The 144,179-nt window shown below is 39.3% G+C and overlaps 1 protein-coding gene across 2 annotated transcripts; it reads left to right on the forward strand.

Moving 5' to 3' along the window:
- The first annotated feature begins 10,551 nt into the window (after positions 1-10,551).
- On the forward strand, positions 10,552-90,853 carry Frmd6 (FERM domain containing 6). Of its 2 annotated transcripts, none has more exons than XM_042677885.1 (14): positions 10,552-10,662; positions 49,847-50,091; positions 58,360-58,450; positions 63,365-63,468; positions 64,445-64,521; positions 66,595-66,781; positions 70,107-70,262; positions 73,787-73,852; positions 74,667-74,735; positions 77,261-77,435; positions 81,018-81,353; positions 82,629-82,763; positions 84,950-85,041; positions 88,183-90,853. In XM_042677885.1, the coding sequence occupies exons 2-14, from the start codon at positions 49,993-49,995 to the stop codon at positions 88,465-88,467; spliced, it is 1,872 nt and encodes a 623-aa protein (XP_042533819.1). In that variant the 5' UTR covers positions 10,552-10,662; positions 49,847-49,992; the 3' UTR covers positions 88,468-90,853. The 2 variants fall into 2 exon arrangements, with proteins under 2 accessions (XP_042533819.1, XP_042533820.1); XM_042677886.1 differs by having other exon boundaries at positions 63,365-63,444.
- The last annotated feature ends 53,326 nt before the right edge of the window (positions 90,854-144,179 follow it).

The following is a 144,179-nucleotide window of genomic DNA, read 5'->3' on the forward strand; positions in this document are numbered from 1 at the left end:
GTCAGTGTCATAGTTTCTTTATTAAACAGGAGTTAAGAATGATATCTATCTCACAAGACTGTTGTTATGATTAAATAATAAACTTAAATTTGGCACAGTATCTAACACAGAGTAAATGACTATAAACAATCAACTTGAATCATTACTTAAAACACATCACATAAATTTGCCATTCATTAAAAACAAAAACAGTTTCTATCCATTCTATCATCTCTTTATCAATGAACCTTTCCTAGATCTTGAATCGGTTGGCACAGTATGGATGAACTATATTATCTAACTATCTGTCTGTCTGTCTGTCTATTTATCTCTGTCATAATATATCATATTGATGTTCAAAAGCAGCATCAAAAGAACAAAGTTATGGGGTGGAAAATAGAAACTGGTATACTTAGATATCTAGTTCAGTCTACATTCCATTTTCTTAGAGCTGTCCTTCAGCATAATTATGAAAATGTTAATTAAGACTATGATTCATTTATACATAATTATATTGATGAGGCAGTTTCCGGGGACTAAATGCAATCACATTATTCACTAAGACTGATTTATCTTTAGTTGAATGGCTTCTTATTGACCAAATTAATAATCAATTTTAGTTACTCTATTCATACCATAGGAAATTCAAAACAGACAACTCTTTCTCAATTGAATTGGATATACTGACGTCAATGTCTTGTGATAAAATGACTACTAATCACATCTTACCACAGCCTCACTCTTCTACAAGTTTTTATTCATTGGAAGAAGGTGGTAGAGTTATGACATCCAAAGCATTTGGGGGCTTCTAATTAAACACTTTAAAATCTAGGCTCTTCATTTAAACTTGCTTTAACAACAGCCTCAATAGGACCTACCCATCTGGTCAGGAATGAGTATTAGAATCATTTAGAATTTCTTGCTGTTATTTTAAGATTCTCAACCCTGTCAACCAGTCCTTAAATAGCCCTGATACATTGCCAGACTTGGAAACCACTAAAAGAAACTAGCTAATAATTTTAAGTGGGAATTAGGGAATATTTGAAAAGGATAATTAATGACCTACTTTTCATAGCTATTCTTTGGTTTTGTTTTTATGAGAAGTTCAATACATACATTTATATTCTTTATTATAAATTCTAGCAATATGATGAACAATGGAAATATAGACATCAGAAAATAATTTAGGTAGATAATTTTTGATGACCATAATGCCCATTTCAATGATCACTTAATTTTACATATTTGTTAGTGCCTATTTGTTTAAAACATATTGTTTAATCAATACAGTACATGTATCCTAAGCCATTTGAGAATAAATTTAGCAAATTATTTCAGTAATTGTAATTATGATCCATTATAAGAGCTAACTTCCACCATCCTTTATTGAAGTTTAGAGCTTTTCATTTATTATCATAAATCCTTCCTTTTAAGGCTAATTTTAGCTCAAGAAGTTATTACTTCACTGCTACTCACTTAGATGACATATTTATATTTCTAAAATTATTTTCTTTGACTTACCATTTGGAATTTCAATAAATCTTATCTTTCCTTTGTTGACAATAATGTGTTCTGTCACATTAAAAATTTCGTAGTCTGAAGTAGAAATTATACCAAGGTGAATAACACTGTTTTGCCAAATACAAGAATTAGCCTAATAGATGAATGGATCAAGAAAATGTGGTATATATACACAATGGAATTCTATGCCTCCATCAGAAAGAATGACATTTCCCCATTTGTTAGGAAATGGAAAGGCTTGGAAAAAATTATATTAAGTGAAGTAAGCCAGGCCCAAAGAAACATAGGTCCCATGGTTTCCCTTATTTGCAATATCTAGTATAGGTATGAGTCAAGCGGAAAAGGTCAGAGAATGTGATGTTAGGAAAACGAACCCTCAAATATGTATTTTAATGTTTTTGTTTCTTTCATGCATGTGTTTCTAACGCATTTATAAGATTATTTCTTGGTTGCTTTGTATGTCCCTCCCCCACAGTGTAACCCCCGCTTTCACTATATTTGATGTCAGTATAACATGTGGAGGAGATGGGGACAAACAAGTCGTTTAAGGATTCAGGTGGACCTGTTGCAACAATGAGAAGTACAAAATGTCATGTCAAAACCAGCTTTACAATGTCGGAGGGGGGGAGGGGGGGGTATGATTGGGTGGGGGGGAGGGGGGAGGCTGGGAAGGGAGGTGAAGGGTAAACAAAGGAGGAGGTTGCAATGCTTGGTAAGAAATGTATGCATTATCCTGACCATGTAATTGTAACCCCTCTGTACAGTATGTTCTCAAATAAAATAAAATTAAATTAAAAAAAAAAAAAAAGAATTAGCCTATTTTGTCTTTTCCTGTCCATATTACCAGATCCTAAGAAAGAAGACAATGCAAAAACACTTAAAATGTGTTTTGTCCTGGAGCTAAGAAAAAATACAAGTAAAGTTAGGGCATGGATAAAGGAAGAAACTGATCCTAAATACCTCACTCTGTAGGCCTCAAAGTCATGATTCTACATTTTCAGTGACTCTTTGCAACAGACCTTTGGCAGGCTCAGCCAGCATCTACAGATGGATTCCACCATTCTAACTCATGAGGTGCTTCTCAAGCTGTGGCAATGATTCTTCGTTGTGGGGATGCCCCTAGCATTTGTCAATGTTTAACAGCATCCCTTTATTCTACCCCTAAATTCCTGAAGCACTGACAATCAAAAATACTTCCAGATGTTTTCTAGGGGACAAAATAATCCTCTCCTTGAGTGTGAAGATTTCTCTGCTTCACAAATAACTCCTTAATTCCTTTAATAAGTAAAGGGTTGGCTTCCAAAACCTTCTTGAACTCTGCTCAGAAGTGAAAATAGCAGGAGTTCAACTGAAGGGCTCGCCTTTCTATTAAGATATGAAAAAAATTCTATCTGTTAACCCCATTCTGTGTCAGGTGAGGTGCTAGATGGGGTATAAACTATACCCAGGCTTCAGTATCTTTGTAGGTGAAAAAAAAAGGAGGACCTAGGAGATGCCGAGATATTCAATATTAAGAGAAATGATTTGAATGTAACGCACCAAGATTGCAAAATTTGACCTCAATTTTGAGTTTGGGTCTTGTTACCCTCTGTGTTCCTGGCACTTGGTACACAATGGTCCCTAATAAGTATTTACGAAAGAAGTCAACAAATATATGATGGATGTGGCCCTGGAAGAGATAGAGGAGGTTGGAGTTCAGAGATTTGTTGTGGGAGACTGTCTGAGAAGAGTCAGAAAGATACAGGGAAGTCTGGAGATGGAAAGAATGAAAGCTCTGGTAAGAAATGCTTGACCAACCCTGTACCAGAAGAGATTTTGGGGACAAAGAGCATGAGTTAAATTTCCTGGGTTCAGACTCAGACACAGTACTGACTTTCTATAAAATCTTAGGTATCTGTAAAGCAGGAATGATGATACTATCTCCCTCAAAGAGCTGTGTGAGGATTCCACAGGCCTACACTTATAATACTCAGATGAGTGACCATTAAAGAGAAAGGCTAGGTTGACTCTTGTTTCTGGATTTCAGAGAGGGAGAAGGGAATTATAAACAGGGCTGGGATGCAGCTCAGCAGTAGAGCTCTTGCCAGCACTCACAAGACTCTGGAATGTTTGAACCCTAGCCCTGGAGGGGGAAAAAAAGTCATAAACATCTGAGTAGTCATTGTGGTGACAGGAAAGTAAGCCAAGCAGGGATGAATATAAAGTTGACCAAGCATCAATGAGAACATTGATGGTACTGTTGTCTTGGTGATGGACTAACTGATTCATATATTCAATTTTCTTTAGGCTTCCTTAGTGACTTTAAAGCAAAATGCAAAAGTGATGATTGAATTTGACCTAAACATTGAGTTTGTTAAGAAAGCTGGATTAGAAGGTCAAGAAGCTTTGGACACAAGACTACCCAAGGGATTAAACTCAAAAGGAAAGAAGTGAAGCCAAAAGAGCAGCTAATACACTGAAAGAATTGGGATGGGTGAGGGGACTGACAGGTCTAGGGAGAGAGGGAGAGGACAGAATGTGGTGGACAGAGCAATTTCCAGCAAGCGTTTGGAGGTGGAGCTGTTCCTACTAACACAATCCAATTATGCTTCAGATGGATGTGGGTGACACTGAGCAAGTGGAAGTAAGGCTACTCACTTCCCTTTGCTGAACTCCAGCCATTCTGTTCCCAAGGTGTCTCATCAAAATGTTTTGTTGGCAAAGAATTCTATATTAGTAAGTGCTCTAATAAAATCCCTTTAATAAACTTCTGAATCTCTGGAAGGGCAGAAGAGTGAGTAGTGATAAGCAGATGGAAAGCTGAAGGGAGAAATCAAATCTGTTATAATGAACATCAATTGATAGAGAAGAACTGTTCATTATCTTCCATATAAAGAAAATAAATATTAAGTGAAATAGTTAGCATAAAGCATCCCATTCAAATCAGTCAAGAATTTTCTTGAAAAAAAAAGAATTTTCTTGACTGATAAATCAAGATAGATCTTTTTTCATCAGTCCGGGATATCTGCCCAATAAGCATCTCAAAAAAGTCAGCCCTTTCCCAGTCTCAGCTCAGTGACAATCTCTCCTTTTACCACACCCTCAACATACAAATGCATATACTGTATGCAGAGATTTGTTGTCTGTCTGAGAAGAGTCAGAAAGATACAGGGAAGTCTGGAGATGGAAAGAAAGAAAGCCCGGTTAAGAACTGCTTGACCAACCCTGTACCAGAAGAGACTTTGGGGACAAAAAGCATGAGTTAAATTTCCTGGGTTCAGACCCAGGCACCAGTACTTTCTATAAAACCTTAGGTATCTGTAAACCAGGAATGATGATATTACCTCCCTCAAAGAGCTGTGTGAGGATTCCACAGTAAAGAAATAGAAGGATCTAATGTATGTGTGAGGATTCCACAGTAAAGAAATAGAAGGATCTAATGTATGTGTTTTATGTGTTTTAAAGCACTGTTCTTACATCCATCCAACTAGGTATTACAACTATTATTCCAAGGCCTTGCTTTATATCCAAAATTTCACATGGTCGTATGTTTCTTTGGAGTTCTTTGGCCTTAGTAAACTTCCTAAGAAATCACAGAGCTAGGATACCTTATTTGAACCCATCCCCCATTTTTTGTCAGAACCAGAGTGTGAACTCAGAGCCTCAAACTTTCTTAGCTTGGGCTTTCCCCCTTAGACTGTCTCTAGCCTGGATTTTTGTTGGTTATTCTCAAAGATGGAGTATCTTGGATTTGTCTGCCTCCTGTGTAGTTAGGATTACAGGCGGAGCCACTGGTACCTGGCTTTTTATTTGCACTTTTATTCAGCATTCTATTTTTTTAAGCATCGAGAAATAAGTTTAAGGGTGGTTTTCTATGCTTACAGTCTATTCTAAGTGACTAAGTGACTAAGTTAAAAAAGAGTGGACAGATTTCATAATGCATTTGCACAGATGGAGCTGTTATATTCTTTAGAAAGTCAGTATTAGCTGGGATGGACATGTTGTTCTGGGATGAATGTCTCCATCTCCCACTGTTCTAGTTCAGTAGATCTCAGGTACAAACTGATAGGATGCCATGAAACAATGAAGAAAATTTCATTGGCTCATGACATTCATGTTATCATCTGTGTCTGAAAGTGACTCTTCCTAGATGAAGACAGAGCATGCTTAAGGCATGACACAGAGGAATTAGTGTGTTCCCTTTCTCATCTATCTCTGGATGAAGTTGTCAGAGAATAATCCACAAATCAGAGCGGAAAACCTCAGGGACCTTAAAGCCTCTTGTAGGTATAGACAATCAACACACAGTACTAAGTTTCAGAACATAGAGATCTACACTTTGTCTTACCCTTCTAGCAGACATATTTCTAGAGTACTCTTTTCTTCTGCCTATAGACTTCTTTTGTATAATGTGAAGCCCCAATATTAAAGCAATAGTCCTATTTTTCCCAACTATAGTTTAATGGCAGAGTCCTTTTAGCTAGCCCTGCCTATGCCATTATGCCTCTCTGCTGGGGAAACTCAGTGCATGTCTTTATGCTGGATTATCTTACCCTGTGCATACAACACCTTTGTAGAGGTTGAAGAGGTGGACCCTGACTTCTCAGTCTTATCAATTTTGCTTCTTCAGTCTGGACTATTCAAGTACTCAAGTTGTTCAGGAACTGGAATGAGATGCTTAAGATTAAACTAAATCACAAAAGAAATAGAATCAAAGTAGCTCTTCAAATGTGTCTCCTGTAAGCTTTACTTCTTGTGAAAACCAAATTCTGTCCCTGCATAGTCAAGTTATCCTACTTTCAAGTATTTTCTCAAATGTTGATGAGCAAGAGAGCAGGAATTGAATGAAATCTTCACTTGTCTCCCAAGTGCAGAAATCTTTTTGAACTAGATTGCTCTATAATATTAACCTTGTGGTGTGCTATCTTTGCAAAATAATTTCAAATGCTTCTGATTTGTAAGATGAAGTTTACTATCCATTGTATATAGAAAATGCTGCTAAGTTGAAAACATATTCAATAAAAATAATCTACCTTAAATGTTCTCAGAACACTTACATTAGCCGGTATAGTTAGGCTAAGTCATCTAACATAAAGGCTATTTTATGTGTTAAGTAGTTCATGTAGTCCACTGAATCTAGTACCTGGGAGAGTACCAGTGCTTAACTGGTGATAATGTGGCTGATGGGCACTGCCTTTCTGCTGCTACCCAACATACCACTACTGCATATCACTAGCCCAAGAGGTCAAAATGCAAAATTTGGATGGAGTATGGTTTCCACTGAAAGTGGATCATTTCTACAACATCATAAAAAAAACGATTCAAAGTCACATCATCATAAATTGAGATGATCTGTATTTATTCTCGGTTAGGTACTCTTGCTATTATAGTGACTAGACAATTGATTAAATGCCTGATAATCAATTTTCCTGACTTGGCACTAGAACCGCTTTTGGTATTTTATATTATATAATACAGTAATATACCAGCTAAGAATAATAATAAGGACTTTATATGTTAAGCAGAGAAAACCATCACTGTGACACTGCATTATTTTAAGTTTTGATGTACAATTGTTTTTTGTCTTTTATTAGTTATAGTGACATTTAGGACTTAAAATTTATTTTGTCTGTTTAAAATACATTTTATTTTGCTTTTAAAATGAATCTCACCAATTACTAAGAAGAGAAATGAACATAATTTATTTATTATGACCTCCAGCAGGAATGAACAGTATTTAATTTTGCAAAACTATTCTTTAAAGGTAGTATGATTCATCTCTTAGACTAAACTTACATTTCACCATGAAAAAAATGCTTCGAATCTTCAAAACCTTGAATCATAAGAGATAAGAAATAACTTTTAATATTCTGAACTAAATTGTTCATACTTGTTTGTATCTCCTGCCTATACGTTTGTGTTCCTTATATCAAAATGTATTATCACCCACCAAAATTTAAGTTTCTTTAATTACGAGTCAACTTGTAATTAGTTATAGCCATCATGCATTAATTAATTACAGTCATTATGCTTTAAAAGCATGCCTCCTTGTGCTTGCTCATTCTATGCCTTTCACCTGGGATGTTTCAGCCTTAATCTCAACTATGTCTAAACTTAATATGAGGATATTGAAAACATCCAGGAGTCCAGATCCTATTGCAGACCAATTAAATCATGTGCCTGGGACACAAGCATTGATCATTTTCCCAAGCCCCCAGTGATTCATATATGCTGACAAATTTGAGAACCACTACACACACACACACACACACACACATTTTTTTTCCCCAGGCAAACTTCTGTTGATATTTCCCATCTCAGGTCAGAATGGGATGTCTCATACTCTTCCTATAGTCCTATACTGCTGCACAACTCTTTGTGTGACTGAACCATAGCAGGAATTAAGGGATATTGTAAATGTTTAGTGGTCTGCTTATTCCCCAATCTTAGCTACCATAAAATCCAGGAGTATTTCTTTGAATCTCATGGTCTAATCCTGTGCCTGTTGCATGGGAATATTCAATATATTCATGGAATGAGTAACTTTTCCCTAAGAAAAATGAAAAAATAAGAGTTGTGTTGATAGCTAAGTACACTGGAAAAAGTAGTAACTTATGGTGTTTGGGATATTTCTATGCTTGCAATGTCCCCTACTTAGGAAAGCACCTCATCATACCAATAAAAATCAAACTAGATGCCAACATCAAAAAAGAAAATAAAAGATAATTTTAAATTTTCTACAAAATGACATCCTCCAGTGTAACAAGCTCGGAAACCTCCCTGTGATAAGAAACATCTCAAACAATACGTTCTTTCTCAGGCCTTTATCCTATCTTCAGGAAAAGATTTTAAAAAAAGTTGGAGACAAGATTGTCTTGTTTCCAAATCAATCCTTTCCTTTTTTCCAGAGTTTTACCATACTTATTACAAGGGTTCATAAAATGGATTTAAAATGTGTACTTAGTTTACAAAATATATGATGTAGAAATCTTAATTGTGCTATTCCTACTGTTACTATGATAGAGTTTGGAAAACAATCACATAATAAATTTTGCTATAATTTCATTCTAGACAACAAATTCAGTTTTTCACAATTGGGTTTTTGCTTTTTTTTTTTTTTTTCTTCGAGACAGGGACTCACTATAGGGTTTAGGCTAGAACTTGAGATCTTCCTGCCTCAGTGTTCCAAGTGCTAGGGATTACAGATATGTGCTAGCATGCCAGACATAAGCACATTTTAACTATTGTACTCTTTAGACTGATTATTTACACTTGTAGCAATATTTCACAATATGCTGTTTTCCATCTACTAGATTGTGATGATTTAAACTTGAAAATAAGTCAGATTTATGTTTTAGAGGACAGCAATATACTTCTCATTTACACTGCACATGGATATCTCATTAGCTATCAAATCAAGACCTTACTAATTAGTATCCAATGTCCTTATTTTGAATGCGTATGAAAATAAAAACGTAAGAAAAAGTGTGATCTTCCACATTTAAATACTCATATTGTGATCAATTATTAACTATTTTTGGCATATTAACTGAATTGTTCAATTTGTACCACTAACTCAAGGGCAGTCATTTAATTTTAAATTAGTGCTAATTTAAAAGCAGTTATGGAAGCAATCATCCATCCTGCCTGCTTTCCACAATGGGAGTCGTGACTTTTAACTTAAATTGAGCGCGATTATCTCTAGAAACTGTCCACTCAAGCTCCACAGATACTGCCGATGGCAAAAAGGCAAACGATCTCGGCGCCTAATCTCTCCACTTCTAGTTTCACGATCCCCAACATGCAAAACCGGTGAGGTCGACAGCAATCCTAGGTGAGCTTCGGCTCTGATGAACACAGAACTGAACTTTTTTGCTCTGCCCACGAGGCACCTGTTCAACCAGGAACAGAACAGCTGGCTTTCGGCAGCGGAAGAGGGCAATGTTACAGTGGGCTTCGGACAGCTTCTGACGGTGGGTAGGCTTCTTCCTCGGGTCTTCCTCAGTTTCCTGGAACTTCCCCCACTACCTGTTCCAGACACTCGATGGGCCCACAGAGTCCAGGGAGACCTCGACGCGCAGATGCCCTGCAAGTTGGAGCGCGGTGGGTCCCCAGCCTCGGGGCCAGGTGGAGGTCGACCCCTCCCCGGGCTTCCGGTCCCCTAGCAGGGGGGTGTGTGTGGGGGGGTCCTGGTGGGCGCGGCCTCACGAGGCAGTGGAGCTCGCCCCATCATCCCCCGGACCCGACAACTGCGGGTGGCAACGGATCTTGACTAAAACACCTGGCACTTGGCCATCGCTGGCCACCCCGCGTGCCTCCTTCAGGAGGGGGGTCACCCACCGACGGAGGCTGCGTGCGTGCATGCGTGCGCCCGGAGAGCCGACGAGGCGGGATCCGCGGCGGAGGCTCGGCCCTTCGGCGGCGGCGGCCCCTCCTTCCCGCGGAGGTCCTGTGAGTGCCGCGGCCCGCCCGGTGGGCGCGGGGCGGGAGGACTGCGGGGAAACGAGGAGTCACGACGCCTCCCCCGCCGGGGACCGCCTCCTCCCGCAGTGGCCTCTCCGGTTTGTTCGGAATTAGTAAGCCCGAACTCAGGCCAAACAGCCGCCCCCAGCCAGCGCGTCTTCTGCTGGGGCGGGCGCGGGGGCTGACCGGAGGAAGGAACCATTTGGCTAAAGGAGGGGGGGTGGAGGGGGCGGCAGGGTCCCCTCGCGCTTCAGACGACACCGCACGGGGAAAGGTAGAAAACGACGAGGTTCACCCTCTCACGTCCATGTGAACCTGGCTGCGCTCCCTAGACTCCGAAAGGGATTGCTTGTCCCATCATCTCCCGCACCCGACTCCTCGCACCCCTCGCCGAGACTTGGTTGGGTCCGAGGCGGGGCGGGGCGGGCTGCGCTCCACGTGCGTCCACCAGACCCACTCTGAGTGAGCACCACCAGCAGCTCACCAGAGTCCCCCGCCACCACGGGGCGGGAAGGGGCGGAGCCTGGTGGGTGGGCGGGCCCTCCGGGGCGGATAGGGGCGGGGCGGTCCGGAGGCGTGGGCGGAGGGCGGGGCGGTCGGGAGCGCACGTCTGGCTGCCCTGGCCGAGGGGCTGAGAGAGAGCGCGGGTGGCTAGGCGCCGGCCGGGAAGGTCCGCGAGCAGACGGGAGTCGGACGCCTGGGACTCGGGACTTGCTCCAGGTAGGAGCCGGAGCCTGGCTCCGGGGGGCTCTCCTCACCCGTCGGCCCCCTCGCTCGTTCCACCGCTCCCGGGTTTTCCGCTGTGCCCCCTGCCGGCGGGGCGGCGGCGGGCGCGGGACAGTTTGGGGAGGGTGTTCTGGAAGTCCGGGAGGAGGCAGCGCTCCCCTTCTCCGCGTCTTTTCTTCTCGCTCCTTCGGCTCTGGGCGTCGGGCACCGGGCGGGCAGGTCGCCTCAACGCTTGTCGGAGCTCGCCCACGCCGGGGCGGGAGGATGGGGCCCCGGGGCAGCCGAGTCGGGGAGCGGGGGTGGCGCGGAGCTCGGAGGCCGCCGGTGCGGCGAGGGCGGGAGGCCGGTCCGGGCTGCGCCCTGGGCTTTGTGCGCCGTGCGAGTGAGGGTCCCCGGATCGCGGGGGTCGGGGGGGGGCTCCTTGATGGTCCCTGGCGCCCCGTTGGGCTGTGAGGCGCCTGCCTGTCCCGCCCTGTCGCTGGGACCAGCACCTGAGCTCCACGTTCTGGAGGGTTGTGCGGTGTCGCCTGTTGTGTGCGCCCCGAGGCTGGCAGTCCGGTCTGGGGAAGGGGAAGGGACTCCCCAGCGCTGCGTCTGCCCGGCAGTGTCCGAAAGTGCTCAGTCCAGGCATCCGGAGTTGGGGCTGGGGCGCATCGGCTCCTTTGGAAGGGGGGGGGCGCTTGCGGACACCCGGATGGGCGGGGGGGGGGGGGCGCGCGGCCTGCAAATTGTGGGATCTTTGGAGGAGCTTGAGGTGCTCAGGCCGGGCGCCAGGCATCGGAGACCACCCGTCGGTCTTCACTCCAAGGAGGGCGGGCTAGATTCTGCCAGGTATGGACAGCTGGGGGGGGGGGGCACCCGTGGAAGGTCCACAGGAATGAAAATAACACCCTAGGTCCGGAGATGACACAGCTCCCACGCTGGGGCGTTTTCTTCGAGGCAGGAATAGATAGAAAGCTGTCAAAAAATAAGCATCCTTTAAAGTTGAAATGAAAGCTGGCAGATTTTCCAGGCTGTTCAGTTGTGTAGCTCTAGTGAGTGTCCAAAGAAATCATTCTTAAGTTTACTCCCCAGCACCTTTTAATTTTTTCCGCTTCTATTTTTTTTTTTTTAAATTTGTTTTTAAAGCAGGAATCAGTTTTGCTAGTATTTTCCCCCAGGAGCTTGCAAAGCCCCACAGAGGGTGCTGGAGGGAGGGGGGCGGGAGGTACACTTCAGTGAGGGTTCTCAGGTTGCTTTTGACTTCAAGCCTGAGATTCCCAATGCTTATGAATGTGGAGAGAAAAAAAAAGGGGGGGGGGGTAATCATGCTGGATTTTCCATGCATGATTCCTTCCTTTCTTCTCAGGGACCTGGGGATTGTTTATTGGTTTTTTTTTAAGCATCTCCTTAAATTTAGTATTTTTTGCAGGAAATACACTTTGTTGCCACGGGGTGTAGGTTGGGGATTAGAAAATGCTGTTGGAGAAAGCTGCTAGTGGCTTCATTTTCCAAGAATGTAAGTCATTTCCTTTCTATGATTTCAGGGAGTTGATATTTCACAGCATCAAAACTTTGTGGGGGAAATTTTTCCCTAATACATCTATCATTAAAAACAAAAAAAAAAAGGGCCTGTGACTTTTTGTGTTTCCTTCAGAGCAGTGAATAAATTTAGGCCTCAGCAATGTTAAAAGTAGGAGAAGTTTTTTAGGACCTGGAGAATTGTAGGACTACTGTAGAAAGTAGTTTTGTTGTTGTTTTTTTAAACCAAGACCCTACAAATGGCCTGCAGGGGAGACTGGGGGAGGGGAGAAGACCAGAAAAAGGGCAGGAAAACAGATGCTTTTGCGGGTGTCCTTTGTAGTAGAAAACTTCCAGCACCTCATCATTCTCCTTGGGTGTGGTTTTGCAAAATGAAAGTTTCACGTGAAAAATGAAAACACAAATGCAAGACAGCTGCCATCTGAATGCCTTTTCAGTGTGTTTGTAAACATATTGGATTCCTGTTTCATATTAAAATGGCCTTTTGGTACGATTATGAGATGAAAAGGGTCCCCCAGAGGATATCTCATATCAAGTTATCTGCAGGATATCTTCTCCAGAAAGGGGACTGGCTGTAATATGAACTAATTGCCCCCCCTTTGGGTTGCCTGTGAGAATCCCTGAGATCTGACACTGATGGGCTGCACTCATCAGTGGTCTTTGCTGTGCTCAGAACATTTTTAAGGACAGGGAGTCTTTCTTTGTTTTCTCACTCTTTCTTTTGGGAGGCAACAGGGGTAAGATACCAGCTTCAAGTACACAGATTTGAACTTGCAGATTTAAGGGAAATGCCTGAAAACAAGAGGGGCCCTGATGAGCCTTCTGCATTTGAAAACAAAATGCCAAAGTGCTGGGTAACAGTTTTCAGCTACAAGCTCTTTACAAAACTCATTCAACTGGGCTAACTAAATTAGGGGCTGTTGTAGACCTTATCCTAGTTTCTGGACTTGGTTTTCACGTTTAACTATGCTTATAAAGCTTTTGGCTTTAGAACTTATGACATAATAGACTGGAGGTTATTAGGCAGATGCTTGGAATGAAAGTTTCAAACTTGTTTTTGACTGAGCTGTCAGGATTCGAATTTAGTATAAATGAGTCTTGTCTCACAAGTAACTTTGATAAAGGAATTCTTTGTGGTTCTCAACTTGAGTGTTGAACATTTTGATTCTTAAAACTGTAGGGATTTTTTTTTTTTGGTCAAATAAAACCTGCAAACAATTATTTTATTACATGAAAGCCAGTACCAAGAAAAGATTAATTCAGTCCAGATGTAAAAATGTATGTGAATTTTAGATTTGGATGATCTCAAGTTTTCCCTTTTGTTGATGAGGCTGCCTGGATCCCAGATGGCATTCAGAAATTGTCCTGTAGGTAGTTTTCTGAATTGAGAACCAAATTTCATGGAATTTCGCTAAAGTCACTTTAATATTCCTAAATCTTTTAAAGGATAGAAAACTTTATGCATGTATGCAGAGGTAATTTTATTTCTCACTACTCATTAATGCAGATTTCATAAATGCTCCAGTTTAGTACATGAAACCTCTTTGTCCTAAGTGGGAAAGTAGGAGACATTTATGTGCATTATTCTCAGCAAAGCATAGAGGTGTTTGCTTTTATTTATATAGTTCCAAGCTTTTTTTTTTTTTTTTTGGTCAGACATAGGGCTTGAACTCAGCCCCTGGGTGCTGCCCCTTAGATTTTAGGCTCAGGGCTACTTCTCTACCATTTTGAAACACAGCACCACTTCCAGTTTTTCTGGTGGTTAATTGGAGATAAGATTCTCATGCATTTTCCTGCCTGGGCTGGCTTTGAACATCCTCAGATCTCAGCCTCCTGAGTAGCATGATTACAGGTGTGAGCCACTAGCTTCCAGCATCCATTTTTTTTTTAACAGACAAAAAGGTGGTGGTTTCATGTATAGCAACTGGGTCTTGCTGACTATCCTCAACCTTCCATCTCCTCCTCTTCATTCCCAACAAGAAAGAGCAAACACATAAGAAAATTCAGTGTGTTTTTTCAGCTGTATCCCTAATACTAGAGTTATAAAGGATATTTATTGTACACTTACAATTATATACTTTGAGAAAGTCTTCCTGTGACTTTTTAAAAAATCATTTTAAGAGTTTGCTATAATATTGTGATTATAATAAAATTGAGATCAGAGGATGGAAGATTCCTTGAAAGCATTTTATGAGTAGTAAATTTTAGCTAAAACTTATTTTCCTAAACTTAAGAAGGAAGAAGGAATATATTACATATATATGTATAGTTGAAAGGACTTTTTGGATTGTACATTATTCTGGGAAAGGGACTTGGGGGGGTGCTATAAAAATAAGTAGAATTGATCATGTGAGAAGAAGGAGGAAGTACAACACAGTATTGAATTTGGAAAAAAATTAAACTTGGGAGGGATAAGTAGTTAAAACAAGGCCAAACTAGAGAGAACTTCCAATTTGAATGTGGAAATTATAAAGAACAAGATCTTTTTTAGCTAAGAGAAGGGAGTTAAATGATTAGAATTGAGGGACGTGTAAGATCTGAATATAGCATGGGATAGGACTACTAGTGGATATTTATCCTAAATACCTTGCCAATGTTAGTGTTCAGTCACCAGGTTGATATTCAATAATATGAAGGGACTGGAGGCTTATTAGCTCTCTCTTCCTACCATTTCAATGACTAGAAGCATATTTTATGTAAATGCTAATGATTCTACAAATGCTTAATGGCTACCTGTTGTACCTTGAAACCAAAAAAGTTCCACAGCAGTAATGGCTGAAGTTTTATGAATAAATATGAGCAAACTGCTTTGAATTATCTTCCATAATTTAGTGGTATAATTCTTTCTGATGTAAGTTTGTATGCTATCACTTTTATATACATCCTGTAGAGCATTCATGTAGTGTACCATATGAAGAGACATTGAGAAGGAAGGACAAATCATTGATATGGAAGCTGATTGTATTACTTCGGGAAGAGGAAAAAAATACACTGAAACATATTTACAAAGGAAATAAAGAGTCCCAAAGGAAGGCCATGTTTTTATGGGACTTTTCTTAGAGTTGTATGTTGCTCAGGAATTTCCATAATATTTTTTTCCCCACCTGCATGGCTGTATGTAGCTGAGTTCAATCTATACATAAAAGAGGAGGGTAAGGGCTGGGAAAGTGGCTCAGTGGTAGAGTGCTTGCCTTGCATGCATGAGGCCCTGGGTTCGATTCCTCAGTACCACATAAGCAGAAAAAGCTGGAAGTGGTGCTGTGGCTCAAGTGGTAGAGCACTATCCTTGAGCTGAAGAGCTGAAGGACAGTGCCCAGGCCCAGAGTTAAGGCCCCACGACCGGCAAAAAAAAAAAAAAAAAAAAAGAGGAGGGTAAGAGAAAAGTGCTTTTAGTCATTGAGTTAACATGTTGATAATTAGGATGATTCTGACCAAATACATCTGTGTAAAACAGTTACATTCCAAGTAGATTGTCCAGAGGTATTTTCAGATGTTTTTCAACATTTTTATATGTTAGGTAAAGCAATACTTCATATTAGTTTCTCAGCATAGTTTCATGTAAGAGAAGGAAGTCTTCATAAAAATAAGTCAAATTCAGGTGAAGATCTTAGGAAATGTATTGACATATTTCTCACTGAGCTTTTTGGGTGGTTCTCTATCTGGGCACATTAAATGAAAGGTTACAGTAGATGACTTTTCCTCCTGTGTTGATCTTTGTTTGCTTTATTTCTTTGAACATGTTATTTAATTATTCCATCAGAAAAAACAAGCACAGATCAGAAGCATTTCTATAAAGTGATCACATACTGCTAACCAGCATTTAAATTGAGAAACATTACTAGTCCTAGAAACCTTGTCATATAATCATAACCTGACCCCAAGGCCAGACACTATCCTAACTTTTAAGTCATTGGTTAGCTTTAATCTTTTATTGATTTAAATGCCATCAAATTTAAGTTTCTATTTTTTATTTTCTTTTTCGTGATACATTTTGCGTAATAAGTCTATAATAATATAGACATATCAGTGCTGCAGGTAGCAGTTCTTTTTTATTTATGTGAATAAATATATACAGTTTACTCATCTCTCTTATTAATGAACATTATGGTAATGTAGGGCTAATGTGTTGCAGTCCAAGCATTGAGTCCAGAGGGAGGCCGGAGGCCCGATGGCCTGGAGCATGAATGCCCTTTTCTGACTCACACTAAGGGTATTTGTGGCTCTGTTCATATAGATCCTTATCTGCCCAGAAAATATGGATCTGCAGTCTTGGAAACTTTCACTTGCTTATGCTTTATCGACCTCTTTCCTACACACAGGCTGTTGGGGCCTGTCTTTGCTCTTGACTCTCATTCTTCCTCTCTTCTGCTCTCCCATGAGACTTTGGATGGTGAGTGCCAAATGAGTGATATCTTGAGGGCTCTGTTGATTCATTGTTTCATTGATCCATAAATGATTTAAGATGTACCATAGTTTCAAAAGAATTTCTAAAAGTTTCCAGAATTGTTTATTTTTAAGAAAAAGAAAATGTTGCAAAAGACTCATTTTTGAGACTGTCTACATTTATGCTTTCCCCACTACAGTTCTCCTCTGTCTCAACATCTCTCCTCCCTCCATTGAGTTATCATTTCTTAAATATCTCTGGAAGCATCAAGTCTTTACCAAAAACCAGTGAAATTCTTATGCTGAATTCTGTATAGGCCCCAGAAAGCACTCACTGAAAAACAAAGGATTATGACTTCTCTGAGATATCTAATACATGAAATAAAGTGCTTGAAGGATAACTATCGAAACAGATATTTTTCTCTCATGCTTCCCTGAAGAAAAAAAAAAATGACATTTTTGTGCTTTCAAGAAAAGACTCAGCATCTCAGCTTAGACTCATTAAAAAGGTAAAAGAAAAGGTAAAATTACATAAATTTTATAGACAAAATATATCTTGCTCAAATGAAGTACTGCTTATAACAGAATTTTATTATATATGATTTTAGAAAAATATATGAAATATGCTGATCCAAAGGTCCACCACAAGAATGGCAGGAAAGTAAAGAGAAAATGAGATCTTTGATATCAGTTCCCTAAATCCAGGTTATGCTGTTCTCCAGTATGTACCTTTGGAGAAATTACTTCACATATGAAACCTTTTCATCATGTGTAAAATGATGTATAATAGTAGTAACTACTCTAGAAGATTTTTGGAATTATTAAATGAAATGGTACATGTGAAACAATCAGCCTGGTCTTTGACATACAGTGAACAAGCAGGTAATGTCAGTTGTTACTGCTTCAAATGAAACTAAATTATGTATAGAAAGATTGGTAGTTTTCTTATTGGTGTCTGAGCCTTTGTTTACAAGAAATCATGGGATTTTATTGTATCTTGATTCTTGATGGCATTAAGCAGGCAACAAAACCTAGTGTTTCTTAGTTACAAATATTAGGTAATTAATGTTAACTGAATGAGGAACAGCTGGCTTGTCCCACTAATTGACCCACTTAGTTTTCGAAATTCTCTTCTAATTTCCAGTCACCTCCCTCTCCCAACTTTTGCCTGCTAGGTAATTGTTTTTTTTTCCCGAAATGCCACAAAGCAAGTCTACAGATTAAAAAAAATAAAATTCTGTTGGTGGTGATTAATGTTTGTCTGAACATGTTTTTTGTTTGTTTTTGGTTGATCATGGGTCTTGAGCTCTGGGCCTGTGCACTGTCCCTGAATTCTTCAGCCCAAGGCTAGCTCTCTACCATTTGAGCAGTAGCACCACTTCTGGTTTTCTGGTAGCAGATTGGAGCTAAGAGTCTCATGGATTTTCCTGCCCAGGCTGGCTTTGAGTCGAGATCCTCAGATCTCAGTCTCCTTAATAGCTAGGATTACAGGCGTAAGCTACCGACACCCGGCCAAGCATGTTTAAATTTAAAGAATACAAATGACCTGTGTCTTTTACTCATGTATCCTGCAGAATTTCATGTGAGCCCATTTATGTATTTATCTATTTCTTTTTGGTAATCCTGGGTTTGAGTTCACAACCTTGTGGTTGCTAGGTAGGTAAGCCACACCTAGCCCTTTCTTTCTTTCCTTATTTTTCTAATAGAGTTGCATATTTATACCCTACCAGCCCAGAATCTCTAATTTATACTTTCCTTGGGATGACAGCTATATGTCACTTACTGGTTGAGATGGGATCTCATGAACTTCATGGGCTGGATTTGAATCAAGATCCTCTCTTCTCTGCCTCTCCAGTCCCTAGCTTACCTGGGCTTGATAGGTTTGGTTGATGAGTGAAGTCAGGCTGAGATCTGTATTCAGGGACTTTTCTAGGAGTAGTAGCAATGTTCAGAATCTTGAATGAGTCTCAAATATTGACAGAAAAATATGAAATTAAAATGAACAAATGTTTAAGTTCATTTGTTCATTTATTTAATATGATTGCGTTAGGTTATATTCTAGGCCCCGTAAATATGTAAGTGATTAGAAAGCAAAAACCTCTGTCCTCATGGATGTTACGTTACATTATCAAATATGTTCTGAGACAAACAATAAACATAGAATTAAATTTTATTATGTTTTAGAAGGTAGTAAGTCTGATGTGGAAAAAGAATATGCTAAGGGATATTAGGAATGCAGGAAAGGGAGGTAGGGACATTGCAGGTTGGGGTACAGATACCCCTCTACTTTAGATGGGGTGACATTTTGATAAACACATTGCAAGATGAAAACATTGTGGATTGAAAGTGTATTCAGTGCACTTAACGTAACAAACACCATAGCTTGGCAGTACAGTACATAGGTGAGTATCAGTTGTTTCTTGTGATCAGGAGGCTGACTGGGAGCTGTGCATCACTGCCACCATGCAGCACCATGGAATAGTATCATACTACACACAAGTAGCTCTGGCAAGGATCAAAATTCAAAGCATGACTTATACTGAGTGCATGACAAAGTAAAGTCAAATGGTCGGTCAGGGACAGTCTTCTGTATCGTCAAGGTGGGCCTCATCGAGAAAGCTTGAACCTCATCAGTTAGTGGCTGCTTAGATTATTTTAAGGAATATTGGCTTTTGCTCTGGGAAGTGGATAGCCATTGGGAGTTTAGAGCAGAGGTTTAAAGTGATCTGTCCTTTTTTTTTTCCTTTAGTACTGAGGGTTTGAACTCTGCTAGGCTGATGTGATACCCCTGAGCCACACCTCCATCCCTGTTTATAGGGTCTGTCCTAAAATTTCCCACCCAGATGTGTGCCTGAGCCTTTGATTCACCTACTTTTTTGTTAGACTTCCAGTGGTTGCTGGAATCACTAGTGCATGCCACTGAGTACTCTTCCTCCCTCTGTGGAGATGTTTCATGACTGTTGCCTGAGTGGTCTTGAACCATAGTCCCTTCAGTCTTAGCTTCCCAGGGAACTTGGACTGACAGGCCTATCTCACTTTGCCCACTTTGAGTTGAGAAGGAACCTTATGAACTTTTCTGCCTAAGGTGACCCTTAATCCTTCCATTCTTAGCCTCCCAGTTAGCTAGGATTACAAATCTGAGACTCTGGTGCCCAGCTTGACTTACATTTTGATAAGTGTTGATGGCTGAAAGAAGGCTATAAAAAAGGAGAGTAGTCACCGGTGGATACCAGTTAGTAGCTGTTGTGAATAATCTACTTGAGAGATGCTGGGAAGAGGAGAATGCCAGCAGAGAGGAGATGATGAAAAATGGCCAAGAATTTATAAGTAGAGCCAATAGAATTTTCTGACCAACTGAGCAGGATGAGAAAGATTGGACGACAAAGATAACACTAAAGCATTTTAATTATGGAGTTGCCAGTAACTGAGATGTAGAGGATAACCAGAAGCTATTTCGAAAATGTCTTTCAACTTCAAAATGGAGAAATTAAGTAGGTTGTTGTCCATAGAATCTGGAGTTTAGGGGCCTGTCAGTACTTATGGGTTGTGGAGACAAAAAGAAAGGCCACAAATGATACAAGAAAGCATTTTAATCCAAAGGAATGTATTTCCCCAAGTGTAGACCCATGTATCCATTGCTTGGATAATGGTGTCATTATTAGAACCTTTTAGAAATGGAGCTATATCATAGTGAACTGGGTTAATTATGAGATATTCCTAGTGGTTAAGTTTAGAAGGCTAGGAGGAATGAGAAGAATGTCCCTGCAGTCAAGTAAAGAAAATGCCTCTGGGAGGAATTGTGACTCAGTGGTGTCACATTTTGCTAAGAGATAAAGTAGGATGAGGATTGAGTCACTAATTGGGCTCTTTAGGTTATTCAAGAGCATGGCAGTGCTGTGTTGGTAGAGGGGAAGGGAAGAAGCCGTGGTTGGAGAGGTTCATAAGAGAAGAAACATTGATGAAAGATAACTATTATTTGCAATTAAATTTCTTACAGTGTATTTGATATGTGAGTCCATTTGAATACATCTGATAGGATGGGGATAGGACTTCAGAAGTGGGAAAATTTAAGGGGGTCACAAGGATCTTCTGGCTCTGATGGGGACAAGGAGCCTTTGAGCTGCCCTCTAGTTATTATTGGTAAGATGCTGGTATATAGATTGTAATCTCTTTATTTTGAAATAGGAAACCCATTCTACAGTTTTAAAATTCCATGTTGAATGTCCCTGGATAAGAACTATATCCTACATCACTCACCTTTGTGTTAAGACTTTGTTTTTTTTCTGGTAAAGATGTGTTCATTAATTCAACCTACTGATTCTTTTATATGAAAAGTAAGACAGGTGCTTTATGATGACTACATTTTCAATGGTGGTGTAAGGTAGAGCCATCATTCACAGATTGTATAGTTCCGAGCTACGGGTTCCCAGTCAAGGAATACAACATTTGCTTTTGTGTGTGTGTGTGTATGTATGTGTGTGTGTGTGTAGTTGAGCACTTTCACCATGAATGTTACTTCAGATCTTGTGAGTAAACAATTTTTATAGTTCTGCTTCTATGTCATAATTATGTACCAACAGTTTTCTGGTATTTACCTTTGAATTATAATTTTAACTTTGTATAATACTATCATCAAAAGAAATCAAGTCTCTGATACTAATTGTCTTTTCTTTCTCTAAGCTTATTAAAACACCAACACTTAGGCCTTTAATGTCTAAGTATTGTGTTTGGAGAATTAAATGCTTAGAGTGATTGGTAGAATTAAAACTTTGTTACATGCATTTGAGTCTTGTTTGGTAATGAAAGATAGTATTAGACTTCAGAAAGTTGCTAATTACAGTGAAGTACTAGAAGGGCAATGGCTTGTCTCCTGCAGTTCATTATAGTACATGCCTTTTGAGAAGTAGAGCTCTGCAGATTAAATATGTATTCCTGGTTTTTTTTTTTTTTATCATTTTGAATGTTTTTTTCAGCTGAAACTGAAACTAGTTAGTTAAGTGAATATAAATAAATGGCTTGAAACAGAAATACGTAAGACCCATGTGAAATAATTTGGCAGCGCAGTTTTTTACATGATAGATACCGCAGTATGCAGAAGTTTCAAACTAAACAAACTTTGAAATAAATGTTAAGTCTTTTTAATCAGTGACTACAGGATGAAGTCCAGATTTCTTAGCATGGAATTTGTCATGCCAAACCAGAGTTGCAAGCCTGAGGCCCACCAGCAAGATTGGCTGTGGACACACATTCGCTTTTAACACAGTGGTAAAAATCATTTATCTGCCAACATTTAAAAATTGAGAAATTTGACATTTTAAAAATTGAATTTTAAACCTTCTCTTGAAAAGGCCTGGCAGTGATCCTGTACATGGGTGTGTGCTTTGCAGTTCTCACAGTTCCCAGAGGATATGCTTTCAGCCCAACATGACACCACGTGGCTGTTGGAATTTTTCATCTTCACTCCCTTGTGGCCTACTCCTGTAGGCTGTGGATTTGCTGTTCTGTGGCGTACTTATTTTTCCAGTGTCATCTCAGAGTTTCTTAAGTCTAGCTCACTTGTGCCCCTTTCTTCTACTTAGTATATATAGTGATTCTCCATGGTTTCTTCCAGAATTTGGGCTCTATACTACTGTTTCACACCATTGAAACCTAAGAACATTTTACTAGGATAATATAATTGTATATATAATATAATTTTTACATGTATATATGTATTAAAATACATGTATTTAAAAATATATACACATACATATAGATGGATATTCCTAGTTTCCTAGCTAGATTGTAAGTTTCTTGAATTTATTTTGTATTTGGTAGATTAGCTATTGTTTTGGTTTTGCTCCCAGTAGAGAGTAATCTGTGATTATAATGATCCAGAAACTATCCAAATCTTGTGTAAAATCTACTTTCTCAAATTTTGCTCTCCTAATATAAAATATGCTAATTCTTTTGTAGTAACATTTACATAATCTTTTTTTGTTGTTGTTGTTGTTGGTCGTGAGGTTTGAACTCTGGACTTGAGCGCTGTCCCTCAGCTCTTCAGCTGAAGGCTATCGCTCTACCACTTGAGCTACAGCACCACTTCCCATTTACATAATCTTAAGTATTAATCCACTAGACACTTCCTTTATTTTCAATATCCTAGTTCTGTTTTGTAAATGGGTAAATTACTCTTCACTACTTACCATCTTATTATTTTAGATATGCTTTCTCCTAATGAGCAATAGTGAATTTTGTTTTGTTTTTATGGTACTAGGGTTTAAGCTCAGGACTTCATACTTGCTAGGCAGGTATACCATTTAAGCTAAGTCTCTATCTCCCCCCCCCCCACCCCCCCCCCCCCCGCCTTTTTTTTTTTTTTTTTTGTCGGTTGTGGGTCTTGAACTCCGGGTCTGAGCGCTGTCCCTCAGCTTTTCAGCTCAAGGCTAGCACTCTACCATTTGAGCTACAGTGCCACTTCTGGTTTTCTGGTGATTTATTGGAGATAAGAGTCTCAGCCTTTCCTGCCTGGGCTGGCTTTGAACCGTGATCCTCAGATCTCAGCCTCCTGAATTACAGGCATGAGCCACCAGCACTGGGTCTTCTATCCCTTTTTGATCTGTTTATTTTAGAGATAGGGTCTCATTTTTTTTTGCCCAGGCTAATCTTCACCAAAATCCTCAATAGCAGAGGTATGTGCCACCATGCCCAACTTTTTTTTTTTAAATTGAGATGGTCTCCATTTTTCTTTTTGCTCAACCTGGCTTCAAATCTCAATACACCTGGTCTCTGCCTCTCATATAGCAGGAATGCACAAGCCACTGTGCCCAGCTATTGGTTGAGATTGGTATCTCATTAACTTTTTGCCCATCTGACCTTGCACTGTAGTCCTCCTGATCGCTGGCCTCTGGAGTAGGTAGGATTATTACAGGCAAAATCCACTGGCACCAAGACTTAATATTATTTTGAATGTTTTCTTTCCTATTTATTTGACAAACATGTTGGTCTCCTCGAAACTTTAGGCAGAAAGTTAGATTTTTATGGATTACATGATTTAATCTCTAAATGTTTCTAGAGAGCAGGATGTTATTGAAACCTTACTTTGGTCTGGGATTGGGGACTAGAGTGGGGAGTGTAATTGTACTGAATTCTGAGTTTCTTAACTTTCTCTTCTAATCCATAACAGTTTCAAAATTAATCAGAATAGACATTTAGCTTTTGAAGTAAAATTAGTGAAGAGACTATTTCTGTAACAAAATAGTTAAAATAGTTAAAAAGACTTTTGAGAATATGAACATTCAGAAAAAAAGAACAAAATTAGATTTTTTTATTGACTATAATTATTGCATTATTGATAAAGAAAAATTACAAATTGTGTCTCTAGAATTTATTGTTTGATGCTTGAGCTAAACTGTTTTAGAAAGTAAATGAAAGACAAAAGGAAAATTGAACTAGACAGTTCAGACATAGCTACCTTGGAAAATAACTTTTATGGAATGATAATAATTCAGAAAGTCTTTGCAGTAAAGACTGACTTCCTTCCTCCCTGCCTCCCTCCCTCCCTGCCTCCCTCCCTCCCTGCCTGCCTCCCTCCCTGCCTGCCTCCCTCCCTCCCTGCCTCCCTCCCTCCCTGCCTCCCTCCCTCCCTCCCTCCCTCCCTCCCTCCCTCCCTCCCTTCCTTCCTTCCTTCCTTCCTTCCTTCCTTCCTTCCTTCCTTCCTTCCTTCCTTCCTTCTTTCCTGAATTCAGGGTCTGAGTGCTATCCCAGAGCTTTTTTGCTCAAGGCTAGTGTTCTACCACTTAAGTCACAGCTCTACTTCTGGATTTTGGGGAGTTTATTGAAGGTAAGAGTCTCAAGGACAGATCATTTCCAACAGCTTGTCTTGTAAGTATAGCAGTTGCATAGGTTCCCCATTTGTCTCACCATTTTGTTGTTCCCTTTCCCTTTCCTAGTTCACTAAATGTATATACAATATCCAGGGTACCAAAATTGAATGCAGTGACAACAGGGGATAAACCATAGGGGGAAAAACACAAAAGAAACAAGAAATTACATAGTACATTGAGAACACACAACAACAAAAAAAAAGCCTCTTTTTTTTAAATAAGTTTTTTATTGTGAAAGTACTGTACAGAGGGGTTACAGTTACCACGAGCAAGGTAATGAGTACATTTCTTATCAAGCATTGTTGCCCTCATCTTTTGTTTTTCCCCTACCATCCCTTCCCTCCTACCTCGCACACATGTACACCTCCCCACCTCCCTGCCCTAAATGTAAAGTTCATTTTTCAACATAGTATCTTGTACATGTCATTGTTGCAGGGGGTCAGCCTGTATCCCTATTTAAACATTTTTTTTCCCTTCTCCTCCCAAAATTATACCAACATCAAATACAGTGAAAACTGGGGTTATACCATGGGAAAGGGGACATACAAAGCAACAAAAAATCACCTAGTACCTTATAAATACGTTAGAAACAATAGCAAGAAAAAAACCACTTGTGTCCCCTATCTTGGGGTTCATGTCACTTAACCTTCATCTTATCTGGTCATATGTATATAGCTTTTGACCTTTCTACTGGTCCCAGACATATACTAGTTATTGCAAATAAGGGAAACCACGGGACCTATGTTTCTTTGGGCCTGGCTTACTTCACTTAATACAATTTTTTCCAAGTCTTTCCATTTCCTAACAAATGTGGGCAATGACATTCTTTCTGATGGAGGCATAGAAAAGCCTCTTGTGTCATGTTGGGGAGGGGTGGGAGACTGGAAGGGGGTGGAAAGGAAGAGGGAGAAAAATGAGGGAAGGGGTAGCAAGTTAGACAAGAAATGTAATCACTACCATACTTACGTAACTGTAACCCCACTATTACCACCTTGACAATAAAATAAAAAAACTAAACCTTTAGTAAAATGTGGAAGTATAAAAAAAAAAAAGGAGTCTCAAGGACTTCCTTCCTTGGCCAGATTCAAATCACAGTTCTCACAACTTGCCCTCCTGAGTAGCTAGGATTACAGGCATGAGGCACCAGCATCTGGCTTTTTTCATGGTTAAAAAATATATTCCACAAAGAGCCAAAAGAAGTGGGTTGCGTCTTGATTTAATCATTTAAAATCTTGTGACTAAAAGATAGTAAGAAGTTACTCATCTTGGTGTGAAGTTATACCATGGAAAAAGTTTCAGTAGTAAAGTTAGTGACATGTGAGCCAAAACACAATGGAATTTTGTGGAGTTACATATAATATCATCAGACGTGCTATATGTACTTTCTTCCAAAATAAGAGTTCTATACTTTTAACCAAAATCAATCTAAATATAGTGATAAAGCTAATTTCTTTCGTAGCTAAATTTCATGCTGAAAAAAAACCTCAACTGCAATGGTGCCATTAAAAAAACTCTGTTAAGAAGCTTGAGTTACTTCTAATTATAGAAGGAAAATTAACCTATTTTAAGAAAGGCTTAGTTCAAATAAACTGAAGACTTCCTAATGTAATAGTAAAACTATTTAAGGAAATCAAATTAGAGAGTGATTTGTGAAAAATTCCTGTCATCAAGAATTAAAGTGAATTCTAATGAAGATTTTTCCTAAATGGAATCCTTTGAACCTCCAGTGTCATTATTTTGAATCCATATTTATTTTAAATCTGTGAGAAAGGACATTTAAACAGATGCTTTGTAATTTACTCATTCTTTTGCTTTACAGGTGCTTAGAGAAGTATAAAGAAATTTTCATGTATTTCAGTTGTAGAGTAAAAATATAGTAGAGAAAACTAATGTAACTAATCTAAAATATAATGAAATATTCCTAATAACTGCCTAATACTATCTTGAACTAGACCTATTTTCCTGACCAGAAAGTTTTCAAGAATTTGTAATCAGTATATTACAGACATAAATCTAAATTAAGGCATTTTACCATATAACCTGCTTTCTGTTGAGATTGAAATAATACCTTAAATTGCATTGGAGGTGGGTCAGGCAGTGGGATTTTGAGGGCTTGAGTAGGTTAGTTATCAGCTGCAGCCTTCCCCAGTGCTCGGGATCCTGGCCAGATGTGTTGCAGTGGTGAGTGTTGTGTGTGAGTTTTGATCTGATGTTGTCAAGGTTGGTCACTGCTTGTCATGGAGGCAGTAAGTATCTTGAGGACAGATAGAGGCTGCAATTCCTTTTCTCTCTAATTCTTTCCTGATATTCAGAACACTGCTGGTTCTTGACATCAATCCAGCTTGCTACAGCTTTCTGATCTGGTAAGGTGTGAGAACTGTGAATGGATTTAACCTTCAGCAAGTCAGGTGTGATCTGCTTACCCATGGAGAAAGTAACTACAAAAATGGTGTTAACCTCTACTTAGTAGGATGAGATCTCCTCAGATCCTGGTTGGAATCCTGCCTGGGCAGAAAAGACTATGAGACTCATCTCCAATTAACCAGCAACAAGCTGGAGATGTAGCTATGGCTCAGGTGGTGAAGTTGCAGCTTTGATAAAAAAAAAAAGCTAAGGGAGAGCAGGGCTCTGGTGGTTCATACCTGTAATCCTAGCTACTCACCAGGCTGAGATTTGAGGATCATGGTTTGAAGTCAGCTTGTATAGAAAAAGTCCTTAGGACTCTTATCTCCAATAAACTACTCAGAAAAAGCAGAAAATGGCAAGGTGGCTCCAGTGATAGAGTGCTAGCTAGCCTTGAGCAAAAAGAAGCTCAGGGACAGTGCCTAGGCCCTTGAGTTCAAGCCCAAGGAATGGCAAAATAAATAAATAAATAAAAAACTAAAGGGGAACTCGCAAGTCTTGGAGTTCAAGCCCCATTAACAGCACACGTGTGCGCACATGAACACACACACACATACACACAAGTGTTTATCACAACCCAAGTTCCTACCTCTTAAATTTGGCATAAGTAAACTGTGATGTGTTCAGTCCAATGTTGACATTGAAAAATATATATTTGTTGCTTAAATTTTCAAGGCTATGAAAAATTAACAAGTGTCCTTTCAATAGGCAAAAGATCCTAGATTGAACTTTTAAAACTACTAGTAGAATGCAGAAGTAGAAATTACCTGTTCATTTTCAACATTAGAAGGCATTATTTTTTGTATGACTTCGGGGTTTATTCTAGGCCTCCAGAAGAGAAAGGTTTCTTATGCATGAGGTTTTTGCTGTTGTTGTTGTTTTTCTGTGAGCCTATTGAAAGTTCAGTGTACACACATTTTTTTCTCTTCTATCCAGGAATTGATCTAAGTGTTAGCTCAATCCATTGAAAAGTCTCATTGAACCATCCATGCAGTTTTTCCCTCCTTGCGTCACTTGTCCAGCTGTCCAATTGTTCCTGAGGAGGAGGGCCCTAAAACTGATGTTAGTCTTTGACTATTTGAGTTGAGCATGGCTCTGTGGCCTAAAAATTAGATGATAATGGGTATCATTTCTAATGTTAGAGTTTTATATTAGTATACCTTTCAGATTAGAGAGACAAAAGGAAAAAGTTAGGATTGTTTCTAAATAAAACTGCCACTGTGCCCGCCACCTCTCTGCTGTCCTTGACTTCTATTAACTTTCTTCTTTTCTGTTTCTGCTATAACTGACTACCTATGTGTCATCTATTATTATATGAACAACAACAAAAAAATCTCTGCATGAGATGTCTTCTATATTGGGTCAAAAAGCTAGTAGAAAAGTAACTAAACTGATATATATTCTTTCTCATCCTAGTGTATAAATAATACCATTTATTCATATATGTTTTTCCTCCTAACAGTATAACTAAAGTTATTTGTAATTACCTTTGTTAACTTAAACCTTGAACAAGTCAGAGAGAACTTTCAACCATAAAAATAACTAAACAGAATGTTTACGGAAATCTATGTGAGGGGCTTGGGGAATAACTCAAGTGGGAGAACTCTTGCCTAGAAAGTGTATTTTATATTTAGATTATATAAATGTATATACACACATATACACGTATATATGTATATGTACATTTAGGTTTAATATAGGCATTGAAAAATGTCAATATTGTTATATAAATTTTCCAAAGAATATAAAGATTGAATTTTGAAGATTAGTAGTAGAATGTAACTATGAAAGAGAGCATTTACCTTGTTGAAACAGATCAAGATGTCATTGATTAGATTCAGAATAGAAAAACTACATATTTTAAATTTCTTTATTAGAAGAATGATTTTAAGTATATTGTCAATTCCTGGAGATGCTCTACTATAAAATAAGTTTTCAAAAGTGTATCTGACTTTAATTCAGTTTTTCTAAATATAGTTGGAAACAACCATAAGGCATGAATAAGAATTCTCATTAAAATTTGAATATATGTGTATTTGTATACATATATATATGTATCTAAAACAAATCACTCAAATGTTGAATTTTGATATTTGAGTGAGACCAGGGATCACATAAAGTGTTTCTAAGGAACACTGTTTAAATCACATCTGAAAGTGCTTTGTAAGTGTGATGCACACACTCCATGTTCATTTACCACTGACAGTGCCGGCAGAAAAAGTGTGGAATTGTTGATGTATATGTGTGTCTAAAGCAGGTTCCTTAAACTCGGCTGCAAATAGAGGGAAATTGTGAATCCTTAAAACTATACTCAGAATGTTGTATGTATGTGCATGGATGTATATTTATAGGACAGGGATGCAGAGCATTTTCTCAGATTATCCAAGAAGTCTAAAACAATAAGGATAAAAAATAATAAATTCTTAAAAATTAAGGAAGATGAGCATGCATTTCATTCTAGATTTTCTAGCATTATAATAATTTATATCTATGTGATTTTATAGTTCTACGAGAACTTTTTGCTTTGCTTTATTTTGTTTGATACCTGAAGTGGTTGCTTTCATTTTACAGATGAAGAGATTGAGTGACTTGAATGACTTGACACCTTTGCCTGATATGGTTCATGACAAAACCAGAACATGGTGTATGCTCCTAATTTCTAGGGTTTGGCATTTTGTTTCTGGTCACTTGTCATTCTGTTGATAAAAGCACATGTAGAGTGTTTGCAAAGAGGCTGTAACATTGTTTTACTCTTTGGCTCTTTTTAAAAATAACTATTTCCTATTTTTTAAAATTTATTTTTATTGTAAATATAGAGGGGTTGCAGTTATATGTCAGGTAATGAATACATTTCTTTTTGAACAGTGTCACCTCTTCTTTCATTTTCTCCCAGTTTTTTCTCTCTCGACCCCGCTTCCCCACAAATGTATAGTTCATTTTCAACGTAGTGTCTAGTGAATATCACTGCTGCATTTGTTCACTCTTTGTTCCACCATTTCTCCCCTTACCCTCCCCGAAACAGATAAGCTTACATATAAAACAAAAGGTACAGAAAATTTTAAAAAAGCAACAAAGGAGAGAGAACAAAAACAAAAACATAAAGCAAAGTAATAAAAAACTTCTTGTTTCAATTTCTTGGAGTTCATTTCAATAAACATTTTATATGATCATCTGCACATATTGGGCCTTTGTGATCCTTTCTTAAGAATATCCTCCTTTGGTCTCACTATATGAATGTTTATAGAGTCTCATTTCATTTATTAAGTCCAGACTTTTACCAACTATTCATCAGACAAGGCCTCATATCTAAAATACACTTGGAGCTCAAAAAAACTAATCCCTTCCCCAAATACTCCCCCAAAGAAACAACAACCCAATTAATAAGTGGTGAGTTAATGAATTGAAGAGAGACTTCGCAGAAGAAGTAAGAATGGTCAGTAGACACATGAAAAAATATTCAATATCTATGGCCATAAAAGAAATGAGAATCAAAACAACATTGAGTTTTCACCTCATCCCAGTTAGAATAGCCGTTATCAAGAAAACTAACAGTAACAGATACTGATGGGGATTTGCCAAAAGGAAACTCTACTAGGCTGTTGATGGGAATGTAAATTTGTTCAACCACTATGGAAAGTAGTATGGAGGTTCCTCAAAAGACTAAACATAGAACTACCCCATGACCCAGCAAGTCCAGTCCTGGGCAGTTATCCAATAGACCACAGACAAGGCAATACTAAAGCTACCAGCACAACCATGTTCATTGTAGTATTGTTTCCCATAACCAAGATATGGAATCAATTCAGATGCCCCTCAATGGACAAAGGATCAAGAAATATATGTGTGTGTGTGTGTGTGTGTGTGTGTGTGTAATGGAATTTTATGTTTTCTTCAGATAGAATGATATTGCACCATTCATAAGGAAATGGAAAACTTGGAAAAAAATTGTATTGAGTGAAATAAGCCAGACACAAAGAAGCATAGTTTGAATGGTTTCCCTCATTTCTAGTAATTAGAATGTGCCTGTAAATCTACAGGTAAAAGACAAAAAAATTACTCTTGATTGACTTTTAAAGTCAATTTTAGTCTCTGCCAGATACTAAATGAACTAGTGTTCTTTAGCTCACACAGGTCTTGTCACAGGGAATTTTTGTGTGAGCTACAGAGGAAGATCTTTTCAAATAATCTATTATTATTCCATAATAATAGGTTTAACCTGGCACAGAATTCAAAAGCACTGATTGTGTGTGTGTGTGTGTGTGTGTGTGTGTGTGTGTCTGTCTGTCTGTCTGTCTTGTCTGTCTCTGTCTGTCTGTGTGTCTGTGTTGGTTTGGGAGCTTCAGCTCAGGGCCTGGGCACTGTCCCTGAGCCTTTTTGCTCAAGGCTAGAGTTCTACATAGTGAACTACAGCTCCACTTTCAGCTTTTTGGTGGTTAATTAGAGATAAGAATCTCATGGACTTTGCTACCTGAGTTGGCTTTGAACCACAGTCCTCAGATCTCAACCTCCTGAGTAGCTAGGATTACAGGCATGAGCCACCAGCACCCAGCTCAAAACATTTATTTAATACACCAGAAGCCAGTTATGTGCCAGGTTTTGCACTATCCTGTTACCTTGAAAAATCCTTTTATTAGGACTGGTAGAAAAGGGAAGTTAAAAGTATTTTGAAATGATCGATCTTTTACATTTATGGGTTAGTTATGCACTAACCCATTTCGTGATCTCTTTAGAACTTTGTAATTTTTTTTTTTTGGGGGGGGGGGGGGTCGGTCCAGTCGTGGGGCCTGAACTCTGGGCCTGGGTGCTGTCCCTCAGCTCTTCAGCTCAAGGCTAGCGCTCTACCACTTGAGCCACAGCGCCACTTCTGGCTTTTTTTTTCTTTTTGTTTAGGTGGTGCTGAGGAGTCAAACCCAGGGTCTCAGGCATGCAAGGCAAGTGCTCTACCACTGAGCCACCTTCTCAGCTCTAACTTTGTAATCTTTAAATTAGAAGTAAGAAGACTGTGAACTAATGCCAGTGTTTTGTGGAACCATTTCTACCATAAACCTTTCTATAGGAAGTGTGTCACTTAAGTTGAGTCACTTATTTGCTTATAAGCTACTATGAAAACATCTATAATCTCTTGTCTCATTCCAGTCTCATTTATGTCCCAGGTACTTGCTGAAATTCAGTAATGAACAAAGCATGGGGGAATCCAGAATCTTGAAGGTGTATAGGAAGACAGAAGGATAATAAATAGTTACACAATGTAATAAGTGAAATGTACCTGTTTAAAACTAGTTTGTTTTTTTCTTTTAAGGACAGATTATGTTGCTCCGTAATTCTTGCTAAGTGATAACTTTTGTAAACACGAAAACTTTTGTGAATCATTGCTTTTAGGTATATCCTTGAAAATGACAGTCATTTTCCATTATTTCCTACATTTCAGTTATGAGATTAAATTTAATCTTCTGAAGCCATGGATTTAACCAGTTTAGATAATTTTATATTGTCTCACTTTGTTTATACTCAGCTTCACATGTAAAAAAGATTTGAGGTAACATAATAGTTAACATGTAAGCAACACTAGGGAAGAATGTACGTTTGTTTTTGTTTTGTTGTTTGTTTTTGTCCATTGTGGGGCTTGAACTCTGGGCCTGGGCGCTGTCCCTCAGCTCTTCAGCTCAAGGCTAGCGCTCTACCACTTAAGCTACAGTGCCACTTCCGGTTTTCTGGTGGTTTATTGGAAATAAGAGTTTCACGGACTTTCCTGCCCAAGCTGGCTTTGAACCGCAGTCCTCAGATCTCAGCCTCCTGAGTAGCTAGGATTACAGACGTGAGCCACCAGCGCCCGGCGTAGGTTTGTTTTTGTTTTGTAGCATTGAGGTTTGAACTCAGGTCCTCTTAGCTTGCTAACCATGTTCCCTATGTGGAGTCATCCCCCAGCCCTTTTGATAGTCATTTTCCAGATAAGGTCTTCATGCTTTTCCTAGAGCCAAACTCCAGTAGCTTGGATTATAGTATTAGAGGTAATGTGCATGAAATAAGATCTAGTTTTGGTGAACAGCATTAATGTCAGCAAAGGTAATTTTTTGCAACAGCAATGTAGACAACTCCCTGTGGCTTTGGAAGTGTCGACCTATATATATTCAGTATGGGTAAATTTGCATAGTGTTTGAATATGGAACTCTATATTCATGGTTTTATTTCCACAGTCTCCTTAGAACCATATACTTGTGCATACCAAGGGTCCACTTTACCCCCTTGCAAATAGATGTTGATTTATAGGTTATCTACTGTATGTATTTACAATTGATAAGACTGAAGTGAAGTACTTTCATGCTACCATGCTCCTAATGACTTTATTCCCTGAAGTAGGGAAATTCAGGTATTACTTCCAGATTCTATATATGTATGTAATCTCAAGGAAAGTGTCTTGTTTTCTTACACTTTGGCAGGGAAGGGGGGGATGATTTCTAAACTCTGGGGAGATTGCATTCACTTAGAAGATGCTCTTGTAAGGTAAACTTTTTTAGAAGGTATTTCAAGATTTAATCTCCAGTTATTAAGACCTGTGTTGAAAGTGAAAAGCCACTAAATAATATACCACTTTTGTAGATCTTGTATCTGAGAAAGAAGAATTTTAGCTCTCCCTAGTAGAACACCTGTTACTAGTACTAATTCTTTTTTTTTTTTTTTTGTCGATCGTGGGGCTTGAACTCTGGGCCTGGGCGCTGTCCCTCAGCTCTTCAGCTCAAGGCGAGCGCTCTACCACTTGAGCTACAGCGCCACTTCTGGTTTTCTGGTGGTTTATTGGAGATAGGAGTCTCAAGGTCTCTCCTGCCCGGGCTGTCTTTGAACCGCGATCCTCAGATCTCAGCCTCCTGAGTACTAGGATTACAGGCGTGAGCCACCAGTGCCCTGCTACTAGTACTAATTCTTAATTCATTCTTCCAAATGTGAAGACTGTGAAAGGAAAATAGACATTCTTCCTTTTATATCCTTCTTCCTCCCTACCCAGTGTTGGGGATTCAGACTAGGGCTTTAATATGCTAAGCAGAGGCTCTAATACAGTTTTGTCTCCTGCCTAGATACTTTATTCTTCAGTCAAGTTGAGGCTTGTAAGGAACTAACTTGTCCACCAAATTTATTCAAAACTCACAATATCTATGACTTTTGAAAACTAAGGTCTATTAAGAAAGAAATCTGTTCCAACAGATGACCCTGCACAATACTATGTGATAAAAATTAATTGAGACTTATTAAATGATGAACTTGTTAAATCTTCTCAGGGTCTATTTATCAGGACAATATACATAGGACAACTGGTGAGAGCACATTGAATTTAATGAATTTATTTAAATGAATGCATTGCTCTGGAAACCATAAAAAGAAATATATAGTTGAAAGGTCATTGGCAATTGTTGGTACAAGAGAGACTTATTAGGAAGAACATAAATGGAGAAATAGGGTTACAATATGCCATTGGAGTTGGGCAGTGGTCCTGACATATGTGAGGTCTGACTTTGGTATGTCCAGTTTTTCCACAGTGAAAATCCACAAGTCATCTCAGGACTAGATGCTTTCCCATTGTTATTAAAGCCATACAGGGGAAAAACAAAACAAAACAAAAATGCTGAGAGGAGATAGGTTGATTTCTGAGTTTTGAGGGCTTTTTTTTTTCTTTTTAAACTCTAACCTTCAAGAATGAGGTATGGTTTCCTTTTTTTCATGGAAGATTAACCATGTTAGTGTAAGCTAAGGTGTAATTTTGGTTTCCTTCCTCCACACCCTTTAAAAGCTAGACCTTAAGTCTCTCACACAGCATCAGAGGATGATTGCTATAAGAAGGAATGTCTCTCTTGACAGTGGGGGGTGGGGAGCATATCACACAACCAGAAAATCCAATGAAAAGGTAGGTCAAATGGAGGTGACTTGACTGAGCTATTCCATGTCTGAATCACCATTGAATTTTGTCAGTTTCACATGGACCAGAAAGTTCAGAGGCTCACAACATGGCTTTATTTCTATTCCTTTTAGAATCAGTTGATAATGATTGAATTGACTTTTGTCTAACTTATTTCAAAACCTCTCTTGACAAGACGTAACAGAAATAAAATCCGAGAATGGCATATGGGAAGTACATGTTACTTCATAGGTAAGTGCTACTTGAAAATAAAATTCCACTTGGGACAATTTTTTTTTGTTGGTCATGGGGCTTGAACTCAGGGCTCATGATTGATGACAGTATGGAGAAGCAAGAGTGGCTTCAAGTTTGGACTTTGGATTTCTGGTCCTTGAAGGCTTTGTTAGGATAGAACATGTTTGATACATAATGGATACAATATGTTTGATACAGAATTGCTACTTGCCAATGAATCTATATGAAGTAAATATTTTATGAAGCTATAATAAAGAAATCATACATAAAAATAAATACTTTTGTCATTTATATTTAGTGCTTTTAAAGCTGTAAATCAGAGTTCTGTCTTTGTAAGCATATGTGACAACTTTGTTTCTAACTTGTGTAAAAAAAACCCCTCAGGGTGTGTTGAATAAAGACTTTTGTAGCATATAAAACCTTGTTAAAATGTTCTGAGGAATATTTCACTTTGAAGTCTGAAGATTGTGCTTTTGATCTTCTTTAACTATAAGGAGTATCTGGCTTCATGCATCTCAGTTTGCACCATTCTCTGTTACATGTGTGTCTGTGTGTGTAAAAGAGAAAGAAAGAGAAAATGGGAAGAGAAAAAGTGACAGACAAGCACCAACCTGTAACAAATGCTGCTCATTGTCTCCAGGCAACAGTGTAGTCTCCACTCCATAACTTATGTGTGTAAGAGCAAAAGCTAGATTGCTGACGTCTCAAAATATTTTTCTAGGTTCTTAACTTTTTTCATATGTAATTCTGTAACTATCAGTGTAAGATGTATGATTTATTAGCATTTGGATTTGCTTGACTAAGTTCAGTCTTTTTTTAATATTTCTTAACTTTCCATTTAAATATATTAATCATGAACTTTCTGGATACTGTAAAGTAAATGGTTTCCTACCCATTTGTCTACCCATTTGTGTTTTTATGTAGAACTAATAGAAGAAAAATTCTGTAAGGAAAAAGCACTTCTGGGGCTCCAAAATGACAGATCATCATACCCAGGTCATTTTCTGTAGGTTTTTTTTTTTTAATCCATAAAATTTAAGGACTGTGAAACTGGTGAAGTTTTCTTTTTTTTTTTTATTTTGAAAAAATAAAATTACAATTACATGGGCAAGAGAATGAGTACATTTCTTATCAAGCATTGTAGCCTCCTCCTTTGTTTTCCCTTCCCGTCCCTTCCCATTGAAACTGGTGAAGTTTTCATTTGACTATATGCACTTCATTACAATGTTTAGTTAGTAGAAGGTAGAATCTCAGAAATTAATGTCACTAAATTTTCTTCTACAAGAATTTAGTAACAATACTAAAAGCTCTTTTTCATTTCAAAAGGTCTTTTTCATTTCAAAGCCATAAAAACAATGGTACATATAGTAGGTAAAATAACATTTTGTAACAATAACATTATAAAATGTTATAATAACAGCATTTGCTCTAGGATATTGTAGTTAAACTCTTCATAAAATCCTCAGTGGACTCACCTTATGATAGGAAATATAGCAGGCATTTTGAAGGCAGTTTTATAACATGTTTATGAAACTTTTATACTAATTTACATACTGAATTATACATCTTTTAAAAGTGTTTCCAATATCAATACTTATGCTATATTTTACTATCTAAAATTTTCAAATACACACATAGAATGTGTTTATAATACTCTGGATACATTTTAAATAGTAATAGTGACAAGACACTATTGTATTGATTACTGAGCTTAAGAAAGCTTCTCTAGAACCTTTGAAGCTCCTCACTCCTTTTTGAATACCCATAATCCAGGCCCTGACCCAGCACCACAATTAGAATTTCGAGTTGATCATTCTTCGCTTTTCTTTATGGTCTTATCATATATATGCATTCCTACATGAATATTCTTTTTATTTTGAATTTTCTATATATAGAAATACAACCACTTACGTATTATATAATCACTGTTACATGCATTTTTGTTCAACATTGTTTTTAGGATTCATTCTTGTTAATGTAGGATTCATTCTTGTTAATGTAACAAATTCTTTTCATATATAATATCTTATTTATCCTTTCATTAATGGATTTTTATGTTTCTAACCTATATGTACTATTGTTGCTGCTAAGAGATATTTAATAAAGTGGAAAATTGCATGCAGTGTTCTAAGAAAGCTAATAACTTCCCAAATGCTTTAGTATTACACTGTCTTTGGGGAAAAATATTTGGGGAAAAATAATGTTAAGATTCCATATACTGCTCTCAAATAATGAGAATTTCATAGAAAAATCACTATTTTGAAAACTGTGATTCCTGTGTCAGAGTATTGAGTGCAGGTCCCATGAATGAAAGAATCAAAGATTTCATTGTGGAAATTAGAAGCAGATGCTTCTAAGTCAGAGGATTTTCCCTGAGAACAGCACTTTGTGTTGGCAGTGTCATGCTAGAAATTCATCTTGGTTGAAAGGAATTTTTGTGCCTGGTTGCTAAACCCAATATGACTTTTGAATACAGATGGCTGTGAAAAGAAAGTTTCTCTAATTTAAAATTCATGAAATTTTTTTCCTTGCCTTTCTCCTTGTTAGTATTGCGTGTCTAGTATCTTTTCTCATTCCTCAGTTCCCAGGGATACCCATGTTTTGTTTTGATGTCCATGTACTTCAGGGAAAGTCGATCCCACCTCTAGATCTAGAATTGGGGTTATTTCTGCCCAGGGATGTGACTGAAGACATTGAATCAGAATGAGCATCAATGTTCTTGCATACTGATTGGTTTGGCCGCTCCAAGAGATAATAACTAGCCTTCAGATGGAGCTGATTTCAAGGTACCAGGAAGAAGCTAAATCCTGGATATGATATTGTAAGCTGCCATAGCAAGCCACCCATGAGCCCAGCCATCCTACTTCTAGGCTCCAAATTAATTTAGCTTCATAATTTCCACTTACATCATGTAACTTGTTTTGCTGTGTAACTGCTAATAGTTAGCACATGGTACTTACCTTTATGCTTAACAATACCTTGTAGAAGACATACTGTTACTATTTTTACAAATATGAAAGCAGAGCAAGAGAGGTAAATAGATTTGTAAGGTCCTATACTAGTTGTCCAGGGTTAGTAAATTGTGGATTAGTTAGTTAATATTTGGATAAGAGTTAGAGCCAGGCAATTTGGCTTCAGAAGCAAGTTTGAGTTAGCTATTCATAGTACTTGCAACTTAGTGTATCCCAACTAATAGGTCTTCTTATATGTCCACTTTCACATGAGTTGGCTCAAGCTAAAACACATGGAGACTTGCCAGAAATAATTTTGTTGATGGTATTGGAAGCTACTCTTTCATTGTTTGTCGACTAAGTTTGGAGAGAAGAAAAAAACAAACAAACGTACTCCTATTCCCCTAGAACAAACTTAAAGAAAATACTCACAAAAGATGCGATCGAAGCTGACTTTCATTGGTGGGGGTGAGGGGTGTGATGTAATAAAGAACCCAATTTCATTCTTGTTAGGGAATTTACTTACAGTTTGGGTAAATAAGACCACACAATTTATTCAGCTTGAGGGTCTATGACCCCAGGCATTGTAAAGATATGGACAGAACCAGTCACTGAGGAGATTTGGATTCTGTCTTATTTTTGCAGAGAACAAGATGTTTTGTTTTCCTGTAAGTGGGTAGAGGATGCTACATACAGTAGGCAAGAAAGGATATTCTAGACAGAAGGAAACTGGTTAAAAGCTTGAGCACAGGAGCAAGACTTGAGGAAACCACAAAAAGATGAGTTTCACTAATTTAAAACATGATTTTGAAAGATGGTCACACTTGGTATGTGTGGGACTGGTGGTGAAAAGATCATAGTGCCTTGACATTTAGGTGTTTTCTTGTAGAGATATTGGGCCATGAAAGAATGTGAAACCCATGATCAGATATGCAGTTTAACAGAATCACTCTGTTAGCATATGAGGGATGGACTGAAAGAATTAGACAAATCAACATCAAATACAGTGTTGGTATAATTTGTAGAGGGGAAGGGCAAAAACAAATCGTTTAACTAGGGATATAGGTGGACCCATTGCAACAATGAGATGTACAAGTCGTTATGTCGAAAAGCGAACTTTACAACTTTGGTGGGGGGGAGGATTGGGTGGGGGAAGATGGGGGAGTATGGGAAGGGATGGGAAGGGGAAACAAAGAGGAGGCAACAATGCTTGATAAGAAATGTACTTGTTATCTTGCCCATGTAATTGTAACTCCTCTGTACAGTATTCTCGCAATAAAAAAAAAGATAGGGAAAATCATCACATAAATAGTGATATGATAAAGTTTGAGAAGCTGAATTAAAATCAGCAAAAGTAAAATTATTTTGGTACCTTTAAAAAAAAGAATTAGATAAATCACAGAATAATTTAAAAATAAAAGCAAAACCATTTGAGAACACAGCCAAGTATGTAGAGAGAAGAAAGTCATTAAAAAGGTAGCCTAAGGGCTGGGAAGGTAGCTCAGCGGTAGAGTGCTTGCCTTGCATGCATGAGGCCCTGGGTTCGATTCTTCAGCACCACATAAGCAGAAAAAGTGGAAGTGGTGCTGTGGCCCAAGTGATAGAGCACTAGCCTTGAGCTGAAGAGCTGAGGGACAGAGCCTAGGCCCAGATTTCAGGCCCCTCGACCGACCAAAGAAAAAAAGGGTAGACTAGACAGAAGAGAGATGAGATTTTTTTTCTTACACTTAAATATTTTTCAGCTACTAAAGATCCTTTTCCCCCAGCTTCTTCAGTCTTTGTGTTCAGAAAGATTGCCTGTCAAAACAAGATTAGGCATTTGCTTACTTGCTTGCTTGATTGCTTTCTCCCCCACCCCGACCCCCTTTTTTTAAGCTCTGGCATGCCAAATTAAATGCGCTATCAAAATAAGCACTAAAAATGTATGAATGTTATTTAAATGAGTGATGTCCTGGGTAAATATACTATTTCTGTTTGGCTTTTTGAAATGTTGAAAGATTCCTATGGCTTCTTTATGGACTTCAGGATGGAAACCTTGTACTAGTTGATTAACAGAATTACCCTTATTACTCTTCAGTTTAAAGAGTCAGCCAGAATCATGACTTGGAGAAACCTATTCTGTTTTGGGGGGGCAAGTATTGGGATTTGAACTTAGGCTTAGCACTTGCTCGATAGGTACTCTACCATTTGAAACATGCCTCCAGCTGCAGGATCATTTTCCCCTCCCTTCCCTCCCTCCCTCCCTCCCTCCCTCCCTCCCTCCCTCCCTCCCTCCCTCCCTCCCTCCCTCCCTCCCTCCTTTCCTTCCTTCCTTCCTTCCTTCCTTCCTTCCTTCCTTCCTTCCTTCCTTCCTTCCTTCCTTCCTTCCTTCCTTCCTTCTTGCCTGCCTGCCTGCTTTCCTTCCTTCCTTCCTTCCTTCCTTCTTGCCTGCCTGCCTGCTTTCCTTCCTTCCTTCTATCTTCAAAGGGAGTTTCAATCTAACATGTCCATTTATGTTTACAGTGCATCATCATCAATCATCCCTTCCATCATTCCCCACTCATCACCCATCCCTTCCCCCACCAGTTTTATTTTCACATACATACATTGAGTACTACGACTATTCATCCATCTTTCCTCTTCCTATTCCCACCCCTTCTCACTCCCCTCACTCTCCCTCCCCCTCCCAGTCAATACATATTTTTAATATTTAGTATAAAAAAGTGATTTTGTTTCTCAAGTACTGGTATCATTGCCTTTTGCTCTGCCTCTGTCATCAAGTAAATAAGTGGTTATGTTTCTAGCAAGAAATAATGAATAGAAGAATAAACTTAAGAGCAGAAATCAGAAGAGCACAGGGTGTAAAACCATTGCCAAAGCTAGCAAAGGTGATTAAGTTAACCTAAGACTTTGAAGTATATAACATTGTGTTATGGCACAGTACTGTGTGATATCCTGACGAATCTCCTCAACAGCCTTTCTAGGTACTGAAGAAAGTGTCTTAAACTGAAGGAGAACACTCTAATGTGGACATCTTAGATTGAAACTCACTTTGAATATGGATGGAAAGGAAGGAAGGAAGGAAGGAAGGAAGGAAGGAAGGAAGGAAGGAAGGAAGGAAGGAAGGAAGGAAGGAAGGAAGGAAGGAAGGAAGGAAGGAAGGGAGGGAAAAAAAAGAAGAAAGGAAGGAAAAAAGGAAAAAATGTTCCTGCAGCTGGAGACACGGTTCAAAATGGTTGAGCCTATCCAGTCTTTAGGTTTGAACAGAGGAGCAAGACCAGTGACCTTTTGATGGATACAAACCTTTTTTCTGCTTCTCTACCACAGCCTTAATCTGTATGACTTCTCATTCTTACTGCAATTCTTTCTTCTCCCTGCAATGTAAAGATTTTTTTTCCTACATCATTTAGCCTTATGAAATGTAATTAAATAATTTCTTCTTGTTTTTATTGTGTTAACTTCTAATTCATGCAATAGATTATCAACACTCCAAGGGCCAAAATTCAGAAATGGTGTTAGGATCTAATCTGAAAATCCATGATCTTAATTGCTTTGACATTTAGAACTTCTTGAACACCAACTTGATACTTGAAGATGTTTTTGTTTAGGAGTTTGTATTTTGGTTTTTCAGATTATAAGTTCAACTGGCCACATCTATGTAGATATTTTTAAAACCAAAAAACCTTGAAACTAAAAATACTTCTGGTTCAAAGCATTTTAAAAGATCCTCAGTGTGGATACTCAAATACTATTTAACTTGTGCTTATTCATTGACTGAGAGAGTATTAAAGATCCTCTTTATTTTTGTCTTTAAATCATTGATTTAGGTGATTTCTTTATTCCTGAAAGTTCTGTAATAAGGTAATTTTTAGTTATCATAGATATTTGTGATTTGAAGGCAAAGTGTTGAGTAAATATTATTTTTACATTATATTTAATGCATGATACTTGGATAATATGATCCTATTGTTAAGCTTATTTAGATTTTTAGGTTTTTTTCTAGTTTTCGCTTTAACATTTCAGTGAACACTTTTATTTAGAAATATAAGGGTCTTTAGCTGGATTATTTCCCCTTATATGCTCCCTAGAGTTGGGATTATTGAGCCAAAAGGTATGAAAATCTTTATGAATGGACTATGACAAAGCCATATTGGTTTGAGTTAGAATACTAACCACAAACTGTGAGTGTGTGAATTTCACTTATCTTTTCTTCTTTTTGTCTATTTTTTTCCCTTTTCTATTGCTAGTTTTATTCATTAGAGTATTACTTGGCAGCAGTTCAGATCAGCTGTAGTTGGAAAGCCCTCTTTTTATCTTTAACCCCAAGGTGTAGCAATCCTTACTGGCTAAGTACAAAAGTGAAATAATCAAAAGACATGGCAATGCATATCTATAATCTTAGCACATGGAAGGCTGAAGCAGGAGGATCATAAGTTTGAGATCAGGCCAGGCTGTATATCAAAGACCCTCTTCCCCCAAAAAGGTGAAATAATCTGTTAATTAATGGAAAAAATTGTTTTAGATCTCCAGATAAGATTAATGACACCATGATGACTACTGCATATCATCAAAAAAGCAGTGCGCCCACTTGGTTTTATCAAGTGAAGCCAGTTATACTGTTGGTGGTAAATAGTGCATGCTACGTGTCAATCAGTGTTTGCTCATTGCTTCATAATGAGTAACATACTTTATTATCTTCACAACAATCTCAAGTCAAAGGTGAGAGAAATGGACACAATAAGTAGAGGCTTCTCAAGGAGAGGGGGGTATATCCAGGTGTGGTAGGTGTCTGAGCTGACTTTCAAATCTAAGCAGCCCAACTCCACAGTCTTAAGTTGTTAAGTAGCATATTACACTTTTTACTTCTGTATTTCCTTTTCCAAACTTAACCTTTGAATATATAACTAGCCAACATTGCATGCAATATGCAAAGACCCTTAGCAATACTGTTACAGTTGGATTACAGTCTCTATTAGGTTGCATTTAATACTTAGCTTAATGGTATTCCCCTCACCAAATTTATAAAAGAAGCTTAAAGTTAATGTTATTCTTACCAAATTGCTGTGGTTATGCTGTTAGCTATTCAGTTTCCAAAGTATGAATTACTTATTCTGTGTAGTTACTATATGTGCAGAAAAACCATTTTATTACAAATGAACAATACAACAAAGGCACATTCAGCATGACTATGGAAAAACACCTTGTGATCTTTAATTATACAGGATTATTCACCTACACATTAATATTCAAAATGATGAAACATTCCTTTGGTGTTGAAATGAATTATGAATTAATTGTCCAGTATGCTTTGTTTACCTTAAACGAATTTATGCATTATTCTCATAAATTACTTGTACCTAGTGCTCTTAAAAACATGGTTAGGGGCTGGGAAGGTGGCTCAGTAGTAGAGCACTTGCCTTGCATGCATGAGGCCCTGGGTTCGATTCCTCAGCACCACATAAGCAAAAAGAAAAAAGCCGGAAATGGCACTATGGCTCAAGTGGTAGAGCTCTAGCCTTGAGCTGAAGAGCTGGGGGACAGTGCCCAGGCCCAGAGTTCAGGCCCCACAACCGGATCCCCCCCAAAAAAAAATAAAACCCCAAAAAACCATGGTTAGTGTCTGACTAGTAACCAACCTCCTCCTCAAGTTGTTACTCAGACATTTTTTTTTCCCCCTACCTCTTGGGTCTTCTTTATGTGTAGAGAAATTTGAAAACAAAGCAAATTTTTTCAAATAAAGTAAACATCAACATTGGTGTATAGTTAATGATCATTTCATTTGGTGAATGAATGAATATATCAAGTAATCATCAAATTTTTGTTATATGGACTATATTATAGAGGATATATTCAATAGAAATGCTAGAATTTAAGAGAAAACTATAGTCTTATGGGAATTCTATGGATGATTTCTGCTCTCAGATGCAGCAGCTCAAATGATGTAATCAGTAGGCTTTCTGAACTTTTCTTCTTCTTTGATGTTAGCCTTCTCAGGAAAGTTCTTCTAATAGCCTAGGTGTCAAAGGTGATTCCCAGTAGCTCTAGGCTTATATGTTTGCTTATAAAGGGCAATCCAAAGAGAAAACATTTGTAAAACATTTCACAGAGGAATTCTGTACTTAGGTTATATGCTCACCTAGTAGGTCAGAGCTGTAGTTGGAGAATGAGGTGCTGTGTTTGGCCAGCACTTGGTCACCTGTAGCCTCTGTGATAGAATTGATAACTCCAACAAGTCACTCTTAATTGGTATTCTGTCCTTAAAACACTTTAAGGATCAATGATACAGAAAATAATCTTAGTCCTTCCACAATGTTTTATTTATTTACCAGGACAAACTTGGAGAGTGAGAAAAAGTCAGCAAAAAAAAAAAAAAAATACTCTTTCCAGAGCATTTGACTCCACAAGGTTATTAGATGTCAGTTATATTTTTTTTGCTATGGTAAAAGAGTCATTGCAAAAGCAGATCATGAAACAGAAACTATTCAAGCTACTTATTCCTCAAATTAAATACTGTAATTTTATGCTTTCTAAATGACTCTTATAAGCAATTGACCCTTTCTTTTAAAAAAAATACAAAAAAAATCCTTGGAATACAAAATTCAGAGCATTCTGGGCACTGGTGGCTCATGTCTATAATCTTAGGTACTCAGGAGACTGACATCTGAGAATTGTGGTTTGAAGCCAGCTCGGGCAAGAAAGTCTGTGAGACTCTTATCTCCAATTAAGCACCAAAAAAGCCAGAAGTGGAACTGTGGTTCAAGTGGCAGAGTTCTAGCCTTGAGCACAAAAGGTCAGGGACAGTGCTCAATCCCTGAGTTTCAAACCCCAGAAATGGCACACACACAAACACAAATACAGAGCATAAGAAAGTGAAAATTGAAAACCATGTGTCCATTGTTTCCAAGTCACTTTTTATCCTTTCAGGTACTAGTATCAAAATAAAAGATCCTCTAGGAACAAGTATCTAGTAATAATGGAAAGGTACTTCTGTGGGCAGCTTGGGAATACACTGCACTTAGACAGTTAAGTTTTAAGAAAGCTAAATATCAGAGGAGAGGGCCAAGGACCAGTGAATGTGATTGAAGTACTTAAATGCATATATGAAAATAGAATAATGAAACCCATTAAAATTAAAGAAAAGAGGATAAGAAGTAATAGAAGCGGTTAATTTGATCAAATGCACACATATACATTGCATGCATGTATGGAAATTAGAATAAAATCTCATACAATATGTGCTAATAAAAGAAGCTTTTTCAAAGCCATGGGCCATGTACATCCGAAAATGTGCAATATTAAGATAAGAGTACTCTAAGATATAAGTAAAGGAGACAAGCAAAAAAAATAGCACTCAAATTCCTGAGCTAATCATTGGTGCAGAGTGTTTGGAGGTAACAAAAAGAGTGTCTGCACAAGTAGTTTAATCTGTGAGGCAAAACTTTTGAGTATGAGCTAGTCATGGGGCCGTCCCAGATATAAGGAGAGGGGAAGTAGTTCCCACTTATCATTGCGAAGTATGGCAAAGAATTTGTGGTTTTCTTTAACATACCACCAGTCCTTAACAGTACCTAAGCATTCCAAATGTATAGTGAATGTTAACTATCATTAGTACTATTATTTTACCTTTTCTGTACAGTAAGTGAACCTTGGTAATTACTATTCTCTCTGCCTGGAAAACTCTTTCCTGAGATGGATGGACAGGGAATGAATGAATGAATGAACAGAAGGAAGGAAATAGCATACCTTAATAGATTCAATTATCTGCTCAAAGATGGACCTATGAGAAGTAGTTCTTCTCACTATCTTATATGATAAAGCATCCACATCCCACAACACAGTCTCCATCAACTCTGTCATCCAGTCTGGATTTGCTTTTCTTCGTAGCAGAAATACAGTTTTTATATCATTATCTTCTTGCATGTTTATTGTGTGTGTCTATCCCAGCAGAGTATTTTGTAGGATTATTCATTTAGCATTTACAACACTTGACACATAGTAAGTATTTAATGTATGCATTTTGTACTATTCGATAAATAAATAACAAAAAATGGAGGTCATTTTACTACAGGCACTTTGATACTCCATTTAAGGGAAAATGGCATACATTAAAGACAGTACATTGCTTAATCCAAACGATCATTACCACAGTATTACAGCACAGTGTTCATATACTTAAAGCTGTTATCCATGGTGGCTTCCCTTGAGGTGGACATGGAATTGCCCATCAGAATGTGCACTCTTAGGAGTCAGGAACAATACTGAAGTTTCTTAGCAGCGTTGAGTCCTTAACTAGGCTATTAGCCTCATGAGTGTAAGGGGAATATCCTCCAGTGCTAATTTCTACAATTCAAATTGATAGACATTTAGTTTAAGCCTTTTCCCCAGGACTGCCCAATTGAAGATTAAATTTTATACTGGTGCATATTAGAGATAGGGTGATTTTGCTATTTCCGTGGAACATTTTAATCAGCTTTAATGCTATCCTGAGTAAAGTAAAAAAAATTCTATCTCTCCTTTAAGACTTTTCTAGTTTGTCCTTCTCAGAGTAGAAAATGCAGCCATGAAGCAGTACTGCTTCTTCCAAACTCAGCTTTTATTAAATGTGCTTTAAATTATCCGGTCTTCTTTTCTATTACATATTTGAACCATAAAATAAAAGGTTGTACCCAAGTGAAATTTTCAGGTAATTTTAATGAAGCTCTGGAAACATCCCAAACCTCAGAAGATAGTTTTCCTAGATTACCTGTCAAATTCTCAAAGTAGGTCAGTAGAAATAACCAGATTTAAATGGTTTAATTAGAAATAGAAAATTATAGGAGTAACTCAGTATGAAGTATAAATTTAAATAAGAAGAAGTACACTGGGATTTATATCAGCTAAGGGTTCAGTTACAAATATTTCACATTTAATCATAACTTAGAATTTATTCTTGAAAACATTTTTTAATAAGAGTCATAAGTGTTGGAATATACCAGTACATGGGGGAAAATATTACTATAGAATATTACACTGGAGAAAGAAATCTTTTAGAACTATATTTGTCATTCCTAAGGTATTAGTCTATAGGTTAATAGATATGCCTTGGCAAAAATAAGTATTGTATGTTCAAGTAAGTTTGAAAAATATTAACTTAAAACTAAGAAAATGTCTACAAGACTTCTTACAGCCCTAAATCCTTTCTGAATTTTTAAGAGAAATCCCAAATGGGGGGTGGGCAATATTTGGCAAAGTTATTTATTCCTAGACCACCATTTTTTTAAAAGATAGACAATGTTTATTTAAAAGTGAAAGGAAAGCTGTGAAAGAAAATAGCCAGACTCTATTCAGAAAGGGGTCTCAAACAGGCACCCAATGGGGTCCTCTCAGAGCAGTTTTTATAGTATGAGGCTTCGCCCATATCTCCTCTATTGGGCTTTGCACTATCATTGCATGATGGCTCATGGTTGATTGAGCACTCGAGGCATTATGTGAAGAAGCTTTTGTACAGGAACTCAAAAGTATTATTTTAAAAAGGTGCATTATTAAAAAGATGCCCAAGGCCCTTTGGGAACAAGAAGTGCCACGATGGAACACATGTTATCTACCACTTACTATGTCTGCCATGTTTTTTCCCTGTCTACCTAATAGATGCTTCCCCTTTCTCTCTTAATTCTTCTGTTTTGGTTGGAAACCCTTAACAATCATTTGTAGCTTGATGGACTCCAATCTAGAACAAAAACTTCACAAGCGGGCTAAGAGTACGGGGGCCAACTCTTTTTAAGGAAAATGTTTTGGATATACACATTTGACTTGTCTTAGGACTCCTATTTTTGAAATGTTGAAAACATTTTCTTTCAGTTATAGTATTGATTGTATTGTTCACATAGTTGCTTATTCCCAATTCTTTATTGTCATTGTTTATTTGTGCAGGGTCCTGTCTTGAAATCAGGATCTAGGCTCTGTCCTTGAGGTTTTTTGCTAAAGGCTAGTGCTCTACCACTTGAGGCACAGTTCATTAGACAGAAGAGTTTCATGAACTTTCCTACTTAGGCTGGCTTTGAACCACAATCCTCATACCTCAGCCACCTGAAGTAGCTAGGATTACAGGCATGGGCCACCAGCACCCAATTTTTTATCCCAAATTCCCTATCTCTAATATGGTTTCCTAACATATATCCTACATATGTTCAGGTATAACATCTATCTGGTACTCAGTGTGAGTATACATAGTACTCAGGATTCAGCACTTATGACAATCACACAAGTGCTTTTGGTGCAACCAAGTTTGCTTCAACTGATACTTTAGAAATGTAACACTAAAAGCATGTATTTTCTAGATGAATGAATAGATTTGGAATACAATTACTTGTGGTCCTGGAATACACAGTTGGCCATCTACTTTAGATAGAACTTTAGCATTGCCCTTCAGTGACTGCCTGGGGTGATATGTAACCCATGGGAAACAGCTGCTGTCATCCTTTAGGAAAAGCAGAACTTTTGATTGGACTGTTGTTGCCTTCCTCTTACATAAGGAAATAACATATTTAAGATTACCATCTCTATTTAGTTTTCAGTAATTCTCTTGTTGATGGTACTTTATTTATAAATTAAAAAGAAACACTAGATTTTATTTACCTCACAGGCATGTAAAGAATTATTTTTTCCCATTCTGCTGCAAAAATGAACATAGCAGTTTAAGGAGCAAATAGGTCCATCTCTCTTGTTTGTAGGATTTGTTTTTATTTTTGTTTTAGGAGCTTTTGGTACCAGCCCTGGGGCTTGAATTCAGGGTCAAGTGCTGTCCCTGAGCTTTTGTGCTCAAGCTAGCACTCTCTATCACTTGAGCCATAGCTCCTCTTCTGGCTAAGGTTCTTAATTGTAGATAAAAGTCTCATGGACTCCTGCCTGGTCTGGCTTCAGACTGTGCTCCTCAGATCTCAGCCTTCTGAGATTTAAAGGCTGAGCCACTGGTGCCCAGCAAAAGCAGGAAAACATTTTGCCACTATTTCAAAATTGTCCTACAAGGTCACACCAGTACACTGCGACATAAAACAGAAATGTAAGGTAATGGTTAATGGAGGAGAATGATGGAAGGGGTGATACTAATCAGGAAGCATTGTACTCATAACCTGACTTACAGAATTGTAACCTCTTTGTACAACTACTTAATAAAAAATTTAAAATAATGATTGTTGAAATTTGGAAGCAAAATAAAATTGATGTTTAATAAATTGATTACATATGAGAGATATTTAAAATCCTTAGTTCTTAGATATATTAACATGGTGTAATTTATGTATACACACACAATTCCTACTTCTTTGTATCAATTAGATGAATATTTGGTGAGACAATCAGAAAAAATTTTCATATCAGAGTAAGACTCAGGAGAGTGGATCTTCATAAAAACTAAGTTGAAAGTTTTAAGGAGGGTTTAATAACCATAGCATATATCATAGAAAAATTGGTACTGCAAATCCTACAGATACTCCTGGTGCTCTTGATATTGATTACTGGCTTCCTTTGGCAGAGCCTACTGCTGAAGTAAACAAAGTGAAAGCCAGACCACAGTGGTTGAAAAAATGAATGAAAGTTTGGTAGTAATGGAAGAAAGAGAATTTTGGTTTTTTGATTTGATGTTATTATTTTCTTTTTTTTTCAAAATCCTTAGTAATTAGAAATTTCTCAAAGGCAAGATCTGATTCCATGAGCTACACAACAGTGTCTTGAATACATTGTCTTTAAGTGTTAATTCATGACTGAATGAAGTTCTAGCAACAGATGTTAGCGGGCAAATTGCAGAATGCATTTCAGTGAATTCTCATGTGCTGAATTAAGCAGTCTTGGCTGGAGACCTGCTGTCCCTGTGCCTACAAGAGCAGTTGTGCACTTCTCATCTCTCTGTCTCCACCCTTACTGCTCTGTTTTCACAAGACTCGCTTTGGGTTTTCTTACAGCTATGAAAGCTACATAGTGGAAAGCCATGATGCTTCTTCTGTCCGGGATGTGATAAGGATGAAAGTTTGACTTTGGAGTGCCAGGAACCTGAGCACTTGCTGAGGACACAGAGCCCAGCCCTGACCATTGGAGAGCCTACAACACAATGAACAAATTGAACTTTCATAACAACAGAGTCATGCAAGACCGCCGGAGTGTGTGTATTTTCCTTCCCAATGATGAATCTCTGAACATCATCATAAATGTGAGTATATCCATTTTAGAAATGTTTAAATATCATCTTCTCCCACTAATGACCACATTCAAGTTACACCTTGGTTCACCATAACTGGGCTAGCTTTGAACCGCAGTCCTTTGATCCCACCATCTAAGTAGCTATGATTACAGGTATGAGCGACTGGTGTCAGTGTATAAAAGTGAAATCATTACATAATGAAACCAGTGATAATGTGACAGGACGAGGGTGTTAAGTGGTTTACATAGGCATAAACTTAACATTGCGTCTTAATTGAAGTTGCCTTCAACATCTTCTTACCTGAGGTAAAAATTAGAGAATTTTACCATAAAACTGATGGTAGGTATGGTTTATAAGTCATTTAATTCACAAAGTTAACCTGAACATTGAGAACCAACATACTATTTTCTTTAGCTTCAAAATATTAAATTATAATTTGCATATTAAGACAGACATTATAAATGTGCAGCTCAATAGTATATACACCATTGTAACTATCACTAATCTTGAAAAACAACTTTCCAGAAAGACCTTTGAATGGTCCTTTCTAATCAATAACCTTTACCCAAAGGGCAACCAGTATACTGACCTCTTATCAACAGAGTAGTTTTACTTGCTTCTGATCTCCATGCAGCTGAAACTGTGATAATGTACTTCTTTGTGTCTGGCTTCTTTCATTCAACATTTGACATGTGTCAGGTAAAATACCTAACAGTAATTCTTTTTGTTGCTGTATAATATTCCACTTTGTGATCATGCCTGGTTTATTTACACATCTTCTGTTGATGGATATTGAGTCATTTTAAATTTGTGCTTTAATTAATAAAACTGCTATGAACATGTTGTCTACTCATGTGAACATAAGTGGATATGTGAATCATAGGGTAAACCAGTGTGTACACAGACACATTTGGTAGAGATTGCAAACCGCTTTACAATTATTGGTATCATACTTCGCATTTTCCAGCCCCTCTTCCTTTTATCACCTTTCATATTCTTTCTTTCACTTAATTGTATTCTGATGCAATTAGGGAAAAGATTGCCTTAGTGTAATGCTCTGGATTTTTCCCATATGATAATATATTTTAATACAATTGAAGTAATATTTCCTTGTGTTCATTTCATGTGCATACCCACCAATAATGGGGCTTGAAATCAAAGCTTTGAATTTTTACTTGGCTTACTTGCTCATGGCTAGAGCGTTACAACTTGAGCCACACTTCCAGCCAGCATTTTTCTCATTAAATGGAGAATGAATCCCTTGGACTTTGGCTGCCTTGGAGCTACAATCTTCTGATCTCAGCCTCCTGAGTAGCTAGAATTGCACGTGTGAGCCACCAGTGCTCAGCTGTATATAAGAATATTTCTAAATATTATGCTATAACATGTATTATATATGACTTAGCTTTATTAAAAAGTTTAGTTATGACAATGTTAGACCGAGACCCAAAATCATTTTGAGTTTATGGTAATACACATTTACACTCACAAGGATGTGTGAACATCAGACTGGCCTATTGGATAAGTTTTTTACCATTTATTGGAAATATTTCTAGTAGTGCACTAATTCCTTACTCAGGGTATTTGAAGTTATTTTTTGATGTGAAAATAGCAGGCAGTTATTTTTGCACTTGTTTTTTACGGTCTGATATAAAGTCACTCCATTTCAATGTAGGCACCAGGAAAACAAATTGAAAATATAATTCTATGTACATGGACTTGCAGTTTGGATTTTTATATAGTTATATAAAATATATCCTTTAAATTTTTTCAATATACATAATCCAGGGCACGTAGCATAAACAATGAGAAACATCTCAATTCTGCCTTTTGTCCAGTAAAATATGTGTGTGTGTGTATGCACACAGGCAAAATATAGAACCAAATCATACTAACTTTTAACTGGAGAAGAATGCTTTTAATTAATACTAAGAGATGATGATAATTTCCAAGAAATTAATCTAATCCTAGTATACTAGAATCTCAAACCATACTAAAATCTGTAACTAGAGAGATAATTTTGGAGAACAGACTGGAAGATAGTTAACTCATTTTTCCTATTGATCTATGGTTTTAAAACTTGAATCTGTATCACAGTTATTTGGGGAAACTTGGTAAATATTCAGGCAATTTGCTCCATTCCTTGGAAATGTTGATGTAAAAAGTATAGGGCAGGACACAGGACTCTGTACTTAACAAGATCCCTAAACAGGCGCTGTGGATACTCTGAAATTGTGAGCCAGACTAGCAAAGGTCTATATCTCAACACCACCTAGTTTCTTTTACTCTCTATCATCCATTTACTGGATTGTGCTATTGGCATTGTGTCAGGAAGCCGGCCCTTTGAATACTGTATGATGCACAATTAGTGCAAAGTAAATTAGTATTTAGTAATTAATAATAATATTATCAATATCATTGTTGAGAAGTATTTATTATAAGGTTCTCAACATTCTAACTCCTGTCATTTACTGGCTTTGTGAACTTTGGACAAGTTGCCCAATTCCTGGAACATTCATTTGTACTAAGTACTCAATTCGTGTCACCTTTCCTTTACAAGGAATCATTGAGGAGCACTGTAGTTGTGAAAGACATGGATGTACTTAAGACACAGACCTGAATTCAAATCCCACGACAGCATGACCTAGAAAGTTAATTCAGCCTCCTTCAGTTTCAACATGTCACCTGTAAGATGAGAATAATGTCTGTGCAGCAAGGTGGTTGTGAAATTTCAAGGTTAACACATAACATGATGTCTGACACAGTAGTCGCTATTGTTACAAGTTGAGCACTCCTGATCCAAAAGTTCAGAATCTAAAACTCTAAAAAATCTGAAGTTTGGACTGAAGTTTGGGGTTAAGTTTGGAGTAAGGCTATTTGGCCAATGGGGTCTATGCACATATAACAAAATTTTACAAACCTTGAAATCTGATACACTTCGAAGCACTTCACATAAGAAATAATCAACTTGTATTTTAATCCCTCAGCAGAAATTAATGTTGTATTTCTTTTTTTTTACTTTTTTAACTTTTTTTTTTACTATTTTTTTTTTTATTGTGAAAATACTGTACAGAGGGGTTACAATTACATGGGCAAGATAATGAGTACATTTCTTATCAAGCATTGTAGCCTCCTCCTTTGTTTCCCCTTCCCATCCCTTCCCATCCTCCCCCTGCCCTCCCCAAGCCTTCCCCCTCACCCCCACCAAAGTTTTCGACATAACGACTTGTACATCTCATTGTTGCAATGGGTCCACCTGTATCCCTATTTAAACGATTTGTTTTTCCCCTTCCCCTCCACAAATTATACCAACATCAAATACAGTGAAAGCATGGGTTATACTGTGAGGGAGGGACATACAAAGCAACAAAGAAATAATCTTATAAATGTGTTAGAAACAATCGTAATGTTGTATTTCTATAATACACCCCCTTCATTTTTTGTAGCATTAGTATAATCATCTTTCTAAGATGATTGAAACTATGATTATGGGATATGAGGCTGTATATCACAATCAAAATGGGTTTCAGAGTCACAAGCAATGGGTTAAAGTCCCCATTTGGCAATTTGCTTTGTGATTTGAAGCATGTTTCTTGGGATTTTTGTTGTTTGTTTTGATACAGTTGTTTTGGTTTGTTTTCTCACCTGTGAAGTGGGAATGGTTTCGCACTTATCATGGGGACAGTGAAGACTTAAAAGTTGTCAGGTGCTCACCTCATAAAGTACTTAGTGTGGTTCCTGGCCTTTGGGATTGCTTAGTGGGTGGGTCGTTTATAGGGTGATACTTATGTCTTTTAGCTCTTTGTTTATTAGGATACTCTATGACTAAAACCAAGATGAAGAGTCTGAAACCAGTGAAGACCTATAATATTTCTTATTCCAGGGCCTGTTGACTCTTTTGCCATGCCCAGACTTCTCTCCACCAAGCACTTGGATCCAGTGAGGGATGGGTTTACCTAATGTGGTGGCTTGCTCACTGCTAGAAAACAATTCCAAAGGCACCAACTGTCTCTCTTTTTCTACAAAATATTGTCTACATATTTAAAAAAATAACACTTGATGTTTGCAGAGTTTGATGTAACAAATTATCTGTAGCAAAACCTATTTCATCAACAGCCTGGATTTTTTTTTTAAACAAAGAACATTTGTTCCAAGACAAGTGTAGTTGATAAAATGTTGCCTTTCAGGATGTGGAGTAAATTTACTCTTAGTCATTTTGAATTCCCTGTGAGTTGCATTAATAGGGGCCATTTGAAATGATTTTGATCAATAGATGAACATTAAATACATAAAAGAAAGTTTTGGAAATAAAATTATAGTAAATATGAGAGTCATGAAATTTTAGAGCAGTATAATTGATGATGAAGAGCTTATTAGTCTGTACTAAGAGTGAAATGAAGAGTTTGGTTTTTTTTTCTAGAGAATATTTTAAATATCCTTGCAGAATAACCACTGACACATTTTGGATCAAATGCTGTTTTAATTTAAAAGTTCCATAGAGAGTATAGTCTTCAATAAAGCCTTAATTCTTATTGTTAATACTGCATGCTGTGCAGTACTTTCTGAAGATTAAAGAAGTTGAGAAATTTCACAATCAGCTAAATTGTCACTTTAAAGATTCATACTATGCAAATACAAAGAGCTCAGCCTTGTTTTCACAGCAGGTAAGACTTTAAAGCCACATCCTTATTTAATTATAGTTTTAAACAAGAACACTGTACTTACTATTATCAGTAGGATCCAAGTCCTTGATTTAAACTAGCGGAACAATAATAATTATATGGAATGCATGGAAGAAAAGTACAGCATTATTTGGCCAACAGTCATACAAAGTTACAACATAGTTTATTTTATGTGCATTTCAATTGTAGTTTGGAATTTTAACTATTATATTTTATCCTGGTGGCTTTATGTCTAACTAGGTCAAATTCAAGAAGTAGAAACTAAGGATTGAAAGTGCTTTTAGAAGCCATATGCTACTTTACTCTTGAATTTGTGATTAGTTCAACTTAAGAATTGTATATGACATTAATACTTTATTTTCTGTCATTCTGTTTATGCTGATTTGCAAAGTGAAATTGGATAACATGGCGATCAAAATCCAGAGCCTTTTTAATGAATGTTGGAAGTAACACAGGACTTCCATAGGACAGAAACCAAAGATTTCAAGTGGGTCCAGTCAAGCTAGCACCAAGGGGATGCTTGTGACTTCTACTGGCAGATGTGTTCTCATAGTGCTGGTGGTGGGTTTGCATTGATGCATTCTGTTAGATATTTATTAAATGCTTCACTCAGTAAGTTAGGGAGAAATCTATAGTCTTGGAACTCAAAGGCATGGAGGTCCCACAAGGAATCAGAATTCTGGCTTTCCCTCATCAAAAGTGTATTGGGATCCTATTACATATGCTGATTACAGTACAACACTATCTGCTTCATTGAATTCCAGGTGCTTTTTAAGCAACTGAGTATCTACTATAGCTTTCCAATGGGTCAGGTGCTTCAAATTTATTCCCATTTAATAATGAATGTGGAATAGAAGAGTAAAACCATCTTACTATAACTAGAACCATTGCCAGTTCTGAAATGTTTTGGCTTTTCATTTTTAAGGGAGTGTAGAATGTTTTTATTTTTGTAATCTACATTTCCATAGTATGAAATAAAGCTATTGATCAGTTAACTAATTTAGACTTTATAATAATTGTTACTATGTTATAATTTATAATAATTAAAAATATAATTGAAAATTGCCAACAGCTATGAGAGGAGAAAATGTTACATGTAATCAATGTGTGTAGCTAAAATTATAAACTCACGTTTTTCATATTTCAATATATGGCTTTTTTTGTTTTTTGAGTTTTTTTATTTTTTAGTCTGTCATGGGGTTTGAAATCTGGGCCTGGGTGCTGTCCCTCAGCTCTTCAGCTCAAGGTGAGAGCTCTACCCCGTGAGCCACAGGGCTACTTCTGGTTTTCTGGTAGTTAATTGGAGATAAGAGTCTCACAGACTTTTGTGCCCAGGCTGGCTTTGAACCGCGATCCTCAGATCTCAGCCTCCTTAGTAGCTAGGATTACAGGCATGAGCCACCGGTGGCCAGCTTAAGATATGTATTTATAAATATTAATAAATATTTCTCTCCATTTTTTGCCAGTCCTGGGGCTGAATTCAGGACCTGGACACTGTCCCTAAGCTTCTTTTGCTCAAGGCTAGCACTCTACCAGTTGAGCCACTGTGCCATGTCTGGCTTTTTCTGTTTATGTGCTACTGAGGAATTGAACCCAGATCTTCATGCATGCATGCTAGGCAAGCAGTATACACTAAGCCACATTGCCAACCCATAAATATTTCAATATACAAATGAGTTGTGAGTTACTGCCTTTTTTATGACTTTGAGCTGGACTTACAAGCCAGGTGGTCTCTTAACGTCATTGTCAACCTGAGGTGAATGTGCATTTGCTAAGGCAGACTCTTAATTACTACATCCCCCAACCTAATACTTTATTAACGGTTGAGAAAGCATCAAAACTGGTCTTTTTAGCTCATGATAAGTATCCCCAGAGTTGCAAATTAATATGGTTTGTGATTGAATTATCCTAAGGAAAACATATTAAACAATAATGATGGTTGATTAAAAAGTAAAGCTAGGCAGTCTTGTCTTTATGTAGTATAAGCATTTTCCTTAAGCCATGGAGAACACTTTCTTTGAAAGGATACTTTCCTTGAATAGATATTTCTCAAAAAAAGACAAGTAACTAAGCATCAAGGGAATGTAAGTTAAAACCAAAAAAATAAAAAAGTCAGGATAGCTATTTCAAAAAGAGAACAATTAACACATGTTACTGACGATGAGGAGAAAGAGGAATACCTTTAGTTTGTTTGTGGGAATGAAAATTCACATAGCCACTATTGAGAACAGTCTGGCACTCCTCAAAACTTACATATAGAGTTATCATATAGGAAGTGGTGCTGTAGCTCAAGTGGTAGAATGCTAGCCTTGAGCTGATGAGCTGAGGGACAGCGCCCAGGCCCAGAGTTCAAGCCCCATGACCGACAAAAAATAAAATAAAATAAAATCCAGTTCTGAAAATAAAAACAAAAAAACGCTTGGATAGAATTATCATATAATCCAACAATTTCACTCCTATGTGTATTTCTAAAAGGAATGAACTCATGTTGAAGAGTTGTCTACATGCTGACAGTCATTGCAGTGATATGCAGTCAACCTGTGTCCATAGGTAGTTGAATGGATAAAGTATTATACGTACACAAAGGAATATTATTAAGTCATAAAAGGAAGGGAATTATATCATGTGCAATATGAACAAACCTGGAGGATATTGTATCACAGTAAGTGAAATAGGCCAGGCACATAATCTCATTTATGTAACATCCAAAAAGTTTAACTCAGACAGAGTAGAATGGTGGTTCTGAGTGTCTAGGCTGTGAAGGGATTGGAGAGAGCTTGGTCAAAGTATACCAAATTTCAGTTACACAGGAAAAATAACAAGAAATTTTGGCTGGGAAGGTGGCTCAGTGGTAGAGTGCTTGCCTTGCATGCATGAGGCCCTGGGTTTGAGTCCTTATCACCACATCAGCAGAAAAAGCTGGAAGTGGTGCTATGGCTCAAGTGGTAAAGCGCTAGCCTTGGGCTGAAGAACTGAGGGACAGCACCCAGGCCCAGAGTTAAGGCCCCACGGCCGACCAAAAAAAAAGAAAAAGATAAAAAGAGCTCTTTTATACAAAATAGTGATTACAGCTAATAGTAATGTGTTATATGCTAGCAAACTACTAAGTATAAGTATGTTCTTATACTTAAGAATTCTCACCTTACACAAAAACATATATGTAATACATGTTAATTAACTAGTTCATTCTTTGTACATATAGTAAAATATCATTTTAATGTTATTAGTATGTAATTTTGTTGATTTAAATAAGTATATAAACTTACTTTAGAAAGGAAAGAATATTGCCAAATTAATACTTTAAGTAGTCAGAGGAGACTGTTGGAGGCATCTTATCCATGTGTCATAAGATTTATAGGTCTTGTGCAAGATTGGATTGATACTTTAATACTATGCTGTAAAAATTGATATTGTGATAATCATTATTGAATCACAGCCACAGATTAAAGTGATTTCCACAAACTAGCAGACATTTTACTAGTGTTAACTTGTCCTATCAAGGGGTATATTTATAATGCATTAAAATCCTGATGTGGCTCACCATGTGGGCTTGTCTCAACTTTTTTTTTTTCTTTTTCTTCTCTTTCTTCTATAGGTTAAGATTCTGTGTCACCAATTGCTGGTCCAAGTATGTGACCTGCTCAGGCTAAAGGATTGTCATCTGTTTGGACTCAGTGTTATACAAAGTAAGTGTTAATCCTTTTTCTGATGGATTTAACCAACTATTCCTAAGGAAATGACATTTTTATAGCTAAATCATGATTAGCTTAAAAGTATGATTGGAAAAATATTTATTAAATCATCTTTATTGATAGTATAATACTCATTTTTTAAGTTCAGCTCCTTATATATCTTACAAGATTTAGGATTTTATGTCATGAATCTATTAGTTTGAATTTGTAGTTGAATCATCTTTAGGAATCTAGAATTTACTTTTTTAATGAAATAACTAGAGTTAGGAGGAAAGGATCCTACATATGTTTTATAATGTATTATCAATTACAGTAACTTGGAAATTACAAAAAATTTGAGCATGGTGGAACTGATAATCCTCTATTCATATATTCTTGCTATTAAGAAGAAATTTGCAATTAGCAAACTCCACATACCCTTGCATAATACCTTCACGATTGACACTCGGGACTCACCTGAGAGTTATAAGCTTTCTCCTTTTACATCATATTTGAAATTTCTATAGTTTTATATATACCAAAAATCTTTATTTTTATTAAGAAGACTTGTAAACTGTTTAATTATGTTTCACACATGGATGTGAATTGGTTTATGTTACTGAAACTGGTGAATATCTGGTCAGTACCAGCAAATGTTTATGTGTACCAACTTGGATAATACATTATCAACTGATAAACCAGACCCTTTCTCCAAAATGTGAACTGTTTTCAGTTGCCCATTTAGAAGAGGCTAAGGAACATGGGAACACCTATGAATCACCCATTTGCTCTTCAGTTTCTTCCTGTGGTAATCAGAGCAATAAAAACACAAAAGCTAAGCTCCATTATTGTGTTTGTACAGACTTCAGTCATCTTTCAAGGGAGGGCCTAGGAGAAATAAGATGACTTATAGAGTCTAAGTAACTTTTATTATTCTATATTCAAAGATAATTTGTCTTATTACAGCTATACCCATACTGTTGATCTTTGTTGTTCAACGAGTCAGTCCAAGAAAACCAGTTTATAGCTTTCTTACATTTCAAAATAAGAGTCTGTAAGATGTCCTCTTTAAAGAAGAGATTGTAGTATGTTGAAAGAACATTGGGACAGGAATCAGATGATCTGGTTCTAATTCTGGTTCTACCACTAACTGACAGTGTGGCCTTGCACATGCTACTTGTCCTCTCTCACTCATTGTCAGTTTTTTCTCAAGTCAGATAGAAGCCATTGCCCCACCAGCCTTCCAGGATCCATGTGTACTTGAGAATATTTTTATAAGCTTTAGTTTTTAGTGTGATTTTGGATTCCTAGAAAAGTTGAGCGGGAAGTATGCATAGTTCCCACATACTCCATATATCCACACCAGCACACCCTGCACCAGAGCAGTACACAAGTGAACCTACATCCATACATTATTATCACTCAAAGTCCACAGTTTGCATTTGGATTGACTTCTGGTGTTTATACTTTTGCTTCTATATGTTTGGACAAATGTATAATAGCATATAATGTACCACTATAATATATAAAATCATTGTAATGCTCTAAAACCTCTCTCACAGCTTTAGATTGGTATCTAAAATTCTCATTGTTAATTGAATAGTTACAAAGGATATAATTTCTGCAGTACTTAAAACACTAACATTTTAAAATACAACTATTCTAACACTCTTCTCTAATACCATCTAAATACCAAAATCTAAATTTCATCCCAGTCTTTGAACTTTTTGTTTTAAAATAATTTCAGATTTACAGAAATATTGCAAATATACTAGAGTTCCCATATACCAAGACAAACTTGGAAACAAGGATTGGTAAAGGAATTTATAAAGGCAGGAGAATAGGAGAAACAAAGTTTTATTAGGATATTATTAAAGAAAAAATGAATGCCGGGCGCTGGTGGCTCACGCCTATAATCCTAGTTACTCAGGAGGCTGAGATCTGAGGATCATGGTTCAAAGCCAGCCCGGGCAGGAAAGTCTGTGAGACTCTTATCTCCAATAAACCACTAGAAAACCAGAACTGGTGCTGTGGCTCGAGCGGTAGAGCGCTCACCTTGAGCTGAAGAGTGCAGGGACAGCACCCAAGCCCAGAGTTCAAGCCCCACAACCGATTTCCCCCTCCCCCCCAAAAAAAATTGAAAGCGTCTAGACAGAGAAATATAGCACCATTGCTGCACTGGGAGTCAGTATTGGTCCTAGAGATGAGGATCAGGCATTTTTGAGGTTACTGGGGATTTTGATGATTGGCTGATTCTTTTCTTAGGTCTTAGTGGTTTTTGTTTTTGCTTTCTCTGAGCATGGTTCAAACTAGATAAGTTCAGGAGCATCTCAAAGGCTGGCTTTCACTTCTACATTCAGTCTGGTTGTTTTCCTATCTATCACGGTTCCTCCAGGGGATGGGACACGCCCTTGCCCCCACTCCTTTCACTCAGATTCCCCAAAAAGTTGGCTTTTTCCATCCATGATCTACCTGTCTTACAAACTTCAATGTAAATTTTCTAAAAATAAGAACATCATTCTCATATATTTCCATAGTGTAAATAATATAGTCATGAAATTCGCCCTGATATTATACTAAATGGCCCTTAGGCTTTGGCATTGGTCCTAAATGATAGTCATCATAGACAAAGAAAACCTAGGACCATGAGTTATATTCAGTTGTCATGTCTCAAGTCCACTTTATTCCAGAACCACTCCTAAGTCCCACTTTGTTTTTTATGACCTTGACACTTGAAAAGTACAGTCAGTTACTTTGTATAATGTCCTTTAATTTGGCTTTGTTTGATGCTTCCCCATGATTAATTCAGGTTATGCATTTTGGGGGGCAGGAATTCAGATAAATGATATTATGCCCTTCTCAGTGTGTGGTATCAGGAAACACATGGTATCTATTAATCTTTACTGGTGATGTTAACTCTGGTCACAGATTTCTCCACATATTTTTAATATGCACTAATTTGAATTAACTTTTTCAATTCTAACCTAATTCTGTGAGATTCATTGTAGCCCTTCATTTTTCTATTATTTCTAACTTCTTTCTTCAACCGTGAGAAGCATGGCTTATTTGTCCAGTCCTTTATCAGTTAGTTTCTTATAAAGGATATTACAGTGGATACAATTGAAACAAGCCTGGAGTGTAGTGGCAGGGGAGAAGCACAAGGTACTTCCTCTCCCTCAGGGTACACCATTATCCAGAAACATAGCTATCTGGAAGCTCCAGAATTTTCAAGCTAGAAACTTATCAAATCATCTAGTGGTAGTGATATAGTGAATATGTGTGTGTGTGTGTGTGTGTGTGTGTATTGTGTGTGTGCACACATGCGTGCACACTATTCTGGTGAGCAGTATCACTTCTGTTCATTGTGCTGCTGCTTTAGATAGGAACACAAACACACATCAGATTCAACTGGAAGGTTGTCTGGTCTTGTCCATTTTGTGTTTAATCAGTAAAAATGAGAGATGGGAGATAGTGTTAACTAACCTGAGAGTGGATTTAAGTCACATCTTTTTTCTTGCCTCTGGGACTTCTTATTCCTTTTATTCAAATCTCATGACAAAATATTCTATTTATAGCTAAAAAATAGCTTTATTCTTGATATCCCATTCTGACATATTTCTGGTCAAGTCCCAGTGTTTACCAGGAATCAGCAATACAGTCAGGCTTGTCTATTTCTGGTGTAGTCGGAGTTGCACTTCCACTTCAGCATGGATATTTGTCTGCAAAGCATCCCAGGAGTATACTACCTTCGCTATGGTTAGAGAAAAACACCTTTGGGTTGGTTTTTTTTTTTTTTTTTTTTTTTTTTTTTGGTCAATTTTTATTTAAAACTGTCCAGCCAGGAAATAGTGGCGTACTCCTGTAATCCTAGCTATACTTAGGAGACTGAGATCTAAGAATCATGGTTTGAAGCCAGCCTGAGCAGAAATGTCTGTGAAACGCTTATCTCCAAATTAATCACAAGAAAGCCCAAAGCCTGTGGCTCAAGTGGTAAAGCCGTAGCCGTGAGCAAAAAAAAAAAAGCTCAGGGACAGTACCCAGGTCCTGAGTTCAAGCCCCAGGAATAGCACAAAACAAAAAACCCTCTAAAACTGGGGTGCTAATTGTTTGTTTCTTTTAGGAAATGTATATGTCTCTTAAGAGATTCTCTTCAGGAAAAATGAAAAAATTGGTAGTTTTACTAGCTTGTTTTCAGATATTTAGATCACTTTTACGTAGGTTTGAGTAGTCTTGATTTCTGTTACACTTTATGGACATCACCCCCTTGAAGGAACATTTTGGCATTGATGTTTGTTTTCCACAAGATTCTTCTCTTCCACAAGATCAGTCCCAAAGGCAATGCTCCTAGTGTTTATTACTGTGGCAGCTGTGTTTTGATGAAGGGGAACACCAGGAACAGATATTTTTAAAGACTGTTCACAAAGTGAGGTCAGGCTCTTCATGGGCTGCTATCAATTTTCCCTAATTTATATGTAGTAATTAAGGTGGTGTTTTTTTCATGTCACTATTTTACATCTTTGAGAACAGTTTTCTGTGAGCTAGCGTATTTTTTGTTAAACTGAGTGGCCATCCATAGGTTAAGATAGTCTCTTTAGTTATTGTGACCCTAGAAACTAAGAAAAAGGCAAGAGTTGGGAACTAACCTTTCTTGGGAACTAGCATTTCTTCTAGGCATTGCACATTTTAGTAGTACTGAATTCTGTATTGTAGAAAGAAAATAATTTTTAATCTCATTAATGTGTAGCCCACACGACCTTTTTAAAAAAATATTTTAGTATGTTGCTGACTTTTCTTGGTTGTATACAAAAATCAGGCTACTTTCATAGATCTTGAGGGTTTATTTTTTAAAAGTTGTTTCTTTGAAATTTTTTCTTAAAAAAAAAATCTATTCCTTCTTTAGCTTATGCTGTTTCCTTTTTTGATGTGCAGATAATGAACATGTGTATATGGAGCTGTCACAAAAGCTTTATAAGTATTGTCCAAAGGAATGGAAGAAAGAGGCCAGCAAGGTACGACAATACGAAGTCACTTGGGTGAGATTACATTTATGAGCAAAATTATTTTGATTTTTCGAAAGATTATTTTAGCTGTTATATATATATTACAAAAAATAAGCAGTACTTACCCAGCAGAGAAAGAAAAAAGGGAAATGAATTATAATTTCTAAAATATCAGATTAATCAAGTATGAATAGCTAATAACATATAATGATAGTCTTGGTGTCTATTCAGTAACTTGATAATAACATTTTTAGTAGTCTTGGGGTAATGCTTTGAAGTGAATGCATGGAAAAATAATTTGCTTGTCCCTCATGGCTATGTTGTCAAAAATTCTAGAAGATTTTTAGTAATGTTTTAATCTGCTTTTACTATACTTGCATTTGATCTTTTATTATTTTATTTAGCAAACATCAAGTCCATTTATGTAGTAGATATTTATCAAGAATTTACATAGGGTTTCCAGGATTACTCTGGTAAATCAGGAATGATATCACGTGTCTTCATCTCAGATCCTCCAATTTGTAGTTAAAAATTCTTGTGATAAACTGGAAAGCTACTTCATAGCAAGCTACAGGGAAAGGAACATGAATGTCAAATAAACAAACAGCATGTTAGAATTTGGTATGTGGAATGTCAAGAGAACAAGAGAACATTTGTAATAAGAAGCAAATGGTCACCACAGGGGACAGGGCTGAGCCAGGAGCTGGGTCTCAGCTAGAAATTTCCATGGCATTTATTTTTATCTTCCCTTATGTTGCCATTGGCATTACTGTGAATGAAATTTAGGGGTATGGTGCCCCATATTGCTGTTTAACTTCCTGGTTTTACATGACCCTGGTTTCCACATGGGACAAATGTACACATCTATTATAAGCCCCTCTCATTACAAATAGATTAAACTTGTCAGCATTTAAGAAGAGCCTTGCAAATAATGATATTGTGGTTCTTTTGAAACCCATTTTTGAAGTAACTGAACACAGCTTGTTTTTTGGCATGTGTCTTTTTTTAGGGTATTGACCAATTTGGGCCTCCCATGATTATACACTTCCGTGTGCAGTACTATGTGGAAAATGGCAGATTGATCAGGTATGAGGACAAAGAAAAATTCTGAATATTTGTTTCTCCACAGCACTTCTAACATATATACCAAAAAAGTCATTTGTGTTTATTGTTTGCCTCCACCTATTAGACTATAAACTTCATAAAAACTTCAGGTTTTTCCTTCTGAACTTTTTTGCTTACTCACATATGTGTTATCCTCAATCTTGAAAAACAGAGTTTTGCTTGGCAAAAATCATGGTAAATTATGACTGAAAATGCTAATATCATCACTGGCTCACATTTTCAATAGCACATCCATCCCCAGGAAGGAACTAGCACTACTGTGAAGAGAGATTAAAGGATTTTTACTCTTCCAGGGCTGGGGAGTAGGGGAGGGGCAGTTTGTATTACCTCTGAAGCATATGCGTTTATATTACCTGGTTTTCCTTTTACATTTTGGGTCTAGTTTCTATTCCTACTAATAACATTAAAACTAAGAGTAAATCCACTGAAACTATGCTTTGACAACCTTAGGTACAGTTTGACCTGGGCATTAAATTGATTCTTTTTTCTTGAGATGAACTCATGAACAATTCCATACTCATGATGCAAATTCAGATTTCACCATTTTAAAAGTTCAGTTAATCTTTAGTATTGGAGGATTCATGCTGGAACTATTTTCAGAGATAACTTTCTTGGCTGACAAGAAAACACAACTATGAACTCTATAATTCACTTTATTTTCAAACTGAGAAATTCTGTGAAAGTGATCAAGATAAAATTGGCTAGTGAATTACATGAAAAGTTAGCACTTGATACTTTATATCATTGCCAGATGCAAACTAAAGGCAAAACAATTAATATATGAAGATTTTTTTAAGAACTAAGAAAGATCATTAGTCATTTTGTTTATATAAAATTTTCAGACAGTTTACCTGGTAAGGATGGATGCCCTGCAAAGAAGGAAAATACATTAACCCCTCATTAACCCTAGGGTACTAATGAATGTTTAATTCATCCCTATGCTGCTTTATCCCCCCAGGGATGAATCATACACCATACACAAGCAGTATATGGTTAGCATTGGAACAACACGCAGTCTGAAAAGTATTATATCCCATGGGAAAAGAATTACATAAATGCTTTTAATTTTAAACCTGTCATATTTAAACAGGTCTTGGTTAATGTAAACACATATGCTTCTTTTATCATGTACTATTGAGTTCTCAATCTCAGGGAAATAGTCAATCTAAAATAATGAGGAGGCAAACAAGCTCATTAAAACACTTTTTTTTTTGCAGTGATTGTAAATATCCTGCTTGCCCATGAACATTTTTGACTCGGGTTTGTTTTTGTTGTTGTTCTTTGTTTTATCATCCCATCTTACTCAACTTATTTAATGGAGACTATATTTATTTCTGACCTCAATGGACTGCAAAGAATTCTCAGTGGGGTTCACTACAAGTATTTCCTTTGGTGGGAGGGTGTGATCATCATGCATGTGCCTCTGAAAACAGTCAGTCCTATAAATTAACACCCAGTTCAGAAAAAGATGTAAGGAAAGCTTATAATTCACTCATTCATAGAGAAACACAGATACTAAAAGCACTATGGTTAACCAAACTTTTCTTAAAAGACATATAAACAGATATTTTCTAAGGGGCATTTAATATTTATATTATAATGTGCTCAGCTAAGAAATAAAACTAAAAAGAATTTTAAGACCAAGATTGTTCCTAGATGTGTTCTTGTTTGCATTGAAAGTGTGGCATCATTATACAAGAAATTCAGAAACACTCGTCAAAACTCTGTGTTGTGCAATTTATTTACCATATTGGAGTGGGATTTTTGAGACCTTTTCTCTTTCTCTGGGCAAATCAAATGCTGTAAGGCATTAGGAAATGTTATTTTTGCTGTCTGGGTATCTGAAAAGGAATTGTGACCCCTGAGACCTCTTGAGGGAGCAATCAGGTCCTAGCTAGGACCTCCCCCTTTTTGTTTGTGAAGAGGCAGAAATGGGGCTGCTGTCAGCAGATGTAGAACAGGATTTGGGTTCTGTTTACATGCCATTGCATTGTTCCACTAAAATGTGACTGCTGTTTTCTTTCATTTTCCTAGTGACAGAACAGCAAGATACTATTATTACTGGCACCTGAGAAAACAAGTCCTTCATTCTCAGTGTGTGCTGCGAGAGGAGGCCTACTTCCTGCTGGCAGCCTTTGCCCTGCAGGCTGATCTTGGGAACTTCAAAAGGAATAAGCACTATGGAAAATACTTTGAGCCTGAAGCTTACTTCCCCTCTTGGGTAGGCAGTTCACAGATTCTCACCAGCATTTTCTCTGGTATATTTCTAGCTCTTGTGCTGCTTTTCATGTTCCTTCAAGAGATGGGCAACCATGTGTTTGGGAGCCAGGAAAACTACTCACGATGCTGTCCAAATATAAATGTAATGCTTGAGACCAAGGGGTACACTATGTCTTGTCTCTCAGTCTGCCCACAGCCAATGAAGAAGAGGATTGCTGTCCACCCTCCACACAGTGGAACTTGAATTTGCCAGTCTCCTTTGACACACATATGGCTAGATAGTCTTCTCCACTTCTAATGGAGCAGTGTTTTCTTTCTCTGAGCAGAAAAACCTTGCTCCTTAGATGAGATCACTCACTGCTTTCCTGGGCTGAGAAAATGAATCTAAATCAACAACTCCTCTGACCTCCAGTGTCCCCCTTACTTCTGCAAGAAAATGTAGCTTATTCCACATCAACTCTTTCTATGCCTCTGGCTGTTTCTGGTCCCATCCCTCCTCCAGGCCTCTGCTGTTTCTTCTCTCGCTTGTGTTATTAGTTTTTCCTCAAGGTCATTATCTTTCAGTTGGAACACATAGAACATGGTCTCCCCCACATATCCTGGAGAAACGAGCAACCGCACTTGACTTCCTTCTTTGGAAAGCAGAGATTTTCTAGCTTCTTCCTGCCCACATATATTCCTCAGCACTTCCCCCTGCCTTCTTTCCCTACAGTCCACTCAGGTGCGGACTTTTAAGGTTCCCAGTGACCTTCACATTGCCAAATCCAGTAAACATCTTTCACTGCTGCCCTTGACATTTAACCATTCACATCTGAAAAAAAGGTCATCCAAATTAATGCTTTCAACAATCCCCTTCTTACAGGTAACTCCCAGATCTCTCACTTGCTTCTGTGTAGCTGTTTACCTGCAGGTACCTCAAACTTCAGATGCCCTAAGTAAGATTTGTTGTCTTTTCACTCACTTCTGCAGAATTGATCCTACTCTGTATCCCCAGTTTGGGCTAGGGACAGCTGCATAGAAACTGGAGTCATATGGAATGCTCCATGTTCTCTTCCTGTTCCATCAGTCAACTGTAACATCTTCAGCCATAAATACTTGATAACCAATCACCCTGCTTAAGAAATAATGTACTTCTATCCAGGTACCAGTGGCACATGCCTGTAATCCTAGTTATTCAGGAGGCTGAAATCTGAGGATCACAGTTCAAAGCCCGCCTGGCAGGAAAATCCATGATACTCTTATCGCCAATTAATCACCAGAAAACTGGAGGTGGCGCTGTGGCTCAAGTGCTTGCCTTGAGCTGAGAGCTCATGGACAGTGCCCAGGCCCAGAGTTCAAGCACCACGACCGACAAAAAAAAGAAATAATGTCCTCTTATACCTATTGCTGTTGACTTTCCTCATTGTTCCTACTGTTTCCTATTGTAGTTTCTAGTGTTTTCTGGACTGGACCCTGTTTGAGTGTTACCTCCATAGCTTGTTGAAATGACATTGTTCCTGAGGGGTTTCCCTGTTGTCTATAGTTCAGCTTCCGAGCATGACTTAGAAACTCCATTATGTAGCCCTTGCCAGCTTTCTCTCTACCTGTGCTGCACTTTGATCTCTGTCACAATTGCTGTCTCCATACTGTCTGTGGTGTTTCACACATCTGGGCCTTTCTTCCTTCCTACAGTTCCTTTAGCCCTTGAATCCCTACTCCGTTTTACCTGGCTGACTTATTTTTTAACCAGTAATTCAGTCTAGACATTCATTCTAATTGGGGGGTCCAGATCAGAGACTCAAAGTTTCTGCACATAAGTGTTATACATCCATTTTCAAATTATTTATCTCTTGTCCCCAGTTAGTTCAGTATTTATATGTTCTTAGGGTCAGGTATGACCATGATCTCTTCAGTTTCTAATTTTAATTCACAGTGAAGTGGCCAATATGTTTTTGATTGACTCCCAATACACAAGATGCTAAAGGAAAAGCACAGTGTGTGTCAGCCTTTATTGTCTATAGTGTGCATTGTATCCTGTGGTTGTCATCAGATACTGAATCATGGCCCTTTGAATCAGAGCTTCGTGAATAGTGTGTGCCATGGCATCCAGCATACAGGGGCACCAGTTTCCTCCCCACGTCCTTGAGATCAGCCAAATCATCCACTGTACCCATAGTTGCTTCTGTGTGTTTTTGACTTGGAAATAAGGGTGATGTACAGTGTTTTAAGTCATCTCCATGAAGAAGAATCTAGGAGGAAAACCAATAGCTTGAGTTCTCAGCAAAACTTGATAAATGCCCAGTAATCTACTATATTCCTTCAATAAGAAGGAAGAAAATGTTAGCATAAATAAAACCATTTTAAGCTGAAATGTCGTTAATTTTTTTCCTGATAATATTAGGCACTACTTCTTTTTTCTACATTGCATCGTTCTTTTCACTTTTTTTGGGGGGGGGGGGGGGCGGGGGCGGTCCGACCGGTCATAAGGCCTAAACTCTAGGCCTGGGCGCTGTCCTTCAGCTCTTCAGCTCAAGGCTAGCGCTCTACCACTTGAGCCACAGCGCCACTTCCGGCTTTTTTCTTTTTGCTTATGTGGTGCTGAGGAATCTAACCCAGGGCCTCAGGCATGCAAGGCAAGTGCTCTACCACTGAGCCACCTTTCCAGCCCTCTTTTCACTTTTTATAACCCTATGTAATCAGCTAAGACTTTGATAATCAGCACCTTTCTCTTAGCCTGCAGCTGTAAGATACTATATATTTTTTGACATCTGAAAGCTCAGACTAATGAAAATCTAAACGACAGCAAATCACAGTGACTATTTGAATGCAGTTTTTTTTGTAAGTATTCAAATAGAGTATTCATTGCCTCTTATACAGAGTTTTGGAGAATTCTCCCCAGTCCCTTGCCTTCTTTGGATGAACATTGAGAATCTCCTATTCTGTGGCTGTAATTTTAGAAGAGCTAAGTAGGATCCAGAACCAGCAGATGTGCTGACAGTTGATGTTTTTCATAGTACCAGACATTTCACCAGTATAAACTATGATGTATTACAGTATTACACAAGTTGGTAGGGATTTTTTTTCTTGGTGACTGTAATGCCAAGAGAACCTATTTTACCCCTTTCTTATTTTCCTGCTTAGCTATGCAGCATTACTGCCAAGTGGAGTTTGTATCTTCTAGTATTAGTAATTTAATGGATAGGGAAAACAGATAAAAGTGGGAAATTTTAAAGGAAATTGGCCCGTTTACCTGCGCTATTTTAGATGCTCACCATTTCATCATTTGGGAGTGAGTTATTACATCCCTCCAACAAATGTTGCATTGCACTTCCCTCATATCCCAACAGGTTCTTTCCAAGAGGGGGAAGGAGTACATCCTGAAGCACATTCCAAACATGCACAAAGATCAGTTTGCCCTGACTGCTTCTGAGGCGCATCTGAAATACATCAAAGAGGCCGTCCGACTGGATGATGTTGCCGTTCATTACTACAGACTGTACAAGGTATAAATGCACCAAATGCAGGGCTTCAGAGAGGCACCACCCTGAACAAGATTTCATGAACTCTCTTGAAAATTGTACTTTCCTTTTAAAAGAGTTTGGTTGAACTGTCCTGGGTTATCACAGCAGTCTGAGAAGCGATGGTGCTTTTCTTCTAGCTTAGAAGCACGGGGGAGTGTTTTTTTTTATATTTCTAATAGTGAGGTAACAAATGGCTGTTCATTGTAAATCTGGCTTTTCTGTAATTATAGAATGGTTTGATTTATCCTATCCATATTGGCTTTTCTGCTTTGAGGAGCAACATTTGCAACTAGTTTTCTCAATACTGTGTAATGGCCTTCTAACTGAACCCACGCTTGTATTGTGTTCATTAATTTTAAGAACATCACACAACAACTAATGTTTATGGAGTACTGTGCTTATTCATATTTTATATTTGTCTTTTTAAACTTCCTCGTAACTCTGTAAGAAAGGAAATGCAAGCTGGGTGTTGGTAGCTCACGCCTATAATCCTAGCTACTCAGGAGGCTGAGATCTGAGGATCATGGTTCAAAGCCAGTCCGGGCAGGAAAAGTCAGGGCACACTCTTATCTCTCAATAAACCACTAGAAAACCAGAAGCAGTGCTGTGGCTCAAGTAGTAGAGCACTTACCTTGAGCTATAGAGCTAAGGGATAAGGCCTAGGGCCAGAGTTAAATTACTCACTAAGTCTAAAAACTAAGTGACAAAGCCAGGATTCAACCTATGGCAGAAGTGTGAATGGTATATCAGATACTAGTTGGAAACTATCTCTCTTGATACTAATTGGGATCTAGACCACAAAATTTTGGACTGTGTCTGTTATAAAGAAGGAATACTATAAAAATACTATAATAGACCTGTGAGGTAATGAATCTGAAGTAACAGGAATGCCTAGCACATTAGTGAGTGAACAAAATATATTAATTGTTTTCTGCCTTATTTGCTGAGGAAGCGTGCTATTTATTTAATGAATACTACTAACAAAATAAAATCCTCATGCTTGTAATCCTAGCTACTCAGGAGGCTGAGTTATGAGGATCATGGTTTGATGTCAGTCTAGGTAGGAAAGTCCATGAGATTCTTATCTCTAGTTGAGCACTAAACAGCCAGAGTAGAACTGTGGCTCATGCAGTAGAGTACTGTCTATGAGCAAAAAAGCTTCATAGGCAGTGCTCAGGCCCTGAGTTCAAGCCCTAGGACTAGTACCAAAAATAAAGAATCTTCTACTAAAGTAGATATACCTAATTTATCTGTTTTGTAAAACATGTAATTTTCCAAATCTGCTTCCTGTGTGGTTCTTCCATGTTACATAGAAAATGGCTTTCTTGTCTGCTTAAAATAAGATAGTTAAAGTATAACTGAAGTAGGTGAATAGACATTGTTACTTGATGTTAAGCTGTCATTTCTTTGCAGAATTTAAGTGACAGCCATTAAATGTGCTTCATTTAAGGGTTGCTGGTTGGAGTGGAGAAAAGTTAGAGAAGACGAGAAACATTCTGAAACAATTGTTTTATGCTCATTTGCCACCTCATACCTGTACAACCAGGATTTTTCTGAACATGGTCTTATTTCAGAAAGCAATCAGTTCTGCCCTGAGAAGGACAGTTGGCCAACATTTAGATGGTTGGATTGCTTTCTCCTCTTACACATTGTACTATATGCGCCTTTCTCAACATAAAAAGACATTTCATTTTGTTGTGAAAAACCACTGTCCAAATCATGAAAAATAGGCTGTCTTTTCTTTATGCCAGGCAAGGATACGTTTTCTAAAAATATTTTTTTCCATGTCCATGAAAAAACTGACATTAAGCCTAATGAAGACCCACATACATAATGAAAATATTTTAGTTATTAAGTAACTTTATCTTCCAATTTGAACTTCATACTTTAGAAATTCTTATTATAAATGAGCACTTAAAAGTTATGGTCAAATTTGAGTGCATTTTTTAAGCACTAATACTAGGGCTTGAATTTGGGGCTTTATCCTTACTAGGCAAGTACTCTACCACTTAAGTGATGCCCCAAGCCCCCTTTTGGCTCGGATTACTTTTGCTCTGATAGTGACCTCACTTTTTTTTCTTGAGCTAGCCAGGACTGTGATCCTCCTAATTTTAGGCTACCCACCACAATGGGATATCAGTTGCATGCTACCACACCTTCTTTTGTATTGAGATGGGATCTTGTGAACTGTTCGCCTGGACTGATCTGGAACTGCAGTCTCAGCTTCCTGCCTAACTGAGATGACCCAAGGGCATGCTACAACTTGTAGCTATTCACTGAGATGGGGTGGTTGGGTGCTGACTAACTTTTTGCCCTGGGCTGACCTCAAACTAATCTCTTCCTCCCAAATAGCTAGTATAATAGGTGTGAGCCACTAACACCAGCCTTGAGTACATTTTCAATTGTACAGTTTTTCCCTTATGCTTGTTGAGAGTTAGTAAACCATACTTTATTGTTTCGCTAATAGAATGGTTTATCAGGTTGGCAAGGAACAATTAAACTTTAAAAAATAATACTGAGGTTTGAACTGAACAAACTATGATTTGAATAGAGTATTTACTAGGTAGGTAGTCTCGCACTTGAGCCTCCAACCCTTTTTTTGCTTTCAATTATTTTTTTGATAGGGTCTTACATTTCTTCCCAGGGATAGCCTTAGACCACAGTACTCCTACTCCTGCTTCCCAGGGAATACAGATGTGCACCACTACACATAGTTTGAACTTTGAAAATAAGAAGACTTTTGTTATCTGTGGGCATATTGTGTCAAGGAGACCATCATTGAGGAAAAAAAAAAAACTACAAATGCTCAGGATGCAGACATTAGTACTGTGGTATGAATACTTGATTCATTTTCTTCAGTTTGCCACTCAATTTCCACTAAAGATACATAACCTTGCAACATATAGAACATTTCCATTTATCAGTTAATTTAAGCACACTGCATTCTCCTTGGCTTGCGAGAAGGGATTTCCATAAATTTTTACTTGTTTGGGGGCACTGTTTGCTTTTTGAGAGGCAAAATTTTCACAATACACTTGTCTGTAGTATTGGCTTCAGGCTCAAGGAGCTAGGACATTTGCCCAAATTTAAGTTTGATCCATCTCAGACTATAACTATGACATATGAGACTTAGGATTCTAACATCTAATGAAAGACTTAAGCATAAAGTAGAAGGTAAACAACAAAAAAACCCAGCAAAAATATTTTTGTCTATTGGAGTTTTCAGGAACCTAAGTATTTACAATATTGTCAGACATGAGTATAAATAATATGGTGAAAACACTTAAAACTTTGAAATCTAAGAGTTAAAAATGCAGCATTTATCTTTATTGACTTGTAATATGTGCTCAAGATTTTCTTAAATCTTGTAGGAAACAAAGGTTATAGAAAGATGAGCAAATTTATTTAAGTCAAAAACTTTCTATTTTGGAAATTTTTCTATTTCTTTGGTACTGAATTTTTCATTATAGAAGAAAATGTTTCTTCATAAAATTTTATTCTCACAGGATAAAAGAGAAATTGAAGCTTCACTGACTCTTGGATTGACCATGCGAGGAATACAGATTTTCCAGGTTGGTAAATGAGAAATAAGTGTCAAATGGAGTCAACTGTGTTTTGCCCTTAGAGTGAGCCCCTATGGGCTAGCACAATCTCAATAGTCCATTTCCCATTACTGTTTCCTGCCTATCTAGTGAAGATGTGGATGTTGTAGGATGAATGGAGTTTCTCAGACTAGTCCAACAGTAAGCAATGATTAGCCCAGGTTTATCACTAACAGATCATTAATATCCAACCATATTTCTTTGGTATCATTGATCATCCATATGTCTTTTATCCCCTGGATAACTTTAGTAACTCTGGAAAGAAAATTGTCATTTTAATATGGAGTCTTACCAGATGTTTTAATTTCCGCTGTACATTTCTGATAAAACTTGTCCCTGAATAAACCATAACTGTCAGGTTCGCAGGTGGGATGTGGTTATCCTGCAGCCATCTACCAGGACAGAGGGTATCTTTCTGTAAGATATATAAATATATAAGCGTGTATTATCTTTGTCGTAGGCAAAATACTAATTATAAAAGTCTGAGTCCCTCATCACACCTCATGAATATCTGAATCTTTTCGACTTTTTATTTAAATTTAAGGATAGGCCAGAAGGGAAAAGCTTGCCTTAAAAAGGCCAGTTAATGTGTTCACACAGGAACCAAAAGCTAAAGAATTTTTCACTAGGCTTTTAATTACTATCTGCACTTCTCCAAAGAGAGTTGAGGAGCTCTTTCAGATTTTAATTGCTGAATTTTGGTTTTCTCAGAGAGAAGTCAGAGCTAGTTTAAAGTATCATTTTTCCTGTTAACTCTATCTGTATTTTTTAATTCATTCCACAGAATCTAGATGAAGAGAAACAACTACTTTATGATTTCCCCTGGACGAATGTTGGAAAGTTGGTGTTTGTGGTAAGTTTAAAATAACTCATTAAAAGTCCCACAGGATATTTTTGTAAATATCTACTGAGATGTTTATTTATTTTTTTTTTAAATACTGTGTCATACACAATAGTTGTCACTCTTTTAAATAACTAAAGCTGAAGGCAATTTCTTCAGTTCTTATCCATAGTATACTTAATCTTATAGCAAGAGAATGTACTAATTTTAATTTGCACATCTGTTCCTTGCCACGCTACCCTTAATTATGCTGGTGGTGGCAGAAGAAATGTAATGGGAAAAGTATAAGTTGAGTTCATCAAGTAGAATTACCATTTTAAAAAAATCCTGTCGCAGAAGGATGGGAAAATAGAGAGCCGTAATCACAGGGTAAATTGCTCTTACTATGGAGGTTGTCTGGTTCATTTGGAAGTTATTTCTTTTGAGCAAAGAATGAAGAATGATATAAAAAGTTGTTCCTATTAATATCAGACTATATAAAACTCATCATTATAAAAAAATCTACAATAAGTAACAGGAAAAATACTTTTATTTTTAGAATATTGAGACTGATACACTTTTAGAGCAAATTCTTGGTTTTTTTCCCCCAGCTGTTTCTCTATTTGGTCAAGTATATATCCATTTTTTTGGTAGAGTTCAAAGAATTAGTATTGTGGTGTACAGCTAGTGGTCACTGAAATCCACAGTACTGCTATGATAGGAAATAACTGGGAAAAGTACACAAAGAAAGGGGAGGATATGGGATTATAAGCATGTACTCCTTCCTACCCTGTAGGCAAAGGGCTTGTATAATTTAAGGGCTGCCTGGCACATAGAATACGGTGCTGACTCCAAAAGGACCTGGTACTGGCCTCACATCACCTTCATTTCTTAGTCATCATTCCATCTGACCTCACTTTCTCTATACGTGAAGTGGTACCTGACCTGCTCCCTCCTCACTGCCAACCTGAAAGGATTTGAGCTGTTGGAAAATGAGCACATCATTGCCCCACTCACCTCTTTTGTGGATCAAATCCAGAAGTAATAGATTGCATGTATGAAGCTGAGTTTCTTTAGGTGCTGGCCTCAGTGCTTCCTGAGTATCAGACATCAGCCTTATCTATGGAGCTGGTTAAAGAATACAGATTTATGGATCTTATTCTCATCCCCAAGAAATTTGATTCACTGGGGCTAGAACAAAGTCTAAGGAATCATCTATTTACCAGATGATTCTTCTCTCAGCCAACTCATTCCTACCTTAGATTGGTGGTTTTGAGCATGTGACTTTACCTCTCTCTATATATATGGTAATTCTATGCATCTATCAGAAGGAGTGGCATCCATTTGCAAGGAAATGGAAAGATTTCACTCATATTGAGTGAAGCAAGCCAGACCCAAAGAAATATAGATCCCATGGTTTCCCTTATTTGCAATAATTAGTGTACAGCTAGGATAATCTTAGCAGATCAGCAGATTAGCTTAATAGCTATGTACATATGACCGTATAAGATGATATTAAGTGAAATGAACTCCAAGACATGGACATGAGGTTTTTATTGTACTGTGTGATTTCTTGTTTCTTTTGTATGTTCTTCCCATTATGGTATAGCCTCTGTTGTCACTGTATTTGATTTTGGTACTCTGGTATTGTATATACATTGATTTGAATTAGGGAAGGGAAGGGGAACAACAGAATGGTGAGATAAAGGACAAGGGGGAACCAACACAACAGCAATATACACAAGACAATATGTTGGAAATAATCTGTACAACTCGGGGAGGAGGGAGAGAAAGTAGGAGAAAACTGAGGGGAGGGGTAACAAGTTGGACAAGAAATATACTTATTACCTTACTTATGTAACTATAACCCCTCTGTACATCACTTTGACAATTAAAAAAAAAAAGGGTGGACTTTTTTACGTCACCCATTGATGACATTCTTTCTCTTACCCATTCGTTGCCCCAACTATCAGCTCCCTTTTTTTATTCAACTGTTGTTTTCCATTTTTTAAGCCCCAAATAGCCTGCATTGTTTCACTGTCATTGCTGTTTCCTTCTCAGCCTTTATCATGAACTACAATTGCTTTTTGTTTTATTTACAATCTTTCCCACTGGGATGTACTCCATGAGGGTGGTAGGGGTTTTGTCTGTCTTATTCATTGCTATTTTTCCAGGGCCCCACACAGTATTTGACACAGTATAGCAAATGTTTAACAAATAAGCTTGTTTATCTCTTGCAGAATGTGTCTTTCTGTGTGCTGTTAGGGTTCTGGGCTTGCATCTGAGGGACTTTCATGGTAGGCTCTTCTCTGTTATACAAACACCCTGTCCAAATGGAGAGGCCACAGATAATCCCTAGCTGGCCCATGTAGTCATTGTTTCCTGAAAACCATTGCTAGACACTTTGCAGAATTTTTTTGTCCTCTGTCCTGTAACATCTTTGGAAAGAAGAAACTATTTTCAGAGAATTTTAAAGTGAGCTTTATGTGTCTATTGGAATGTAGTTTTATACGATAAAATGAGAATTTTGTTTCTTGATTCATGATTTTCCTTTACAGGGAAAGAAGTTTGAGATTTTGCCTGATGGTCTGCCCTCAGCCAGGAAGCTTATCTACTATACCGGGTGCCCCATGCGTTCCAGACACCTCCTACAGCTTCTGAGCAACAGTCACCGCCTCTACATGAACTTGCAGCCTGTCCTGCGCCACATCCGGAAGCTGGAGGAAAATGAAGGTATCACAGGGTCCTGGGGGCAGGGGAGGCAGATGGTGCCCCTGCTGGCCCATCTCTGGCCTCTCTATAGTTGCCATGAACCAGCATTTTAAGCTCCTGAAGAATGGTGTTGGAGAGTCGCATTCTAGAAACTCATTTGCACTTCTGTTTACATCCAGCCCTGGAGGCCCACCAACCACAGCACCTCTTCAGAATCTCTGAGGCTAAAGCTCCCCACACCTGACTCTAAAATCCTTACAAAAAGCACAAGGCAAGGATTTATCTGCATCCCAGATTTTTATCTACATCTCAGGGCTCTGTGTATGCCTCGACCCAATTAGTGCTGTTATCCACAGCAGTTTGGATTTTTTTTCAAAGTCATTATTCCTTAGGTTAAAGTGACAATAAAGGTGGGTCACAGAAGTGTCTCCAGCCTCTCTAACTGACATCTCAAAGGATCTCAAGTCTGACCCCATAAGAATGACAAACAAAAGAGGGGGACATCACTGTTCTGAGGACTTTGTCTACTAGTCCTGTGGGGGCTTTGCTGAGATTTAGTTGGAATGGAGCCTTCTATTTGGGGACCCAGAGTACTAGGCCCTGAAAGGAAGACAGCATAAGGAAGAAGACAGTACTAGAGTTTATAACCACATACTTTAACTACAATATTACTCTCAAAGTTAGCCTCTATTTTGAGTTATGGCATTCTGGGGTTCCTCCATTTATCACATCTCAACTTCTAATCCCTCAAAATGCTTTTTCCATATTTACTTAATTTACAGTGTTTCCAATTTGTTTTAAAAAGTGATGTGGTAATTCTTGGTGTAGTTAGATCTATGGCAGTCCAATTAGATTAGACCTGGGGTGGGGCTTGGACCTTGAAATGCAGATTCCTATCTTAGGTCTATATCTGAAGCAAGTTTTGACCCATCCTCTTGCCTTCCTTTGCTGCAGAAAAAGGATGAATGTCCTCTCCAAAACAAAATCTCCTGAAAGAAGTTTGTGCATTTAACTGATTTCTCTCAGAAGCTGACTCTCAATCCAAATGGGATCTTGTTTGAGATTCCCTGAGAACTCAGCAGTGATTAGAACATCCCCCACTCCCCACTGTCTGACACTGAACTGGCTCTGTCTTTGTGAGAATTCGGTGTAACTGTCAGGTGTATTGGCTTCTGCTGCTGTCAGACTTCCAGCTCTTCCCATGCTGACTCATCCGTGGAACAAATATATCTCCCTCTTGCTGACATGAGTGTTAAGAAGTCATCAGCTTGGGAGCTGTGAGAATAAAGTGACTGAATTAGGTGTAGAGCCATGATTTGCCAAATCGGCCTCATTCTGAAGTGGCTGCAGTGGCGCAGTGAGAGGTGAGAAATTCGTTGATTTCATCAGCTGAGAGAGCTGATGGAATATATTTAGTAAATTATAATTTGGCAATTTAGATGGCCACAGGGAATCCTTTATTGCCTAGAAAAGTTAATGACTCTCCTGTGTAGGTTGGTCCTAAGTTACAAAGACATTTGAGCCCTACAGAACAGGGCTTTGTCCATTGCTACTAAATACCAAGTGTATTGGGGGCCTACGTGAGTAGTTTATTCTGTGCTCCAGTAATAAAATAGCACAGGATGGGTAATTGACAAATCATGGGAATGTCTTTCTCTCAGTTTTGGCATCTGCTAAGGGCTTCCCTGCTGTGTTTCATCCATAAAGGCAAGGAGAAGAAGCCAGGCTCCCCTTTCACAAGGAACTCACTTCCATAATAACTGTATCAGTCCATCCATGAATTTTACAGCAATAATTACATTTCAACATGACTTTGGGAGGGAATAAACATTAAAGCCGTAGCAGTAGGAGAATGAAGGAATGATAAAGATCTGACTTGGATCTTTTATTTCAATAAATTCAGATGTATTCCTCATTTGCCCTGAAGAGGTAATTTCAGGTCTAAAGACCAAAGATTTTCTGAGCTGTATTTGGTCTGAATTCTTTTATCTCCCTTACATATATGGGCTTTATGATTTCAACAAGAAAAGCCCTGTTCTTGCCATTTATTTCATATAGACTGTTTTTCCCCAGTAAATTTCATTTAGAGTCACCTTGTCTAAGGCACTGTTGAAGTATTTCATAGTAGTTAATGATCACAGAATTCTTCCATAGCATTTAAAAGAGAAGGAAAAACATGCCTGTGTCCTTAAAAATTTGAGTAAACAGAAACCAGAACATATTCTTAGGTCCTAGGTCAAGAGGTCACATTTATTACACCCAGTTCTGAAGTTATATGTGAAAGACTCTGGTCTCTGGGCTTTTACAGCAGAGGGAATAAAAAGCCTACAGGCATGTTGATGACTTGCACAGTAATATTGTGTTGATTTGGAAAAAGCTAGCTTCTATTCTGCATCCTGGCCTCTTCCCTTCTCTGGTGAACCGATGATGATCATACTGCAGGGCTACATTCAGACTTCAGGACCACACGTGATTTCACTCCACCAAGAAACAAGACTGTTGTATCTATTAATGATCAGGCTCCTGAGAGTCCAGTTATTCTACTAGGTAGCAATTTCTAAAATAACACCTATCTAATAGTCCCCACATGTGCTCCATTTTTAACATTTTAAAAATAATGTGTCTTTTCTCATCAGTATTAAAAAGGTGAGGAAACTAATCTGTTACTTATACATTTTCTGAAACACAAAAGCAATTTTTTTTATCCATTGTGTTTCTACAGCTCAGTTGTAACTTTGCACCTTAATGTATATGTGTACTTTAGTATTTGGTAAGAAGGGCTTCCTCATGTCTGGCTTTCCAATATCTGTCTGTCTGACACCCCCATTGAAACTTAAGTACAATAAATAACAGCATGAACTTGCTAAATCAAAGTAATTTTATTAATCAGAGGTCAATGGAGTATAAATAATCAAACTAGTAGTTTTATATTTCTGTTTTATAAATAGGTGATAAAGGCTCACTATTTCAGCCTTAATGGAGGAAAACTGTCTTATATCAAAGAAAATCTAAAGTCTGAAAGAAATTTTCAGAACAGTTTTACCTTAAATTACATTGAACATTTAGAGGTAGCAATGGACCACATTTAACAAATGGAAAAATAAAGTGAAATGTAATCAGCATCATTCCATTTATGACATAGTCTTGGGTGTCAGTGTTTTTCAATTGTCTGTAGAGAAGGACCAGATTTTTTTTTTTAATCTATGCTGTTGAATGATACTTTAGTAGAAAACAGCATCACATTAGTGTTTGTCATGGTAGTGTCACCTTGTTCTAGAAGTTTTTAAGTATTCTAGACTTATTTCATTGTGGAACAATAGCATTTGGAGACAAGAAATAGTCTGTGACTACACTTTGAAAAGCACTTTTCAATATTTGAAGCTTCAGACTCGGCAATTCACAGCGTCCTACCTTCCCCCAACCTGTACTGCTATGTTGGTTCCATTCATGTCGCAGTCTTCCTTAGTCCTCCAAGTTCTCAGCACTTCTCCGTCACTAGATTCCCAGTGGGAAATCACACCTGCTCTTGGCCTGATGGCTTACTAAGCCGGCCACCCTTTCACCTGTCTTTGTTGAATCTGATGATTTCTGTTTTCACCACAGAGAAGAAACAGTACCGGGAATCATACATCAGTGACAACCTGGACCTGGACATGGACCAGCTGGAAAAGCGGTCACGGGCCAGCGGGAGCAGTGCGGGCAGTGTGAAGCACAAGCGCCTGTCCCGTCATTCTACTGCCAGTCACAGCAGCTCCCACACCTCAGGCATTGAGGCTGACACCAAGCCCCGGGACACGGGGCCAGAGGACAGCTACTCAGGCAGCGCCATCCACCGCAAGCTGAAGACTTGCAGCTCCATGACCAGCCATGGCAGCTCCCACACCTCAGGGGTGGAGAGCGGTGGCAAAGACCGCCTGGAAGAGGACTCGCAGGATGATGGTAACAGCCATGCCCCATCACTGGCTCCCTTCTTTCTGTAGTCTTTTCACTTGCTGGTTCTGTGGAATTGAGGTCTGGGAGCAACTTAAGTCATGCAGGTAGAAAAGAGGTGTCTTACTGTCTGCACAGTGATTTGGTTGAGTTGCTTGTGTTTGTGAACAGAGCATGCCTCCAGTCCATGTCTTTTGCACCCATAGGCTTGACTATTTATAGGAAGGAAGTAAAGTGGAGCTTACTCTTCTCATTCTCAGATTAAATAAGGCTGGAGTTAGGACCATAGAGTGAAGGGCAGAGATATCTTGAACTTCTGCCTCCTGGCCTAAAACAAACAAACAAAAAGGTTCTCTTGGGGCTCAGGTGGTAGAGCACTAGCCTAGGAATAAAAGCTCTAAACCCCAGTACTAGTCTAGGTTCCAGGTTTAAAAAAAAAAGAGAACTCTTTCTGTGAGCCAGAAATATTTGATTCTCAGACATGCAGTTAATTAGTAAAGTGTTTCTTAAGGGCCTCTCATATAGCCAAAGTATAGGGGAATATAAAAGGAATAACATCCCCTAGCTGCTAGGAGCTTAAGGGGATAAGACAGGATCTATGGCTTGTGTCAGCCAAACTTAGCATTTGTGTGACTTTCTAAAGTTTTTTACTGTCTCAGATAAATGCTATTATATTTAAGTGTGTGAAAACAAATACTGACTCTTAAGGAAAATTGCAGAACTGTTTGATTTGCCTTAATTCCCCTACAACCTAAATGGATATCAAAGCAAGTAATTAAGTACCCTGGGGGGCAGCTATTGGCAGAGAGGAACTTCATGAATGTCTCCTTTGCCTTGTCAGCAGCCCTTGCTAGGCAAATGGCCCATTGAGCTCAGTTTGCCCTTTGTCATCTTGGTAGGATCATAGGTTTTCCTCTTTATTAAAAAATAAAGAAGAATTGATAAATCATGATATTAGAGGTTATGCAGAGAACACAGCAGTACTGAGAAAAGAAAAGGAAAGCAAATAGCAACCTTGGAATTGCCTCTGGAGTTTCCTATTGAGGAGGAGTCTCATTAGCAAATTAATTTTTCATTTCAGTTTTTGGTGGTACTGGGGTTTGTGTTTGGTTGTACTCGTACTCAGGGCCACTTGCTTGCCAGACAGGTGATCTACTTCTGAGTTGTACCTCCAGTAGCAAATTTATTTTCAACTATGAATGTTTATATGGCTTTCTACCCAAGAGGACTGTGTTCTTTACTGCTGTTTGTGTCACTGAGTATCTTTTCCTCCTTCTGTGTCAGAAATAGAGATGTTGGTTGATGACCCCAGGGATCTGGAGCCAATGAATGAAGAAGAGTCTCTGGAAGTCAGCTCTGACATGTGCATCTATATTACAGAGGACATGCTCCTGTCCAGGAAGCTGAACGGACATTCTGGTGAGCTCTTAGAGCAAGCTCTCTCCCTGAGGTAGTAGATTATCCTGGACCCAGTGATAGGTGCCTCCAAAAATAGAAGGAAGGAGTGGAGGCTGTAGATCAGAGCAGCCATGGAACAAGAGCCACTCCAGGCCACTGTGTTAAACTGCAGGGCAAGTGCCTTGAATAGAAGAAAAGAAGAGAAACCACCTAATGCATCTGGAGTGGATCTTGGAGATTCTCCAGTCTATAGAAGAATCGATATATTAGAACGACAAGTGCTAGAACAGAAGTCAGGCCTCCATGTCTGGGAAGGAAGATATGAGAGCAGCCGCTTGTTCTTCATATATTTCTGTGTTTGCTTTTATAAGACTATTCATTTTGTAATTTTAAATAGAAACAATAGGATTTCTCTTTTTAAAATGATGCACAAACATATTTATTGAAATTTATAGTAGCAATAAGAGGAAAAACAATGAATGGCTGCTATCATCTGTTCGCATAAGAGAAAGTTATAGGCCATTACATGTAAGCTCTTTAAGCAATATATAATATAAGAAAGATGAGAACACTACAGAGTATACAAAAGCATTATTTATAATAACAAAATAATATTCTAGTCACTTTTTCTCTGGATGACAGGGTTATAGATGATTCCATGCATCATACTAGTTTTCCAGTTCTTGACCATGTGAGCCCATAGGCACTGTTTTGGAAATACTCACTATAGTACTTTAGATCTAGTAGATTGAGTAGAGATGAGGGAAACTACTGTCCTCTTTCCTGTTGAAATATACTGGGAGTGTGGTCTGAGCCTTGAGCCACCAGCCTTGGCTCTAACTTTTTCAGTGGTAGATGTGTGTTTGGAGAAGAGTACTTGCAGACACCATAGCCAAGGGAGCATCTGCCAAGGAATCTTTAGAGAAACCACACCACATGCTAGCCAGTGCCCAAGCCTTTGAGTTCCGATGAAGATTGGTTCCTGTGAAGATTTAAGGATCTTCCAGAGATGTGGGCCTTTGTGCCTCCAGAAAGTCTTGCAAAAGAAGTGCGTACCAAACCCCAGATGTGAGCAGCATAACCTGAGAGTATTTAAACCATCTATGAGTAGCCAGGCATGCTTTCACATCTGTTTCAATTAAACTAATTGTTGAACCCTCAGTATATGCAAGGCATACATTAGGCTGTTGTTAACGCAACCTTCAATATATGCAAGGCATCTGTTAGATCAAAATGTTATGCTACCAAACAGTAAAGGAATGGAACAGAAAAAGCTACTTCAAAAAAAAAGAAGAAGAAAGAAGAAAAAGCTATTTCTAAATGCTATTAGTAGCTGACTAAAAGATTACCAAGGTCCTTTTCATTTGTACTTTTCAGTAGAAGCCATTTAGCCTTGTGAACCTAGGACTTGACTTGCTTACTTTTGCTTCATCCATTAGCAAGAAAAATGTCAGTGGTATTCACTCATCTCCAGTAAATCATTTTGGCTTCTGAAACATTTTAAGGGTTGCTTCACTCATATGCTTGCAGAGAAATATCAACCCTAGATTTCTGTCTGAAAATTTAACAGGTTTTCCCTAGGCCCTGATGTGATTAAGAACTACGCTGATCTCAGAGACCAGAACTGAATTCTCACCGTGACCTCCATTTTGAGCCCTTCCCACGGTGTCTGCATCTCCCAGCAGATGCTCCTCACCCTTCACTTGCACTCACTGTCTAATGGCCAGGAAAACGCTAGTGAATAGCTGCTTTTATCAGCCCAATTTCATGAGAGAAGACTGAGACTGAGGGAGATTAAGAAAATGGCCAGAATTTTCTGGTCAAAATCTAGCTCAGACCTATCTGACTACAAAGATCTAAGTTCTTACCCACTGCATTTCCCCAGCAAACCAAACCTACGTGGCTGTATCAGTGTTAGTGAGGTGTGGAATGGGGAATGGTCTTTTATCAGGTAAAGATAAACACTGCACCTACAGTCTTTGTCTTTACTTCAGTCATAAATGAGACTCTGAACTCTTTCCTGGACTCCCCAGGACTATTTCCTGCAAGAGAATCGGTGCCATCCTGCTTGTCAGTCACCAAAGAGCCACAGATAACTCTATAGTACTAGTTCTGTTTGACATTCCCAGGAGCTATGTATGTCAGCATATGTGGGAAGAAGTGGGAAGAATTTGAAATATCCACTGTTTGTCTCTCTTTTACCTCAGGATTGATTGTGAAAGAAATTGGTTCTTCCACCTCCAGCTCTTCAGAAACAGTTGTCAAACTTCGTGGCCAGAGTACTGATTCTCTTCCACAGGTACTAAAACTTGTAAAGTAGTAACTAGAGCTATGGGAAAATTTTAAATACATTCTCATTTTATTCTGATTTTTTTTGCTAGTTCCATTTATGTTGGAATTGGCTTTTCTTTGGATAAATTGTGTACTTAATTGCTCACTTGGTATCAGTGGAAACTTGAAATAGATTAGTTGTATGTGTCCAAGTATGATACATGGCTGTGTCTGTGTGGCATTACTGCCTCTTTGTGAGTGTGTTATGGCAGAAGTGTTTACACACCTGGCTACTTCTTTAAGATGGAATTTTCAGAGTATGGTAAACCAGAGCATGATGATCTGGTTAAGCTATTAAAATGTCAAAAAGCATGTATATAATTCTCTGAAACTCATGGTTTTACCATTTGGATTTCATCTATAGCTAGTACCCATTGCTACTTTCTAAGCACTCCCTCCTCTGTGCCTCTCATTCATTCCTGCATTCATTCATTCATTCATTCAGTGATGTTGAGGATTAAACTCATAGCCTCATGTTTAATAAGTAGGTGCTCTACCACTTAGGCCACTGTGCTAGCCCCTTTTTGTGTTGGTTATTTTTCAAGATAGGATCTTGGATTATGCTTGCGCCAGCCTGGACTGTGGTCCTGCTATCTGTGCTTCCCTTTGTCACTGGTATGACACAAATAAGCACCACTTCGTCCAGCCATTGTTTCCCCCATATTGTTGGATGACAGATATACACCACTGCACCCAGACATAGATCGAATGGAGTCTGATGAACTTTTCTGCCTGGTCGTCTCAATCACAACAATCCTTCGATCTCCCTCTGCCTCCCAAGTAGCTACAGTTACAAGCTTGAGCCACCACACTCAACCCTATACCTCTCTTTCTTGGGCTCTGTGTTGTTTTTTTCCTTTCTAAAATAAAATTTTCTTTCTGTTTCTGGCAGTCTTTGTCCTACTTTTAACTCCTTTCCTTTTTTTTAATTTTATTTTTTTGTCCAGGTGATGCACAGAGAGGTTACAGTTACATATGTAAGGTAGTGAGTATATTTCTTGACTAACTTGTTACCCCTCTCATTTTCTCCCACTCTCCTTTCCCCCAACCCTCCCCAAGTGGTACAGATCATTTCCAACATATTGTCTTGTGAGTATCACTGTTGCACTGGTTCACCCTTTGTCCTTTGTCTCACCATTTTTTTTTTTTTTTTGTCGGTCGTGGGGCTTGAACTCTGGGCCTGGGCGTTGTCCCTCAGCTCTTCCAACTCAAGGCGAGCGCTCTACCACTTGAGCTACAGCGCCACTTGTCTCACCATTTTGTTGTTCCCCTTCCCTTCCCTAATTGAGATAAATAGATATATATAATACCCAGGGCACCAAAATCAAATACAGTAACAACAAACAGAGGATATACTATAGAGGAAGAACATACAGAAGAAACAAAAAAGTCACGTAGTACATTAAAAACAACAACAAAGAAAAACCTCTGTGTAAATGTCTTGGAGTTCATTTCATTTAGCATCATCTTATATGGTCATATGTACATAACTATTGAGCTATTCTGCTCATCTGCTAGAACAATCCTAAACATATACTATTACAAATGAGGGAAACCATGGGATCTATGTTTCTTTGGGTCTGGCTTACTTCACTTAATATGACTTTTTTCCAAGTTTTTCCATTTCCTTGTGAATGGGACAATGTCATTCTTTCTGATGGAAGCATAGAATTCCATTGTGTATATATACCACAGTTTCTTCATCCCTTCATCTACTGAGGAGCATCTGGGTTGATTCCATATCTTAGCTATGGTAAATCATTCTGCAGTGAACATAGTTGTATTGGTAGCTTTAGTGTGGCCTTGTTTGTGGTCATTTGGGTAAATGCCTAGAAGTGGGATTGCCAGGTCATAGGAGAGCTCTATGTTTAGTCTTTTGAGGAACCTCCATACTGCTTGCTTTTAACTCCTTTTTTTCCTTTTCTATTTCCCCTTTCTTTCCTTTTATTTAAAGTAGCCATACTTTGAACATGAGCATATTGTTTTTTTCTCTCTGAAAACTAAGTAATCTGCAAGCCTATGTATACATGAACAGGTCTTCTTAGAGCCCAAGCACTAGAGCCAGACTCACTGCATGACACCCAGCTTTGACCTCAGTGTTAACTGCTGAACAGCAATGTCCCTGTGGCCCAGCCTGGGGGCAGATTCTGCACCTCTAACATAGGGACATTAGTGTGTGTGCCTTGGGGACTTTTGAATGGTTCTGTGTGTGAAAGCCTATTGTAGCCTGGAAACACTCCATCAGTAAGAGCTACCATTCTGTGTGGGAGTTGCCACTCAGTTGTGCTACTTCTAACAAAATATCCTCCTGGAACTTCTGCCTAAAGCGAAAGTGGCATCTTATTCTAACAAGATTATCCTTTGTGGTTCTCAACAGCAAAAGCTTAGAGGTATAAGGGTGATTTTCTTTAACCCATTCATGTTACTATCTAATCCATGAAAAACCATTTTATATTTCCTACCAGTACCACTTCTGGGAATAATGAGGTTGAAAGTCTGTCACCTGTTAGTTGGTACAGGACAGGGCCTCTTTGAGGGCTCAGGAGCTTCCTTTGTCCCCTAGTGATTCTCTCCCAACTTCTTTTGTACTCTACTCAAAAACTGTGGCTCTTTAAAACATCCTTCTTCAAACTGTGTTTCTTGAGTGATAATTAGATTATTTTTTTCATTTCTTACTAAAATAACAGACATCTGCGTAAGAGTGCTGCCACAGCTTAGTGCAAAAAAACTAATGGTAGTGTTTACCTTTTATTTGAAGGTAATTGCTCAATTTCTGAAATTCTGGGAATAGATTCCTGTGAGATTTGTATCTTTGTTTAATTTATCTACAAAATGGAGAGAATAAGGAATAACATGCCTTGTAGGACTGTAAGAAAGTTGAAGTCGCTTATACACACTATTTAAGTCAGCACATAGTGTTCAGAAAATGTTAACTGACATTGGTATTGGTAGTGATAGTAGTGGTTTTATATTTCCCAGAAACCACAGGTTGGAAACCACTTTGTGACACATAATATTTTATGCAGCTTACCTCTTTGCAGGGCAAATACAGTCACCAGTCACCATTCCCTTATTCATAAAATTGTCTCAACTTTTCCTTCTTTGGCAGACTATATGTAGAAAACCAAAGACTTCCACCGATCGACATAGCTTGAGCCTTGATGACATCAGACTTTACCAGAAAGACTTCCTGCGCATTGCAGGTCTGTGTCAGGACACTGCTCAGAGTTACACCTTTGGGTGTGGCCACGAACTGGATGACGAGGGCCTCTACTGCAACAGCTGCTTGGCTCAGCAGTGTGTCAACATCCAAGATGCTTTTCCAGTCAAAAGAACCAGCAAATACTTTTCCCTGGATCTCACTCATGACGAAGTTCCAGAGTTTGTTGTATAAAATCCACCTGCCAGCCGCCGTTGCAGACAGCTTTGCTGCCTGCCAGAGACTGTGGAAGTCCTGAGTTCTTTACGGATTACTTGTGCCATATTTTCTTCGCCCCAAACATAGCTCTTTCTTTATAATATTTGTGACGGAAACAAAAGCCTTGGGACAATTGCACTTTAAGTATTATGCAGATGTAAAAGAACTACCGAGAATGTACAGCAAGACAAGTGCCCAGATATGTGTTGACCCTTCAGAAGGAAATGTGCTTTACTGATTACCAAGCCTTAGACTACTGGGCTGTGGTGTTTGTTCAGCTGTTGTTTTTCAGTTCAATTACATTTTTTTTTTTAACTTCATGAAAAAATGTTAGGCTTATTTGTTTTCTTGTATTTTTTTTTTACTACTCCCTTGTGAAGTGCTTGTTATTTGAGGGAGGAGTGAGGGAAGGTCTTCTCTTCTTTGAATGGAGAGATGATTGCTTAATATACAGCTGTTGCTGCCTCACAAGCTGTCCCAAAGTGAACACTAACAAAGTGGTCATGGTCACATGGTTCTAGCAAGCCAAAGATGCTCCGAGCAAGAGAAGATGTGGACTAAGCAACAACCAGAAGACTGTGCATGACTTTTCACCTGTCAGTGCCACGGTATCCTTGTTGCTCTTCCAGAAAAGTCTAGGGTTCAGTTGAGTTCCTCACCTGAGTAACAAATCTGCTGTGTTCATGGCAGTGCATTTTGAGGGTTTACAAACCTGACATTTGTCAGAGTGATGGAAATGTCTTAGAAAATGTTTATGCTTTGTGATGTTTGGTTCGTGTTGTTTTTCGGTTATCAAGAACAAATGAGAGTAATGCTAGTTTCTTCTTGATCAAAATACTTTATATATGTATATGTCGTACATACATAAATATGTGGGATTGTGTGTGCTTATGTTTCAAGCTCACTGACTCTTCATTTTGGCTTCCATGACTATCTTGTATACCCAGTTCCTTTTTTAACATTGAGACTGTCGCTGAGCGCCGAGTGAATGATGCCTAGACAATCACTTGATATGTGCAGTTAAGAATGACTTCTTTCTCATGTGCCTTGGGCCATGATTCTCAACTCGTATTGCATAGTAGAAATTTTTGAGGAGCTTTAACAAAAATAAACCTTGATACCTAGGCCCCACTCCAGACCAATGAGAGCAGCCGTTTGTGGGTGGGACCAGGAAAAATGGCCTTTTTGTCCTTTTGAGTTTTTCAGATGGAGTTAATATTGCAACAGAACTGAAGACCACTGATCCAGAGGGTGTCTCTTTTATTAATTTTGAAGTCCAAGTATATAGAAAATGCAGCTGTATCAGAAAGGGCCATTTGTTAGACAGTTACTGCAGTGCTGCTGTGATGACAGATCATGAAATCAAGTCAGGAGGATGGATGCTCAACCTGCGATGTACAGTGAAAACGTTGCTTGAATTTCAGGAGAGAACTTCATAGCACAATGTCTTTCTATGAGATATTTTTAATGATTTAGTATTTTACAACATTTGTTTACCATATTTTGATACACCATTTTTGCTATCTGCCAGGTTTTATTAAAAAAAGAACTATATATTATTTTCTAAAGAAACAGTCATATTTTTGTACAAAATTCTGTTTTCAAGTAACAAAGAAGTAGATTTAGGGGACTGCAGAACATAGGCAGTGTTGTTGCCGTGGATGGGAATCAGTATTATTGAAAAAGGTGGCCATACAGCCCGCCCTGTGCTGCCTCTGAGCATGTTACACGAGCAACAGAACCTCATCCAGAAACTGACACTTCAAAAGGAAATCAAAGTTCTGTATAGTTCTGTATTCATGAAATTATTTTGTTTTTGTAAAACGCTTTAAAAGAACCAAAGTTTCAGATATCAGAATGTATAAAAGTATCTCAGTCTCTATAAGAGGGAATAAAGTATGAAGGGACCATTTAATGGCTATTCTACTTCTGAGTCATTGAATAATCCAACATTTCCTATAGATCCTGGTGAAGTTTGTATTGGACAGAGCCCAGATAATAATGCAGTGCATTTCCTTAGCTCTTAGCATTCTTGCAAACATAAAGAACAAAGAAAACATTATTTAATTGAACAGGTAGTGCTTTATACTTTATTTTCTCTCAACATCAGCCAGAACCAGGTTTTCAGGGTTTTGCCAGTATTGTTGGTGGTTTTGCACACCTTCTTTCTAATTGGATTTATGAATAATCTTAGGAGTTTTCAAAAGTAGAAGATGCAAGGGAACATTTTTGCCTTTTGATCCACTGTTTGCAGCAAGATTATATATATATATATGTATATGTATATGAAAATCCACTTTGAATAATCTACCTTTTGTATTTGGAGATTGTTTTAAAAAAATAAAAAAGGAAAATAAAAGTATGAAGCTGTTATTTATTCTGCATTAGTTACATTTCCATTGCTAGTATACCAATTTGGTATGTGTTGCCTCTACACGTCATCTACAATTGTATTTACAACAATGAGCTTTATATCTACATTTACTGTAAATAGTCCTTTCTGTGAAAGGATCATTATACGGGGATGATACCAAAAGTATGTAAAAAGAGACTGCATTATTTTGTAATTATTTCTTATAGGTGTTTCATGGTAAGAATAGTAGTTAATAAAGTTACTTTCGTTGCCTTTAAAATGTCTTTTATTATTAGTGTTCTCAGTGGAGCAAGCACGAAGAAGTGATTGTGTTTTGTGGTTTTCTGTCCCATAATGGAGCACAGTGAAGGGCATAAGGGACCCACAGGATAAATTCCAAGCACAGCAGCCTCAGATGGTTATAGACATAGATGACGCTAAGCACTACCATGTGCCAAGCCCTGTCACGTGTATTAGAACTGCCTATGTTATCCTCCTTCCCACCAGGCAGATAATGCTGCTGCTGTCAACTTGGAGGGATATGAACCTACAGGGAAAATCTAGGAGGTGGTGTGTTAGTCAGCCACTATCCTATTCCTTGTATGGGGCTAAACACACTGCTTTTAATTTGGTTTTGTTTTCTTTTGTTTTTCTGGGCACTGTTGGTCCTTGCCTATAATCCCAGCTACTCTAGAGGCTGAGATCTGAGGAACATGGTTTGAAGCCAGATGGGGCAGGAAAATTCACAAGACTTTTTGTCTGTGTGCTAGTCCTGTGGCTTGAACTCAGGGCCTGGGTGCTGTGCCTGAATTACTTTTGCTTAAGGCAGAATAAATAGAACCCTATGTCTACTTCAGGCTTTTTTTAAATTGGGGATAAGAGTGTCACAAACTTCATTGCCTGGACTGGTTTAGAGCCACTATCCTTAGATCTCAGCCTCCCGAGTAAAAGCAAGCAGTTGCTTTCACAAGACTGAATGTGACACATTCACATGACATAAAGGAAATTGCCCAGCACTGTGAGTCTATAGGTAGATTCTGAAAACTCCCTAGCTTTTTCCAAAGGGAAATCCATTACTTCCTTTTCACTCAGTTTTTCTTGACTAAAATAAAGATGATGATTCAGAGAGCTGTTGGAGAACTAGTGAGACAGTGGGTAAAATCTGCCCCGATGAACAGGTGAGAGAGGGAGGTTTCAAAGTTTCTACCAGATATTTAGCTGGTATGGAATAGCTACCTTTGAACATTTGGAAGCCAGTCTCCTAAACCAAAGTTTTCCACTTAGGACTTTTGCAGAATATCTGGTAAAGTTAAGTAGATTGAAGTCAACGGAAGAAAATGTCACTGAGCATTTGATACTCCACACATATGATCTTCACAATCTTTCAAAGGACAGTTACCCTCATTGCATAGACCCAGACCCTACAGTTAGTGAGCAGAGGAGAAAAATTTTAAGCCCAAGTATGTCTCCAAACACTTTTTCTATTACATCTGCCATGCTACTCAAGTGCCCTTAGTGAGAGCTCAGAACCTAACAGAGAAGACACACTAATAGGAAAGTGAAACTTATTGGGGATTTCCAGTCTTTTTGAGACACCTGCTATGTGCCAGACTCAGGCATTGCTTAAGCACAGAGGCAGTAAGGACCTGAGGATGGAATTGGAAGGCCAAAAGATCAGGGATAGCTTGCATCTGTCCCTGCAGAATTAGAAGCTACAGATGACAGCAGTCATTCAGGGACCTGTGAGGAGTCCTGGGGACCCGCGGTTAGTGTGAGAAAACAGTCTGGTCAAGTAAGGCCTTGGGTCCCAGATGAGACATCAAAAGAGTTATAAAAGGAAAAGGGTGATGTGCTTGGGATTTGACAGAAACAATAGGTGCTGTTCCTTCAGCAAGTGGAGGGGCAGAGAGGGTAGAGATACAGAGAGGGGTGTGTATTCAGGGGCTGGCAGCAAGGAAACACCACACACACACACACACACACACACACATCTCTAAATACTAGAGAAATAGGCAATTTTCTTGTAGTTGGCCAAATTCTTGGAAAGACTAAAGTACTGCTTTCTCTTATAAATTGAAAGCTATTTTGCATGTACACATTATTAAAAATTGGCACAATGACAGCTGTGTCTCTAGTCTGTAACATGGTTCTTAACTGACTGCACATCAGAGCAGAGAACATGGAAAGGCAATGTCCATGGCCCGGCACAGAGCTTGGAAGTGACTGAGTCTGGCATGGTTCTGCAGGTTATGCTAATGCACACCGGACCTGCAACCCACAAGTCTGTCACTGAGCATGAGCAGTATGAGTGTTCAGACCAACCCCATATATGTTCTAATTCAGTATGTTTTGTGAGCATGGAGTTATTCTCTTTTGTCCATACAGCTGTCAGAGAGTGAACCAAAGTTGAAGTAGATCCTTGAACTCACGGCTTCAGGAAACTGGGATGCACCTCTGATCTGTAACTCAGGGTTTATACACATGAGACCATTGGGATAAATAGGAGGTTGGAACTATGGAAGTAAACTCACATGGATTTTAAATCCTTTCCTGTCACTGTTTTCTTTGCCTTATTTCTCAGATGTTTCCTATAAGTTGATCCCCACACAGCCGTAATGAAAATGAGTAAGCTGAATCCATTCGGTCTTCAATTTGTCAGACCTGCATTTGGAGCTAATAGAGGAGCCGACTTCTGTGAAGCTCTGCTTCACTGCGTTGAGCCAGTGCAGGAGTGCAGGTGAAGTTATACACTCTCAAGAGATTAATCGAAGTCTTAAACATGGCACAGCTATAATTAACTATCTCATTACTTAGGGTGGGTGTTTATCCATCTGGTGTCAACTATTAATCAGTCGAGGTCTCAGTTTATTACTGTCATGAATGCAAGAGATATATTTCATTAAAACAGACAGCTCGCGACTTAGGAAGGAATGCTATTCCAAGTTTACTGCTAAATTGGTTGGTTGACATTTAGAACACACGTCCCCAACTTCCCAAAGCCACAAATGCTTGTTTAACCCAGAGATATTATTAGAGATATTTCTCCCCTGTGCGTTAGAAACCATCTGTCATAAGAAGAGGACCATGGCATAAACAAGGTAAGTGGAGGGACCGCCACCTCCCAATGGAAAGTGATAATAGACCTTGAACACTTTGATCTCAGGTGTTGTGTCTCTATGTTCATCTATAATGAAAGTAGCAAAGGGAGAAGCCTGGCTGGGAAGGTGGCTCAGTGGTAGAGCGCTTGCCTCACTTACATGAGGCCATGGGGTCCATTCCTCAGCATCACATAAGCAGAAAAAGCCAGAAGTGGCACTGTGGCTCACGGAGTAGAGTGCTAGTCTTGAGCTGAAGAGCTGAGGGACAGTGTCCAGGCCCAGAGTTCAAGCCCCACACCCCCCCCCCAAAAAAAAGGAAAGAAGGAAGGAAAGAAAGAAGAAAAGAAAGAGAAAGAGGGAAGCCATGCTGGATGATTCAGCTCTAAGCCAGCCTGTGGGGCCAGTACTTTCCATTTGTGTCCTCTCCACACCACAGCTGGAGTATCTGTCTTCTGTGTCACAGATATGAGAGGAGGACAGCCTACAAGCCAAAGGAGAAACACCAGAGGCTTAAGAAGCCTGAAGAAAAGGATCCACAAACCTTCCATGGATGTCTTTAGAAAAAAAAGGGGGGGGGCAGGTGCTATGGGCTCACGCCTGTAATCCTAGCTAATCAGGAGGCTGAGATCTGAAGATCACAGTCCGAAGCCAGCACAAGCAGGAAAGTCCATGAGACTCTTATCTCCAATTAGTCACAGCCAAAAACAGAAGTGGAGTTGTGGCTCAAGGCTAGCGTTGAGTGTAAAAAAAAAAAAAATGCATAGAACAGTGCCCAAGCCCTAAGTTCAAGCCCCAGGACCAGCACAAAAATAAATAAATAAAAAATTTTTACAGGGAGGATTTTAGAATTCTGTGAAGAATGTGGGAAAGTTTGGTGAGACATACATAGAATAAGCAAATGAAAAGAAAAAGCTGTTAACTCTTGAAAAACAAAATGTGGAAGAAAAACGTATGAGCATAGTCTACTACATAGCTCAACAATTAACACAGTTACATTGCTAACACTAACAATATCAGTGTCACAAAGAAATGAAGGAAGGAAGGAAGAGAAAAACAAAAGACGTAAGTATTGGACAGAGAAGGAAATTCTGAGTGAGAGCAAGTGAATGTGGATTAAAAAGGTGATCTGCCACCATTTATAATAGGAAGTCAGTAACATCCTAAAGTGGAAAATCACTTAGAAGCAGTATAAAAATATTATAAAATATTCTTGGGGCTAGGAAGGTGGCTCAGTGGTAGAGCGCTTGTCTTGCATGCCTGGGGCCCTGGGTTCAATTCCCCAGCACTACATAAGCAAAAAGAAAAAAGCCAGAAGTGGCACTGTGGCTCAAGTGGTAGAGCGCTAGCCTTGAGCTGAAGAACTGAGGGACAGCGCCCAGGCCCAGAGTTCAAGACCCACGACCAGACTCCCCCCAAAAAAATATTCTTGAGACATATAGAAGTAAATACTTTTCTTTGGAAACTATGTCATGAGTTGAATGCATTAGTATTTGGGGAAAAAAAGAGAAATAGCTCTTTTTTTGGTAGAGGTGTTTTTTTCTTTTTTGTATCTTGGATTGTTTAACATGTAAAAGTATTAATTTGATTAAAAATACTTAAAAATTAAGCATATAAAAACAATGATTGCAATCATGAGCACTGAACTCTGGAAACCATTAAAAGAGCAAATCAGGAGGCTGAGATCTGAGGATCCCAGTACAGAGCCAGCTCAAGCAGGAAAATCTGTGAGACTCTTATCTCCAGTTAACTACCAGAAAACTGGAAGTGGAGCTGTAGCTCAAAGTGATAGAGTGCTAGCCTTGAGCACAAAAGCTCAGGGACAGTGCCCAGGTCCTGAGTTCAAGCTCCATGACGGACCAAAAAAAAAAAAAAGCTCATAGGAGGTAAGAGAGGACAAGGCTTGGATTCTTTTTTGGATTTGTCCTGAACATACAGTATGTAGGAAGGCACCCCAAAAGGAGGATCAGATGAGGGAGGTAGGATCTTCGTAACAACACACACAGGCTATTCTGGGAAGTGTCAGGGTAATAATGAAAAAGGTCTTTGGGAGCCCTCTTGGGAGTTGTTGGTAGTGAAGGTGCCAGAGGGTGAGGCAGATCCCTGTCCTCTGCGCACATGGGCAAGCGTGGCCTGGGGAGAACGATCTGGATCCCATTTCCTCAGAGGCAGCAGCCAGCAGATGGGTGTCTGGTAACCCAAAGCCCTTGTTGAAAGGACACAAGTCAATTGTTCCACCTGGCACTGCAGCTGGGCCTGACTCTGGTTTCAGCCACAAGCCTCTGGGGGCTGAGGACAAAAAGTGGAACCAGAGACCCTGTATTTAGAAAGACTGGAGAAACAGAGGGGGAGCCAAGATAGTGGGGAGAGGCTAGCGAGGGAATTGTGGGTCAGAGTAGCTCTAGTTTAAAGGGTTCACAGACTTAAAGAAGTTTCTCTGAAGCTCCACAGTAGCTTTCTGAAAGTATACATTTGGGGGGCAGAGGGCTCCTTCACATCTATTAATCTAGGATTTTGTGTTGGGGGGAGCCAGAATTTGGATGTACAGATCCATTCTTCTGACCACCCGTGGAAGCCCACTGGGCCAGTTGCAGACCACCCCTGCCATGGCCCCCAGATAGCCCTTTCTCTAGGAGAGCTCTTCCACTCCTTCCTCCTTCCTTTGAAGTTCAGGTGCAAAGGGGAACTTTCTGAACCCCAAGGGTCTGAGAGAATATCATTAAAAATGTAACTTTTGCTAGGGGCTTGACAGCTCCTGCGAAGTGCTCCTGCTGTGAGAGGAACCTGGTGCATTTGTCACCATGGTCCATTCCTGTCAGTCTTCTTCAGCGGTGACCTTTGATGGGCAACTAAGAGACCCACAGACAGGTATTTCTCTTCCCAGAAACTCCACAATCTGAAAAGGCTGTGGTGCACCAAGAGATAGTACCAAAAATGAAGACACGTGAATAGAGTGAGTTCAGTTAATGGAAGACCAGGGCTGTGTTCACAGCGCTGGAGTAGTACAAAGGAAATTCAGAGAACCACGAGCAAAGATATGTGCTCTCTAAAGATATGTGGAAGGTAGCGACTGGATTTGGCTTTTGTTTGTATGGGTTTTTTGTTGTTGTTCTGTTTTTTCATTTGAGCTTAGTTCAGCTGCCTGGGATGTCTGCAATTTATTTTCTTATTGCATTTTGGTATTTGCGGTCAAAAAGCCCTTCCCTATTAAGAATGGATTTTCTCTGATGAAGAAGATACATAGTACATTTAGAACCTTATCTTTAAAATATGCACCAGGTAATAAACTTCATCATGGCAAAACCCATGTCTTCCCTTGGCCACTGGATTAGCTGAGGATGTAACATGGAACATGACACAGGAAAGGTTCCCAGTCAATGCTGAATTAAGCAATGAAGGAAAATTCTGTAGCCCTGGGCTGAGGTGCCAGGTGGGCCTGATAGAAACCACAAATAAATCTTCTCTCCCTGGGACACTCTTCTCCTTAGGTCCATGACCCCCTCTCAGACACATCTTCCTTTCTACCCACTCTGAAGTTGACCTGTCCATTCTGTGTTTAGCTATTAAGGCCGTGGGTCACAACGATTCCCTACCCCCTTGCTTGGGTCACAATGATCCTTTACCCCATTGTTCAGTCTTTGATTACTTGCTTCTGGCACCATCAGACAGGCAGTGTGAAGGTGAGGGCTGTAGCCGCTGGTTTCATCTCCAGCCCCTAGAACAAGGTTTCTGACAAAACAGGCACTCCATGAATTTAGGTCTAGGTCCAGTGAGTACAATATCATTAGATTCTAAAAGAAGAGAGAGAACTTTTCTTGATTTTCAAGCATATTTTTATTGGATGGAGCTGACGTCAGGGTAGATTTTACATATTTAATGTCACATTTCCTCCCCTCTTCCCTGAAAAGCTGCAAATGCATCAAATGCTCATGTAATAGATTGTATCTAAGCAGCAAGGAAAGGAGACAAGGATTATCCTGAGCACACACCTCAGCGGTCTCTATGTCTTGGATGCTTTTTCTGAGCCAAGAGGAGGACAGAGACACACCAAAGTCCTGAAATCTGAAATAGGGAAAACAGTACTGAGAAATGACTAGAGGGAACATGGAACATGAAGACCTTGGGAAGAGCATGGCCAGCTTGGTCACCATCCAGCACAGTGCAGAGAGACTTTTCTTTCATTCACAGCTGGGGTCTTTACACATGTGAGCAGGAGCAGCCATCTCTTCAAGTGTGCCAGCAACCACACATTTGATGGCCTACAGGCTGGAAAAGATGGGCTCGTGGTCTAATCTCCTCTGCCTGCCTCAGCCTTAGCCTGGCCAGGCTTCAGCTTACCAGGGACTGAACCTCTGCTTCTAGCTGTGTCCACTTAGGGTGCACTCCTGCAGCACCCACTGAAAGAGTTTGCATAACATAGATTCTGGGGCCTAGTCTGATCCTCCAGAAGCATGCCCCAAGAATCTGCTCTTCTCCTAACCTCCTGCCCTCTCTGCTCCCCATCCTCCACTCCTACCCCCTACAATTCTTAAGTGAATGATTCATGTAGAAAAGGGGTAAGGATTCACCAGCAACCAAATCTGACTCCAGCTTGTTGTCCTGTCTGCTCATGTCTATTACAAATGCAGAGGTTGTCACTCAGGCCGCTGCCAGGTTCTGGGCACACCTTCAATGAATGTGGATGGGCTCCTCACCGCTCCCCCCCCCCGCCCCCCTCCTTCCCCCCCTCCCCCTCCTGGCCCTGCGGTCCCCGAGAACAACTAGGTTGGAGCCTTGCTTCAGGCGATCAGTTCCCGGCTGCAGCCTGACCTCTGGCGGACAGAAGAGAGTGTTTGCTCAGAAGGACAAGCATGGCTTTGTACAATCCCTAGGGACAATGATTCCCTTAAGACAGGCCACTTGGACGTGCAGAAGCTCTTGCCCAGACTGGGAATAATTGAGGAGGGGGTAATATGTTGTTCTGCTTCTTCTACTTAGCGTATTGGCTTCCCTCCACGTGTATAATGGATATTTGGAGGTGACATTTTAGCTGCTTTTCTGCATGTCATCCCAGGGAGACAAGGAAAGAAAAAAAAGAAGAGGCTGCAATTTGTCATAATGCATTTATTTACATTACTTTTCTTTGTCGAGGGTGGCCAAGTGTGATAAATGACAACCCAACCCAGCAATGGACGCTATGCCAGTGTGGCCTCCATTATTCATGCACCATCACAGCCTGGCACTTGCCCCGCTGGAGCATCTGAAGCCATTGGGGATGGATGGGGACAGCTCCATGGATGCCAGGCACCCTTCTTTGTCCCACCAGATCCCCGTGTGGACTCCCCGGCATCCACATACTGAACGTGCTCCACTTGCGAATGTGCCTTTGTTCACAGGATGAAAATCCTTATACAGACATTTCATTTAAAGACGTTCTTCAAGGTCTTGGAACAGTCCACTTGGCTCAGCTAACTTCGATGGCCAACATTAGTGTGCCTTCATGCTGCTAGGACTGACACACAGAGTCCAGAAGAAAGAGTCTCGTGCCGGGTGTGGGTGGGTGATGGGTATAGAATGGTAGCAGTGGCAGAGCAGTTAAGAGGAAGAACGGGGAAGTGTGCAGCGTGGAAGTCAGGATCCTGGAGGTGTAGCCAGATTGGTTGTGTGTGATTTACTTACTCAGAGAACACCCTTTACTGAGGGTCCTCTGGAAGGCAGGCTTGAACTGCATGCTAGACAAAGAAGAGAGATGAATGGACTCTAGCCTCAGGTTATTTTCAATCTATAGAAAGACATATAATGCAAGTTATCCACCATGAGATTATCTGGTCAATTAGTTTTTGGATTTGCTGCATGATGATCACCGTTGTCATTCATGCAGCATATAGAATTTTATTTGGTTCTTTAAGAAATCCACTGGAAGAAGTGCAGTTGTGAATCTCAACTAATTAAATGAAAAAAAAATGGAACCAGGAAGATTACAATTTGAGCCCAGTCCAATGGGACGCTCGCTGTCTTAAAGAACAAGCAGGAGTGATTGGGCTTGCTGGTTTTCCTCCACTTTGGACTGCATAGAAAGGATTGCAATCCAGACACATCTCCAGATGAAAATGCACCCTGTCTGAAAAGTAACTAAAAAAGCAAAAAGATCCGGAGGCGTGGCACAAGTGGCAGCCAACACAAGATCCTGATTCAAACCCTAGTACTACAGAAAAACAAAAAGGAAATCTGAGTCCCAAGAAAAAGCAGATGGATTTGTTTTCAGGCTGACTAGATGGTAGGTGGTGGCACCAGTGCTGGCATCCAGGCTGGCCTGCCTCCAATGCCCAGGCTTGGACCTGCCAGGGGACAGGGTCCCCTAAGGTCTCCACCTCTAAACTTGTTGCTGCTCTCTTGTTCCAAGTCAACTTGTCACTGCCAAGATTCTCTCTACCCACTGGTCTGTTCTGACATTCTGATCTCCAATCTCCAGTGACACAAAACACATCCACGTGTCACAAGCCGGCCATCAGCAGCCCTTCTCCTGGCCTCTTCGGACACACACAGACCTTCATCCCCTTTCTGTTGGCCATCAGCTCAGCACGTCCTTCCCTTCAGCACATAAATATTTCAAAGGCTCCTTTTTCTAAACAAGTGCACAAACACAAGATGCTACAAAATAAAGCTTCCTCTGTCCTCTATCCAGCTGAGTGGTGCCCTGTCCCCTCCTCCCCAATCCAGCGGCACCCACTGGCCCCTCCTCTTCCCTTACAGAGTGACCCAGAAGCCCATCTGTTCTCCTCAACTCTACCCTCAACTCTATTCATAGTCCTTGTTCTCAAACCCCATCCGAGTTTGCAGTCTTCACCTTGCTAGGCCTTTGCTCTATTGGAAGGCCTGGAATCCTCTTGGTGGCACTGTAATCATTTAGGGTCTATGGCAGCATGTGCTTCTGCATGCATGCGTGCATGCATGCATGTGTGTGTGTGTGTGTGTGTGTGTGTGTGTGTGTGTGTGCCCACACATGTGCATGCACATGCTCATGCTGGTACTGGGGCTTGAATTCAGGACTTATACTTTTACTTGGATTTTGTGCTCAAGGCTGGCCTTCTACCACTTGAGCCACAGGTCCTCTTCTGGCATTTTTGCTGATAAATTGGAGATAAGAGTTTTCCAGCCTGAGAGATCGGACTGCTGAGGAGCAGCTGATCTGATCCTCTGAGTAGCTGGAATTACAAGCATGAGCCACCAGCACCCAGATTGCTTCTGTTTCTTATACACACTTATGCACACTTCCTTGATCCTCTGCTTTACTCCCTCTTCACTTCCTTCCAACAGCTGTCCCTAATCAATAGCTCCAGCCCAGATCCCACCCCCTAGCAGCCTTCTGGACGTCTCTACTTGGCACTTCAGACTCAACAGGCACAAACCCCGACTTTGTAAGTCCCTTACCTTCTATAGCAACACTTCCTGTGAGTCTATGAGAGTCCATAACATAGGTGAGAAGGCGAATATCTCCTTAGTCCAAATGGTACAAACTTAGAAATCTTATCTTGGGGGCAGGGTATTGCTGAGGATCAAACTCTTGGGCAAGTAGACAAATGCTCCGCACATCGCAGCCCAGACATCACTGTAAACACTGATGCCCAGTTGTTTGATGGGGCCTTCTTTAGTGAGACCCCATTCTAGAACCTCCACTTTAGAACCTTTTCCCATATCCAGACCCTGGCTCTGACGACCTCTGCTTCACCTCTGAAGTGCTGTGATTGGGTCTCAACCACTTACTCTAAGGGACACAATGTCTTTCCTAACACTATCCACTACCTGAAGAGGAGACAACCTATGTTCAGCATTAACTCTTCATCAAATACTTCACTTTCCACTCATCTCCTAGAGAGGGAGCCCCAGTCCTTTTGTGAGGCACACCACAAGAAGCCCTGGGACCTTGCAGCTGCCCGTGGCAAGAGCCTGTCCTCTAGTCATTCTGCCTCTTTCCTCCTCTCCAGCGGGATTGGGCCACCTGTGGCTGCTTGCTTGTATCTTACCATCTCTCACCTCCACTCCTCAGGCATAGCTCTCCAGGGAGAGTGTCTTTCCTTATCCTAGCCCCACTCCTCAGCTCATTCTTCATTAGGGATCATCTCTAAATAACCCTCCCCACTAAATCAAGTTTATATTCCAACTGTTTGTCCAGGTGTCTGTATCACATATCTTCAGGGGTTTCTAGGAAAGATTATGCTCTCTGATTTAAGTGCAGGGCTTCTGATAACAAAACTGTCTTGCTTGTAAAATGAGGTTTTTGAGCTACTGTGGAGGCATTACAAAGCTTTGGACTCTATAGTTTTGCCTTTTGTAAGCTGTTTCTATTGGAAGTGAAAGGGATAGTCTTGGAAATAAACACCCCATCAGCAAAGAGCTGCACTGAGTCATGGCTGACACCAGCCAGGCCCACTTCAGCTCAGGCCTTGGACAAGCATAAACACAACAATAAATGAAAATGCAGTGGTCAGGAAAGCAGAGAACATGCAGAATGAGGACTGTAAAAAAAATCTTTGAGATTAAGGAAGAACTGGATTCAGGGACTACAGTCAGGAACTACATATCTCCCTGATAAAGACAGAGGCCCCTGGTATGACATGGCTTGAAGTTGTTTTGAGGTCTAACTGTATCTGAGCAAAGAGGAAAGAAACAAGACCAAATGTAACCCCCAGGAGTGAGTCCTGACCCTTCTAAGCAACTCCCCAGGCTCTGTCTACTGCAGTTCCCCTCCACCCACTGGATCCCATCCTTAGGGCAATTCTCTTTTACGATCTTTAGCTTATTCTTGTTTTAAAAGGAGGCAACTTTTAAAAGTACATTTCCTTCTTATTTGAAATATACTGGGTTTCAAACTTCAAGTTCACTAACAGTGTATTCCTCTTCCAAAACAAGAGAGTCATGCGCCATCTTGTGGTTGAGGGTTGGCACAACAATGTAGATGTACTCCTGTCCTATCAGTCCAGCACCATGGTTACCTGGTACACTGCTTTCGAAAGGTCTGGTCCAGGGACAATACCGGTTAGAGAATGCACGGGGCGGGGGATAACGGGGGATATACTGGTGGAGAATACAGTTCACTGTGAATTATTAATACCTTTTCCTGAATGATTTTCTCATGGAGCTGTGAAATGCTTAAGCAACAACAGTTCAGGACAAAAGGCCTGACTCCATTAGTACCACATGTGAGTTCCTGCTTCTTGACTCAACATGCCAAACAAAGAGATGGATAGTGGTGGTGAAGGGCAGAGAAAGGAGATACATTATGTAGCACAGGCACCCCGTGACAAGAGACACATCAGCCCATCTTCAGGGTATAGACATGAGGTTTAGGTTTAAACCGTGGAAGAATTAGAAGAGGGGATGAGCAGTATGCATAATTATTAAGTAGCTTTGGTCACAGGTGTGGTCTAGTTGCTCATTATCTCAAGATTGGTCAGGTAGGCTGAGCTTTTGTTGCAATAAGAAGATTGTAGTTGGAGGGGGGGGTTGGGGAGAGGGAAAGTAGGAGAAAATTAAGGTTGACAAGAAATGTACTCATTACCTAACTTATGTAACTGAAACTCCTCTGTACATCACCTGGACAATAAAAAATAAAAATAAAAATAAAATAAAGAAGATTGTAGTTGATGGGTACCCGTAGCTCAAGCTAATAATTCTCGGCATCCACGAGACTGAGACCCAAGGATTACAGTTTTCTGAGATCTGAGGATCACAGTTCAAAGCAAGACTGGGAAGACAAATCTAAGAGATTCTATTTCCAATTAACAACTTCATTGTTGCCTGGCACAGGCTTTGACTTTTGTCATAGAATGCTTTACCATCAGCCCGGACCCTCTTGGATTCCCAGATGACTGCAGAGAGAATGGCTTGAATCAAAGGCAAATACAAAGTGAAGGCTTGGATGCCAAGCTTTTTATTCCCCCTGCTTTCAGTTGACCGACCTTTGGACATTTGCAGGCCCAACAGAGGAGTCCATGCTTTTCAGCAAAAGCAGTGTCTGAGTATCTGTTGTGGATCAGTTTCATATCTCTTTTCCCATAGCCTCCATCTGCCACCTTGCATTGTGGTGAGAACACCAGCCTAGGAGTTAAGACACCTGGTATGTAATTGCCCCCTTGATGACTGACTACCCTCATGAATTAGCAGCGGAGAATAGGAGACAGGGTATGGAGCTGTAGTCAGGTGCTTCAGAGTCAAGCCCATTTCCCTATCTGGTATATTTCCTTAGGAGGCTTTGCTGAGCACCTCTCCTGTGTGTTGGTTTATTTCTTAAAGCCCTCCCAGGAGTAGTGTCCTACAAGTGAGGAAACTGAGTCCTAGCAAGATGGAGGAGCTGTCTAGAGTGTCCTGATGCCTGTGAGTACTGAGGCAGGATCTGATTGGAGCTCTGATCTTTATTCTTAAAAGCCTTCTGTCTGTAACTTTTAACTGTGGAGGTCAGTCACACGAAGGCCTTTGGCTTGAATTCCATGTCTCCCTTGGAGGTAGAACAAGTCCAGTTGCCATGAAAGATCAACAAAGTCGCAGACACTTAATGCTATTGCCTGTGCAAAATCCTTTTTAATCATCTGATTTGTTTATAGAAGCATTTAAAAGATCTAACTATATTAACTTCAAAAAAATCATATCCTTTGATTTCTGAAGATAAAAGAAACAACTGAGAGAGAGAGAGAGAAAGAGAGAGAGAGAGAGCACTTGTCAGTCTACTGAGAGATTAATAGCAAAATTAAATCCTTTGTAGGGATGTTTTGTATGCTGTTGATGTAGTGAGCACTGTGCTCCGGACAGTGCCTAAAACATCTTGAGAAATTAACCTTGTGAGCTACTAATTTTATTGTCCTTGTTTGACTTAGAAGGGGCCTCAAGCACAGAATTTCAAAATGCTTGCCTGAGCAGGAACTGGTGGCTCACGCCTGTAATCTTAGCTACTCAGAAGGTTGAGATCTGAGGATCACAGTTCTAAGTCAGAAAAGTCCATGAGACTCTTCTCGCCAATAAAATACTTAGAAAAAGCCAGAAGTGGCACTGTGGCTCAAATGGTAGAGCACTAGCCTTGAACACAAAGAGGCCCAGGGACTGCACTCAGGCCCTGAGTTCAAGCTCCAGGACTGGCAAAAAACAAAACAAAAAGAAAACAAGAAACTTGCTTAAGATCATAGAACTGTGATTTTCACACAAGCAACTATATTGAAGTAAAATTGACTGCACATATTTAAAGTATACAACTTGACAAGTTGTATACATGAGAGGTCTGGTAGGATGTGTCAGGGAATCCATTGAGTCCTAGCTTTTCTATTATGACTTCAATCTCCTTGCTCAGTTTAGATCTCTTTTAATCATTGCTGTCTCCTTGGTTCAATTTGGTAGCTCATTTGTGTTATAAATATATGTATCCATTTCATCTAGGTTTTCCAACCCATTGCAATATCGGCTTTTGAAACTCACCCCCATGACCTTATAATTTTTGTGATCTGTAATTTTATTAATTTGGATTTTCTCCCTCTTTCTTTTGGTTAGTTTGCCCAAGGGTTTGTTAATACTATTTGTCTTGTTAAAGAACCAACTCTGTTTCATTGGTTTTTTTTTTCTTGTATTGTTCTTTTAGACTCAATGTCATTAACTTCTGCCATGATCTTTAATATTTCCACTTAATGATCTTGAGTTGTTTTTCTAAGTCTTGCAGATGCATCTTGGAATATTTGTTTTAGATTTTTCTGGGCTTTAAATATAGGTATTCATAGCTACCAACTCCTATCTTAGCATTGCATTTTCACATTGATTTGATTCTAGGATTTTTTTTCTCATTTCTTCAATGGCTAACTCTTTATTACTGTCTCTTGCTGTTGGATTTTAATTTCATCCCATTGTTCTGTGATGAAATACATTGTTATTCCAATGTTCTTGTTTTTGTGAAGATTTGATATGTCTTACAAATACTCCATGTTTGAGAAAAGTATATAGCATTCAGAGAATGAATATTTCTAGGCTGTTGTGTGAAAGTCTCTTGTTGTCTATTAAGTCCATTTGATCTATAGTTTTCTTGTTAATTTTTTGTCTGAATGACCTCTTGGTAAGAATGGGGTACTGAAGTCATGCATTATTACTGTGTTGGAGTCTATCTTTGCATTTATATCTGCTAGTATTTGTCTTATTCAATTTGGATACACCAAATATTCAGTGCATATATGCTTACAATTCTGATAGCCTTTTGATTGACTTTTCCCTTTATCATTATGAAGTTTCCCTTTATCTCTTCTGATTAATTTTGGTTGGAAATATTCCTTGTCAGTTATAAGTATAGCTACTCAAGTTTATTTTCACCTCCATTGTCTTGGAATAACTTTTCCAACCTTTACCTTAAACCAATGCTTACCTTTTTCCAATGAGATTCATTTCTTTTTTTTTTCTTTTTTTCTTGTTAAAAAGAGGAGTTACAGTGACATAAATCAGGTAAACTACGTTTCTTTTTGGACAATGCCATTCCTCCTTCATTTTCTCCCAGTTTTTTCCTCCTGTCCCCACCCACCAGTTGTATAGTTCACTTTCAACATAGTGTCTAGTGAGTACACTGCTATCATGTTATTTTCTATGTGAATCCAGGGTGTTGCACATGCTAAGCAAGCATTCTACTACTTGAACTATGCTCCCCAACCTTTTGTTTTTGAGATTGAGTCTCAGTAACTTTGCTTGGACTGGCCTCAAACTCATGATTCTCCTGTCTCCACCTTCAGCCAGAGATGAGGTTACAGGCATGCACCACCATGCTTGGCTTGCTTAGCCATTCCTATGTCTTCTTTAATGAAATACATATTTAGTTTACTTATTTAAAAAAGTGGTTTAATGCCTATTGAAAGCTATAAGTTGTATCTTGAATGTTCCTCCAAAGACCTGTGTGTTACAGCATGGCCCCCAGGAAGATTTTTTTGGGAGGTCGTGGGGTACCTCAAAGGGACTCTGGGACTCCCGTCCTATTTCCTTTTACTTTTAGTTTTCTGGGTAATGAAAAAAAAAAGAGTTCTGGGTTTTTTTTTTTCTGCTATGTGCTCTAGCTCTGATGTGCTGCCTCTTACAAATTCTTACAACAAGGCCCATCAATCATAGATTAGAATCATGGAGCCAAGCTACTACCATGGACTCTGGACCAAACTAACTCTTTTTTCTTTATGTTTATTATCTCAAGTATTTTGTTACAGCAACAGAAAGCTAACACATGAGGTTCTTTTTATAATTTGAATCTGATTATTTTACCATAAAAGTGATTTTCAAATATTTCCTCCCATTCTGAAGGCTGTTTTCCCGATTTCTTAGTGTCATTTGAATAATGGATGTTTTAAACTTTAATGAAGCCCAGTTTTATTTATTTTTTCTTCATAGTTCATGTTTTTAGTGCCACAAGAGATCTTTACCAAATCTAAGGTTGCAAAGATTTTCTCCTATGGCTTGGGAATTACTTTTAGGTCTATGGCTTATTTCCATCATTTCCTTATTAGATATGTATTTCAATTATGTTACTTACTTTTCTTTTAGAAATGATTATTCAAGTTTTCTAGTACTATCTAGTTAAAAGACTATGCTTACAACATGTGATTTATTTATTTATTTTTATTTTTCTTTCTCTCTTTCTTTCTCTCTCTCTTTCCTTTCTCTCTTCCTTCCTTCCTTCCTTCTTTCCTTCCTTCCTTCTTTCTTTCTTTCTCTCTCATTCTCTCTTTCTTTCTTTCTGCCAGTCCTGGGACTTGAACTCTGGGCCTGGATGCTGTTCCTGAACTCCTTTTGCTGAAGGCTAGCACTCTACCACTTGAGTCACAGTGCCACTTCTGGCTTTTTCTGTGATTAATTGGAGATAAAAAGTCTCACAGACTTTACTGCCCCACCTGGCTTTGAACCATAATCCTCAGATCTCAGCCTCCTGAGTATCTAGTATTACAGGCCTGAGCCACCAGCCCACGGCTCCATACTATTTCTTTTACAAATAGATTCTAGATTCTGTGTTCTTTAATTTTCTCCAATCTTGAGTTTTCCTCCAATCCATTCCTCTGCTTACTTTTATACTACTACCATAATTATGTTTGATGGCAATGCACGTATTCTTCTTGAAATCGGGTAGTATAAGCTTTTTAACTTTGCTGTCCTTCAAAGGTATCTTCATTATTCTTGATCTTTTGTATTTCCATAAGAATTTTAGAATCAGTTCGACAATTTCTACCAAAAAAAAAAACAAAAAACCTCTGAGATTTTACTTAGGATCACATTAGCAGATTGTTACCTCATGGTTTTTCTTTTGTCACCTCTCAAAAGTCACGTCACAGAACTTTGTTTCCTAAAGTCCTTGTTTTGAAAACCATTGTTTTACTTTGATGTGTGTATGCCAGTGCTGTGGCTTACACTCAGGCCTGGGCACTGTCCCTTAGCTTTTTTGGGGGGGGGTCCGGCCGTGGGGCCTGAACTCTGGGCCTGGGCGCTGTCCCTCAGCTCTTCAGCTCAAGGCTAGCGCTCTACCACTGGAGCCACAGCGCCACTTCCGGCTTTTTTCTTTTTGCTTATGTGGTGCTGAGGAATCGAACCCAGGGCCTCAGGCATGCAAGGCAAGCGCTCTACCACTGAGCCACCTTCCCAGCCCTCCCTTAGCTTTTTCACTTATGATTCTATTTGCTTGAGCCACAGCTCCACTTCCAGCTTTTTGATAGTTTAATTGGAGATAAGAGTTTCACAGAGCCCTGACTGGGCTGACTTCTCAGAGTGATTCTCAGAACTCGGCCTCCAGAGTAGCTAGGATTATAGGTGTGAGCCACCAGCACCCGGCTTGTTTCACTGAATGTTATGTTTATGTGGTTGCTGGGCAAGTGAACCCAGGGTCTTCGTATACTGAGCACATAGTATATGGAGTCAGCACAGTGCCATCCTAAGCTTCATTTCCTTCTTCTGAAGTTTTACATCCAGAACCAGAAGCTCCATCTGGGTTGGAAATAGCAGACTGACAACCCAAGGCCTCTTCACCTCAAATCCCACGTTCTTTCCATAAGAAGCCTAGCATGAATTTTTAGCATATATATATACATATATATATACATGTATATAATGTATATATAACATATAACTAATATATAGTATATAAATATAATATAGTATGAGATATTAATACAATTAATATATAATATACAATACATTGTCTATACATTACCTTTTATTAAAAAATTAAGTTTTACTCTAGACATTGTTTTCAATACAAACTGCAATGCTAAAACCCTTGAGAAGACTGGTTTTGTATATAGCCCAATTTAAAAACTCTCAAGTTTTGATTCGCATATATCGAATCTATCATTTTTGTTCAACTTTCTGTAGTCGGAAAATCACACACTCACACCTACACCAACCCACACTGTCCTGGAAAATTTGCCCATTTGTGAGAGACAGCTGAGTGCTGTCTGATAGTAGATAAGCACCTTCTTTGGACAGAGGACACAGTAATTAGCATGAAATGGACTAGTTCTGATAAATCCCCTGCCTGCAAACCAAAAGGGGATACTGGTGGCTTTAAGTAAAAATTCTGATGACCTTCTACATATATTCAGCTGGATTTCATTAACCTTTTGAAAATGAATGTGTTGGGAAAGCTAATCTAATGTGATCCATTAAATAAGAGAAATAGAAATTAGATCATTACAGTGAATGTGGCTGAGGTGAGGAAAACAAATGAAAAATGCTTTATGACTCTCCTTTATTTCAATACAGGCCTTTAATTAAAATTTCTTCCACCAGCAAAACTCATTTTTTAAGTTCATACAGCCAGCGCCTTTCAATGTGCACTTTCAGAAAGTGGCCCCTTTATATTAAAAAGAATTTATATGTAGTGTCCCAGATGGAAAAACAAAACAAAACTTCACTTCAGAGTAGTAATGGGTGGGGCTCTTCCTGCTCACTTTGAGCAGGCTCAAGGGAACAGTAGTAACATTTTCAGATTTATTTTTTTATTTTTTTGTTCTGGTAGTGGGGTTTGAATTCAGGCATTCATGCACTTGGTTGTGCTCGAGGCTGATGCTCTACCATTTGAGCCACACCTCCACTTCTGGCTTTGGAGTGGTTAATTGTAGATAAGAGTCTCAGGGACTTTCCTGCCTGCACTATCCTCAGATCTCAGCCTCCTGAGTAGCTAGGATGACAGGTGTGAGCCACTGGCACTCAGCCCATTCTCAGAGATTGAGGCAACATTTAGTCTCGTTGATAGGTCTTCTGAGAAATGGGGCTGGGGCATCAGTCTAGCTCTATCTTTGAGCTGGTTGATGATCATGGGAATTTGAAGAGCAGCAATATTTCCAGTTGCTGGCTTCCATGAGGACAAGGCAGCAAAGGCATGACTGCTCAGAATGTTAATTTAAGCTTCAGCCTGGTAGCCGATGAGTACTACTAGAACATGGAGTTCTGACCCAGCTGCTCGGCTCGCTGAGAAATGACTTCATTACACAGTTGGAACAGCTGCCAGAGTCAGCCAAACACATAGGGGAGTATGGAGGGGAACAATCCAGAACAGTTAGAGGAGAAACAAGGCAGGATTAATTTGTAGCCTATGTCATTAAGACCTCCTGTTGTCATCTTCTCGCCAAACCATTGAGCCTCACTTTTTAGAAAATGATCCCACACCTCTGGCTATTCTTATTAGTGTTGTGGAGTGTGCAGAAGTCTTTAACAACTGCCAGGAGATATCATAAGACCCTGGCAAATACAATTTGCTCCTAGTGGGAAAAGCCTTCTCAAAGATTAGATGGACAAATGCACCAAGTTTTTGTCTTTCTCTCAAATGTTGTTCAATCTCCTCTCCCCCTCCTTCCATTCTTTCCTCCTCTTTCTTTTTCTCACTCTCTTTCTTCTCACCTATTTCCATCTTTCTCCTCTAACCTCCCCTCCCTGCCTTTTTTTGGGTTGATCATGGGGCTTGAACACAAAGCCTGAGAGCTGTCCCTGAGCTTTACAGCTCAAGGCTACCTCTCTACTACTTGATCCACAGCACCACTTCCAGTTTTCTGGTGGTTAATGGGAGATAAGAGTCTCATGGACTTTTCTGTCCAGTCTGGCTTTGAACCACATCCTCAGATCTCAGCCTCCTGAGTAGCTGGGATTACAGGTGTGAGCCACCAGTGCCTGGCTCTTTCAATGACTGGCTCTTTCAGCACCTGGCTCTTTGTCACTCTCTGGCTGCTGGACTGAGGTGGAAGATGGGTGTGAGATGCAAATACTATCAGTGCATGGTGAGCGATCTGTATTCACAATCACATGTAGTTCCTGTGATCACTTTGAAAGGAAGTATTTCTCTCCATTAAACAGATGTAGGAATTGAGGCTCGTAGGGTCATGTCATTCCTCTTAAGGTCACTGGATTGATTCATAAGCACTTTCTTTTCTGTTTCAAAACTACCTTTTGTGCTCTCTTGGTGTTGCTGAGGCTGGGACTCTAAAAATCACTCTTCTGCTCTGTCAGCTGGCTAGCAGGATCGCTAGACCCTGAGGCTAATGGAGGAGGGGGACTTGCTTCTTGCTGTTAGCATCCTCTTCCCTTCCGTCTGTCTCACCCCCTTGGCACGTTCCACCTTCACAGCCATAACTGTCCGCACTCCCAGAGCAGCCCCCTCAGCAACACCTGGACCAGTGACATCTCCTCCCCGAGGTCTGCGCCCCAGGGAATGGAAGGCTCCACTCTCCCGGCTGAGGTTCTCATTAACCACATCCTGGTGGGGCATCCTGGTAATCAACAGGTCGAAGAGGAGGAGGCTGAAGGACCACAAGTTTGAGACCCGCCTGGGCTATACTTTCCATCTGATCTCACTGTTCACAAATATCTGACTGGGGTTTGAACTGGAAACAATATTCGTGGTGGGATCCACTCTCAGGCCAGGAGGGAGAACGGCATCTCAACCTAGCCAACACCCGAATACCGTGAGAATCCAGAGACCAACCCACTGGGAAATCTTGAGACACCTCAAGGCCCAGCACACAAAGTCTCTTCAATCCAGAATTATGAGGAAACTAGGAAACACATCTTCCATTCTTTACCACCACAAAGAATCCAAATGAGGTGGAGGAAACTCCATACACTGAGCCCAAGAGATGATGAAGAGAAAGAACATTCTGTGTAATGAAACAGGCCCTTTTTAAGCAACAACATGAAATCAGAGAGAACACAAGTAATAACACTATTCCTCTATGTTTCCAAAACAGCTCACACCTGCTCCCCAAAGTTTGCCCCAGTGTTCTCTTTGATTTTGTACAATACCTGTTTAACTAATTCCCCCTATTCAACACTTTTCTGTGAAAATCATTGGCTTGGCTTTGTTTTACTAACTAATACACACAGGGATAATAAATACATGTCTAACTCTAAATCCAGGCCCTTAACTCCTACTCTGTGCTTCCCAACTTCACCTCCATTTACAGTCTGGAAACTCCACTCCTAGTCAAGTCATGTTCTCTAAAGGTGTGTCTTGAGGAAATGTCTAACAATTATTATCAGTTACTGGATATTTCACCCACTATTAAATAGTCTGGAAAGTACCAGGGATGACACCAAAGAGCGGCAGCCTTAGGTAAGTAAGAGGAGTCCTGATTAATGTATCACTAAAAAGTCACTGAGTGACACAATTGCAAGTCTTGGAAACAATGAACTTACTAACCATCCACATATCTGCTGGAAATCTCATTGCTTTAAAAAGCAGAACCTGTATTTTGACCTTGGCTTGCTGATAATTTCATTAAAGAGAAGGAATTTTAAGCAAAACAAAACAGGTACTAGTGGCTTATGCCTATAAGCCTAGCTACCAAAAGTGTGAGATCTAAGGATTGCCATTTGAAGTCAGCCCAGCCAGAAAAGTTCATAAAACTTCAATAAACAACCAAAACAGCCAGAAGTGGAGCTATGGCTCAAGTGATAGAGCACTAGCCTTGAGCAAAAGAGGTCAGGAGCAACCAGGCCTTGAGTTCAAGCCCCATGACCAGCACAAACAAAAAGAGAAAGAAAGCTAGACAGACAGAAAGAAAGGAAGACAGATGGATGGAAGAATGGAAGGAAGGAAGGAAGGAAGGAAAGAAGGAAGGAAGGAAGGAAGGAAGGAAGGAAGGAAGGAAGGAAGGAGAAAGGAAAAGAAAGAGAAAATGGAAAGGGGAAAGGGAAAGGAAAGGAATTTTCTTCTCAGTTTCACTGTGACCTTCCAGGAAGATTGATCACAGAAGCCAGGAGTCAGTGCCTTTCTCTTGATGATGGAAACCATGTTGGAAGTCTCAGGCATGGGTTGTGCATGGGCATGCAGTTCTCCTAGGAAGCTCAGGTGTGATCCACAACTCAACACTCTATGTCAAGGGACGGGAATATCTTAAAAGTGAAACTCTGATGATATAAGAGTGTTGAACTTGCTAAGTAACAGAAACTGGTCTCCAATGCCAGTCTGGCTCACAGAGAGCAGTTGAATGAGTTTATCAAAGGACTAGTTTTTTTAAAAGGGAAGAAGGGAAACCAAGCACTGGTAACTCACATTTATATCTTAGCTACTTAGGAGCCTGAGATCTGTGGTTCAAAGCCAGTCTAGGCAAGGAGAGACTATGAGACTCCATCTCCCAAAATAACCAAGGCTGCAGACATGGCTCCGGTGACCGAGTGCCAGCTCAGCACACAAGTCAAGCAAGAGTGCCAGACTCTTGAGTTCAAGCCCTGGAACCCGAAAAGGAAGAAGAGGAGGAAGAGAAGGAAGAAGACGAAGGAGGGGTGGGGGAGAAGGAAGAGGGAAGGAGGAGGAGGAGGAAGAAGCAGATGTCCTGTGAATGGCTGCTTGTTCCAAGTATCTCTAGAATATTACAAGGTACTGCCTTCAAGTTGTTTATCACCAGTTGAAGAGATACACTGAACAGTTGAAATGGACAATATTTTACTGTTTGAAATGTGAACGTGGCAATTTCAGGTGTTACACCCAAGGAAATCATTGGGAAGGTGAGATTCTACACAGGGTAGTGACAGAGGCTTTTGGGAGGCGGTGGCGGATGAGCAGAGTCCTGGCAGAGTGAGGGCAGGAGGCTTATGAATGCTAGGGAACCCATTCCAGACTTAGGGGAAAGTAAGTTTCCAGAGGTTGAGATGGCAATTCTAGGCCTGCAGAAGGAACATCACACATTTAGCATTGATGCACCACAGAACAAAGGCAAAGGACACCAAGAAGTGACATCAGGGTGGCAGCCACAGAGTGACCACACAGCTTTGCCCTACTGGCATGACAAAGACTTTGAGTTTTATCCTGGGAATAAAAAGAAATGCCCTTCTTGGTCAAAAGGAGAGGGGGTCATCCTACTTTGTAGCCCAGACTGGCCTTGAACTCAAGATCCTCTTACCCAGATCCCTGAATGCTGACAGGTATGTACCACATTGCCCTACTTCTAGACTCTCTTCTTCAGGGTCCCAATCCCTCCCAATATCTCTACTTAGGATCAAACTTCTAATACATGGACCCAGGGGACACAGTCAAACCATAGCCTGAAAAGGATTGTTCATTATGCAATGGTCTCTAAAGACACTTTTCTTTTGGTATATGTGCTGGTACTGGCACATGGACTCAGGGCCTCCTTCTTTTTCTCTGCTTGCTTGCTCATGGTTGGTGTTCTACTACTTGAATCATACTACTAGTCTGGCTTTTTGCTGATTAATTGGAAATAGAGTTTCACAGATTTTTCTGTCTAGGCTGGCTTCAAATCTCTATCTTCCAAGACTCAGCCTCTTTAGTAGCTAGAGTTACAGACATAGGCCACTGGTTCCCAGCTCTATGATATTATCTAACTGCTTGAATGGAAAGAAAAATCATATATATATATATGTAAAATATATCTATAATATAAAATATAATGTAAAAGAGACTGTCTCTGAAAACATAGGGATATGTGGAAGCAAAATTGGTGTGTTGTTATATAATTTTTGTGTATGTTATCATAAATATCATTTCTATTTCTCTACCTTGTTCTTTGTGTAGGTAAGACCCATAAATTCATCGAGGAAAAATTATAGATTTCAATATAATTCTGATAGCTGATATGTTTTCAAGTTTGATGGAGAAAAAACTGGACTTTGAATAATTAAGCCAAAATGATTACATTAATTATTTTACATCCTTAATCACTGATTTCATTTTTTTCTATTTCCCTTGACTTTTAGGGAAGGAATAATCTTTGTCTCAAAAGCAGACTTTAGTGACCAATGGGTCTGAAAAGCAAGCAGTTCGTATTTAAATGGCTACTTGCCAGCAATTATTAATTAATCGAAAGCTCTTGTGATTTGGGCCTGAGACCACAGCTTTCCCTCCCTGCTGAGCAAGAATGGGAGGGAGAGTCATGACTTTGTCTCCTCCATTGCCTTCTCTTATATAAAAGTACTAATTTAGAAATTTGTATACAATTAAAAATTAAAAGATAGCAAAACTATGTGGGCCCTATTGGCTCACTCCTTTCATTCTAACTACTCAAGATTGGGAAGATTGAGTTTCAAGGCCAGCAAAGGCACAACAAAACCAGAAAAAAACAAACCATGAGATTCTAAGTCATAAGCAAAATGCTAGACTGGCAGCCTGGCCCAAGGAGTAGAGCACCAACTACTAGGTCCTAAGTTGAAACCCCAATACTAGCCCCAAACAAACAAAGCAAAAAATATATTGTTATAGCATTCAGAACCTGTTATATTTCAGCTGAGGGATTTTCTTTTTTTTTTATTGTGAAAATACTGTTACAATTAGAGGGGTTACAATTAGAGGGGTTACAATTAGATGGGTAAGATAATGAGTACATTTCTTATCAAGCATTGTAGCCTCCTCCTTTGTTTCCCCTTCCCATCCCTTCCCAGCCTCCCCTTACCCCCTACCCAATCCTCCCCCCCCCCCCCCCCCACACACACACCAAAGTTGTAAAGTTCGTTTTCAACCTGACAACTTGTACTTCAGCTGAGGGATTTTCTAAGAGAAGTTCATGTGAGATCAGGAAGACATGCGTATTGATGATGGCTGCAAAACTCTCACAAAATACAAAAGGAGGAAAGAGGTATAGCATGCTATCAAGGCATGCTGAAGCATGCATTCCCCACATCAAAAAAACACAACTAACTTCCTCTGCTGGAACCCGAACAAAATACCCGAGACTACAAAAATGTGGTTTAAATTGTATGAAAAAATATTTGGAAGTTAGTGAGCTAGTAGGACACAATTGGGTCTTGAACTCTAGACCTGGGTGCTATCCCTGAGCTTCATTGCTCAAGGCTAATGTTCTACCCCATGAGCCACAGCTCCACTTCTGGCTTTTTGGTGGTTAATTGGAGATAAGAATCTCATGGTCTTTCCAGGCAGGCTTCAAACCGTGATCCTCAGCTCTCAACCTCTGGCACAGCTAAGATTACAGGCATGAGCCACCAGTGCCCAGTGACACAGACGTGTTTAAGAATCGATACTTATGGACTCAGCCCACATTGTAAAATCTTACACAGAATTTTTTCTAAGTAAACTTCCTGAGTAATCATTCAAGCAGATGCTACAATCGTGTCTACTCTTGAAGTGGAGATTAGGATGATCATGATTCACCAGCCTGGGCAAAGGAGTTAGCAAGCCCTCATCTCAACCAATAAACTTATTGTGGTGGTTTATGCCTATGATCCTACCTGTGTAGGAGAATTATGGCTAACTCAGGCCAGAGAGAGAAAGAGAAAGAGAAAGAAAAAGAGAGGGAGAGAAAGAGAGAGACAGAGAAAGAAAGAGAGGGAGAAGGAAAGGAGGAGAGAGCAGAGAGAAAGAGAGAGAGAGGACTGGAGATATGGCTCAAGTGGTAAAATGCTTGTATATCAAGCACAAAGTTCAAACTCCAGGACTATGAGAAAAAAAAAAGAAAGCTGGGCGCTGGTGGCTCACGCCTGTAATCCTAGCTACTCAGGAGGCTGAGATCTGAGGATCACAGTTCAAAGCCAGCCCGGGCAGAAAGTCCATGAGACTCTTACCTCCAATAAACCACCAGAAAACCGGAAGTGGGGCTGTGGCTCAAGTGGTAGAGCTCTAGCCTTGAGCTAAAGAGCTGAGGGACAGCGCTCAGGCCCAGAGTTCAAGCCTCATGACCGACAAAAAAAAATAAATAAATAAAAAATTAAAAAAATATATATATATATAATGAAATATTTTATTATGAATTTGACATTAAAGCAGTCAGATTAAAAGGTAAGGTGTTAACTGACACCACACAATATATTATAGACTTCTTTGTCACTAGTTTGGTCTAAAGTTAAAATATCTGCTAAAATATAAATCCTTTCAGCAGGTTTTATGTTACCTAGTAGATTACCCTACATTTAAACCATTTTAAGAAACCATGCCTTTCATTTTATATCCTTAATGTACTAAATGATTATTAAAATAAAATACATCTAGCCAGGTAAAATGACACACATCTGTAATCCTAACCACTTGGGGGACAGAGGTCAGAAGGATTACAGTTTGAAGAAAGCACAGAGCAAAGACACCACCCAACCAATAAAAAGGTGGGTATGGTGGTGACTTTTAAGGAAGCATAAATAGGAAGATCATGGTCGAAGTCATTCTGGGTAAAAAAAAAAAATTGAGACTCTACTCAAAAAAAAAAAAACTACAAGCAAAAAGGGCTCAAGTGGTAAAACACCTTCCTAGCAAACACATGCCAGCCTAGGCCAAAAACACAAACCAAAACATTGGTGAGACTCTATTTTCCAAAACAGCCTCAAAATAGGCAGTACTCTCTTTTGTTAATAGGATTGTCTTTGTCTCTCTTGTTCCTCAGTGCTCCTTTCTTCAACCAGCCCTTGTGGAAACTTGCCTTTCTCCTTATGAATCCTCACTGGCTTGGGAGCCCTAGTAAGGAAGGAATTAAATACTCTAAATAGTAAACCACTTCTAAACTTCTCTTTTCAATTATAGGAATTTCTTATGCAATGATACCACTGGAAAGGAGAACAGATATCTAAAATTTATCTGTGTAATTTGCTTTCCTGGGATTTTTATCTCAGCTGCAGAACAGATGATAAGTTGCTTTTTCCATGTTATGCAGTTATGAGGTTTCTTAGCATCATACACTGAAATGCAATTCATTTTTTAAAAAATCTATTCCTGTCTTCAGTTAATGGCCGTAACTCTCTGAACAGGAAGCCATTTCCATTGCTATAATAGAATTACAGCCCCTGCTCCAGCACACTTATAATAAAGCCATGTTTCTCAGTAGGGGAGCAGCATGTAGAAATCATTATTTGCCTGAGGCTTCTGCACCCAGCCCAATGTCAGGATCTGACATTGAAAACAAGTGGTCCAATCTTATGTCAAATGGAAGGTTCCCATCCAGTTCCTGGAAAGAGCAGAAATCTCCCTTGAAATCCAGGATGTTAAATCCCTAAGACTTCCACTATTTCAAGTCAGAATTTTATTTACCAAGTAGGAATGTAACTTAAAATCCATTTTACAGATGAAGAAACCGATGACATGACATGACACAGGAGTCAAGCAGCTTGCCAGTTGGCACGGCTGGTTCTCACTGATGGAGCCAGCTCCTGTTGCCATGGAAACGAGTCTCAAGGTGCAAAGCTCTGGGACTATAGATGCAGTCACCTCTCTAGTCTGCAGCCAAGGCCCTGCTCTTCAAAAAGGCCCTCGGGCTAACAGGAGCTCACACTTAGAATCCATACACTCTGTAACACCTAAATCTTTCTCAATGCTACTATGTTGTCTTATGTTTTTATTTCTACTGATTCATGTCTGTTGTGTGCCATCCTCACTCTTAAATTAGAAGCTATCAAAACCAGCAACTTTGACATTGAGTAGCTTATAGACTATGGTATTTTTTAAGTGCCTTAAGCAGACCATGGGTTCTGTGAACATCCTATTCTCTATTGCTTGTGTCCCCTGGTGCCTAGCACAATGTTATATGTGGACTTGGCATGCCCCAAATATTAGTTGAACTGAAGACAGTAGGCACACAAAATTAATTCATTTCAGAATTATTTGGGGGGGTTCGTTGTGAGTCTTGAACTCCAGGCCTAGGCGCTGTCCCTGAGCAATTCAGTTAAAGGCGAGCACTTCTACCACTTGAGCCACAGCACCACTTCTGGTTTTCTGGTGGTTAACTGGAGATAAGAGTCTTACAGATGTTACTGCCAGGACTGGCTTTGAACCTTGATCCTCATATCTCAGCCCCCTGAGTAGCTAGGATTATAGGCATGAGCCATCAGCACCCAGCTTCTCATTTCAGAATTTTCAGCATAAGCTCTACAGAGCACTTTCATCACTCAGACTATTCTTGGGCATGTTTTGTGCTGCAAAACAAATAATAAATAATAGCAGGAAGGCTTATTATATAACTTTGAGATGACTTATGGCAGACTAATGGCAATCTTGGCCCAAAGTAATTATCTGACCTAATGCATTAGTATGATTACTCTTAGTCTCTGAGTGGTTTTAAAGCATTATTTTCCTTCTTCTCTTAGGAAAAGCAATGATTAACCTGTTCATGAAACGAGACAAATGGAACTGGGAAAATAAAACTCGCAAGCCACAGGACATGAGAGGTCTGCTCTCAGCTTGGTCACCACACCACGTGGGCTGCGTTCTGGGCTCTGTCACATGTGTCAGGAGCTGCTGGCTCTGGTGCCTATGGTACTGCTGCAGATTGCTTTGCTCAGGCTCCCAGTGCTGGATGCCAAGACTAGAATGGTCAGGACCCAGAATCTCACAGACCAACCTGAAGCTATTGGCTTCTTTAGATTCCATTGTATAAGCAAGCTGTTTCAGTATTGGGCATCTGAAGCAAAGCTAAGCACTGTTACTTGTGTAGAGAGATTAGATGATCATAAGCTTTGCTATTAGAACATACGGTGTGGGGTTCCAGCCTTCCAGTAAAAGAGGCTCTGTCTTAGAGCACTTTCAGAAGCCAAGGGAACAGTTAGACACGCTTCTCTGAACTATCCCCAGGTGAAGGGTTAAGTCAAGGTGTTCAGTGTAACATTGATTCCTTTCGACTGTATATACCCTTCTCTGAATCATCTTTACGTAAACCTCAATCTTGGAATCTGCCTGCCTGATTCCTTTGTGCTCTTTACCAACTGAAAACTAGATTCACAAATACTAATAAATAGTAGGTAGGACACATGTAACAGAAGCTAGGTATTGTTCCAGAACTTTCCATAGATGATTTTAGTTTTCACAGCAATCCTGTGAAATAGAATTTGTTTAGAAACTTGTGCAAGGTCAGACAAAGGCAAGTGTGAGTTGGGATTCAAACCTAGGTTAGTCTAGCCCTGGATCTCACTCCTTAAATGTTATAATATACTGATATTAGGGGTAAAATATCAGGATGATAGAGGAAGGAAGTATGTAGAAGAAGGAGATGACCGTAGGTTTGTTTGTTTGCTTGCTTTTTCCACATGTCCCTTCAAAAGATGGACTCTATCTGGACTTATTTGGCCAATAAAATATGGCAGAAATGGCTTTAAATTGTAGACTGAGTTTTGGTCTTTGGGGGGTTTTTTTGGCCATAGGGCTTGAACCCAGGGCCTAGGCATTATCTTTGAGCTCTTCTGCTCAAGGCTAGAGCTCTACCACTTTGAGCCACAGTGCCACTTCTGATTTTCTGGTGGTTGATTGGAGATGAGAGTCATATGGACTTTCCTGTCCAGGCTGGCTTTGAACCTGGATCTTCAGACCTCAGCCTTGTAAGTAGGATGGCATGAGCCACAAGCACCTGGCTATTTTTTTAATCTGTTGGATGCCAAGTGTAAGGAAGTCCAGATTATCCTTCAGGCCATGTGGAGAAGCCATGGACTGGGAGACACCTCATGGTGGGAGGGGCCTTGTGGAGAAGATGTGGTACCTGGTAGATTACAAAGCCACAGAGAAGAGCACTGAGGCTCTCCAAATGACCACATGAAGACCCTGGCATGAAAGAGAGGCCTCAGTGAACTTCTTATCCAGCCCAGCTGCAGGCAACTGGAGGGATGTGAGTAACTCCAGATGAAAACAGAGGCCTCACTCCATTCCGCAGAGAATTGTGAGAAAGAACAGATCACTCTAAGCGTGGAAGTAGCTTGTTACATAGCCATAGATAATGGATACAGATGGTTATTAAATTACTTGGCCTTGAAGCTCCTTCCTACCCTGGGAGCTCAGTGCACCAGGATGTACTTTGGACTGCTGCACATGGCCCAGTAGGGAAAAAGCAGGTGAGGTGAGGCTAGCTGAAGTGGGCCTTCATGCCTCACTGAAGAGTTCCGAGGTTTTCTGGTAGGTTTGGGGAGGTCGATGGAGGGAAATGGCACATGGCAGTTCTGTATGTGAACATACAAAGCAGATGTGAGAAAGAAAGGGAGAGGCAGTCCTGATTGCTGAGCCAAAAAGATGCTAGTGAAAATTACTAAGCAATAAGCAAGTGAATACAAAATCAAGCACTCAATGTTTAAAACAGTGCTGTTTTTTTCCCTAACGATGGCCTCTATCAACTCTGTATTTATTTTTCCCAACTAGTAACGATTTTATTTTCAAAGATGCATTGAAGGATGTGGGGGAGTGGTGTTTAGAGTCTGAGTTTGAAATATGGAAAAACTAACTCTAAATCTGTTATCTTCTATCTTCTGTTCATGCTCCTCTGGGAAAGATAATAGGTAGAGCTTATTAGAAATGTATTGTCCAGGCTGACCATTATACAGTAGGCTGCTTACATCAGAAAGTTTAGGGATAGAACTAAGTAGTTTTAGAACTTCTGGAAATACTAGCCTACAGATGAGTTTGAGTGCCATGTAGACTCAGAAGTGGTAAAATGGTTGAGATTTCTCTCTTGCATGCATTACTGCCTCATAACTTAAGGCTGTACTTCTAAACCTATAATGAACGTAAAAATCGCCCAGTCCTTATTAAAATGCACACTTATTCAGTGTGTGCCTGGAGATGGGTCTGAAATCCTACATTTCTTACAAGCCTCCAGCTGAGGCTGACTTATTTGGTCACACTTTAAGTAGCAAAGGGTTAAATAGCCCTACTGAGTTCTCTAAGTTACAACTTAGCAGTTATTTCAGTGAATAAAGGTTTTTGGTAATCAATGACAATAAGCATGAGTTTATGCTTTCCTTCAAGAGAACTATGATCCAGACTTGCTTGAAAGTAAGAGATAGGCAAAAAAAAGAGAGAGTCAATATATTTTCTCTGAGGAAAAAAAATTGGCTCAGAAAGTTAGAAAACTGTAGTAGAAGAAATAAATCTTTCACTTTTACAAAATACCCATCTTTAAAGTACTAAGAATGCATTGACAAGAAGAAAATGTAGGAATGCTTTCTTAAGGAAGATACAAACATTGGTAACAAACCACAAAAGAATAGGTAATTTTAACTACTCTGGAATTAAAACTTCCAGTGGTAAGAACATGGCTTAAGTGACAGAGCACAAAACTTCTGAGGTACAGAAGCCTCTTTTATGTAAAATCATGCCAATCCCTATTCATCTTCTTTCTTTATGGAACATCTCCCGTTCCATTTCTCCACCATCACCACACCCAACATCCTTACTACCATTACTACTACCCCATAACCGTCACCATTAGCACTATCACCATATCACCACCATCAATACCATCAACATTACTACCACCATTACCACACACACCATCACCACCATCACCACCATCACCACCACCACCACCATCATCATACTATTCCTTCGGCCTTAGCTAGGTCAACTCTATTCTCAAAAAATTATGTTCACACAGCACCTGTAATTTTTCCTTAGCTTTACTTTTTAAAATACTATTGGTACATACTTAAAATCGATTTGTACAAGATACATAAGTAAGAAACAAAGTGACCTGTTCACTCTTACCTAGCCTGAGATCTATGCTCCTGGAGCAACCCCATTTCACTCTTCAACGTTTTCATCCTATATTTAAATGAATAGCGTTCTTAAGAGGCTATTTTATTTTTAGATATTTGGCTAAGGTAAGCTCTACCACTTAGCTCCCTTGGTCAAAAAATATTTTTTTCCAATAAAGAAGTATACTGTACAATGGAATGACCTAGTTGGCCAGCAGCCTTTTACCTCATAGGTTTATTTTATTTTTTCAATTTTGTCCGTACTAAGATTTGAACCCAGGGCCTCACACTTGTTTGACTTGCTTGCTTGCTTGACACTCTACCACTTAAGTTATAGTCTAAACTGAATTTTTGTTAGTTAATTGGAAATGGAATGTCACAAACTTTTCTGCTTAGGTTGGCTTCAAACCTAGATCCTCTGGATCTCAGCCAACTGAATAATGAGGATTACAGATATGAACTGCTGGTATCCAGCTTCACTTGCTAGTTTTGTCATCTGCTGATGATTATTGCCTTAGTGAAGTGTGACATTAGGATTGCATGTTTCTAACTATCATCACATTTACATTTTTATCTAGCATGCTTTTCTTTTCCTTCCTCCCTTCCTACCTCTTTCCCTATCTCCCTCTCCCTTTCTCTTCCTCTCCTCTCTCTCTCTCTTTCTCTGTTTCCTTCCTTCCTTCTTACTTTCTTTCTTTCTTTCTTTCTTCCTTCCTTCCTTTCTTTCTTTCTTTCCTTCCTTCTCTTTCTCTCACTCTCTTTATCTTTCTTTCTGTTATTTAATATATTGCCATTGGTTACACTTATTCTTTTTAATGCTCCAATGATTCCAAACTTAGCCGGTGGGAGCTCTATGAGCTGATTCCTATAAACTTTTAACACAATCCCATTCATTTTTGAGCATTTCCTTACTCTAGAATGAGATGTCAAGATTCACCTTGAATTCTTCCCATCCCAAATAAGGACTCTGCTAATCCAGAAAGAGCCTTAGTTCCTTTTAATGGAAAATGCTATTTAGTTTTCTGATTATAAAAGCAATGCATGCTCATTGTAGAAAAAGTTGGCACACAAAGGAAAGAAAAAAGGAAAAATATTGAAACCACATTATTGTCTGCCATCTAACCACAGGAACATTAGTATACTTACTTCTTTTAAGTTTAAATTATAGGTAGATACTCCATATTTGTGCCCTGCTTTTACCATCAATACCACAAGCTTCTCTCCAGGTGATAACGTGATCTTTAAACTAACAATTGTAATGATTGTATTATAGAAACTATGTCTTAAAGTATTTTAATCTTTCACAGAGCTTCCTATCTATCTATTTTAATCACATGATAGCCAGTCCATGGCTACAAAGCATTATCCTAGATCTCCACAAAGTTGAATATCAAATAATAATGCTGTGAAATGGATATATCTCTTGAAGACAGAACTTCCATAAAGATATATTTTCCACATTTATCATATGCCAGTTGGTGGCAAGGGGAGGGACATTCCCTTGAACTTCTTTCCTTTCTTTCTTTTTTCCGTTGTCCTTCCCTCTCCTGCCTTCTCCGTCCTCCTTATTTGGCTTTTCGTTCTTTCATGGTATGGGGATTTGAACTCAGAGGACTTGTGCTTGCTAAGTAGGCAGTCTACCATGAGTCACACCCACACCCTGGCCCGTTGATTTCTTAAAGACACCCACTGATAAGAAAACACCATGAGTTTTATTATTATAAGTGTTCCAACTGACTTAAAAAAAATACAACCTACCAACAAATAGAGATTACTCTTCTAATTCTTCCTTGCCATATATATGGCCAGGGAACTGCTATTTCACCACTCTGTAAGTTATTTGTTTTATAAATCGACACTGAAATAGTCTATCCTACAGAATATTGTTGTGACAATTACATTAAACCATGAAGTATTTATCACAACGTTTGTCATTCAGTAAGGTCTCAATATATTGCTAACTATTGGATTTAATAACTTAATCTGCAGGCTAGTATGATGAATAGTATTTGATCTAACATCAATGGAAGACCAGGATTTAGAATGGTGGTGAGGCAAGAAAACATTCTAGGACAGAGAAAAACAGCAGAATTTAGAACATAGAGGTCTATGGAGCAAACCTATTGAACTGGGGTGGGTATGTATATTGGGAAGATGCAGTGCTATAGCTCAGAATAAGCTTTTTACCTTCCATTCTTCTTTTTATACATACAAGCCTCAGGTAGTTGTTACAGTAAAAGACTTAAAAACTTGCCATAGGAAAGTGGAAGTACAAGGCTGGATTTTAGTACTTCCTAATGAGATTTCTTACAGCCTTGTAACCTTTTAAGTGTCCACTTGATTCTGAAATCTCCCTACTCCTGTGTCGCCTTCCAGATCCAATCCATAATAGTCAAGCACACACACAGGTCCCTTCCAGATGTGTGACTATAGAAAATTACTTAAGCCTTTAAGGTCTACTGTCTTTAATCTTTAGAACAAGAATTACAACAATGTTGCCTCTACTGCATAAGGTTATTGTAAGAATAAAATAGAATGCCATATATGTCACATCTTATACCAAGCCAACCAATCATAGAGAATGAACAAAACATATTTATTTATGCTAATATACACTTGAAGTTGAGCCTTCCAAGTTTCAGTATGCAGATTCCTATCACCACCATTATGTGATTCCTTATCAAATGTGTGATCTGAAATATCTAAGATATATTCAATGAGGAAAATTTTCATATTGGCAAAGAATTGCAGCTAGGCAGTGGTAGCTCACTTCTGTCATCCTAGCTACTCAGGAAACTGAAATCAGAAGGATATTTATTTTAAAGCAGCCCAAGAAGAAAAGAATGTGAGATTTCATCTCTAAAATGGCAAGCAAAAACCAGGCTGGAGGCATGGCTCAAGCAGTAGAGTATCAGCTGAATGAGCAAGCAAGCTGAGCAAATGCAATGCTCTCAGTTAAAACCCCTATACTAACAAACAATTTCACCTCTATTTCTGACATGGGCTTCCAGACAATGTGTCCATCAACAAAGAAAGAATACTTGAGTATAGGGGCAGAGCATGTAAGGATGGGGACCCAGGCCAGCTGGACATTCAATGTGCCTGTGGTAGTTTTTTGAAGTTGAAAGTCAAGAGTGGAGCATGTTTCATTGTAATGGTGCTTGATAACAAGTGGGAAATGACAGCCCACCTAAGAATTAAGTACTTTCAGAAGGCAAATATCCCAAACAGCCTCAAAGGTGAGATAGGTATTTGATGGTTCTGTTTGGAGACATGCTCTCCAGATTAGGTAATCATAAATAAGTGAGGTAGACGGCTCTATCTTACATTTGAAGATGTGTCATCTTGGAAGAGAATGCAGACTCAGTAACAAACCAGCAATGGGTCCCCCAAAATATATCTCGAGAAGGGCCCTTCTGACAGTGTCGGAGGCTTAAGGTTTGGGTAAGGGGTTGATGAGACAGTGTGCACAAATGCTTCTGGAATAATTCAATAACTCCAGGTAAATTATACCAACTCTCCTGGGACTATCTGTGTAGCTCTCTCATAGGCATCAATGATCACTTACTTACATAAGACTAAAAGAAAAATGTATTGGAGATGACAGGGACAGGATGAGGGAGAGACAGAAACACTACCACCTGACCAGCCTCCTTCCCTCATCCACTGAACATAGAACCTTGTGTGCCCTTCACATGTTCAAGCACCGGGCCTGCTATGTGAACCAGGTTTGTGTCAAAGCACTCTTCTTGGGACACAGTGACTGACAGACACAGTATTAAAGGCTCATAGCAGCCACAGAACATTCGATCATTCCTTATCTTTATAGTCCCTGAGAGGCCCAGGAGAGGTTTGAGAGTCATGGAGCTCATCATCCTTTGAAATACCAACTGAAGCAGCTCCAGATCCTAGTGTGAAAGAATCTTCTGTCTTCTCCTTCAAGTTAGCACTGACAGTCTTTGGCTCATTTATTCCTAGCATCCCTCTAGAGGGAGGATCATCCATTATAATTTGGCTCCATTTCTCTACCTCTCTTAGTGACACAAGTTTAATAAATCAGAGCATCCTTCTGGCTAGGTCAGGTTGACCAAGGCAAAATTAAGAGTTGCTTCAGGACACATTTTGAGCTGAACTAGTCTCTATATCTAAAACTTATACTTTAAATGGAGAGGGAATACAATAGTATTAAGCATTTGAAAATACTTTGATACACAGGCCTGTATCAAATCTAAGTTTTCTTTAGAAAACTAACACTAGGTAATTACATACTAAACTTAGGTTCTGTCAAGATGCTTTTGGGGTAAGTATGAAAATTTCAAGTATATTAAATAATAAAAAATTAACATCATCATAGATCAGGTAGGTTCATTCACTGGCATTTTATTATTATTATTATTATTATCATGCTCATCATCATCATCTTCAAGTAGTTGTAGGTGCCTTTTAACAAAGCCGTTTATGATGACAATACATTCTGATCAATGTCACTCCTTTGAACATTCTCACCCATCCATCCCACATCAAGCCTTGATTTTTACCTTTCTAATGAATTACACTATTTTAGTTCTCCTTGGAAATGACCGTATTTCACGTAATACATTTGTATACATTTGTAAAACTCCCATTATATTTGCTTATAAGCTTATGAGCTAAATGTCACTTCTACATAAGAGAGAAAACGTGATCTTTGTCTCTCTGGGCTTGACTTACTTCACTTACCATAATTTTTTCTAGGTCTTTCCATTTCTTGACAAGTGATACCATATTATTCTTTTTCATGGGTGAGTAAAATTAGATTATGTATGTATACCTCATTTTCTTTATCCATGGAGGGGCATCTGGGAGGATTCCATATCACTGTTCACTTTGGCTATCGTGGATAGTGCTGAACTTTTTCTCCACTGAGCAACATCAAGGATCCAGTTCTTGTGTCTTTCCTATGCTGTCTTTCTGCTAGCATGGCCCTGAGGGGATTAGCAGAGTGGCTCATCTCTAACCACCTTGTTAAGGTCCTGCCCATTACTCAGCTTTCAGAAATCATGGCATGCATACCAGAAGGGAACAGATGTGTGTCTACTCACCCTTGAAGCAAATTCTACTTTTCTGTTGGGAAGAGAGTTAAGTGGACCAGACTGAGACTCTTTGATGGCAGTATTGTCCTGGCATGGCTCCATGGTGGCCTGGAATAGAGAGCATTTAATAGGCCTGATGGCAGAGCCATTGGGGTGTGACTGGATGTGAGAGAGGACAAGGACTTTTTCGGCAATGACATTATCCGGGCTTGGGTGGGCTCTCAACTCAAGTCTCAGACAGTCAGGCATCTGTTGCTGGCAGCCATCCCATGGCCATTTTCACACTTAGTGAGTTATGTCTGAGAGAAGTTTAAGGGAGTTTCTGTGAATTCTATGACATTGTATATGCGGGAAGGGCAGAAAGTTTGGATTTCTAGTCCTACATCATTGTCCTAACATCTGGCATGAGACAAGTTTCCTCTTAGTAAGCCATAAAGAAATACATACTTGGGCCTTACAATGCCCCACCATCTGCCCCAATCCCAGCTTCTTCCCCATTTCTCACCTACCTTTCCTGCCTTGCTTTCCCTTCAAAGAGATGTTACAGTTCTGCTTCCTAAAGGGTGCTTCAGCCCTCACTCTCTGCCCCCATCCCCAACACTATTAACTGCAGCTTCCACAGCCTTGAGATCTCATTCTCTTCTAGTTTGTGTTCCATAGGGATTTCTTAAGTGCCTCTTCTTTAATGTATGTTTTCCTCTGTGCTCTGTGCTGTTCTGGTTCCATTCTCTACTTTTCTCCTCCCTGGGTCCTCCATCCAAGCCCACAGTTTAAAATCCCCACCAGGTCTCCAATCCAGATTTCTCTTCCAAACTCCACACATCCTTTGATATCTCCCCTGGTAAATGCCTTGGTCAGGCTTGGACCCAACACAGCCAAAATTGAAGACAGCTTCTTACCTCAAAATGCAATTGCTCTTTTTAAAGGACACCAGCCTCCATATCATCTTAAATCCTCACACATCCCATTTCATACTTCAGTCACCCTTATGAAGACATTGCCACCCACAATTGACATGTCTGTCAGTAGGATAAAGAAATTGTATATATTTCTATTCACATATACAGTGTGTACCTATTATTCAGCCTTAAAAAAAGAACATCTTAACTGGGTGCGGGTGGCTCATGTCCATAATCCTAGCTACTCAGGAGGCTGAGATCTGAGGATTGCCATTTAAAGCCAGCCCCGGCAGGAAAGTCTTTGAGACTCTCATCTCTAATTAACCACCAGAAAACTGGAAGTGGCACTGTGGTAGAGTGCTAGCCTTGAGCTGAAGAGCTAAGGGCCAGAGCCCAGCCCCAGAGTTCAAGCCCACGACCAACAAAAATATATAAATAAATAAAAATAAAAAATAAAATCCTATTAGTCTGAATTTATTTCATCACCTCTAAGATCTAATAACCCCCAAAGTGGTTAGCTCTTCTAATGAAAAAATTAGAGTTTGGTAATTTAATCATCTCCTCTCCCCCACTACTCTCATTAGTATTGAGAGCTACAATGGGCAGATAGATACTAAAAAAATGTAGAAATATCTCAGATCTTCCTGTTGCTTTTACCTTTCTTTCTTACACTGAAAATGAGACTGAAGCTTTCAATACTTTTAAATGACCAGTTAAAATTGACTCATGAATTGTTTATGCCTTTTGGAATTAATTTTTAATAGTTTTGGTTTACATATTGATTTACATACTGATTTATGAATCAGTAAATCAGAATATTAACTTTTATTTATATTTTCCACAAACTTTTTAGCTTTTTGTTTCCTCTTTGATTTTTCTTGTCTATAGATTTCAGTGTATGTAATCAATAACAATGTTTTCTTAAAACATTAAAACATACTTCCGTGACCATAAATCACATATTTAGTTATTTTTCCTAGTATTTTTATGTTTGCATATACTTTTATATTTAGTACCTTGATCCACTCAAATTTATTGTGACATGACAAATGAAGTAAATATTTTTTTCCTCCCAAGAGGTAAGCAGTTGGGTAAGTACCCTCTTGAAAACATTATATTTTGCTTTGAATTGCATTGCTTAACGTTATGTTTTTGTTTATTTGTGAGTTTATTAATTGAATTATATTCAAGGCAAGATTGCTAGAAGGAAGTCAGGGTAATGTTTCTGGTTAAATGAAACATCCTCCCCAAGTAATGGAAAACAGAAGGGTCTGTTGCTCCCTGAGCCCAGGGAAGAGTGGGTTGAATGTATTAGGCATCAAGGTAGGGAACAAGCTCTATTTCCAGAAGTAATCATCACTGTGGCAGCACCAAGTAGCCAAAGCAAGCATGTGGTTTTAGACCTCTCAGGCCTGGGAATCATACCTACAATGCACTAATTCAGCAACGCTTAGATACAACATTGCCACCCCAGATCTGTGAAGGTCAACAGATACAATGAGATGGCAGCATTTCAGAGCCTTTCTATCGCTTTCTATCACTTCATACCCCATGGGAAACAGTGAGTCTTTCTTTCTTTCTTTCTTTTGCTGGTCCTGGGGCTTGAACTCAGGGCCTCAGTGCTGGGATTGAGCCTGTTTGTGCACAAGGCTAGCTAGCTAGCCACAGTGCCACTTCCAGCTTTTCAAAGTAGCTTATTAGAGATAAGAGTTTCATAGGGACGTTTCTGCCCAGGGCTGGCTTTGAACCGCGATCCTCAGGTCTCAGCCTCTTGAGTAGCTAGGATTACAGGCGTGAGCCACCACTGTCTGGCTGACTCTTATCTCCACACATTGGGAATATTTTAAAGGCTATAGGAATGCTGTGTAATCTGAGTGAATCCAAATTTCTTGGCAAAAACATAATCTTTTAATGAGCATGTTTACTCTGTCAGGAAGAACTTTGCCATAGTGTGAGAATCAGTGGGACGGGAAGTCTCCATACTGATATCACCCCCATGCCCCCATGGCGGCAGGGTGTCAGAGGGGGTTGGGCAGTGGGTGGCTTGGGGGGCAGGCCACTGGATATAAAGAGGCAGGGGGTTCTGGCGAGGAGAGAAACGGAGGGGGACACATGGCAAGAGGAAAGAGGTACATCTCCTGCCCAAGAGTCTGAGGAGAGCCCAGGCCTGTGGAGAGGCCTGGGCCAGCAGAAAGGCTCACAAGGAGGCCCAAGGAAGCTCTTCAGAAAGGCGTGTGAAGGGCAGAGAGGCCTGTGCAGAGGCCAGTGAAGAGCCAGGAGGCCTGCTGAGATCAGAAAGCCCTAAGGAGATTGGAGAGGCCTAAGGAGATCAGAGAGGTCTGCAGAGAGCAGAAGCCTACGGAGAGGCCCACAGAGAGGTGGAGAGGCCCTCAGAGAGGTGGAGAGGCCCGCAGAGAGGTGGAGAGGCCCACAGAGAGGTGGAGAGGCCTGCAGAGAGGCGGAGAGGCCCGCAGAGAGGTGGAGAGGCCCACAGAGAGGTGGAGAGGCCTGCAGAGAGGCGGAGAGGCCTGTGGAGAGGCAGAGAAACCTGTGGGAAAAAGGAAAAAGGAGAAAAAAAAATGGCCCTCTTGGAGGTTGCAGCTGCTCCTAGTTCTGAGGTAACCCAGGACAGGATTGCAGAGCAACTAATAAAACTCCTTTGATACCTTTAATGGTGCCTTTGTGGATTTTCTCCCTTACAAGTCATTACAATAGGAAAGAAATGGACTGTGTGGATCCACTTGGTCCATTGCGGTTATAGACTGACAGTGACTGTACACATAGCGTCATCTGCTTTCTCTTAGCATATCCGGGTTGCTGCCTAGGAAGCCAAATACAGAGCCCAGCATGTCTTGCCAAGGAGCTCTGTGCAGGTTTAGCAGGCTCAAGCTACTATGCCTATCCATGGTCCTGGGGAGTTCACCCATAGCTTTTCAGCCATCATAACAAAATGACTTTACTTCAGACATCAATATGGCCTTGCAGAACCTAGGCATGCACAAAAAAGGAAGAGTGAGAGCGAGCGAGTGAGCGAGAGAGAGAGAGAGCACGCTGCAGTTGCATATATAGAATATACAAACACACATTTGGCTTGGCTTCACTTAAGAACTTTATTTACTTGGAAATTAAACAATGTTATGATTTAAGCAGTTTATGAACTAGGGCAAACAACATCACTAAATAAATAGAATTGCAGCCAATTTTTACATTACCAAGACATGGACTATATACAAATAACCCATATTTTTCTCTAAATAAAAAAAATTATAGCATATTCAAGCTGGAAGAGACTCAAACCATATTATAGTATAAGGCTACTGTGTTACATTTTGAAAACTTAAATCTGTTTTTCAATGTTTTCTTCTTGTTCATTATTTCCTAGTAGTATTTTCTGTATTGTTTTTGTTGTTTTCTGGGTTTGAGCTCAAAGCTTGGCTCCAAGCACTCTACCACTTAAGACATGCTTCCAGCCCTTTCACCTTTAGTTTATTATCAGATAGGTTCTCATGGATTTTTGCTTGGTTTTAGCCTTGGAACATGATCTTCCTAATTCTTACTCTTACATAGCTGGAATTAGAGGTGAGCACCACCATATCCTGCTTATTTTTGAGCTAGGGTCTTCCTAACAGTATTTTGCTGAGGCAACCACAACATTTCCATCTCTATCTCCTGCCTAGCCTAGGAGTCAATTGTTAGCTCTCTTTCCCAGCTCAGTTACCAAATGGTCAAGTGCAAGGACTGTACCATCTTTGTCATGCTCACAAGCCCAGCTTTTTACCTTGCACATGGAAAAACACTCAGGAAATATGACTGATGGAGTTGGTGCTATTCACCTTTCAGCATTGTGGAGACAAGCAAATGTAATGGTGTATGTATTCTATTGTTAGATGATCCTTCAGGACAAACAAGGGAAACTGCATCCATAGCTAATATGTGATGAAGGCAAAAACAGCTAGCACAGGCAAAATAACAGCTACCGCATCAAAGATGATGGTCTTGACTCTAACTGCCCAGACCTCTGTCTTTCCTCATCTTTGGAAGGAGAAGTAGAAATACAGGACCCAAGGTTTTTCAAGATGAGTGTCCCTGCCAGTCAAGTCAAGTAAAGGATCAAGCATCTTCATGACCTACTAGAAATCCCTAGAAGCCTCTTCTCTAACTTTGATCCTGAGGCTCAAAGTTCTGGAAGTCTTCACTCATTTCTAGCAAGTAAAAACACAGAAATTTGGCCCACTGGTAATTTAAAGAACTATGAGTTGTTGCCTTTTATTTTTCAGAGCTTTATTGAGGTATAATTAAAATAATATAGCTGTAGAGGATTCCCATCAAATATAGAGCTTTCTCAAGATAATTTGAACATCATGGCTCCCACCTCCAGCCCTAGGCAGTATTGATGTCTTTCTGTCTAAAATTGGTTGTGTGCTCTGAACATATTCTATGAAAGAACTCATGCATACAATAATATAGGCTTTTGCATCTGGCTGCTCTGTCTTAGTGAAATATTTGCAGTTTATCTGTGTCAGTCTGAATCTGTAGTTCTTTCATTTTGAGTAATGAATGTTATTCCATTGCATGCATTTAGCACTTTTTGTTCTATCTTTCAGATGATGGATGGATGGAAAATTTTAGGATATTATGAACAATGCTCCCATGAACATTCATGTCCATGCTTGACTTTTATGTGTGTGCTAGTACTAGGGCTTGAACTCAGGACCTCATGCTCTCACTTAGCATTTTCACTCGCAGATAGTGCTCTGCCACTTGAGCCACACCTCTACTTCTGTCCTTTTTGATGTTTAGTTGGAAATAAGAGATTCTCCTATTTTTTCCCAGGCTAGCTTCCAGCCTAGATCCTCAAATCTCAACCTCCTGGGTAGCTAGGATTATAGGTGTGAGTCACTGAATCCAGCTTATAGTTAACTTTTTAAGAAACTAATAAGGTGTTTTCTAAAGTAGCTGCATCATGTTACTTTCTTGTCTATGGTGCATGAAGCTTCCAATTTCTCCACATCCTTGCCAGCTCCTGGTATTGTCTGTCCTTTGATTAAAGTCACTCTAATGGATATGTAATGGTATCTCATGTGGCTTTAATTTCTGTTACACTAATGAGCAATGCCATCAAACAACTTGTCATGTTCTAATTTCCTTTCCTGTTTTTTTCTTTGGTACAATAGTCATTCGTAATTTTTCTCATTCTTGATCTGTCAGAGTTTGAAAAATTCATATAGACTAGATGTAATTCCTTTATCAGATTGTTATTTATATATAATAATAATATCAGACAGTAGCTCATCTTCATTTTTTGGGGGGGGTCCGGTCTTGGGGCCTGAACTCTGGGCCTGGGCACTGTCCCTCAGCTCTTCAGCTCAAGGCTAACGCTCTACCACTGGAGCCACAGCGCCACTTCCAGCTTTTTTTCTTTTTGCTTATGTGGTGCTGAGGAATCGAACCCAGGGCCTCATGCGTGTAAGGCAAGCGTTCTACCACTGAGCCACTTCCCAGCCCCTCATGTCTTCATTTTTTAAAGTATATCTTTTAAAACAGGAAAGATTTTATATTTGGAAATTTATTAGTTATTTGTCTTAGGCATCATGCTTTTGATGTCAGCTGTTTTTATTTATATTAGCCAAAATAATATTGTTTTATAATTGCAATTTCAGTGTTAAATATGAATAATTTAAAACATACTATTTAACATTAGTTTTTCTCAGGATTCCTCCTGTTCCACTTTGTATTTTCTGAAACAACAGTTCTCCATTATAAACTGGTGTGAAAGTTTTCAGAGCTTAGGAAAGAGATCCAAATAGGGTACTTGAGCATTAGTACCAGTGCAGAACATTCTTCCTAAACAAAACTTCAACCTAAACAAAACAGATACTCTTCCGCTGCCTTGTCAATTTCCTTCCTCTCCTATACTTCCTGTTTGTGCTTTTGCTATTTTCTTTGGTATGAGAGCATTTTGTCCTTTTTTTCCCCCCTTCTTCTGCTGGAGTTGTCACTATGAGAATAGGAGCCCCTCAAATCCCAAGGAAAGTAATTTCCCAAAGGATTGCTAGATTTACTGCTCTCTTGCTGCACATTGCTCCTGGCTTTGGTTGGGGTGGGACAAGCATGTCAGAGGGAATTCATTGCTTTGTGCTCCAGACGTGGATTTCTTGTTTGTGCTCAGCATGCTGAGCAAGTTGGGTTCTAGAAATAAAGAGAAATGAATTGACAGTGCAAGTAAAGACCATTTTTCACATGATAAGACAGATGGAGAAAAACAAACAAAAACCCCTTCAATTCTGAATAGCAAATCCAAGAGACATCTGGAAATATTTACTCCTCCTGAATTGGCCATCAGTAGGCAGCAATATCTGACAAAGGCTCCTGGGATTGTGGATGAGAGGAGTAAGAAAGAGAGGAGTCTAAGGAAGTTGAATGACATGAGCGGGGAAGCAGATGGTAGGAAGTATGTAGAAAGAACATGTGGTTAATCATGGTCATGGGTGAGTAGGACTTGAAGGGATGTGGACAGCATGGTGTGGGTGTCAGGCTGGAGGCACTGAGCTGACCTGGAATAGGAACACTCATCTTCTTAGATGAAGGAAGAACTGGGAAGAAAGGGTGGTGGTGCTCTAGGAGGACTTGTTGTTTGAGTGTAAAGAAAACAGATCCTCCAAAGGTTTCAGGCTATACAAGTATGGAAATTACCAGTGAAGGCTTGGAGACTAGGGGAAACAAAAGATGCATTAGACAATTAATAGGCAAAAGTAGAATGAGCCACAGTGTGAAGATTATGTGGTGTTTAGGAACAATGTGAAAATGCATTGACACAGATGTGTGGTAGGTGAGGCCTGATGTGGGTAGGGGATGATTAACCATGTCTTCCCAGATGGGTAGGATACAAAGGGGAGCCAGAAATGCTGATACCAGTGCCACTCAAACTTGACTATAGAGAACCTTTAAAAAATTCCAAAGCCCAAGCCACATCCAGAATGAACACAATCACACTCCTGGGAGTAGAAAACTCCCCAGGTAGTTCTAACACGAAGGCAATGGGGGAAATATTGGGCCAAGACAATAGAACAGTGATTCTCCAAGTGTGCTCTCCAAACTAGCAGGTATCAACATTACCCATTTACCTGAAATGGTAATGGGTAATGCAAACTAGAGATGCAAATTCTTGATCTCCACCTAGCCCCACTGAACCAGAACTTCTGGAGGTGGGTTTCAGCTCACTGTTTAACCAAGCCTTCCAGATGATTCTGATGCCTATGAAAGTTTATAATTACTGAACTAGGTGAAAAGAAATTTGTGCTGGTCCTGGAGACCCCTCCGAGTGCAGAGATACTAAGCAAACTGTGAGACCTAGTGTCCTTTGATGTCATACAGTTGCAGACTGCCGCTAGCTCAGCTTTGAGTGTCAAAAAGACTGAGAAAGTAAAGAAAAAAAGCTAGTTAGTGTGTCAGATGGCTGTCCATGTCCATGTGTAAATACCCTAGCAGTGTGTCAGGAGCTGAGAATAATAGACTTTGCCTACTAGTGGTGGAAGGACATTGTCAAGAAGAAAATGTTGACTGTTTATTATCCATGGAATGGTGGCTTAGAGGACATGGTAGAAAGGGTAAAATGTTCAAAAGGCAATGAGAGTGGGAGGAATCAAAAGGGAGCAGAAAGTTGAAGAAGATAGAACAACAGAGACTAGAGGTTGATGCTGAAGGCTGGGAAGAGGAAGTAGCATTTGCCTTTTAGCCAGTGGCCTTGGAATGACTGTTTGAAAGACACTGATCAAACTGACTGGCTTCCTGAACATGAGTTGTCTGGTGCCATGGTGATCGTCCTGCCGGTGAGATTAGAGTCACTATGCCTGCAAGCCAGAGTCTCCAGCAAGGCTGCTTTGTGATGGACAGAGCAGCCATGGAGACAGAGAAAACCACCTGGAGCTGACCTTCAGTGGTCAATTCCATCGTCTACGCAGGCCACACTCCTACTTCTCAGATCTGGCATCTTAGGCCCAGCAGAAAGCAGTGCCTGCTTTAACAGTTCCAGGGCTGATTATGATCATAAAGGAAAACAAGACCAGAAGAATCTTTAAAACTTTTAGATAAGGCTTATCTTAGCTCCAACTGATAAGGAGGCCGAAGGAGAAAGGGAGAAAGGAATACATCAAGGAGATAATAATAAAACCAGAAAAAGGCAGTTTTGTTGTTGTTTTTATGTTGTTGTTGTTGTTTTTGCTGGGCTAAATAGTACAGATCATTTCTGTCATGACACATGGCCACACTGAGGATTCTAAGACACATTCTACCTAGGTCTGAATTAGGCATTCTCATGGCCACGAGATGTAGCTTTGCTTATAATCTAATAAAATTGCTTGGGTTCGTGCAAAACTGAGTTGTGAAGTTGCTGAAATGTGTTTCTGAATTTACATAATTTGAGGGCCTCATTTTCTTCAAGAATCATTCAGGATTGTCTCCATAGCTGGGGGTTATACATATCAGAGGCTTTTCTCCTCCTCTGCTTCATGTTCTGATAGACAGGCATAACAGCCTATCACTCACTAGGATTTTAGTACTCAGCCTCCTGTGACCCTCCCCAAATACTCTTGGAGATTGTCATCTGCCTTTCACATTTTGTTACTCAGGACTATTTGCTATGTGCAATGACTTGTGTTGCAAAATTTAGAAGTCTCTGTCTTCACTATCTCAGTTCCTCCATTCCTTCTGTTTATTAGATTTATTCTTCTCAAGATTCTATCTGCTAGGCAGCAGATGCACATGTAATAATACAGTCCACCAACAGCAGTTTAGGAACCATCCTGATGTATGTTTACACTAAGGTGAAGGTGACTCTTAAGGGTGAATGTGTTCTTGGATTGCTCCCCAGCTACTAAGGAAGCTGATGCAAGAAACTCACAAGAGCCCAGAAATTCAAGGCCAACCTCAAGATTTTTTCCTTAAATATGGGGGAAAACAAGTCTTTAGTCAAAGGAATAAAACCGGTGTTTGTAGAATTCCAGGAAGAGTATTTTTAAGTGTGATATTTGATGGCTATCAAAAATGAATATTGGCTTTTTGAAAATGTACCATGAACGCCATTCTATAGATATCACTCACTGGTGACCATAGCCAGTTCACCACAGCATCCTTTCTGTGGACAATGAGCTGCTGGCTCTCACATGTCTGTTGACAGTGTCTCTACCATTGTTTCCCACTCCCTTTTTGTTTTACAATGATATTGGTAGCGACAGGAATATGGATATATTGTGCTTTTACAGATTATCATTGGGATGGCCTTTAGATACTCTCACTGGTTGAATCAGTAAATATGGTCTCTACACCTTGGATGATTTCTTGAAAATACAGACAACAGCAACAAAAATCAGGCAGAAAAAATAAACTGCAGAGTACTGACTATTAAATTATTTAAAAATGTTGAATGCATAACCCACTAGTGCTTTTAGAGGAAAGGAAAGGGACCTCGGAGGGGCTGACAGAAGAGAAAGCAAAAATTACCTCAGGGAGGACCAATGAAATAGAACTGATGACCCAGAAATGAACCCACAGACCTATAGACATCTAATCTTTGATAAGGGAGCTAAAAACAATAGAATGGAAGAAAGACAGCCACTTCAGTAAATGGTGCTGGCAAAATTAGTTAAGCACCTGTAGAAAACTAAAGCTTATAGATCCTTATATAACACCCTGCACCAGAATCAACTCCAAATGGATCAAAGACCTCAAAGTCAAAGAAGACAGCCTGAGAACATTACAGGAAGGAATAGGAAAAACTCTAAGGCTCTTTGGCACAGGCAGAAATTTCTTAATAAAGACCCAGAAACACAATGAATCAAAGAAAGGTTGGACACTTGGGAATGCATGAAACTGCAGAGCTCTGCATGGCAAAGGACATAGCTAGCAAGATTAATAGAAAGCCCACGGATTGGGAGAAGATCGTCACTAGCCATACAACGGACAAGGGTCTCATATCTAAAATATACTTAGAACTCAAAAAATCAAAGCCCCCAACAACAAATCCTCAAAGAAACAACTGCCCAATAAATAAGTGGGTTAAAGACTTAAAGAGAGACTTCTCTGAAGAGGAAATAAGAATGGCCAATATACACATGAAGAAATGCTCAACTTCTCTGACCATAAAAGAAATGCAAATCAAAACAACATTGAGATTCCACCTCACCCCACTTAGAATGGCTAGAACCAAGAAATCTAATAACAACAAATGCTGGAGGGGATGTGGCCAAAAGGGAACACTACTGCATTGTTGGTGGGAGGGTAAACTTGTTCAACCACTTTGGAAAGCAGTATGGAGATTCCTCAAAAGACTCCACATAGAGCTCCCCTGTAACCCAGCAATCCCACTTTTGGGCATTTACCCAAACGATCACAAACAAGGCCATACTAAAGCTACCAACATAACTATGTTTATTGCAGCATTATTCACCATAGCTAAGATATGGAACCAACCCAGATGCCCCTCAGTAGATGAATGGATCAAGAAAATATGGTATATATCTATAGATATATATCTATAGATATATACATACAATGGAATTCTATGCCTCCATTAGAAAGAATGACACCACCCCATTTGTTAGGAAATGGAAAGACTTGCAAAAAGTCATATTAAGTGAAGTAAGCCAGGCCCAAAGAAATATAGATCCCATGGTTTCCCTTATTTGCAATAATTAGTATACATGTAGGACAAGCAGAAAAGATCAAAAGCTATGTACATATGACCATACACGATGATACTAAGTGAAATGAACCCCAAGATAGGAACACAAGAGGTTTTACCTTTGTTGCTGTTGTTTTTAATGTACTTCTAATGTACAGTCTGTTTCTTTGTTTCTTTTCTATGTTTTCCCCCCATGGTATAACCCCTGCTTTCACTGAATTTGATTCCTGTGTCCAGCATCTTGTATATACATTTTTCTAATTTGGGAAGGGGAAGGGAAATAACAAAGTGCTGAAATAAAGATATAAGTTGACCCATTGTAACAATGATATGTATAAGACACTATGTTGAAAATAAACTTTACAACTTTGCGAGAGGGGGGAGGGAGAAGTTAGGGAGGTGGAGAGGGAGAAGGGATGATAGGAGAAAAACAAGGGAGGAGGTAACAATGCTCAAGAGGAAATGTTCTCATTACCTTACTCATGTAACTATAACCCCTTTGTACAGTATCTTTACAATAATATATTTTAAAAAGAATTAGCTCAAAGAATACTTGCCTTTCTGTTAATTTATGGGATGCAAATACATATTTTCACATGCAAAACGTATCCAGGAGGTACCCAGTGTGCCATGTTAGAACGCTGAGCTGTGGTGACTGGCTTTAGAGCTTCTGGAGTCTTCTCCCTGGTCTTGCTTGGTTTCTGTCTGCTGTGGGCTCCCTGCGGAGGCCAGAGCCATGTAGAAGAGAGGCCTTTCCTGGTGACTGAAAAGAAAGCTTGTCAGCCAGCTGGCAGACAAGAGCCAAGTGCTGGGTGAAGGTGGCAGATGAAAGGCTGGGGAGATGCTAATGTGACTCCCTCCAGAGGCTGACAAGGCAGAAGGAAGCTGCAGTCCTGTGCAGCAAGCTTTGTGCTCCTATGCTTTGTGGATAACAATGTCCCTTGGTACTGTAAGAACAAGCATTCTCCCAGTCAATTCACAGGATTCTAAAGGGAGGCCTTTCGTGGGGGAGAAGGAAAGGGATACCTAAGTGAATTCTAGGAAACCATCTCAGGGTATGATACATGCAAAGGTATGAAGTATTTGACCTGAAGAGCTCATACATAGAAAGCAAATATTCTAGAAATAGACTTTTCCTCCCCCCCGCCATGCCCTTAGGCATTCTATTTGTTTCTACAGTGTCCTCACAGCCTTACAACAATGTGTCACGTACCTAGTTGAAAGCTATTCTACCTGCCCACCCAGATTCTATGTGAAGAAACAAGGCCAAAATTCTGTGCTAGAAAGAGCTAGGGATGCTGAAGGTTAGTTGGGGGCTTCACAAAGGGAATGGAAGGAGAGTTCTATTTACCATAGACTAGGCTTCTTGGAGGCTCTCTCTGAGGACTTAGAAGAAAAGGAGATAAGAGAAACCTTCTGATATCTATTAATACCCCAGGCTAGGTGAGGTAAAGAGGGAAACTGAGTCAACCATTATCATTAGGTAGAAGCAGCATTGGACTCCTGAGTCAGATAAGTAGCACAAAGCACTGGGAAATAGGAAGTGGAGTAAAAGATCAGGCATACAAGCCTTGTGATTCCTTTTAGCATCTAAATCTACCTTTCTGCTCCATTTCTTTCATCTGGAGAATGAGAAAAAAATACTACTAGACTTCCTAGCTCTCTGAATCTGTAGTATTCAGCAGCTCAAAGCTATCCAGGCAATCAGAGGAGTATTTTAGACTTCCTTCCTCAATTCTCTCTTCACCATTCACAACTGCAATGACATCCAGAACTACATCTTCCCCTAAAGAGAAGCTTCAATGCCAACCTATAATGAAAATCTTGTTTTAATTCGCACATTTTCAGCCTTACATTTTAAGTGTTCTTATCTAATACTGATGAAATAAAGCAAAGCTTAATCAGAAAACCAGATATCAAAGAAAATACCTCATTTTATATTTTTACCAATACCTAAACATGGAAAAGAGAAAAAGAAGAGAATCACTCTACTAAATATTGTTAGGTATAAAGTTGAAAGCATGGTTTGTGTGAATATAAAATGAGTAAAAGCTGGTCATAGCGATACATGCCTATAATCCTAGCACTTTGTCTGTATGAAGCAGGAGGATCATAGGATTAAGGCTAACCTGAGCTACAAGGCTCTATTTCTGTCACAAAAACAACAAAACAAAACAAACAGAAACAGCAAGTATTTTTACTAGGGCTTGAACTCAGGGTCTCATGCCTTCATAGCTGATGCCCTACCATTTGAGCCACACCCCAGCCTAGCTTATTATGATTCATTGGAAATGGAATCTTTCAGACTTTTCTTCCCTGATTGGTTTTGAACTACAATCCTCCAGGTCTTAGCCCCCTGAGTAGCCAGAATTATAAATATGAGTCACTGGCACCAAGAAGAGGTCAAAAGTAATAAACAGGATGACTCAGAAAGAATTAGAAAGATTGAAGTGTTTATAGAGTCTGAGCAACAATGAATGTTTCGATAGTATTCATAATTTGCACACAAAGCTGTTTCCTGTCTTATAGGACAGTAGCTGTCACCTTGGTGATTTTTTTCAACCCAAATCTTATTTTTAGCCCCTCTATATTGCTCTTTGATAAGAAACAATTGCAAGTGTTCTACAAATTATCTTTTCTTAAAATTTAATTTATTTATTTATTTATTTATTGTCATTTGTGGGGCTTGAATTTAGGACCTGGGTACTGTCCCTGAAGTCTTTTGCTCAATACTAGCGTTCTACCACTTTAAGCAACGCTCCATTTCTGTTTGTTTTTTTGTTTTTGTTTTTGTTTTTTGTTTTGGGTCCAGTCGTGGGGCCTGAACTCTGGGCCTGGACGCTGTCCCTCAGCCCTTCAGCTCAAGGCTAGCACTCTACCACTTGAGCCACAGCGCCACTTCTGGCTTTTTTCTTTTAGCTTATGTGGTGCTAAGGAATCAAACCCAGGGTCTCAGGCATGCAAGGCAAGCGCTCTACCACTGAGCTACCTTCCCAGCCCCTCCACTTCTGTTTTTTGAGTGATTAATTGGAGATAAGTCTCTTGGGGACTTTTCTCCCTGGGCTGGCTTCAAATCCTCTCAGATCTCAGCTTCCTGAGTAGCTAGGATTACAGGCATAAGCCACCAGCGACTAGCAAAATTATCTTTTACACTTACAGGTTATAAAATACTAATTAATAGTAAATCTCAAGTTGCAAAAAACTACTCAAAGGGAGGATTAGATAATTCTCCCCCTCTGGCCTACACACATCTTGCTCAACACTGAGAAGACTTAGGAACTTCCAAAAGTTGAATGTTTATTTCAACTAGTTCCTAAGAGCAAAATTAGTATTTACTAATTCTCTACACATAAATGAGAAAACTGAAAAGGAGATTAAGAAATTTGTTTAAATTCAATCTAACAAAATATTACTCAGAGATGTTGAATGATGAAGTCTTGGCTCCTATCATCACACTGTATATTAACTACAACAAAAATTTAAGCAGACACAACATTCAAACATCAATGCACATAAATTCCAAAGATATAATTCAACATGTGTGCGTGTACTTTTGGCAATCACATGGCTCAGAAGAAAATATAAAAAGTGTCTATTACGGAGAAGTACTATCACGTTCTTTCCCACACAAAAGCCACTATAACCATTAACCTCAACTAACCACTTTTCCGATGTTAGTCTCCATCCATTATTTTTGCCTGGCTTTCCATTTGCGTCTGTATCCTCTTGTATCTAGCATCTTTCTTATAACTCTGTCTAAGGCATACATCTACATTATTGCATGCAGCAGAATTTTTTTTTTGGGGGGTCCGGTTGTGGGGCCTGAACTCTGGGCCTGGGTGCTGTCCCTCAGCTCTTCAGCTCAAGGCTAGCGCTCTACCACTTGAGCCACAGCACCACTTCCAGCTTTTTTCTTTTTGCTTATGTGGTGCTGGGGAATCGAACCCAGGGCCTCATGCATTGCAAGGCAAGCGCTCTACCACTGAGCCACCTTCCCAGCCCCCAGCAGAATTTTTTTTTTCAAGACCTGCTACTTGAACTCAGGGCCTGACAGTTGTCCCTGCACTTTTTTTTTCTGCTTAAGGCTAGTACTTTACCTCTTGAGCTACAGCTCCACTTCTGGCTTTTTGGTGATTAACTGGAGATAAAAGTTTCACAGACTTTCCTGCCTGGGCTTGCAGATCTCAGCCTCCTGAGTAGGTAGGATTACAGATGTGAGCCACCTGTGCCCAGCACACACACACACACACACACACACACACACACACACACACACACGCACGCACACACACACACACACAGATATTCCATTCTACAAAGGTATGTTAACTTATTCTCTTAATGAGAACTTTTAAGCTGTTTTTAATTTTAGACGATAGTGCATGAAAAACATATTGAAATGTTGTATTGTAGAGTGTATGTTGTTTTATTGGGTTCTACTGAACATTTCTTTTTTCAAGATTATACTAGTTTACATCCTCATCAGAAAAGCATGAAAAATCTCATTGTTTCACATCCTTAACAACATTTGATTGCATCACTTTTTAATTTTAACCAGTCTGTGGAGTGAACTCCTCTACACTTAAATGTGGTATAAAAACAATTCTAAATAAGGGAAACAGTGTTATAGTTCCATAAAGCATTGTGACTAAACTACCTCATTCCAAATATTAACTCTATCTGGAGTGGGTGAATCCCATGCTTCCAAGATAGTGTGATACTTTAATAAGA

Source organism: Dipodomys spectabilis, unplaced genomic scaffold (genome assembly GCF_019054845.1).
Source record: "Dipodomys spectabilis isolate Male_0828 unplaced genomic scaffold, ASM1905484v1 ptg000042l, whole genome shotgun sequence".
Classification (NCBI taxonomy): domain Eukaryota; kingdom Metazoa; phylum Chordata; class Mammalia; order Rodentia; family Heteromyidae; genus Dipodomys; species Dipodomys spectabilis.

Coding starts and splice junctions, on each gene's coding strand:
- Frmd6 (XM_042677885.1), top strand. CDS start 49,993: ATGAACAAATTGAACTTTCATAACAACAGAGTCATGCAAGACCGCCGG. Junction 58,451..63,364: donor TGGACTCAGTGTTATACAAA/GTAAGTGTTAAT, acceptor TTTGATGTGCAG/ATAATGAACATGTGTATATG. Junction 85,042..88,182: donor GTACTGATTCTCTTCCACAG/GTACTAAAACTT, acceptor CTTCTTTGGCAG/ACTATATGTAGAAAACCAAA.